The following is a 144,179-nucleotide window of genomic DNA, read 5'->3' as shown; positions in this document are numbered from 1 at the left end:
TGGCTGCTGATGGCATCAGGACCAGCCCTGTACGTGGTCCGTGTGGAGCACCGCGTGTCCGGCCTGCAGCTGCTGTGCCAGCAGGCCATTGCCAGCGCCCTGCGAGAGGACAAAGACGTCAGCAAGCTGACCCCGCCCCCCCGCCTCTGCTCCCACCTCCCCACTGTCTTCATCCCCACCATCAAGGTGAAGCCCTTCCACTCACCTTCTCCTCCTTCCTCACTCGTGCTGGCTGCCTGTTCCCGAAGGCTCGCCAAGAGGAGGGCCGAGACAAGGAACACAGGCGAGAGTCCCAGAGCAGGAGCACAGAAGTCACGTCTGCTCCTCTGCAAGATGAATGTGTGCGGCTCCGCAAAGTCCCACCTCGGTCTCCCACGCGCGCAGTCTGTCCCTAGCATCACCCTTAGTGTCCACAAGAGAGTCACCTTGTGTGATAGGCATTAGCTTTCTCATGGCAGAGGCAGTATCCCGAGCGTGGCTGCCGTTGTCGTCCTGATGATCAGTCTGCCTTGTTCAGTCCTGACTCCCTGGCAGATGCTGCCGTTATCCCCTCTTGAGAAAGCAGGAAACGCGTTCTTAGAAGTGAGGGACTTGCTCTGTGGCTCGTTAGGGGAACGGTCAGGATGGGACCCTGTCAATCCCGGGGCCTGCTCTCCTCATCACTGTGCGGAGGGGCGACCCTCACCCAGCCCTCGCTGTCAGCGTCCTCTGTGCTGACTGGAGCTTGAGAACTGGTCTGTCGCTATGGTGGTATGTGGACTGGACCTGCCTGTGGCTGTTCCAGTGTGGGTTCCCCGTTCCCTCTGGCCCTCCGCACGTAGGTTGCTTCCTGTGTTCTCTTTTTTGTTTTCTGTCTCTGCTTCTAAGTATCAGATTGACTTCTTGGTTAATTTTTTCCTAAAACATCCGAGTTTTAGAATCTGTTGTGATATTTTCTTCAAGTTGCTTTACACTCTTGGTTCCACACCAGTGATTCTGGACCCTGGCTGCTCGTTAAAATCGCCTGGGGAGTTTTTAGAACATACACGTGCCCAGGCTCACCCCCACAAGATTCCAGTTCCATCGTCTGTGGTGGGATCCGGGCTGAGGTCTCTGAAAGCTGCCAGGAGGTTGTGACGTGCGCCCAGAGTTGGGAGTCATTGTCCCGCACCGCACAGTTAACCCTCCCCGAGCTGCCAGCCAGTGCTCCGCCAGGGTAATCAGTGATGTGCACGCTCTTTTCTCTCCACGTCCTGCCTCCAGCCCCCGATTCCGGACCCCGACAACATGCGCGACTTTGTCAGCTGCCCCTCGGCCGGCAACGAGCGTCTGCACTGCACCATGAAGCGCACAGAGCGCGGCCCGGAGGTGGGCGGCCCGTGCCACACGCTCTGCCTGGAGCACCTGGGCGGGCTCGTGCGCGTCCTCAAGGGGCGGCGCGTCAGCCAGCTGCGCCGGAGCTCGTCATCACGGACCCGCCGTCAGACAGCAACGCAGGGGGGCGCCTCGCCAGGGACTGCAGACCCCTCTCGGGGGGTGCGGACTGGTATTCCTGACTGCACACGCAAAGGTAACGCCTATCTGTGAACGTTTGGCTAGCGCGGAACATCCCTGAAGCTACTCCGTTTCCAAAATCCTACTGAAGTTACCGATTCCCTAAGTGGACTTTCTGACGGGTTTTTAAGAGCGCTCCTGAGGCTCCGTGTGGCTGGGGCTGTGGGGGGAGGAGACATCGGCTGTCATCAAGGGGAGGCTGGCAAGGGCCTTTTGGGAATGGCAGCCTCCTCTTTCAGTTATTTGTCAGGTATCCACTGAGGGCCTTAATGTGCTGTTGAGACCGTCAAAACAGCAGTGAGTTGCCGTCACTGCCCCCCAGAGCGAGTGATAGGATTAAACGTTTCAGACCTTCAGCCTGCTCCTCAGCCTCCTGCTGGGATCCTGCTTCTGCTGTCGCTAAGCCACCCTTAGCTGCTTTTTAGCTGATGACCAAGGAGACTTTCTTGCTGGTCCGTAAAGATTTCGCATGACAGTCACTCCCTCCTTCTAAAGACTCTCCTATGCCAATCTTCATGACTCCGTTGCCGTATTCAGGGGGCTCACTACGCACCTCTCTCTGGGACCCTAGAGTGTGAGCCTCCAGGGAAGGGACTTTGCTCTTTTTCTTTGTAGTCACAGTCGAGGCCTGTGGCCTCTGTCAGCAGTACCTGCCGGCTCAAACGTTCCGCCGCCTCCCTGTGAAATCTTGTCGGTCACCTAGAGTAGAGTGAGCAGCTGTCCCCTCTGTGCCCATCGCCCGTCAGTCAGTTGAGCTGCTGGTATCCCTCGGGGCACACAGTCCCTGAATCCTGAGGGCCCGGAGGGAGGGAACTGAGTCATCTTTGTACCCCCAGTGCCTGGCAAGCACCTGACCGTGGGACAACGTGGGTTGAATTAGATTTGTTTTCATTAGTTCATACTTGTTCTCTCCACTTCCCATCTCCTGTTCCCTCTCCCGCCCGTTAGACTGGCCTCTGCCCCCATTCTGTCCCTGAAGCCGCTGCGCCGTGCAGCATCACCAGTTAGCCGAGTGTCACGTGCAATGGGCTTTTTCAACCTTGGCCTCACTTGCCCACCTCAGTATTTTACAGTCGATCCACTTGCTGTCTGCTTTTCTTTATTGGAATGCTCCGCATCTGTAGCAACATTCTGCTGTCAGTGTTACCGCGTAAGATTGAAAGCAGTGAAACTATACTTTAAAAATTGGATATTAGTCAGTTATTTCGTCTTTTGAGTCATGTGATGACCTAGTACCGAGAACAGGGAGAGCGAGAAGAATTGGAGGCTCATAGGAAGGCAGGTGGAAAGGAGGGAGAGGGAAGATTCAGAAGGAAGGAAGGCAAAGTGAGAGATGCCAGAGAGCAGTGCACGTGAACTTAGAAGGAAGTTGCAGTTTCAGGGGAAGAGAGAAGACAGGAGCCATGGCGGTTAGAGATGACTGATGGGGGGACTTGGGAAAGGTCCTGAACCTGAGGGTGCATCGCCGGTTCTCAGCGGGGTCGTTGTCTCTAAGGTTCCTCCCGTGTATGCAGTTTTATAAAACCTATGCTCGGATTCCGTGTTGACGGAAAGTTATGTGAAGAGCTTGCTTCTGTTCCCCCGCTCCTGTGCGTCAATTTCCCACTGAAGAACAGGACAGAAGCAGCGGGGGCTGTGCTATAGGGACAAGGCTGCAGCCTCCTAAGACCTTGCTTGCGTGGACCTGACCTGAGCGTCCCAGCCTGCTTCTCCGTAGTGGTCACATTTGTCAGCTCCTCCCAACACAGGCTGGCCCGGTTGCTAACAGGCCTGTGGGGAAGGAGGTGTTGTGTTTTTATAATGAAAAGGTTGTAAAGCAAAGCAGATAGGCGGGACGTATTGAGTGCCTGCCTTGTGCATGGTCCTCGAGTCTCCTCGAGGTGGTTGTGAAGCAGTGCTGGGGCATCTCTGCTTTCAGGAGTTCATGATCCCTTTTGGGTGAAAGACAACTTAACACTTGAAAAGTTCAATAAAAAAGTCAAGATTTAAATACCTCGAGACAAAAATAGACGATGTGTCACAAGGCAGAACATGACTAATTTCCAACTGAGTGGTAGACGTAACCTGGTTCAGAGAGGAGAGGGTTCCTGACTTTGAGAAGCCAGGACTTGCTCATTGTGAGAAGCTGATGAACTCTCTCAGTCCTCCATGTCATCGTTTCTCAGATGTGGTCCACGGGCCACCTTCCCGCAGATCGCCTGGGAGACTTACTTGAATCCAGGTTCCTAGGCCTGCCCCTTAGATTGGTTCAGCATGTTGGGGGTGACGCCTAGAAATCTGCATCTTAGTGGGAGCTCCAGAGGATTGCTATGCTCTGAAGTTTTTGATCCTCTGTTGTAAATGTCCCCCAAGTAACTTAACAAATGTGTTTCTCAGAATTACCAGTGTGTGTTTGTATAATAGATAGCATGAATCCCAATAATTTTTTTTTTAACAAAAGTTCACAAATTTTCCAAAGGAAATCTTTAGTCAGAGCTTGCTATGGACTGAATTGTGTCCCCCCCAAAATTCACATGTTAAAATGCCAATCCGCAATGTGACTGTATTTGGAGATAGAGCTTTTAAGGAAGGTGGGGTCTCAGTTGGATGGGATTGATGGCCTTATAAGAAAAGCAAGAGGGAGAGCTCTCTCTCGACACGCACGCATACACTGAGGAAAGGCCATGTGAGCACACAGCAAGGTGTGCATCCACAAGCCGAGACCCCAGCCAGGCTGGCACTCTGACCTTGGGGCCTGTCAGCCTCTATTATCACGTGAGCCAACTCCTTATGATCTCTCTCTCTTCTTCTGTATGTGTGTGTATATGTATTTGCCTCCTATTGGTTCTGTTTCTCTGGAGAACCCTGACTAACACAGATTTTAGTACTAAGAAGTGGGGAACTGCTGTAACAAATACCTATAATGTGGAAGCAGCTTTGGAACTGGGTCATGGGTCGAGGCTGGAAGGGTTTTGAGGTACACGTTAGAAATATGGATATTAGGGCCATGTCTGGTGAGGTATCAGACAGAAATGAGGAACATGTTATTGGAAACTGGAGGAAGGCGATCCTTGTTGTAAAGTGGCACAGAACTTGGCTGAACTGTGTTCTAATGTTTTGTGGAAGATAAAACTTGCAAGCAAATGAAATTGGATATTTGAGAGATTTCTAAGTAGTTTTGGAGGATTGGCTTGGTTCCTCCTAACTGCTTATAGTAAAATGAGAGAGGAGAGAGACAGACTGAAGAAGGAATTGTTAAGCAAAAAGGAACCAGAACTTGGAGATTTGGAAAGTTCTCAGCCTGTCCATACGGGCCAAGACGAAGGAAGGCTGTTGACTTCCTGGATTTGACAGGACGGGATGATGGAGCTGGTCGGCTAGGAACATGCACTATTCTTCAAGAGGGAAAAATGACCCCAAAGGCGATTCAAAGGTCATCAGGGCCACTGCCTCAATTTTAGTAGGCCAGACAGCCTCCACTCGGAGCCTTGAGGACAAGATCCCAGCCCCACAGAGCCGTGGGGACCCTCACCTCGAGCTGTGGGGTGACACTGCCACCCCAGTGGGCCTGGAGGGCAGAGTATTGAACCAAAGAGGGTTATTCTCAAGCCTTAAGGTCTAGAAATTCGCCTTACTAGGCTTTGGACTTGCCTGAGGCCCTTCCTTCTCTCCTGTGTCTCCCTTTGGGATGAGAATGTCACCCTGTGCCTGGCCCGCCGCCGTCTTGTGTGTTTTGGAAGCACGTAACTTGTCTGGTTTCACAGGTTCACGGCTGGAAGGGAGTTTTGCCTCAGTGTCAGTCGTAGCTCGGCTCTCACCCATTTCTGATTGAGGTGATATTTAGATGAGACTCTGGATTTTAGACATGAGCGTTAATGCTGGAGTGAGTTAAGACTTTTGGGAGTGTTGGGATGGAATGAATGTATTTTGCGTGGGAGAAGGATATGAATGAGGGGGCAACCAGGGGCGGAATGTATGGACTGAATTGTGTCCACCCCACAAGTTCATATGGTGAAGCTCTAACCCTCATGTGACTGTATTTGGAGACAGGGCTTTTAGGGGGTGATTATGGTTAAATGAAGCTGTAAGGGTGGGATCCTAATCTAGTAGGATTGGTGGCTTTGTAAGAAGAGGAAGAGAGATCTCTCTGCACACACACACACACACACACACGCTGAGGAAAGCCCACGTGAGGACACAGTGAGAGGGTGGCCGTCTGCAGGCCAGGAGGACAGCCCTCAGCAGAATCTGGCATGCTGGCACCCTGATCTCGAACTTCCAGCCTCCCAAACTGTGAGAAATAAATTTCTCTTGTTTAAGCCACCTGGTCTGTGGTATTTGGTTATGGTAGCCCAAGCAGACTAAGACAGAACTTTTATTTAAAAGCTTTGAAACTGTGCTTAAAGATTTTTTTAAAATTCTAAAAAGATACCTGATTTGGGTTGTGTGTTTTGAAAAGGCCTCAACCCAGGTGAAATAAGCATATTCTTGCAAACTGACAAAACTGGGATGTGAAGCCCCAAACAGTACAGTTCAGCCTTCTGTTCTCAAAGAGGAATCCCAACTTACGTTTTTCTACAACTTGTATGTTTCTTCCAGAATTTTCATGATAAATTAATGACACAGAATCTCTAGAAATAAGAGGTACAGATGTCCATCACCCCCAGGCTCCCTGGGTCTTACTCTGACGTGCTGCACTGAATTTCTAGTTGTTGATGACAGGGAGCAGAGTGATGAGCCTCCAAATGTGTAACTGTAACACTGAACAAGCAGGACTTGGGGCTTGTCTCAGAAAGCAACTCCCTTCTTCTCACGCCGCCCCCTTTAAGTCCGTTCTATGGGGAAGTCCTTCTGCTCCTGGGCAAGTGGTTCTCAGCCCTGGCTGCTCATGGGAATCACCGGGGAGCCTTAAAAATCGACAGTGCCCACGTCCACCCCCAAGATCCTGCTGCAGTTAGTCTGGGGTGCAGCCAGGCGGCAGGGAGAGACCTCGTTTTTCTTTCAGGAAGTATTTATCGAGTCTCTGCGTTGTTCTGGTCTCTAGAGTTACAGCAGGAGGCGAGACAGGCAACTCTCCTTCCACTAGTTGGGGAGACAGACAATAGAATAAAAGTGGTTATGAATGCTTATGCCCCCCTAAATTCGTATGTTGTAATCCTGATGCCCACTGTGATGGAATTAGGAGGTGGGGCCTTTGGAGGTGATTAGGTTATGAGGACGGAGCCTTTATAATCATGAGATTATTGCCTTATAAAAGTGGCTCCAGAAAGTAGCCCCTTCTGCCATGTGAGGACACAGCAAGAAGTCAGCCGTCTGCAACCCCAAAGAGGGCTGTGACCAGAACCCCACCATGTGGGCACCCTGATCCCGGAATTCTAGCCTCCCCACTGTGAGATGTAAATTTCTATTGTTTATAAGCCATCCAGTCTGTGGTATTTTGGTATAGCAGCCCACACAGACTAAGACGTGAATAAAGGAAAAAAGCAAAGGGTATGACATCCAGCAATTACAAAACCCCGGCATCAGCAAGTCGATGTTGCCGTGGACAATGTTGAGGTGTTGAGTGGACAATACATTACTGAATTTCCTCAGGTCGGTGAACTGGCTCTGTGCTCGTGAACACAGGGGAAGCGTTCTGTGGGCTTACATGCATTTTGGAATCGTGGCCAAACTTCCTTTGATCTAGGGCTCCTAAGTTAAATAATGTAAAGCACTGCTTGGGGCGTGTGAATTAAGCCTTTTTGTTTGCTGGAACTCAGATGCACACCACTCCAACTTGCTGGATTCACGAGTCGTGCCTTCTGATTCAGGAAGTAGCTGAAGAAGAGGCTGATGTAGTAACACCGATCGGGCATCAGCTAGTCTCCTTCCAAGTAGCACGCCAAGTTGTTCTGCTCTGCCTCCAGGGCCCTCAGAGAGGCCCTGTTCACAGATGTCACCTCCACACAGATGTCGCCTCCACGTGTTCAGAAACAGAGATTAGTTTGGATTACAAACTCATTCTTTCAAATGTAAACAGCCCTTCTGAATGGTAAAATCGCTCATAGTCTATAAATTATTTCATTGTGATTGAATGATGCAGCTTTTTTATTGCCTGGCAAGGCTCTTGGAGCCTTGAGGGAATGAGGCTTTTGTCAGCAAAACAAAGTGATTTTGAAGAATGAGGTACTTCCAGTGAGGGCAGACCTGGGGTGGGGCAGAGCAGGGTTTGGGTGGTGAAGGGATGTGAGGGGGTGTGAGGCCGTGTGAGGAAGGCAGCAAAGGAGAAGGGGTTTTGAGGAGGATGTTAAACATGGACTTCATCTACTCTGCAGTTTTGTGATGGCCCCGTTGCTGTATCTGTCGTCTTCTGCCTTGGGGCCTCTAATCTTCTACATAATCGCCAATTGACAAGGTTGTTTTGAGTGGCTTCCACGCAGGCACCCTCAGGAGTACCCAAAGCTCCCACTGAAAGTCCTGCCACACAGGTCTTCTTCCAGCCGTTGCTCGAAGCAGGCAGGCACCTCTAGCAGGTGGGATAGCCACCCCCTACCCCCCCACAAGCATCTTTGTGGCGGTTCCAGGAGACGGTTCTGACACGCCAGACATTAACTTCTCGGGGTCCCTGAAATGGACCCGACTCTGCCAGGTCTTGAGTCCAGAGCAGGCCCAGAACCAACAAGGGCCTTCCCCGGTCCCAGGGCAGAAGCAGGTTCTGGGGGAGTCAGTGAGTCAGCAAGCCCCTTGCCCGGCCTGGGTTCCCAGGCTGCCCGTGTGAACCCAGATGGAGCCTGGTGTGTGGTGAGGCACAATAGCGCGCCGTTTTGTTGCCAGGTTTGGCACAGTAAGCAGTGCCAGACTGTTGTACATTCCAGAGGCATTAAAATTCCACGCCCATTTACTAACCGTAGAAGTAATGGGCTACTTTTGCTTAGAAAATATAATGGCATAAAAATGTAAAAGGAAGACAATGCTCTGCTCCTTTCTGTTTCAACCTGTAGACTTCAAACGGCGGCCTATAGAGTCAGGCTGTCCTTAGTTCCTAGTAATGATCGTCGTGAGGTTCTAACTGATGTCACTTCCCTAAAATCTACTGCTTGGTATCTTACCAGATGAAATCTATGGAAACAGCTTGATTTCTACCATGATCGACAGCTGCAGCTGCTCAGACTCCAGTGACATCGAACTGAGTGACGACTGGGCTGCCAAGAAATCTCCCGAGCTAGCAAATCACCCAAACTCCCAAGGTAATCTTGGTCTGTAGGGGCGTCCTCCCTTTTTGAGCCTCTGGAGGTGCGTCTGTGTTGTGTCTGCAGCAGAATCCCATTAACCCACACCAGAGGAGCATAGCAAGAGGCAGTCCAAGTCTGTCGTCTGGAAGATCTGCCTGTGATAATTATAGCTTTCCTTTACTCTTCCCTTCAGGACAGCAAAAGATCCCCAGGAAGAAGTTTGCTGAACCCTCAGAACTTCTAGGGGTCAGCACTGGTGGTGGGTGGCAGGAGCGGCCGTAGCTTTCTGGCTTACTTGTTTTTATTTCTGGTCTGAGAACAGTAAGACAGAGGTTTTACAGTGTATGTAGTGTGTTGAAAGGAATGCCGAATTAAATGCCTTTGATGCTGTAATTGGAAAAAATAGTATTCTAAAAAAATGTTTGGGGGGCCGGCCCAGTGGCATAGCGGTTAAGTTCATGTGCTCTGCTTTGGCAGCCCGGGGTTCACAGGTTCGGATCCCGGGCACAGACCAATGTGCTGCTTGTCAAGCCATGCTGTGGTGGCGTCCCATATAAAGTAGAGGAAGATGGGCACAGATGTTAGCCCAGGGTATCTTCCTCAGCAAAAAAATAAAGAAGAGGATTGGCATCAGATGTTAGCTCAGGGCTGATCTTCTTCACAAACACAAAAAATTTCTATCCTAAGGGTTTGTCCTAAAGAGTGGCAAAAAGCTAAAAGCAGATGGAAGGGCCTGCAGTGTCATAGATAAAAAACTCTGCCTTGCTCGTCCTGACCCTGCCACCGAGGGCTCTGTAACCTCAGAATGTAACGTTGATCCATGACCTGGAGACCAGTTTCCTTGTCTATGAAGTTAAAGGGTGGAGCAGATTTTCACTAAGATCCTTCTAGCTCTAAAATTCTTGATGCTGTGTGAAATGAAGGTCTAATGTACGTGCAGATACGTACCTGCCCAGATTGTAAACACATAATACATTGTGCAGTTGGTAAACCAGTGTATTCACCACCCAGTTGAAGATAAAGAATATTTCCATCATCCTGGAAAGTTCCCTTGTACTTTTTCCCATTCGACACCCACTCCCTAGAGTAATCACTGTTCTAACTTCTGTCAGCATAGATGAGTTTTGCTTCCTCTTGAGCTTCATATAAATGGTGTCAAACCACATGTCCTATTTTCTTATTTGGCTTTTTTTAATCAACATAATGACTGTGAGACTCATTCATGTTGTTGCGTGTATCAGCAGTTTTTCCTTTTTGCTCTGTGGAATTCCATTGTAATGAATATACTACAATTTGTTTATTCCGTTTACCAGTTGAATGTTTGGTAGTTTCCAGTTTGGGGCTATCATGAATAAAACCATTGTAGACATTCTTCTACAAGACTTTCTATGGACGTATGCACTCGTTTATCTCAGGTATATGCTTAGGAGTGCGTTGTAGGGCCACGGGGTAGACGTATGTTCAACTTTATTGGAAACTGCCAAACAGTATTCCAAGGTGCCTGTTGTACCATTTTAAATTCCCACCAGCAGTATATGAGAGTTCTAGCTGCTTCCATCCTCACCTACAGAGTATTGTCATTTTTTGAAAATAATTTTATCCATTCTGGTAGGTGTATAGTGGTATCTCATGGTAGTTTAATCCTAATATCTTCAATGATTGATGATGCTAAGCAGCTTTTTATGTTTATTGGCCATTTGGATATCTTCTTTTGTGAAGTGTCTGTTCAAGTCTTTTGCACCTTTTTTTGTGTATGAGGAAGACCAGCCCTGAGCTAACATCCGATGCCAATCTTCCTCTTTTTGCTAAGGAAGATTGGCCCTGGGCTAACATCCATGCCCATCTTCCTCTACTTCATATGGGACACCGCCACAGCATGGCTTGATAAGCAATGTGTCGGTCCACACCTGGGATCCAAACCTTTGAACCCCGGGCCACCAAAGCGGAGCACGTGAACTTAACCACTACACCACTGGACCAGCCCCTTGCCCATTTTTTATTGAGTTGTTTTTCTCTTATTTAGAGTTGTAGGAGTTTTCATGTATTCTGGCTATGAGTCCTTTAGCAGATATATGGATTGCTGTATAGTCTAATGTGAATTTCTTCTTTTATGATTAGCACTTTTCGTGTGCTGTTTAGGAAATGCTTTTGTCCTGTTTTGTCTACCCTAAGATCATGAGACATTCTTCTGTTCTCTTCTACAAGCTTTATAGTTTTAGCCTTCACACTTAAATCTCGGATTAATTTTACACCTCAGATTAATTTTTGTGTATAGTCTGAGTTAGGGGTAAACATTCATTTTTTTCCCATATAAATATCCAGATATCCAGCAATCTGTTCGATTTATTTTTTTCATCTTTATTCTAGGCTTGTTAAAATTGCAAATAAAATTATGAACTTTTCTACACTTCTACAGTGTTTTGGCTTTTCCCATTGGTTAAGGAGAAGAGGACATTTAATACATAAGCAACCAAATCTTTCACCTGTAAATGTCCCTGGAAAGCTCCCGGATGTTGCGGTCTCTGGAGCTGGTCCTCTTTCCTTCCGTCTTTCTCAGTGTTGAGTGCCTCTACGCAGCAGCCAGGCCAGTTGTCCTCGCTCAGAGCTTTAACCAGCTCGGTCCCCCTGTCCTCCCACACTTTGGGAGCCCTAGGTGTCTTATCAAGCTCTCAAGCAGTATCTGTGAGGCTTAATGCTTTTCTTTCAGGGAATGTCATCAACCTTACCATATTCACTTTTATAACGCTCTCTTTGGGGTAGACTGCCATTAAACACGTGTGTCCCCATGTTATAAACAAAGGAACTGAGGGCCAGACATATAACATAGGATCAAAAGGCAACAGAAAAACTTAGATCCACTGATTTGATGTCAATATTGCAGGGGGGAGATGCTAGGTAAGTCTGTTGAAATCCCAGCACTGTGTTAGGAACTATAAAGCCATTGTGGACTTAGGTGAGAAACGCCTCTTCCACCCGCCACTTTCCTCAGGACGAATTTTGCAGACCCCTGGCAGAAGACATGTGGACGATTCCAAACTTACTATTAGTCAGTAGAAAGTTAATTCTCTGAGGTTCTTTACAAATGAATCACTCAATTGAACCTCACTATATTGTTGAATATATATTATTCGATATGCAGTTCTGTCCTTCTTTCCTCGTGTTCATAAGGCAGAAGCAGGCGGGCGGGGCCTGGGTAAATTAAGGGACCTTGCCCCTGGGAGTGGCACATCCACGGTGACTGGTGGACAGTGAAGGGAGTGCCAGGAGTGCAGGCGCCGTCCCCACCGGGGCGCCTGACCCTCGGGGCCTTGCCTCCGCAGGATCAACATTGAGTCTTGGAAGTCCCCCAAGCTGTCCTGGGCGGTGCAGGAGATCTCCAGGTCTCCACGGTTGCCGATGCGCAAGCCCTCCATTGGCTTCCCCAGCCTGACGCAAAGAGAGTTTCCCTTTGAAGACATCACTCAGGTAGTGTCGGCTTTCGGGTGGTCCCCTGATCCAATGCTCCTCTCCCCTCCTCAGTGTGTGCTTGATGGCCGCTGAACCCTCGGTCCCCTCTCTCCGTGCCTGTCACCGCAGTTGCAGACACGGGCGTAGAGAACTAGAGCCTGTCTGCCCTCCTCCATGCTCCGTCACCTCCACATCCCGAGGGGCCTTCTTCCCACCTCGGGCATCCCCCTGTTGCCACAGGAATCTCCTCACAGGTAGCTCTGGTTGAGACACAGCCACACTTCTCACCTCTGCTCCCTCAAGCCGCTTCTGACCCTTCAGTGACTCCAGTGTCGGCAGGAGCCAATCCCTGGTGACAGCCCCACTGCCTGGCCTGGCCTGTCTTTCCCTCCTGTCCTCCTCGACGCCCCCTCCTCTCCAGGTGCCAGAGCCACACTGTTGACTCACCTCTTCCCGCCTTTGTGCCTTTGCCCTGCCTGGGTAACCCGCTCCATCTCCTCACCCTCCTTTCTGCGCACGTGCTTCCAGATAGAACTTCCCCTCTGTCGTGAAGGCTTCCTCCCCTGGCTCAGCCACAGTAATCCCAGAGCATCTTGTTTGTAACTCCCTCAGGACATTTCTCAGTCACTTCCTTGTATATAAATAATTACAGGCCTTCTCTCCTCCATTAGGTTCTAAGCTCTTTGAGGAGCTGTATTTTATTCATCTTTATTATTGCCCTTGCGCACACACACACACACACACACACACACACACACACTCATGCATGGTTTCGGCATAGTGATAACTTCTTAAATTTTTAAAAATTTGATTGAATAAGAAACAGATAATTGGGTAGTTTTGGGATATACTGGTATCAGTGCAGCTGATGTTTCCAGGAGAAATATCAAGGATGAAAATGGGTTCAGAGCCAGGTGCTCTCTCTGGTTCAGTGACTGGGAGGAAGGAGAGGTAAAGAAAAAAGTGCCCAAATCACTTTTGTGCCTTTTTAACCTACACACATGTGGACACACCGGGACACACCCGCCCCCACTCCCAACCTGAGAATGACACCTCGCTGAGCCACCACTTGCAAATGGGCGCCTGACATGCTGTAGGCAGCTTCTGGTCTTAAAAACAGTGGAATGACAGAAAGCGAATATTTCTGGCAGTGCCCACGTGTGGCTTTTTAAGCAAAAAGTGTTAACATCCTTACTTCTTGAGTGATCAATAGAAAATATGGAAATAGATTGTGATTTTTCTCCTTTTTTTTCCCACAGCACAACTATCTTGCTCAGGTCACGTCTAATATCTGGGGAACCAAATTTAAGATTATGGGCTTGGCTGCTTTCCTGCCAACCAACCTCGGTGCAGGTAAAAACTGCGTCCTGTTCTCTGCCCACTGTCCCGGTTGGAACTCAGGCTGAATAAGCAATTTCAACCTTTGGTGGCCTAATGTAGAAAATGAGCTCTTATGACACCAAAAGATGAGCATGTATTTTACTTCCAAAGTTTGACTCTAGCCACTCTGATTTCACAAAAATTAGAATTATCACTCAAATTGTTTTTTTGCCAGTGGTGTTTTCGTTTTTTAATACAAGCCCTGACTTACAAAAATGACAAAATAGCCGAAATCTCTATCAAAGCTCTTATAGGCTTCTGGTTACTTTGATTTCTGGCCTTTTACTGTGGACAGATTTTGGTACCAGTGTCTTTAGGTTCTTGAGTCAGAAGAAACTCCTGAAGAAAGTCAAGAAGAAAGTGTTCAAGACCTTAAGAAGAAGTTGGCTGACTGTACAGCCTTAGTGGTAAATCTTTTTTGATTTCATTTCTAAGTACCAGATAAATATTCCCTCCATGAGAAGTTTGAGTCAAGAAGAAAGTGTTCAAGACCTTAAGAAGAAGTTGGCTGACTGTACAGTTCTTAGTGGTAAATCTTTTTGGATTTCATTTCTAAGTACCAGATAAATATCCTCTCCATGAGAAGTTTGAGACATCGAGGAAAATGGAACCCAGGGAGAACCAGGCTGGGCAGAACCCAGAATTTGCCTTCTCTTCTGTATCTGCTTGAATGACTGACGTGTCGTATTTACTAGGGGACCGTGAAGGAGTGAAATGACAGAAGGTCCTTTTCAAAGCAGCTTCATCCTAATGGCCACATCCCTGTGCGGGCTAAGGGCCTGTGTTGTCCCCCACCTTGCTACGTTGCCTGATCATCTAACACGCACACGTCTCTCTAGAAGGCCAGCTTAGCCAGTGGGGTTCACCGATGGCTGGTGGCCCCATCTTGAATGTGGTCTGTGTAACCTACCAAAAATAGTTTTTGAAAAATTCTGGATCTGCCCATTAGAGTTGTTTCAGACACAGTTAGATCCTTTAAAACAAATAATTCTTGCAAAGCAGATGTTAAAAAGACCTGTTGCTGTGTATGCATCTTCAGAGACATTAAATGGTGCTGCATTTGGATTTTTCATTTTGAGGTTTCTCAGCCCAAAGGAAAAAAAGAATAAAAGTAAAACATAAAACTGACTTAGGAAATAACAATAGACAATCCATTCACGTAACGGAAAGAAATCTCTTATGTTTTCAACAGCCGGGAAACCCTCTCATGACCACAAAAGCCTGCCCTTCAGTAATTCAGCAGCACCCTCATGATATGTATGGTGATTCTAATAACCACTGTGTGAGAGGCATGGTTACCCCACACCTGTAATCTGAGAATTTAGCCATCTGCCTACAGCAAATGTTGAAAAAAGGAATGGACGTGCACCTATGCTCAACGGGTCTTCTCATTCTGCCCTTAGTTCTTGGATGTTGAGTAGATCCATAAAGAAGTCAAGGAGGACCTTAAGATGGGAGGGCCTGTATTAGGAATCTCAGTGCCCAAGACAAAAGCTTGGTGTGTGACTGCGGTGAAATCATTGTCCTAATCGTTGACCTTTTTAAAAAGAGCGTTTTCATTTGTCAAGCTAAAAGAATTTTCCACGTGATTCTACTAGAGAGAAGAAATTAACTCTGGGATTCTAGAGGGTTTGTTACATATGGCACCCTATTAAATAATCTTTGACACTCTGTTAGATTCAAAAAGTGAGTGCTGTTGGATATTTTATATTGAATAATTGGATAATTACATTGAATAATTTGTTTCCTTCAATTAGAATGATCAGGCTCATGAAATTTTTGTGTTTTTAATCTTTTGCATTTCTTAATTTTAAAAATGTGGAATAAATTCAAAATTCAAAAGATTTAAAAGAATATACAGTAAAAATCTTTCTTATCCTCACCCCCAACCACCTAGTTTTTTTCCCTGGAGGCAACTGATATTATTTTTTAAATCCCTCCTGAGATTTTTAATTTTACATCCTTTTGTCAATCTGAACGACAAAGAATAGCACTTTAATGCATTAATTCTTAAGCTATATGGAACCATCCAGAATTTTTGAGAGAAAATTCAAACTCTCTTTTGTGGGCAAGGGAGAGGAAAACATGAATAAGACCTGTAACGACCCCTGGCGTGGAAAAGGCGTCTCAGCCCACTCAAGCCCAAGGAGCAGCCTTACGACGGTGCTTCAGAGCAGAAGGCCTGGAGCTGTGGGAATGCTGGCCACTCAGCCACCAGGCTGTGAGGTGACAGCCTCGCAGGTAGAACTTGGCTCATCTTAATAAAAAATAAGAATAGGAATAATTAAAGAACCTCTACATATCTCACAGCAAAGAGTATTAAACATAAGAGAAAGTTGACGGGACAGTTTCATCCTGATTTTAACCTATTGTGAAACTTAAATTCAGATTCATTATTTTTTAACTTGTTTTGTCTTCTCTAAATATTTTAGTTGCAGTCTAGGTCTTCTCTTAAATGTCCCTGTTAATGAAATTAAATCTTAGCATTTAAAGAAACTGTGTGGAAGTTCTCCGTGATTCTCTATCCTGAGCATGAAACTGGAAGTCAGGAAGCCCAGAATCCAGTCCCGAATACAGCCCGAGTGTCATTGCTGCTCACCGCGTAGCTGCCCTCCAGTAGCTGCTTGACTGCCCCCTGCGCTTGGCTCTCTGGTTATCACAACTGTTTCCACCAAGTTCTCCTGGTGATTGCAAATGGGATTTTAAAAAAATACATTTGTCATAACCCAGCTCATTCTAAAAAAGAATTTGTCTAAGATAGCCAGACTAAGATAGTCTGGGCTAGACTGAGAATCTGTTGTTCCCGAATCCAGTCCGTGGCCGGGGTGGCCAGTCGTGCACCAGGGGAGGTGGAGAGCTGCTCTCAGAGTCTCCGGCTTTGCCCACACAGGTCACCCCACGTCTCTTCCCGTGACTGTTGATGCCTTGGCTCTCCTCTGGCTTGTCTCTATTAACCGTGCTTTCCTCCTCCCACCAGTAATCTATAAAACCAGCCTCCTGCATCTCCAGCCGCGGCAGATGACCATCTATCTCCCAGAGGTCCAGAAGATTTCCATGGAGTATGTTAATTTACCTGTCTTCAACCCGAATGTTTTCAGTGAAGATGAGGATGATTTACCAGGTGTGTTCACACATCAACTGGTTTGTCACGAGCCCTCTGTTAGTGGGTCGTGACGGGGACAGAGTGGTAAGTAGTCAAGAATGCCAACATGTCAGTCCGTGCCTGCTGCCTCGGTTTGGAAAAGGTACAACTTCCTCAGTAAGGTTGGTGGGTGTGGTGGCGTGTCACTGGAGAAAGGTCACCTACTGTCACTGGTTTGGGGAGGAGGGGAGCTACCAGAGCAAGGACGATGAGGTGGCCGTGATGGCTCATGATCCTAGAGCACTTCTACCATCTCACTTTATCCTCTCGGTAGTCCTCTTTGTCATATGCCCAGATAGGGAAGTTAACAGGACTCATCAGGACTCAGTCAAGTCAGGACTGAAACCCAGTCTCACTGACCCCAGGCTAGCCCTCATCCTCTCAATCCCTGCTTAGAGAATGGCATCTCCCTGTGGTGCCACAGAGCCCAGTTTCTCAAACCTGCCCCACCTCCGGGGCTGAACGTCTCTCTCCTAATGTGCAGAGCGTGTCTCAGTGCATAGAGGCCAGGTCTGAGTTCAAGGTCAAAGCTGGTATAAGTTTTTAAAATCTCAACTTACAAACGTTCAGATCCATAGCATCTTAATTTAAGTCTTTTCTACTGGGGGGGATCCTATTTTGATTATTAGAATGATTTCTAAGTAGTCCACCAATTATTTATATGTAACTATTCTCAAAAAAGTCCACCTGCAATTTTATAAATATAGAGGCTCCTCTACTTAGAACCAAGCAAGGTTCTGAAAGCCTCTAGCTTCTGAGCCAGAGGAACAGTACACGGCCACTGTATCTTGTCATTCTCAAACGAGGGGCTCTGGACCTCACCGTGGGATGGGGAAGGACACGCGTCCCAACTCGGGCTCTGAACTTGGGGGCGTTGTTGATCTTCCTTCAGCCAGATTTCTGCGTGTAAAATTATTCTACTGTACTTTCTGACAGTAGCCGTCTTTGGTTCTCTGATAGGTATACTTTCTCCTTATGGGTGGAGCAGATGTTCTGGACTAATGGGCGAGGTTTTGCAACCCCATAAACCTGCAGTTTGGTGAAACCTCACACATGAGCTTTATAGCAGCTCTCCTGCTATTTCAGAACCTTGGATTTAGAAGTGGCTTTCACACTTTCCCCTTAGCGCCATCCGTTCCCCCGGAATGTGGCTAATCTAGCTCTCTCGTGCTCAGCTGTTGCTGCTGTTGTCGTCACTGTTTGTGCTTCCCAGAGAAAGGAGGAATGATTTGTCTCAGGGCTTACACATACTGCTGGTGACGCAACAGAGAGACTCTCCTTTGGCGGGGAAGATGCCTGCCCTCAGTACTCCATACAGAGGAGAGAGCATCTGGAAGAGGGATCTGAACAGGAATCATAGAGAACTTGAGACAGGACCTAGATTCTTGCAGCTAGGGGACAGTCACATTTCAGTGGAGGACCCCAGGGAAGGGGGATGAGTCTGTCACAGGCACGAAGGGTGGGCTTAGCTTTTGATGGACTACTGGCTTCCCTCTGTAGTTCTGGTGAAAGGTCAGCCAGCCTGTGCAATTTCCTGTTAATGCCTGTTTTCTGCGCACGTGCTCATAGTCACGTGGCACTTAGGCCCAGATGAGCAGACCTCCAGTGCTCTGTGGGCTCTTTAGAAAGGGCAGTACTGAACAGTGGCGCTGAGGCCCTGCATGTGGTCTGCAGATGATTGCTCAAACGCACACTCCATTAAACTCCTCCTGTGTGCAAATAGGGTGGATTTACAGGGTTTTAATCAGTGTGGCTCTAACTTATATACTGTTTGAAATGCTAAAAAGCAGTTAAGTTAGGAAATGATCCTTCCCCTCATATGCAGATCTGCCAAAGGATTCTTATCATTGGTTTCTCTACTGCATTTGACATGGTTCTATTTACAGAAAATTAATTTACGTACAAATTTCAGATACACATCTGCCCCACGACACTTCCCACACTAACCAATCCAAAACCCTGGATAAGCCTACTCAGAAGCCTAGGCATTGAGTCCTCAGTGGAGTTTCATACTGTACCACTGCCCTCCTCTCGCATAAGAATGGGCCGTTTTATGACCATCATGAGTAAAAAGTGTCCTTAAACATTTATTTGCCATGGTACCATTCAGACACGTGGCACCACACTCAGAAGGTTCAGAAGTATTCATTGAAATGCTCTGACAATGCCCTTAGCTCCAGAGCCCACCGATTGCCAGTGTCCTTCCAGAAACATGGAAAAGCTTTGTGTAACTTGAAGGAAGGGTCCAGCTTTCCCCACGCAAAGGCATCTGTGTGTAGGAATTACAGTTTATACGTAAAAGGCCTAGATGAGTTGCTTATTCTGACCCAGTTTCATGGCACTGTTTTGTAAGCAGTTGGTTTTTCTAATCTTCCAGTGACGGGAGCATCTGGCGTGCCTGAGAACAACCCACCGTGTACCGTGAACATCCCCATCGCGCCCATCCACAGGTCAGCTCAAGCTACGGCCCCCACGCAGAGCACAGGACTGGTGCAGTCCCTGCTGGCCAATCAGAACGTGCAGCTGGACGTCCTGACCAACCAGACCACGGCCGTGGGGGCAGCTGAGCACGCAAGTGACAGTGCCAACCCATACGCAATCTCCGACCGCTACTCCAACCCCGGACAGGTGATCTTCGGAGGCGTGGAGATGCGCCGCATCATTCCGAAGCCCCCTCAGCTGTCCCTGCCGCCGCCAGCACAGGGGGCCATCCAGCTGTCGGTGGTGGACCACGGAGACCAAGACCCCGAGCACCTGCAGAAGCCAGCCAAGGCCCTGCGGCCGGTGCCGCAGCTGGCCGCCGAGGGGGACGCCGTGGTGTTCAGTGCCCTCCAGGAGGTCCAGGTGGCGAAGATGAGCCCCCCACCGCCCTACCCAGGAACCATCCCCGCCGCCCCCACCACGGCAGCGCCGCCGCCCCCGCTGCCGCCCCCACAGCCCCCGGTGGACGTGTGCTTGAAGAAGGGCGACTTCTCGCTGTACCCCGCGGCGCGCACCATCAGCCGCCCCTGGGCTACGAGAGGATCACCACCTTCGACAGCAGCGGCAGCGTGGAGGAGGTGTGCCGGCCCGGACGCGGATGCTCTGCGCCCAGAACACCTACACCCTCCCCGGCCCAGGCAGCTCGGCCACCCTGAGGCTCACGGCCACCGAGAAGAAGGTCCCCCAGCCCTGCACCAGCGCGACCCTGAACCGCCTGACGGGGCCGCGCTACTCCATTCCACCGGGGGCCCCGCCCCCGTATCCCGCCCTCGCCGGGACGCTGGGCCCGGCCGGGCCGCGGCGCAGAGGCCGGACAGCAGCCTCATCCACGCCACGCTGCGCAGGAACAACCGCGAGGCGGCGCTGCGGGCGGCGCAGCTGGCCGAGCCCCCGCGCGCCCCGCCGCAGCCGCCGGCCAAGCCCAAGGGCGCAGCGCCTTTCCCCGCGCGGCCGCCGCCCGCCCTCTACACCTGCAGCCAGTGCAGCGGGGGCGCGGCCTGGCGCGCCGAGCAGGGCGCGGGGGCGGGGGCGCATGCGGCCGGCACGTCCCCGCTGTCCCCGCAGTCCTCCTACAGCCTCCTGAGCCCGCCCGACGGCGCCCGCGAGCGCGCCCACTATGTCAACTCGGCCTTCCCCGAGGACGAGGCGCTGGGCCAGCACTGTCCGTCAAGAAGCCCCTGCGGCACCCCGCGCTGCCCGAGGCTGCGGTGGCCGGGAAGCGGCCGCCCCCTTACCAGTGGGACCCCGTGCTGGGGGAGGACATCTGGGTTCCCCAGGACAGGACAGCACAGACTGCAGTGCCCAACCCCCTGAAACTGTCCCCTCTGATGGCAGGTCAGAGCCAGCACCTGGACGTGTCCCGAGTGCCCTTCGTCTCCCCCAAGTCGCCCGCCAGCCCGACTGCCACTTTCCAGACGGGCTATCTGATGGGAGTGCCCTACCCAGGAAGCTATAACACCCCCCCTTTGCCGGGAGTGCAGGCTCCCTGCTCCCCGAAAGACACCCTGTCCCAGACACAGTTTGCACAACAGGAGCCCGCCCTGATCCTGCAGCCCGCCTACCCGCCCCCCCTCTCCTACTGCCCCCTGCCCCCCATGTATCCAGGAAGCTCACGTGCTCGAGTTTACAGCCGCCACCTATCGCCTTGCACCCCTGGAGTTCCTACAGCGCGTGCCCGCCCGTGCACAACCCCCAGGGCACGCTCCCCCCAAGGCACACTTGGTGGTGGAGAAGCCCCTCGTGTCCCCACCGCCCGCCGACCTCCAGAGCCACCTGGGCACAGAGGTGATGGTAGAGACCGCTGACAACTTCCAGGAAGTCCTCTCCCTGATGGAAAGTCCAGTCCCCCAGCGGCCGGAGACATTCGGGAAGAAGAGCCGGAAGCGCCTGGACAGCCGAGCCGAGGAGGGAAACGTTCAGGCCACCACAGAGGGCGAGATGAAGAAGGACGCTCGGACTCTGAGCGACTTGAATTCCCTGATCTCCAGCCCCCGTCTGGGGAGGGAGAAGAAGAAAGAGAAGAGTCAGAAAGACCAGCTGAAGTGGAAGAAGTTGAACAAGAGGAACGGGTTCCAGGACAGCTGGGAGAGCCAGCCTGGGCTGGGCGTCAGCGGGGACGAGCTGGTGACCCGGAGCCAGGGCAGCCAGACGGGCTGGAAGGGCAAGCGCAGCCTGCGCGTGGCCGGCGAGCCGGAGGAGGCCAAGGGCCGCAGGGCCAGCGAGCGGGAGGACGGCCGGCCGCGCAGCCAGGGCTTCGTGCACGTCATGGCCAACAAGCAGCGGCTGTGGACGAGGCCACGCAGGGGCGCCAGCTGGACTTCGGGGGGCGGGTGACCCAGGAGTCGGCCAAGAACTTCCAGATGGAGCTGGAGGGGCGGCAGGTGAGAGCCTGGTCCGGGGCCACGGCGCGGCTGTCTCATCCTGATGGGCCTCTGGGGACCTTTAAGGGGGGGGGCAGGATATCAGTGCCTTGGCCTTGGGGGGGCGTTTCTCAAAAGGCCGCATGGGAAATGTGGAAAACAGCTGGTGTCTCTCGGGGCCAAGTGGAGTTGTGATTTTCAGTGTACCCCTTGCTGTCTTGTCTTTATTTCTCATCAGAGTAACACATGCACTGATTTTTTAAAGTCAAATGCTTCTACAAGACCCGAGAGGACCCCTAACAGGCCCCTGTGCGCTCCCAAACCTCAGCCTCCCCCAGAGGGCGTGCTTCCACCTCTGTTGGCTTTTTTCTGGTATTTGCCACCATATTTGTAAAGAGCAGGGTGTCTAGTATTTGGTGATTTTTCAGTTTTCAGCATCGTGTATTGACTTCTTCCTGAGGAACGTGAGGGTTTGTTTTCTTCACCCCCACTCTCTGACTACACACACGTGAACTTTCCCTGCCCCCTTCCCAGTTGAATCAGTAGTCACTGGTCACCTCCTTATGCCAGTAAGTACCGTTCAGAGCTGAGCCATGTGATATGGTTTCATCACATTTCTTTTTTTATTGGATAGTGGTTTTTGTCCCCCAGACATAATAATTACCCAGTTTTCGTTTGCTTGCTTATTTGCTAATTTCTCTGTGTATTTATTATTAAGTCATTCGCTGATTCCCTGGCAGAATGCAAATCCCCTCTTGGTGCAAACACATTGGGTAATTTGTCGGTTCTTCCTGCTCCAACCTGGAATGGTTGCCCCAGCCCTGCTGTGTAGCTACTGTTCTGGAACTACCCTCCTCCACCATCCTGGAATTCCCTTCACTTCTCCTATTTAAATCTCATTTTCATTAATTCACTCAACAAATGTTGACTGAGCAGCTGCTGTGTGCCTGGCAATCCTCTGAGCCAGGAGTGTGGCCCACAGGCCAATCCGGCTGCTGCTGCTTTTTATAAATAAAGTTTTATTGGGACACAGCCACGCCCGTCCACTTAAGTATAGTTTATGGCTGCTTTCGCCCTACAGCAGCAGAGTTAAGCAGTTGTGACAAAGACCGTATGACCTACAAAGGCTAAAATATTATTGGCCCTTTACAGAGAGTTTGCCAGCCCTTACTCTAAGTGCTGAAATTAGATCGATGAGGAAAACAGAAAATCCCTATCCTAATGGAGTTTACAAAAATGGAAGAAAGACAATAAATAAGTGTACATAACATGTTGTATAATAATACAGTGTCACGTGGTCCCCATGAGTGAAATGACAAGGGCAAGCAGGCTCGGGAAAGAGGCGGTGGCGTTCTGTCCCTCTCTGAGTAGTGACATTGACAGTTGCAGTTGATATTTCTCGTCAGCCCCTTTTAGCCTGTAGATTCTTCTTCCTACTTGTTCTTCCTTTTTCCGTTTCCTGGATGAGGAAGCCCCTTCATTTGACCTGTGGAGCTTTCCATGCCCTGAAGTCTGCTCATTGTCTCCCCACTGCGTTGTTTAACATGTTCCTCCACTCCTTTATTTCCACCAAACTCGTAGTTAGATCGAGAAGCGTGATCAGAGTCACTTTTGTTGGCATCTCGCAGGCCGTGCTATCTGCTTCCAGCAGGTGCTGCCCAGACCCGGCTGCCCTGTGTCCCGCCTTGTTTGTGCTTTAATGTCTTTGCTTCCCTCCCTCGCCCCCCAGGTGATGCAGTTGGGAAGGATCGACGGCAATGCGTACATCCTGGACTTCCAGTACCCCTTCTCCGCTGTGCAGGCCTTCGCCGTCGCCCTGGCCACCGTGACTCAGCGCCTGAAATGAAGAGACTGCTGTGCGGAGGAGGAGAGGGAGAGGAGCCTCTCCAGAGGGGCCTGATGGAGATGCTCGAGGAGCCCGCCCGGGCCCCAGGGGCTGGGGACCAGAAGACAGGAGCAGAACTGGAAACGTCTGTCAGGCCCGGGAAAGGCACTGACCTTCAGTTGCTGTCGTTTGTTTGGGCTTTTATTCTCCTTTATTGTCTTTCTTTCTTCTTTCTTTTTAAACAAAAACAAAACACAGGAGAGTGGTATTTGGAAGCAAAGGGTGCAAGGCACCTGGTGTTCTTTCAGGAAACGTGGTTGCTGTGGGAATGTCCTCCTGGTGTGCCTGTGTGAGCTGCGGGCCGAGGGGCCCTTCAGCAGAAACATGGACTGCCTTCTGGCCTGCTATTCTTTTAGACTAAGGAGTATGCGTGCTTTTCATTCTCCACAATGTCTAGCTTTTATTACTCCTCCAACATCACCACCAGTGTAAAAACAAAAAACTTTTTTAAAAGACACAACCAAAAATCCTGAAGGTACAGCTTCTCTTGGGGGAACAACATTTAGTTCACACATATTCTGTTACTCCCCCAGAGGTGACTTGATTAATGAAGGGTGTTTTGGCAAATGCACTGTGTTTGACTAATAAAAGTAGGCTTTGTATGGGGGTGCTATTACCCGGTATAAATAGGCCTCGCTCATGAGGATGTAGGGGAAGGGACGGCAGGTGAGGAGGGAACTCCTGCACATGTACGCACGGGCGGTTCACGCAGCGTGACTTGAAATCGTACAAGGGCTGCGCTCCTCTTCGGAGGATGTTTACGTTGAAGACTCCACTAGTTTCATAATATGTCACAATTCCGTAGGCTCACTGACTCAGTGTGATTGACTTCGGGAGAAGGTAGGAGACAGAAGTGGAGAGATCCTGGCGTGTGGTGGGGTAGCGATTTTCTCAGCTACCGCGGTGGCTAGTCTCTGGATGCCCACCAGCTGAGAAGCAGCCTTTATTCCCCCACCCCTTTTATTGTTTAATCTGGAAAATGCAGCAGTGGACATTTTCTCTCCCGTGAGATGACACTGTTCTACCCTTTCTGAGAAGGCTGACGATACCAATTGAAAGCCCTCCTTTCCTCTTCTTGGTCGCATTGAAATGCAATTGACTAGAAATGGTTTCCACTAGATTAGAAATGTCACAAAAAAATTTTAAGCATTTGCCAGGGTATTAAGGGAGAGAGTTACAGTCAGCTCTTTGACAAAAGTCTCACAATCTTCTCTAGGGAAAAAAAAAAGTTGTTTAGTAACCGTACAGACTGTTTACTGAGGAAATAAACCACTGGGAGAACGTGGTTAAATTATGGGACTTTAGGTAGTTGGTTGACTACTCTTTGTTAATTGCGCCAAAAAAAAGTCCACTGAGATGATCTTCTGCCACCTCCCCCTCCTCGGGGGACGCCTTGGGCGGCATTCAGCTCTGAGAACAAGCTCCAGTTCCTCTTTTTCAGTTATTCACATCTGTAATGTTGTTTAGGTAGGGCAGGAGCACAAGAACTGTCTACTAGCTTAGGGTTCTAAATTTGGATTTTGTTTGGAAACAGACAAGTGGAAGATACTGCAGAAAAGTATTTTCAAAATAATTTTTTTTTTAATTCCCTGTTTGGGTTTAAAAGACACTGGCCCGTTCCTTTCCCAGAGCAAGATGGTATCCGCTCACCCTTCTCTCCAGACTGCCAAGAAACAGATGAGGTTTTAAATACGGTGAAGACCATCTTCCAGCTAATACCAGAGTTTCCCATTTTATATTTTAAAATATTGAACCTGATTCTTTGGTGGGTAAATTCTGCCAGAAAGAATTTAGCAGTGTATTCAGAATTATATAATTATTTTATGAGTTTCTGTAGCTTGTTACGATGTTTCATTGCTTATTATTAGTTGTGCAATAATGGTTATAGCCTATTTCTAAAATAATTCAAATGCAATTCCCCTGTTTTATTGTCCAAAAGATAATTATTTATCTTGCTTTAATAGTGTTCTTAGGAATTATTTTGTTACTATGTACTGGTGAGTTATGCCCATTTTATTATTTATTTAGAAAAATAGTATGTTTGTAATGACGTATTTGGTAGCAGTATATTTTGCTGCAAGAAATAAAGAGGATATGGTAGAAGTTTTTTTGCTGGACAATTTATAACTTTTTCTAATTGGGAAAAAATCCTATTAATCCTTTAAAAGTAACTCTTTTTATGCATTTTGTGGTATTGATCATATACAAAGGAGAAGACTTCTTTGAGATAACATAGCCTAAAATAATATTTCCCCTTCTCTTGGAAGTTTTATTTTTAATTAAAAATAAAAGGTGATATGAAATGAGAGGAGACTTATTAGGAAGAGAGTAGCAGAGGAAGGAATTATTAGTAATAAGTTTCCGTTTTTAAAGTTCTGCCTGGTCTTTAAGATGTAAAGACCACGAAAGGGTACATTTTAGAACTTTTCTTCATCAGAGCAAATATAGGGGGAAATCCTTGGAATAAAAACTACAAATACATGTTTGAAGAGCAAGTGAGTATGTGTAGCAAATAATTAACTAAACTTACTAAATTCTTAGATCGCTCCCCAAAAGGCCTTTTCCCCCCGGTAGAGACAGAGACCTCGGGCTGGGATGTTTTGCGTACATGCGCGTCCGCCTGTGGATGAGCAACTGCCCAGCTCCCCTTGCTCCTGCCAAAGGAGCAGAGACTCTCGAAGGCCACGGCAGACGGCCCAGGTGTCTGCAGCAGCTGCTGTGTGGTGTCTTTTAAGTTCATGGTGATGCTTTTCCTTGTTTTAAAAATTGTTTTCATTCCGTCAGTCCCAATTTATTAAATACTACTAAAGTCAGTACTTTAAACAGCAGAATTGTACATCCTTCATGTTTGTTAATAGCAGTTTATGACTATTAAGATACCTCATTGGATCCCTAAATTTAAAAACATTAGCCCAGTCAATAGTCAACTACATAAAGAATCCATGCCTTTTTCAGGGAAGCAATAAATTAACAAACATAAAAACCAATTTTAAATTGGTTTTAACTCTAACCTCATCAAACCAAAGGCACAGATGTGTGTACAGTGTACCCATTGGATGTATATCCCAAGAAAAATTGGCACCAAGGAGCAGGAAAATGTCAAAGCTCTCATGGCAGCATAAGTCAGGATTTTGTAGGTTAGTGTTTTTCATCCATGGCCACTGCTCCCTTGTCGAGTGTCCCACAAGGACACGCAGGAACGTGCACGTTCCTCTTGTTAGCATAGCAGAACGTCAGGAGACCCCAGAGTCTCTGTGCTGAAAGTTGGAGGGTGACCGTGGGCCTCCATTCGTCCATCTGTAAAATGAAAGGACGACCGGGACCGTGTTCTGAACTGCCCTCCACTCTAACAGCCCAAAGGCGCAAAACATGGCGCCTCATCCTTCCGCTGTACAAACTCGGAAGCTGTGTTCCCAAACATTGCCTTTTTGTAGCGATTTCTCCTGTATTAGTGAGCTATCTACTGAGTGTAAACCAGTGCATTTAAAATACTGTCTCGAGCAGGCTCACCTCTAGAAACAAATGCATTTGGAATTGCGATTGTTTTCAAAAATTACACAAAAACACCAATTCGAGCTGAGACAGAGGAGCCTCCCCATGAGTGTGCCCTGCTTGGTGGACGCCCTTGAGAACAGCCCTAAAAGAAGTCATCGCTTGCCCCAAAGACCAGAGAGTGGGTTGAAAAAAGAGCAAAGGAGTGTATGCCCCGGCTGGCTTGAATTCGAGTGTCCTCTGCAGTGTTGCGCTATCTTCAGGTTCAAAGGTCTCTTGAAAAGGAGCCCATTGTGTCCCTGTGTGGGCCGTCCATCACTTGGCCAAGTCAATGGTTGTGAACCAAGTTAGTTGAGACAAAATGTGTCAAAAATGTTGTTTAAGATCCTGGGATTTTGTAATAGCACACAACTCAAAACTCTTCACCATTCTTTTATTTCCTTCTCCCCAGCTGATAAAACTCTGAAGGGTTGTGGCTTATTTTGTTTTCGTTTCTTTGGCTTCGTGCAATTTTCTTGTAACTTTACTTGTACCTATATTTTCTGTTTACAATTTCTTTTAAAGGGGAGGGATAGGGTTCTAAGATCTCGTTGTTTACTGTAGATCAAAAAATTTCTTTTCATGTTGTAGAAAAGCATGGGTTATATGTTTGATGAAAAAGGCACTGTATTATTTACCAAAGGGGTATTGTTTTCGCATTTGTTTATAAATGCATTATTTTGGTACTGTAAATTTGGACATAATTTCTGAGTTTATTACTACTGGCATTTTCTTTTCCCTTTTTTTTTTTTTTAAACTGTAAGTGCGCGATGCAGGTGCACAGGTCCCAGACCAAATCAGACCACCAGCATGTTCTCGTCCAAACTTCGGGGATGGCGCACGCTGCTGTGGGCGCCTCAGTTCCTCCACCGTTGCTTTGTTTGTTTTCAATTCCAGCATCCTGCTTTGTTTTGCTTTCCAAGCAAGATCTGTTGAGATTCCTGGTTGCAGTCTAACGAGCTCACCCTCGTTTGCCTCTCTTATGTATTTGGTGTATCAGATTGTGCAGGAGGTATTCTAGAAGGCATTAATGGTTTGCATTCAAAATGGTGTGGTTTGTCCAAATTATTTTGTCTTTATTATTGAGATGGATTAATCTCCTTATGTTTTTTTTTCTTGATGATTTGAAGTTGTAAGAGTTGTCCAGCTATTGCTTAATAAAATATTGCAAATCAAAAAAAATCAATTACTGGTGTGCAAAATTCAGATGTGGGTCTTGAGTCCTGTGAGAAGAAATGACCTTGCTCTGTTGGCATGGCCCATCCTTCACTTGCCCCTCCAATCCCTGGGTTACTGCCACCTCCGTGAGTTACTGCTGACGGTTACTGGACACCCTGAGATCCTTATCATCATTGCTCTTTTCGAGAGGTCAGAGGCTGTGCTGTTGTCTTGACAAGTTGGTTTGAGTTTGTGTTTGTTTTTTCGTGTTTTATTAGAGGGGGCCCATTCAGGATGCATCTATCACAGTACCTACAAGACCAGAGGTGCTAAATACATTGACACCTTCTTTGTTACTTTGTAGGAAAGTTAATAAAACCAGGTTTTGAGCAATTCCACTGTAAGTGCTAATAGAACTGTTCATTGTTGTTATTACTAACGAGTCTTAGGGCACCTCCTTGCCCTGCCCTAGAGTTCCCTCTGACCATGGGAGGGGGCAGGGACAGGGGTCATAGGAGGCTCATCTGTAAACACGGTAGTTCACATGCACATGTGCAGAACTGCCCTTTTGGTTTTTTCAGAGATAAAAAAAACATGTGATCACTCAGGCTTTAGAGACAGAAGAACCAAAAACCACTGTTGGCTCTAACAAATTCTAATTATGCATTGTTTTAAAATAATCATAGGACTATAAATCTGTGCTTTAAGTAGTAGTAGCCATACAAAGCTAACTGACCTGAATTTTGTATAAGAATCAAAATATGTCTTATTTTGTTATGAAAGTTTGTGAACTTCAAGTTAACATTCATTGTATCTTCATCACTTAAACCAGGTAGCAAGGAGACGTGGTCGAACAAAAATGCCTTCTCTCCCTCCCCCCAAAAATACAAGAGACCCCAACCGGAGCAGCCAGGCCGTACCTGGGTCTGTGCCGCGGAAGAGTGTGTAGGAGTGCCCTCCCCACCAGCCCCACAGTCAGATTTGGGGCCTTTCGGTGTGAGCTGGCGTCTCCAGAAGTGAGTTATTTATTTATTTATTTATTTATTTATTTATTTATTTATTTATTTATTTATTTATTATTTTGTGAGGAAGATCAGCCCTGAGCTAACATCTGTGCTAATCCTCCTCTTTTTGCTGAGGAAGACCAGCTCTGAGCTAACATCTATTGCCAAGCCTCCTCCTTTTTTCCTTCCCCAAAGCCCCAGTAGATAGTTGTATGTCATAGTTGCACATCCTTCCAGTTGCTGTATGTGGGACGTGGCCTCAGCATGGCCGGAGAAGCGGTGCGTCGGTGCGCGCCCGGGATCCGAACCTGGGCCATCAGTAGCGGAGCGCACACCCAACCGCTAAGCCACGGGGCCGGCCCAGAAGTGATTTATTTTTAAAGCCCTGCTAAGAAAACTTAGCAAATCCCTTTCCTTCTACAAACTTATTTTGAAAAGGAAGCTTTCTATTTTTATTCTAGCGTTGAGTATTCTTTTCCTGGTGGTGGTAAGAGAATCTGGAATCCGTTTAGCTCTCATACGTTAGCCCCAAAACTCATTGTAGAAGAGAAATAACTGCCCCATGGAGATTGCATTACCATGCTCCAGGAATGCACAGCTGAACCTCCAAACCTCAGTATCAAGTGGATACCTTTTGCCTTTCCTTTCAGAAGAAAATTGAAGCACTGAGAGGTTGAAATGGTTTCTGGATTCCACAGCAGACGCCGATGCTGAAATAGAACCCAAGATTTCTGGGTCCCATTAATGAATAGACCTCGTTTATCCCCAGCCTCTCACTCTGCTGCTTGGTAATGATTTGCCTGCAGTGAGCTCTGAGCTACTTACACTTAGTCATCTCTCGAAAAAAGAGGCGTTACAGGAGGGCCCCCCGGGCGGGCAGCAGGTGAGCTCACCCGAGGCAGCTGAGGGGGAGTGCTCCTTCTCGACTTGTCGGAAGACGGCATATGCGGCTCACAGGCTACATTGCTCACCGGGCGCCACAAGGGAGCAGGTGTGGTGTGGACTCGCGTCTCTGCGTATCTTAGAAACAGTTGCTCCATGCGCCAAAGGATGTGAAGCCATCCATCTGAAGCACAGGCTCATTTCTTCAATCTGCTTCAAGTTCTTGTTAGAATGATAGCTCCAGATAACAGAAGGTGCACCAGCATGGCCCCCAGTGGGAAGCTGGGTGTCAGGTGTGCAAAACTGTCATACCTCATCCCTTCTGCTCTCCTTTTGCTCTCCACGTCACCTCTCTCTACAGGGAATGGGTTCCCCGTGCTTCCGATGACGTTAAAACCACCTCTCTTGACGCTTCTCTCGAACGGGGATGGGAGCCTTCAATGCAGTTTCAAGACTTGATCCTTGAATCCTTGTACTGAGGCAAAGTAAACGTTCTTTGGGAAACTATAAAACTATAGGAGTGAAATTATGAGTTTATCTTAAGGAGAAATTGGTCTGAGGGATTTATGACACTTCGGCCACCTCTCAGCACTGTCCAAATACCTTGCAAAGCATTTTCCTCTCTGCCGGTTGAAACGTCTGTCCTCTTCCCAAGTTGGTGTCATCAGAAATCCAGAGCTCCAGTTTGCCATAGAGCGCTTGCCCTCTTCCAGACACTTTCTGAGCCCAGTGATGAGGCAGCATTTGCACTGCATCCACAGTCATGGCTCCCTCATGCCCTCCCCAAAGATGGCGAGCGTGGCGGATAGAGGCTGGCCACGTGGCAGCGTCTCAAACTGCTGATCCGGTTGCCTTCTCAGTCACAACAGCCGGTCTCCCATCGTCAGCTGCAGGGTCTGGAGAACCCGAGCTTACTCTTCCCACTCTTCAAAGTGGAAAAAATGGCCAGCCCTGACACCGTTCCCCGGGTGTGCAGGAGAAATCTCTTTTCCGTTTGGCCTGCAGCTCATGCAAATAGTCTGTGGTTTCTCATTTCTCATGAACGAACTCCCCAGGTGTGGCCTTGTGGGCCTTCTCTGAACTACCTATCGAAATCCTGCACTTTCACGCAGCACTGGGTGCAATCCCTGTTACTAAAGGGAGGAATCCTTGAATCCTTAAATCCCTGTTCTTCTGATGTCTGGTGTCATGGAAACCTGGGCTTTGCCAGTGTTACATTTTCTTTCTCTCCCTGGAAAAAGGCGAGCAGCCCAGACCCCACAGTACTTGAGAAGCAAACATGTAGTGGACTCCTACTGTAAGGAGAAGGATCGTCCTCCAGTAATTCCCTTCTTTCTGTGCTTGAGCCCCACGGATCCTCTGCGGCCCGCTTCCTGCTGTCCTCAGTACCTGTGCTGACTGCAGGAGGCCCTTATGTCCTGGGGTTACGGTTTCTCACCAGGGCTCCAGTCTGACTCCTTTGTTTTAAATCCTGAGAAGAGACATTCCTCTGACAGGAAGAGGCTGTCTCGATTCATTCCGTTGGAATACCTGCCCCAGCCGAGGCTTCGTGTCCAGCAGTGGAAGGAAGTCTCTTCAGCACCAGACAGTTCATCTGATGACCCTGGATCCCAGGCCAGTTGGGACGGGAAGTTGCTCTAAAAGGCGCAGAGCATTCCATCTACTGAACTCTCAGGATCTCTGTCCCTTCTTGGCCAGGTGGAGTTAGCCTCCCTCTCCAGCCTTTCTGTTCCCATTGGCTACACACCAGTGGGTCTCACCTTCACTTCCAGGGCCTCCCTCCCATAGGGTCAGCTGATCAACATTCTCTTTTCCAGCACCCACACTTCCTGGCATGTGCTGAACTCCTGGGAGGCTGAGAGAGAGTGGGTGTGACAAACTTTTGAGGGGATCAGCCAGTTTCTCCACAAACAGCTCCCAGAAAGAGCAATGTCCCCAGGAAACCCTCAGACTAGACCATACCAGCCTCTGGAGAACGTCACGTTCCAAAGACCTACTCGGTTCCTGGCGTGTAACTCACTGGGTGGGTTCCGCCCACTGGGAGCCAGATGCGGTGAAGGTGGACCTCCTCCTCTGTTCCCGGTGAGATCCCTGTGGCAGCTCTGCCCTCCATGCAGATTCTGACAGTGGCACAGGGCGCTGGCTCTGCTAACCCAGCCTGTCTCGCTTCTTAATGTTGTGTTTTCATGATGTGCGTCTCTCGAGAATGTGCTTGAAAAACCTGATTTCTCTTTCTGCAATAAAGAACTGGTACACTTGTATTCGAAAAAGTAAAATTTTCCAAAACCAGCCAGATATGAGTGCATCTGTACCAGAGACTCTTATATGGAGACTGGTGCCTTTTTCCCCCTCAGTACACCACAGAGACATAGCTAAAAATAATTTAATTCGCTAAGGTCTTGTCCCCTCTAAATGGCACCACACAAGAATGTATGGCTTATGTGTAGTGTTCAAAATAAAGCAAAGGTGGAAATGACACCAACAACCCAGCCCCATAATAACAGCAAGTTCTGCAAACCCCAGTGGGAAGGTATGCCCTCGTGATGTCATAAATCCCTCTTCACAAACCCTCTGTGGGCAGGATTGGTCCCAGTTTAGAGGAGGGGAAATCTAACGTAGAAAATCTTCAGGGGTTTGCTCAAAGCCAGGAAGTGCTGGAACAAGTCTCGGAGCAGCCCAACCACAGCTCCTCTTTGACAAGGGCTCCTGGAAGCTTCCTAAATGACAGAACAAGCAGCGAGTCCCTGGTGAGTGGAAACCTGCCCTGCCCAGACCAGAGCCCAGGGCGAGGCCACAAGCTGTCCTGGACGTTGGCTTTCAGCCTCCTGTGAGGGACATGCGGCTGCAAAGACACGAGTTCATCTCATCCAGACCCCTGACCTGGACATCTCAGAAGTGAAAAGAAACTCAGTGAGTCAAGAATTAAGAGAAGAGAGGCCACTCTCCAGGGCAGCTGACTTTTTATCTGAGAGCCTGAGCTGCGCACAAGAAAGACCTGCCTGGAGAAGGGGGCCGGGGAGACGGGGCAGGGAGATCAGATAGAGTGGTTGAAAAGGGCTCTGGTCAAAGAGAAGAACTGGAGAGGACAGTATCCCCAGAATTTTCCACACCAGCCACCCTCCTCAGGGAAGGAAAGAGTGGGTCTTCAAACCTCCCACATGCGCAAAGAGCTGCATGAGACAGAAGAGACTGAGGCCTGACCCAAACTTGCCTGCACAGAGCTCTCCTTTACGCTGCGTTATGCTGTGAAATGTTCCAGACTCCCTCCCCTCTTCTCACAGAAGCACTCAAGTGCTCTGCCAGGGGCCTGGGCTCCTAAATGCTTCGGCCTCCATCTGCCGTGTGCCTGGCCGTCCCCACGGGAGGCGCTTGTGCTGTGCATCTTTGGAGCTCCAAGGTCACAGGTAAGGGATGGGGGCAAATCAGCAGGATTTGGGCATTCATCCCAGGCGCTTTTCTTGGAAGCAGTGTAGATTTTATAAAAAACCTCTGAAGTATGTGTCTCCTTGAAAAGCATAATGCTATACACACTTAATCTACCTATAAGCACCATTGGAAGACAGAGTTATAATTGAGACCAGACTGAATGGAAAACCATTGGGAGGCTGGGTGGGTCACAGGCATTCTCTTTCCACGAGTAATGACAAAACCAATAACTGTGTGGAGAGGACTCTAGATCAGTGAGAATACCTGGTTGGGCAAGTCACTGGCCAGGGGATCATGGAGAGGCAGCCTGGTGCAGTATGAAGGGTGCTACTCTGAAAGCCAGAAGGGCAGGGAGCGTATCCTGGATCTCTCACCAAAACTGTAACTGGTAGGCCACTCAACCCTGGGCTTCATTTTGCTCAACTAAAAAATGAGGAGATTGGCCTAAATCAGTATTTCCCAAGGCATATTCCATGCTTCCTCAGTAATTGTGCACACTGATTAGAGTAAAACAGGCTTCCTTTATGTAGAATTTTCCAGAAACTTCAATATGCTAATTTGTTGTGCATGGTGACCACCAAGGGGAAGAAACTCGGTAGAGTGTTACCCAAACTTTTTTGCCCTCAGAATCCTACTTTAAAGGAGCGTCTTGTAGGACCAGTGACCCAAGGCATAAATAGGCTTTGGGAAATAGGACTGGATGCTCTAATTCTGTGCTTCTCTGCATTTTATTGAAAACCTAAAGCAGGTTTCTTTCCTCCATCTTCTGCTAGAATAAAAGATCTACTTTGTTTCCGCTCAAACAGGCAAGAGACCTTTGCTGGAGTGTGAATTAGTTTGCCGAGCTGTGAAGTTGTTTTGCTCCTACAGTGTACTTTCTCACAAAGCCGAGCTGATTGAAGCAGAAATGAGCTCTTGTCCGTTACAACCTACCAAGATGCAAATATTTAGCTTGTTCCATTTGCAATTCTAACTCATGCAAATACTGTCTTTCCTAAGACAACTGAGATCGAGGATGCCAGACTCATTCTGACCTAGGTCATCTTCTGTTCCTAATTAATACTTTGAGACTTCTGCCTCCCACTTAATTGAGGGCCCTGGACATCATCTTTCACTCAGTTTAGAGAAGAGAACCACTTAGGGTCAACCAAGCATTCATCTGGGTCGAAGCCAGTGGATTAAACCGGGCGTCATGTTGAGGTCTGTGCTCTCCAGGGGCTGGGAGTTCATATCCAGAAATGGGGTCATACATAGAACTCCAGCTGGCTGGGTAGGTGATTTACAAAAGTGAGTGTCTCTTCTGAACTCTTGCAAAAGTCTTCCTGTTATTTCACTTGCCAAAAGTAAAGAGCCAAGGACTGAGAATATTCATCGGACCTGAAAGTCAGCAAATAATGTCTCCTGGGAGCCCCTACAGGCTGGCAGCCACCTCGGGACTGCCTAAAGGGAAGGGGAACAGCTGGTGTCCACCTGGGGACTGCCTAAAGGGAAGGGGGATGGGGCCTCACTGTGTGTTCCCGGGAGGTCCCCAAGCCCCTGGTGACGACCTCCCTGGGAGAGGCCGGGTGCTGAGGGCCCTGAAGGCGCCACTAGAAAGATGCTGAATTGTGCCCATTGGTTCTGGGGAGACAGCCTAGGGTTCAGGGTTGCCTCAAGATGATCTGGAGGGATTTTTTCTTTTACTTTTGTGGAAAAATAAAGACCAACCAAATGAGGATAAGCAAAGGCTGTTTATTCAGAGCTTGCTAAGGGAGTCAGCCACCGCCACTTGTGTTCGGCAGAGACTCAAGGCAGAGAGAAGAGTGGGAAGGCTTCATAGTGGAGAAGAGGGACGGCTTCAGGCGTGTGCTGATGGAGGCTGTGGGCACGGAGATGCGGGAGGCAGCTAACTAGAAGCAGGGCATCCGTGTGATCGCTTAGGGGTGCATGTTTTGCTTTCTCTGGTTGGTCCTAAGTTGGAAGCAGGGACAAAAACGAGGGAAGCTGTCAGTCATTAACCATGTCCTCGCCATTTGGGGGCAACTGTTACAGAGGTCATTATTTGGCTTCCTGGATTGTTGCCAGAGATGGCAGTCTGGCTTCCTGGGATGGTTACTGTAGATTGTAGGTCAGAGTTTTCATATATGGTCTGGCCACTGTCCATTTGTATATGCAATCTCTCAGTTTAAATAAGCAAATTTCCAGTTTTCCTGAATTTTATCATCATAAGAATGAACCCCAATGAACAATAGATTAATTGACATTAATAAGAATATCTTACAATTGCATAATTATACTCTTAAATACACAAGAAGTTATAAATGCCCTCCAAACAACATGCATCTTGCCCCAGTGTCTAATTAGACCTTGCAAAAATAGGAAGGGTGTGCTGAACCGTGGGCCCATGCAGAAACAATTGTAAGGGAAAAACATTGTAGGAGCCGCTAGAAGTAACGTGAGAAAGATAGTTACGAAATACTCTGTAGATCATATTCTAGGTACAATAACATTTTATCACAAACCTCATTTTCATTTTATCGCCTTAGTTTGCCCCCAAGGAACACGGAAACAGTCCCTGCAGTGCTCGTGGTGAGTTCTCAAAAGCTTCAAATTTTCCAGGGCAGAGTTGGAACGATGCTTCTCTTCACTAATAGTGATTAATTCAGGGAAATCTTGCTCACCCTGTCACAGGGCTGTGCCGTTAGTTACCAGGTTGCTTGCTTTGGAAATGTTTAAATAAGAATTCTCCCACCTCTAAATAGTAATACCATCCTGAAGAGGAAAACGGATTCTGAGTCCCACCGTGGGGAGGGTGGGAAGGTGGTGTAGCAACTTTGAGAGAGCTTAGCAGCAAATGAATATTGAAGCCAGCATGTTCTCAGAAATTCACAGAGCATCTAATTCCCTACCGATCCAGTCGCCGTACCTGCAAGTCTCTCAGTAGAAGGGGTGGTAAGTAGGAAATGTAAATGTCTACTTTATCAGAGCTCTGACTTCTCGGTACTCTGGTACTCTCATTTCAGTAATTCAGCCTGCCCGTGTCCCGCTGCTGGATAAACATGATCCTCTCCACCTCTGCCCGTGCGTGTTCTCTGTTGTTTGACATTGTCCCCTTCGTGCTAACCTCTTTATAAGAAGAATTTTTGCAGCAAAGGTCGAATGCAGTGGCCTGCTGGTAAATGCTTAACAACCGGCTCTCCAAAAAAAAAAAAAAAACAAAACCCTGAATGCGTAAATATACGTATAAGCATTATAAATTGTAACGATATAAAGGATGTGAAGCACACCATTACAAATAATAAAATATGCAATACTCTTCATTATGAGTCCAGAGAGCCAATTGATTCTCACAGAATGCCTTTGTTGATTGTTGCCAAATGCTTGTGTCCATAGCCAATCTATAGTTGCAACTGACAAACAAATGTAATTCCAACACGAATGTTGACTGATATTTTCATTTACACTTATGAGCGAGACAGTAGCGAAACAACCAAGATGTGTGTTCAGTGAAATGTCAGAACTTTACTTGTACATTAATGATATAAGTAATTTCATATATTTTTTTTTTCTTTGCTAAATTGGATAATGGTTTTCGAATACTGGAAGAAAATTTCCTCGATTTTTTATCCTATTCACGATATAATGGCTATGGACATGATACACTTTTCTATTTAAATTGCATTATTAACATCGTCTCCAGCACTTTCTTAAGTCTAGAGCCTAGACTCAAAACAATAAACAAAACCAAATCAACCCCAGATTTTTGGCTTTGACTGATTTCCATGGTGTAAATATTCCCAGCAGAGTCAGTTTCAAGCAATCAACATAATGCCACCGAATGAGGAGTTGGAAAGAGATGCGCAGTAAGTAGCAATTTAATGTTTAATAATGACTGTGTTTAACAATCAGCCCTCAAGATTCTTGAAAATTTAACCATCAGCTGTCATGAGGCAGTACCAGCCGACTCCAGGACGTCACAGGCTGTGTGTGCTGTTTTCAGAACGCAGAACAAGCCTGGCCTCAGAGTGGACGGCAGTGCAGGGATTGTTTCATCTACAGAGGCGAAGTGCTTCACCGTTACTTAGCTGGTGGGTTGAGGACACAGATTTTTTGTTGTTCTTCCATTAAGTCAGCCAATATTTATGGAGCGCCTGCTACATACTAATCAGTAGGATGCCTGTTGAGACAGTAAACCCATGGTGAATAAAACAGACACAGCCCTGCCTCACGGCGCGTATGTTCCCCACTAGCTCTCTGTCTACCAGACTCTGCAGAATCCCTTCCCTCCCAGGTCGGCTCATGCTCTCTGCTCAGCACCTCGTGTTCTGGAGCCCGGTGGAAGGGCTCACAGTTGTGCCAGACAGCCAGGAGCCAGCCTTGACCACTCCCTCGCCTTCCTTTTCCACAGCAATTCACCAATCCTGGCCATTTCCCTTCCTGCCGGAGCTGCCAAGCCCTCGCACTACTCTCCCCCTCTGCTGCCACGACCCTGGCACAAGCCCTCATCATCTCTCGCCTTGACTTCTTCAGAAGCCTCCTAACTTCCTGCTCCGTCTTCCCTTAGTCCGCTCTCCACCCAGCAACCAGGAAATTTTTTTAAAAAATAAAAAATCCTGTTTTTCATTTTTTGTTTTTTTGGTGAGGAAGACTGGCCCTGAGCTAACATCTGCTGCCAATCTTCCTCTTTTTTCTTGAGGAAGATTGTTGCTGAGCTAACATTTGTGGTAATCTGCTTCTATTTTTTGTATATGGAATGCTGCCACGGCATGGCTTGATGAGTAGTGCGTGGGTCCACACCCGAGATCCGACCCCATGAACCCTGGGCCACTGAAGTGGAGCGCGCGAACTTAACCACTAAGCCACCGGGCCAGCCCCCAAAACCTGTTTTTGTGTCATTCTTCGGCTTAAAACCCTGTAAAGACAGTCCAGCATGGTGGTGCAAGGCCTCACCTCTGGATCCAGCCCACGTGGGTGTGTGGCTCACCAGCTGGGTGACCTGGGGCACGATTATATAGCAGCTCTGTATCTGTTTCCCCACCTGCAGAAGGAGGATGATATAATATCCACTGAACAGGGTAGCTTTGAGGATTAAATGAGTTAGCATATGTGAAGTGCTCAGAACAGTGCATCGTCCTTATCATCATCATCGTCGTTAGGATAAAGACCAAACCCCTGACCCCAATCTTCCAGTCTTGGCTGTCAACACTCGCCCTGCTGCTCTGTGTTCCAGAACCCAGTCCCTCTCTGCAAGGTCCTCACCACACTTGCCCTTGCCCGAGCTCATCTCGCCATTGCCATGACTGCCAGCTTTGCCTTTAACTCAACTCGTCCCTCAGAGCTCCTTCAAGACCATGTCTGCAGTGAAGCCTTCCCTCACCCCAGTCTAGATCAAGTCTTGTTATGTTCCTTCAGAGCATGTGTCCCATTGAACTCAATTAGGATGCGTATATAACAGTCATGCCCCGTCTACACTGTGGGCTCCATGAGCATTCCCAGTGCCATGTACAGTGCCTGTAACATGCTAGGTGCTCCATATATATAAAACCTTTGTAGTAAATAGGGCTTATCTAAGACCCATCTGAGAGAACACTTGTTGTAAGCCATGTCTCATTCAGCAAAATTCCAGTATGAATTAGAAGGTTTGGCTGTATGCATGGATTTGATTAATGGTGGTATTTGACATCAACTCTTCACCCTGTTACTCCCATTTCCCAAAACTTCCAAGGGCCCTGCTTAGCCTCTACCAGCGCTCTACGAGTGCTCAGCATGGCAGGAAAAGAACAAGGATAATATCAAGACTTTGGGGCCTTGCCAAAGTATTTCACCCTATAGAGTTGCTAGCTGTGAGCAATCTCCACTTCCCAAGGCCATTCCTAGAGATTCTAGTGAGTAAGTAGTTGTCACAAACACTTATTGAGCACTCACTGGATACAAGACATCATAGCAGCTGTTTCCTACATGCGACTAAACTGGAGAGGGGGTCAGCTTTTCAAAGGAGAGCCTGAAAACCATGGAGGTTCACCTCACTAGGATCGAGCGATTCTTCCCTTGTGGGCACCTGACACAGTGGCTCCAACATATTTTATTATGTGTTTTAAGTCTTATCTATTAGGGAAACATACTAAATTATTGGAGTGAAATGTCATATCTGGGATTTGCTTTAAACTATCCCAACAACAAAAATGGTAAGGAGAACAGATGAGACAAGAATGGCAAAATGTTGGTAACTAAAGCTGGGTGAGGGATGATGGATACATGGACAGAGAGTGGGTGACGGGATTCATTAGACTAGATTCTATTTTGGATTGTGTGTGAAAATTTCCATAACAAAGTTTTTAAATAGCCTCAAAATAGCAAAATAGCTAAAACTGATAGAACTGTAGGAATTCATTGACAAATCCACCATTGTGGTGGGAACTTACAACATACTTCTTTCAATTACACGTGGATCTAACAATCAAAGCTTAATTTCATGGGCACAAAACTTAGCACCCAACAACTAGAGCATACAAAATCTTTAGAAACACACATGGATGGAACATTTATAGAAATTGATCATATACTAAGCCATAAAACAAGTATCAACAAAATTCAAAGAATCTGTACCATATAGACTATGTTCTTGGAACACAATGCAATTATGATATAAATCAATAATAAAAAGACAAATAAAACTGTCTAAATATTTGAAAGTTTGAAATGCATTCTAAGTAACCCATAGGTCCAAGAAGAACTGTCTGATAATGAATCAAAACTTGTGAAATGCCATGAAAACAGTACTTGGAGATATATTTATAGCTTTAGCTTTATTTTATTTATTTATTTTGTGTGTGTGTGTGTGTGTGTGTGTGTGTGTGTGAGGAAGATCAGCCCTGAGCTAACATCCATGCTAATCCTCCTCTTTTTGCTGAGGAAGACTGGCTCTGAGCTAACATCTATTGCCAATCCTCCTCCTTTTTTTTTTCCCCCAAAGCCCCAGTACATAGTTGTATGTCATAGTTGCACATCCTTCGAGTTGCTGTATGTGGGACGTGGCCTCAGCATGGCCAGAGAAGCGGTGTGTCGGTGCGTGCCCGGGATCCAAACCCGGGCTGCCAGTAGCAGAGCGCGCGCACTTAACCACTAAGCCACGGGGCCGGCACAATAGCTTTAGCTTTAAATGCTTATTTTTACCTGAAAATTAGTGAGCAAAGTACACATCTTCAGACACTGGAAAAATAACAGCAGAAAAACTTTTTAAAAAATGAAGGAAACAGATAAAGAAAAAGAACAGAATTTTATGAACGTGAAAACCAAAAATACGTTCAAGAAGACTTATGATGTCAAAATTAATTCTTGGAAAAGGTTGATGAATTTGACAAAATATCTGGCATGATATATGAAGAAAAAATAGAAAGGACAAATCGATGGTATTAAGAATGAAAATGGGACGTAACTTCAGATAGAGTTTTTTTGTTGTTGTTGAGGAAGACTTGCCCTGAATTAGTATATGTTGTCAATCTTCCTCTACTTTGTATGTGAGCTGCTGTCACAGCATGGCCACTGATAGACAAGTGGTGTGGGTCTGTGCCCAGGAACTGAACCCGGGCTGCCGAAGCAGAGCGCACCGAACTTAACCACTAGGCCACTGTGGCTAGCCCCAGATAGAGGTTTTTAAAAGTTAAGAGAGCAAGAATATTATGAACAATTGTATGACGTTAGATTTGAAAACTTAGAAATACAATCATTAGTAGAAAATCTTCCTACAAAAAAAATACCCAGCCAAATGGTTGCCGTGGTAAGTGCCATCAACTCTCAAGTAACTTATCCCTCCACTCTTATACAAACAGTTCTAGAATTTTTTTTTAAAAACAAGAGGAAACACTTCTCCCCCACCCCCACCACGAGGCTAATACATTGATACCCAAACAAGACAAGGACCAAATCAAAAAGGAAAACTCCAGGCCACCTCACTTAAGAAATGCCTGGCACATTTGCATTTCATTTTTCTTTCTCCTTCCCTCTAGAAATTGGTATTTCAATAGACAAATATCATATTAGCCAACATTTAATCACTTAAGTGCAAATTTCCTTTTTTGAGTTAACTCAGAAAAACTTGGGCAGACCAGTCTAATGCTTAGAATTGCTCTCAAGGTCCCATTTATTTCACCTACTTAAAGAAATTATTCTTGGTTCGACATTTTTCACACTGTTCTTAGTTTCAAGCAAAAAGAGAAACAAGTTAAATTAACCTAAGTTTTTGTGTGTGTGTGTGTGAGGAAGATCAGCCCTGAGCTAACATCCAATGCCAATCCTCCTCTTTTTTGCTGAGGAAGATCAGCCCTGGGCTAACATCCGTGCCCATCTTCCTCTACTTTATATGGGACACCGCCACAGCATGGTTTGACAAGCGGTGAGTTGGTGCGTGCCTGGGATCCGAACCTGCGAACCCCGGGCCGCCGAAGCTGAGGGCGTGAACTTGACTGCTACGCCACCGGGCCAGCCCCTAAATTAACCTAAGGTTTTATGGAGATAGAAACAAGTTACCAATTTTGGTTGTCAATTATCCTCTTCAATCCTGCCTGGGCTGTCAGGATGGGCTAGGATCCCTTCCGGGAGGGGGAGTGGCTTGGAGGGGCCTGGGCTCAACCCAAGTTGAGTGCCTCTGAATTAAGTAAAAAGGGCATAGCTGCTTTCAAAGCCCAAATACCAACTCCCAGAACAGTTCCCTACGATTAGGAAGTGCCAGGCCCATAAGTCTCCATAAATATTTGTTAAATAAATGCAATACAAGGCAGATTTATTTCTTATTTATTCTCTCCTCTGGGGAAAATGGAGTCACAAGGTAAAGTTTATATTTCTGTAAAATAATTAGATAATATACATTTCTAGGGAAAAATGCTCAGCTACATTATATAATAAGATACCTTGATAAACTCATAACTTAATAAAAGCCAAAAAAGAGAGGGAGAAGGGAAATTTAAGCCTGCTAAATGATAATGCTTCTTATTATTTTCTAGGTATAATCTAGGAATCCATTTTCTATTACATCAGAAACAAAAGCCACAGGATAGTAAGCATTCTTGCTTAAAAGACCAGTGTCCAATAACATCAAATTAAACAGCTATACATTGACTACTCTAAATTAAATGAATATCAGCGTTGAGTTGCATAGGTAGAATTTTATATGAATGAAAAAGTATCAAGGAGGTAGGTAAGCCCCCAGTACAAATGCTATGGATGACATTTATGAACTGACTCTCCATCCATAATATCAAGATAAGTGGGTGGGAATGAGCAGCTAAGATAAAATGTATATCTGGAATTCAATTTTGATGTGTCAATGCCAGCAGAGATATAACACAAAGTAATCAGTGAGCTAGAATATGTATGACTAGGAGAAAGGAAAAGAACATTTTCTCCTGAGTCTTGTTTCCTGTGATGAAATAATTGGCCCCTCATGAGTGAGTGTGCAGTACAGATTGGGTGTATAGCTAATCATTGGAAACGAACTCGTTCTATTAGGTTGATGTCAATGAAAGTCATTACTGAGTGTCAAAATGATTGACTATGGGTAATTCTGTCTGGTTCAACATAATACATCCCTGAGCTATTGATCTGAATTTGATCCATGTGGCATTGTGTGTGGCTTATCTGAAAGTGGCATTTAGCTATCTTCATGTCTAGAAGACCATTGAGCTGTGGGCGAGGAGGCAGCAGCAGAAAGCAGCCGAAGAACCAGACAACACAGAGCAGGATGTGACTTAATGACCACAAAGACCTAGTTAGTAATGGCTAGAAAGACCAAACACACTGGTTCAAAAGCCAAGATGTACAAGATAATTAGAAGAGAAAGAAGCGAAAAGAGATAAAGAGAGTAGGGAAAAAGATGATTGTTTTTTTAATGAACGGGAAGGAAGGGCAGATGGAGGTGTGCCATGGAGGATGGAGAGCAGCAGACCCACTACAGGGATGAGAAGAAATAGCTGAGGTGGACGCGAGAGGCCAACTCCAACAACACTGGGGGCCAGGGCAAGTGGTCGACATATCCCCTTAGGGTCTCATAGGTGCTTATAGGTCTGTGGGGACATTGGGTGAACAGACAAGCTACGTCTGTCACTTCAGTGGCCTCTGGGGGCAGGATGTGTTTCACAATGCCCCATTGTAACAACTAGGGGCTAAAATGAGGCTGAGATGACCCAGACCTGGCAGAGGGCAGAGCTCTAGGTGGCCAGGCATAGCTTCCACTCCCACTTCGGGGAAAGCAAAGGGGAGAAGCAGAAGAACGCTGCCAACCCTACAGGAGAAAATGGACCTCTCTCCAGTCCTTGAAAATGATGAGAACAGGAACACATCTCTCAATACATCATCTACTCAATCATATTATGTATCACAAAGAAAAATATCAAGTCGTCTTTAGATTGAGTCTACCAAAGGCATAGATCCCTGCCTCCCCATGACAGCGGATGGGACTAGAGCCTGACAGGGAGTCTCCTAAGGGGATCAGAAACACGGTTCTCTCTCTATGGTGCAGCCCATGGGTGCTGCCCACCTGGGGTGTTCGAAGCCAAATCACCATCATCCCCAACAATCAGCACTGCACCTTCAGTCACCAGAGCCAGATAACTGAATCACCCGAGATATCTCCTCCTTTCCCACCCAGTGCCAGGCTTGTAAATTCCACCTTCTAAATGTTCTCCATAGACTATCCCTTGCGTTCCATCAAGACTTTTTGCCTGGACAACTCTAACAGCCTCCTAACTCACCTCATTGCCTCTGTTCTGCCCTTCTATTCCCCAGGAACCTTCCTTCTAAAACTCATTTAATCCAGCCACTCTCTGCCCAAAGTCCTTAAATGGCTCCCATTGCATTCAGGACAAAGCCCAAACTCCTTATCATGGTCCAGGTCCCCCATGGGTCCTCTGCCGACTTGACTACACTCATCCCTTGCCACGCTGAAGCAGACCCTGTGTCCACCCGTGCTGAATTATTACTGATTTCTCAACACACCACTCTCATATAAGCTGTGTTTGTACATACTGTTCTCCCACTTGGAATTTCTCCTCCACTTATCCACTCAGGGAACTCTTCATTCCTGGTTTCTCAACACAGGCATCACCTCCTCTATGAAGTCTTTCTAGATTCACGTACCCTGGACTTACCTCCACTATAGACTCAATCACATCGCCTGGCTCCGTTTACATGAGTCTCCCCCACCAGACTGTGAATCCCTAGTGGGCTGGAACTGATTCTTACTCGATTTTGAATTTCTAGTACCTCATATTGTCTGGGACAAATGGGTATTTAATGTTTATTAAGATTAAAATGAAATTAAAGTGCTCAATTCTGCCCCAATGTTCAATTGAAAAATCAAGATCTATCTATTATCCAGTGTCATTGGCCCAGCCGCCTGTGGATTCTGATGAGTGGCATGGGCATTTCAGTGTGAGAGATGGCATTTGTGATGATGGTTGATGAGAAATGATCAGCAAACCGTGAAGCCAGGAAGCTTCATGTATACTGTGTGACTCAGCTCTGAGCCCAGAATCTCACTTGACGAAAGTGGTGAAGTCAGAGTGTCTGGTCCTGCTGACCGACATCTCAGCTGCTGGTGCCCGTAAATCAATCTCTTTTGAGTCTCAGCTTAAAGGACAGGTTGGCTAGACAACACTTAAGTTAAACTCCGGTGGAAGGACATTTTTATTGCTCTAGATCTTTCACAATAGTTACTTACGAACGACCAGTCAAAGCATAGATAGACAAAGGCTATTTTCTGTCATCTTTGCATGCTGTCAGTGACAGGTCATCTCAGGACTACACACTTCCCTCAGAACGCTGCCCTTTCCTGCAACAAGGCAACCACAGAGCTGCCCTGAGAGCTGAGCAGGTGATGGCAAGTCCCTCGCCACCCCCTTGCCCACCAGTGTCCCTCAGTGATTGCATCCACAAACCAGAGAGCTGGTCCTTCTATCGAACACGATTAGATAAAATTTCCCTGACACGTTTAAGTCATCACAAAGCACCACTGTTAATTTCATTAAAAGACACGTGGTGCCATTTTTGTGTCATTTGTGGCTGAAACCGTGCTAAAATTAAATGTGATGGAAAGTTTAGGAAAAACTGTGGCTTTGTGTGAGATTTCCAGAAGTGTCTGGTGATGGTGAAGAAGAAAGTGAAGGCTTATAGGGACTAGATATGCCTTGAGCCCTCTTTAGAAAAAGATGGAGTATTAGTAATATGTTAAAAACCCTGCACCAGGGGTCAGGAAGACGGGGTCTAGTCCCTGCTCTGCCACCAACTGTGCTGTATTGTATTAGCCACTTAATCCTGTTGGGCCTCAACTTCCTCATCCTGCAGTGTTGATCTCATATTCTGTTCGATGGCTTGTAAGCCTTTTCTTCAAATGCTCTAGTGTGGATCCATGAAAGGGGACAATAGCTCTCCCCGTGGCCCCAGTGTTGTCCTGGATCAGCTAGCACCCTTCCCTCTGAGCCAAAGCTACTCCTGGGGCTGAGAAAGGGGCCAGGATTTTATTCTCTTAAGTCTTATTTACTCTCTACCATCAAGCAGCAAACCTCATGGGTTCAGAGGTTCATTCTGTGAGCAGGGTGTGCTGAATATTCTCTTTGGTCCCCTTCCCAGATCCACGTGCCTCCCTTCTCCGTCTAGTTCTGTGTCTCAGAAGCCTGGAATCTATGAATTGCATCACACGGCCCCCTTGATCCCTGGGTTCCCTTCAGGTTTGGTCAATGGGAGGCATTGGCATGAGATTGGCAAGACAGAGGATATGAATACTGCTGTTCATGAATATATATGCATGAATATCACTATCTATTACAACTGTAGCTAGAGTCTAGAAGTTTTGGCCTTACTTGTCCTTAGAGATAGGGTATATCTTCAATGCGTTGTGTGATGCTACATGAAATCAGGGAAATAGAGCTGTTTCTTAATGGAGCTACGATACCTCAATCTCCAAACACCATTGTTCTTTGATGGGGCGCCTCTGTAGAGGCTGTACCCTATGCTGGGTGAAAGTGAATTCTCTGAAGTCAGACACGTCTGGGATAAAATATCACTCCTGTTACTTGCTGTGGAATTATGAGCAGATACTCAACCCCTCTAAGCTTCAATTATATCAAAATGGCAATAAGAATAGTAGCCACCTGAGATGGTTAGTTTTATGTGTCAACTTGACTGCCACGGGGTGCCCAGATTAAACATTATTTCTGGGTGTCTCTGTGAGGGTGTTTCTGGATGAGATTATTTAAATCGGTGGACTCAGTAAAGTAGATCACCCTTCCCAGTGTGGGTGGGCATCATTTCATCTGATGAAGGCCCAAAGAGAACAAAAGTTGGAGGAAGAAGGAGTTCGCCCCTTTTTTCTGCCTCACTGATTGAGCTGGCACATCTTGTCTTCTCTGGACCTCAGTCTAGAACTTACACGGTTGGCCTTCCTGGTTCTTAACCTTCAGACTCAGAGTGGAACTATGCCACCAGCTTTCTTGGGTCTCCAGTTTGCAGAAGGCAGATTGTGGGACTTCTCAGTCTCCTTAATCGTGTGAGCCAATTCCTCGTAATAAATCTCTTTATATATTTATATATCCTATTGGTTCTTATTAGTTCTGTTTCTCTGGTGAACCTAACTATTACACCACCTCATAAAACAGTTGAGATTACTGAGCAAAACACTACCATGAGGTGCTTATCACAGTGCCTGGCACACAGTATGTGCTCAATAAAATAGGTCTATTATTGTAATTATTGGTAATAAAACTACTGTTAATAATATATCCAGGGAGTATCTCAGTTAAGAACCAGAAAACTTATTGTGTGATTTCTTTGAGAGCAGAGACAGAAGTGCACATTTGGCTGTTTGTAATTCAGCAATAGTAAATTGCACCACCCATATTCATTGCCCTTCCCATCTCATCTTCTAGTTAGATTTCCTCATGACTTTCCTTTATTTTATCCCTCTTAGAGGATGAAAATGATCTGAAGAGTATTTTTGATTTGATGATTCTTTGCAAAATCCCTTATGTTCTCAGAAGGAGCAATGCCCTTTAAAATCTAATCAACAAATAAACAAGCCAGTGACCACAGGGAAGCCTGCACAGAATGGAAATGTGTGTCACTTGGAGGTCTCTTATGATTTCATATTTTAAAAAGACAGAGATGCAAAGGTTTATTTTTAAGGGGTATTTATTTATTGCTACCAACACCTTTTAAAGATGCATCAAAAATATAAAGATTTACAAACTATGTATTCAGTTCATTTTCATTTAGACAATGTATAAAGCTTGTTGGTCTCAAATATTTTTGAAAACCCCATTAACTTGATCTTGATTTTTAATTGAACATTGAGGTAGAAGTGGGGCACTTGAAATTTATTTTAATCTTTAGAAACATGAAATATCTGTTATGTCCCAGACAATATTAGATATGGAAAATTCAAAATTGAGTAAGAATCAGTTCCTGCCTTAGGAGTTTATAGTCTAGTGGGAAAGACACATGTGTAAACAGATCCCAAGGATGTGATTAATTCTGGAAGTCTACCCTATCAGTATACTAGGATATTTTCACCAGGTTTAACCAAATCAGAAAAGGAGCCCACTAAGTTTCTAAGAGTCTTCAAGGCAGCATTTATGGTTTTATTGATGGCAGGTTGATGGTATTAGGTTAACTTTTTAGTCTGGGTGAGACCTATTGTTTGAGTTCCCCATCCCAAACATGAGACTTGAGTGTTGTCCAGGTAGAAAGGAAGCATGGACATACCCTTACATGCCTCTGTGTTCCCTCAGCTTCCTGGAGTGGCCTCGAGCTCACTGTAATTATCTTAAAAGGTAGATATTAATAAAATGCTTATCCATTTGACTTTATGCCTACAGACTAATTTTCATTGGTGTTTGCGTAATCCCTTTTAGTATCTCTTATTCCTGGCTGGATGTCTGTTTGCAGGTAAAGTTCACAGAGTGTTAACGTTATTCAGTCAATCAACAGTTGTTTATTGAAGACCTGTTTTGGGGCCCAACGAGGAAGAGGCAGCCTTGTTGGTAGAACAAGTGGTTACCTGCTTTGTGTGACCTGAGAGGCATTAACAGGAAGGTCCCTCTGCCACAAAAAAGAGCCTCCTTTCCAACACATATTAAACTAGCAGCTGTTGCCCTACATTCCACCACTAGAGACTCATTATTTTGATTTAGCAGGCATCCTCCTTTAAATGTCAATTCCAGGTTAAATCTGGTTGATAAAAACACGGGGTTCATTAACTCTCCTCTCTATATGTTTGAAATTTTCCACGATAAACTTTTTTTTTTCATGTTTACACTCTTTTTGACCTAGCAATTTCATTTCTGATCCTAAGGGTATAATCTGAAATTCAGAGATTTGTGCATGAAGATATGCGTTGCAGCATTATTCATAGCAAAAGCATCAAAACAACTAAGTGGCCAAGAATAGGGGAATGATTAAGTCAATTATAGTCCACCCCTGAGCTAGAACACTGTGCAACATTAAAAGTGATATTTAAGAAGGGTTTGTGTAATGATGTGTCACTTATATTCATAAGTGAAAAAGCAGGACCCCAAATAGTTTATATGATACAGTTCCAGCTGTGTAAAATGTTAAGGATTGAGGAAAACAGAGTTCTAGGAGACAACAGAAAGCCCTGGGTGTGACATGTGGAAAGTAATATGTATGCTGTTTCTGTGCTCGACTGCAACGAAAGATGTACCAGGACCAGGCACAGAGTGAATGAGGACATTTATACACACACACTGCCCTAGAGTTATTTTGTTTTGTCTTCTTCTTCTTTTTTTTTTTTTTTTGTGAGGGAGACTGTCCCTGAGCTAACATCTGCTGCCAATCTTACTCTTTTTGCTTGAGGAAAACAGTCCCTGGGCTAACATCTGTGCCAACCTTCCTCTATTTTGTATGTGGGATACCGCCACGGTGTGGCTTGAGGAGCAGTGTGTCGGTCCACGCCTGGGATCTGAACCCGTGAACCCCAGGCCGCTGAAGCAGAGAGTGTGAACTTAACCATTGTGCAGCCAGGCTGCCCCTGCTCTGTCTTATCCCTAAATGGGAAGTGGAATAAGCCGCGTGGCAAGTGCGAGTGGGCCAGCCTGGTGACGGCTGCGTCAATTACAAGGAGACTGGATGGGGCAGGACTAATGAACTATCTGAATGGAAATGACCAATCCTGCAGAGAAATGGTTTCTGCTGTCACATTAGCAGTGAGCGGCTGGGTATTAATGTTGGCAGGGAGAGGGTCTCTGATACACCAGTGAGTGCGGTTTGAGTTTGTGCCTTTCCAACTATGGTCTAAGATATGGAGAGAACCCAGCCAGTCACTAAAGAGACTTGGGCAGTAATTTAATGTAGTACACATATGACAAGAAAAATGTTTCAAAATGTTAGCAGTGATTCTCTCTCGGTGATGGATGTATGGATGATTTTCATTCTCTTGCCTAAGCTCTTGTGTGTTATATAAGTTTCTATAATGAGAAAACATGGATATCAGTAATCTTGTGGGGAGGAAATATGTAAATGTCCTGGGGGAGTCAACCCATTAGTGAGCACTTACTATGGACCAGGCATTGTATTAAGTGCTCTACAGAATCCTCTCTGCAAACTCATGAGGTAGCCAGCATTATCATTCTCATTTTACACATGAAAGGAGCCAAAATTTAGAGATATTAAGTATTCAGCATTAGCTCACATTTCTAACAAAGCGGTAGAGACAAATCTTTCTGATTAGAACCTGTGCTCTTAGCCACGACTGAACGAACATGCTCTCTTTCTCGTGGTTCTGTAAGAGCATCCCCATAAGATAGTGGTCCTTTCGATGGGTGAAAAAGTAGAAAGGGTAATTTGAGGGAGTTCAACCAACGTGTATTAAGTACCATAGGACACGGCCAAAATGAAGGTGGAGGGTTGAACACACATTACTTTTGCTGAAACCCCAGTAAAACCCCAGTAAAGGGAATTTTTTTAAGCACAATAAGGACAGAGAGAATGGGGAAAGAGAAAACAACAACCAATTTTCGCAAATCATAAAGCAAATGAACAAATATGTGAAACTTAGACCCTTAGCCGGCAGCCAGAAAAACCAAAACCAGCCCAATCTGCACCATGGATTTCTCAAACTTTTCAGGAAGCAGCAGCAGCAGCATCCTCTTTGGAAGCGAGAGTGAAGATGCTGCAAAAATCAGGAGGCTGGACCACTACAGACCACCAGAAAGGCTACAGGTGAGAGACTGATGAGATCAAGGTTAGTCAGCACAGCAGCAACTGGAACTCTCACGCATTGCCGGGGGGAGTGTAAAATGGGACAACCTAGAATGGGACAACTTTGGAAAATAGTTTGGCCATAGTTATTAAAGCCAAATATACGCCTAATGTATAACCCAGCGATTCCTCTACTAAGTATAAACCCAAGTAAAATGAATGCATATGCCCCCCCAAAAAACATGTACAAGATTGTTCATATTCATAATAACCCAAAATTGGCAAGAGTAGAACACACAAACTGTACTATGTCCATACAGTGGCATGCTATATAGCAAAACACCCCAAAAACTACTGCTCCATGAAACAACATAAAAAATTTTACAGACATAATATTCAGCAAACAAAGCCAAACAGAAAAATGCATACTGCATGATTCTATTTATGTAAGATTCAAAAACAGGCAAAATATATTTACAGTGATAGAACCCAGAATAGCGGTTACCACTGAGAGGAGGGTGGCTGGGAAAGGACAATACACAGTCTTCTGGGGTGTAGGAAATGACCTATATTTTCATGTTGGTGGTGGTTACATGGATGAATATATATATATAATTTGGATAATCTATACATTTAAAATTGTTCACTTTGTGTATGTTATACCTTAATCTTCAAAAAAAAAAACAAGAGGATTGATTAAAAGTTTGAGAAGCAGTTACATTTCCAAATCTTTTCCCACTTTGCAACCAGGCAACTTCCATTCCCTAATGCTGGCAGGAAACTAGAGGTTGATCCTGTAGAGACTATAAAATAGAGGGAATCTGGACTGGGACATACTGGCCACAATTTTGGGCAGGGAAGCTGTGCTGAAAACAGGGGTATAGAAGACCATCTCTGAAAATAACCCCAAACAATTGCACTCCTCCCTATACGGGCATGCTGCTGCTCCCATCAAGAGGTCGACTCATGTTGACTCCATTGAATCTGCACTGGGCCTATCTTCAACCTATAGGATGCAGATAGTGACATCCTGGGACTTCCAAGCACTGGCATTGAGAAGCCCTGTCAGCCTTCACTATCTCCTTCTGAGAACTTCTTGCCATGCTGTGAGGAAGCCCAAGTAGCCACATGGAGAGGTCGACATGGAACAGAGTCAGGCCCTTTGCCCAACAGCCCAGCTGGGCTCCCAGCATCCAATCGCCAGCCATGTGAGTGAGCCATCATGGAACTGGATCCTCCAGCTGGGTGGGCCTCCCCAGCTGATGTCATACAGAACAAACACAAGCTGTCTTTCTAAGCCTAGCTCAAACTGCAACATTGTGAGTAAATATATGATTGTTATTTTAAGCCACTAAGTTTTGCAGCACAACAATAGATAGCCAAAACAAAGGGGAAGTGACTATGAATACTAAATGCATAAGGACCCCTCCCATCCTTCTTCCTCCATTCTGCTTCCAGAATGCTGGCAGCCAGTCTTTCACCTTCTAGTAAGAAATGAGAGAGTCCTTCTCTACACAATTGGACTAGTTGTATCAGTTTTCTAATTGTGGCAAAACAAACCATCTCAGAACTTATTAGCTTAAAACATCAACATATCATGATTCTGTCTGTACGTTGGGCTGAGGTGGGCATTTCTTCCTCTGTATGTTCTTCCTTAGTGTTACTCACGTGGCTGCCTTCAGTTGAGAGCTGGGCTGGGGCTGGAACATTAAGATCCCCTTGCTCACATGTTTGGCAGTTGGTGCTGGCTGTTTACAGGGGGCACCTCAGTTCTTCTCACACAGCCTCTCATCCTCTAGGGCACACCGTCTCTCCAGCAGCAAAGCCCAGACTTCCTTACGCAAAGACTGGCTTTCAAGAGGCTGAAAACAGAAGGTGCAGCTCCTCTTAAGCCTGGACCAGAAGACGTACAGTGTAACTCCAAAACTAGTCTGGATTCAAGTTAAGGAGAAATGGATTGCACTCCTTGAGGGCAGCAGTGGCGCAGTCACGTTACAGCAGGGTGCCCTTTGGACACCAATCTAAGAGGAAAGAGCTAACGATATTGACATGGGAGTTCCTCAAGAAGTAGCTCAGCCATATGATGGACAACAGAGGCCCCTTCCTCTGGGGCCTGTTGTTCCAAGTGCAGGAAGAAAGGGCAAACCCCAATGTGCAAGCACTTTTCAAATCTCTGCTCACATCCTGTTGGCTGCTGTTTCATTGGCCAAAGCCAGCCACTTGGCCAAATTTAAAGTCAGCATGGAGGACTACATGCGAAAATGGGGGAATTCTTGCATCTGTTTGTGCAAATAATCTGTCACATGCAGAATTAGGCTGTGAGCACATGAAATGCTCAGAATTTCAGGGACTTCTCTTGGAGTTAAGCATTTCAATTTAATATTCAGACCATTTTCACTTTAGCCCAGCTGACAATTATAGGCATAAACCCTCTTTCATTTGTCATTCAAAAGAAACATTTTGAGTATAACATAAAGCAAATATTTTGTGTCTCACATGGAGAAGCTGACTGCCAGCCCACCTAGACAACCAGATCTAGGTGATTAGTTGAATATTTTATTGCATTAGCTCTAATTTACTTATAAAAATAAATGGGAAAATGAAAAAGGAAGATGTTAATGTTAGGGATAATAAGGCCACATTTCATAAATGTAATAAAACCAAGACAAGGAGTAAATCACTAAGCGTGTATTTTGACTTGTCAAACTAGGGGATATTTGCCATATTTGTGCTGGATCGGAAAACGTTCTTCTAATACAAAGGAGAAGAAAATTTCACGACACCATGGAAATGGGAATTTTGCCAGCCATGTAGATGAGTGTTATTATGTTGGATGACCTTATCTCAAAGACCAGGAATATGGTACATCATTTTCCCAAGGTGGTAAAATGAGAAGTGATACCGTGAGAGGGACTGGGTTATACATAGATACAGTGACTCTCTTCCACATCCTGGCCTTCAACTCTCTCACTAAGAAGTTCACCATATTAAAGGAGCCTCCACATAGTTGGACCCATTTTCTTGGTGTAGATGGAAGTTGACACCACTCTTCATTATGGGTTTTCCCTGTTGGACACCATCACCATTTCCAAGTTCGTTTTCTGAGGCACCTTAGTAGGGTCCACCCTAGTAATGTACTATTTAAATTACTTGAATGAAAAGAGAACTAACAGACCCTGCATTATGAAAACTCCCCACCCAACACTCCCAGCCCTCTCTGCCACCCACAAGACTCCTTGAAGAACTGGACCTCAAGATGAGAAGCGACATATTTCCTCTTTTGTTAGCTCTGAGAAGCTTCCAGACTGGATGAGAAGCCAGAACTTTTCATCTTGTGGGTAAGTAAGAAGTGGTTTAGCGTCTTGCCACAGAAAATAGATAATGTTTCACTTGCGATCTTGGGTCTAGAAAAATGTTCTGCCTTTGGAAAAATTTTCAAGGAGACCTCGTTACATGTCCTGTTGCTTTATTTATTGAAAGTTGTTATAGGGGCATCTATCTTACCTTCATTTTCGCACCTCTGCTTGGGCAAGGAATGTGTGTTTTAAGTGGTAGTATGGAACTCACTGAAATGCTTTAGCACGCTCAAAAGAGATGGTGAATTGTGTATTAAGGGGCTTAAGGTGAATTAAAATAAGAAAGTTTTAAGAAACAGAGTCTGAAGCCAATGTGATGTATAAGCAATTTGTCATTAAAAATGAATAAAACAAAATATAAAAAGATGAGTGAGTTTACTGAAGTTGCATAGCGAATTAACAACCTTTTTTACAAGCCACACACCTCATCTCCAAAATAAACACATCAGGGCAGTTAAATGCCAGGCTCACAGTGAAAGAATTGTGTGTTTTATTCACAGTCAAAGTATCTACAGGTCAGTATTTTTCAACCAGCGGCTTATGACCAACTGGTGGGGGGTGGGGCCATGAAACCAACGTAGTAGGTAACAACCAGCATTTTAAAAGAAATGAAAAGGACTATAATTATAAAGTATCAGATGCTGCATGTGGTGAATATTGATTTCTGAAACTTGGCTCACTTCCCTCTATCTCTGTGATGTAAAATGTATTTTTCACAGTGGGTCATGGCCAGAAGTCCCTCAAATCAGCATTGCTAGACACTTGAAAAAAGCCAGACACAGAAAGGCAAATACTGTATGATCTCACTTGTATGTGGAAGTTACAGTAGTAACTCATAGAAGAAGAAACTCATAGAAGCAGAGAGTAGAATGGTGGCTGCCAGGGGCTGGGGGGAGGGGAAGATGGGAGGTGGTGGTCAAAGATGTTAAAAAACAAAATTCAACGAAGTAAATTTAAAGATCAAATTGGCTTTATTTGATGATTCATGCATCAGGCAGAATCCCATCTAGCAAACAGAAAGGAGCTCCAAAGAGCTTTACAAAAGGAAAGGTTTTTGAAGGCAGAGAGGGAGTGAGACAAGGAAGTCGTGAACAGAAAAAAAAGATTCTTTCGAGCAAGTTCACCTTCTTTTGAAGGACAAAAGGGGTCTATTAGGAGGATTATCTCACAGCGCTGATTGAGAAATTCCAGACTGATCAGTTAAGATTACTTTCCTGGGGGAGGTTGAAACTGCAATTAGATGAGGTATTAAGTCACATTTTGGTGACGTGGGCTTAGCTCAAGTGACTCCATCTTGGGCCTACTGTCTCTTTTTTAACCATTACCCCTTTTTGATCAGACTCTCATGTTAACTGAGAGATGTGATGAAAATTTAAGGCATTAGCACCACTCTCAGCTACTGCTCTCAGCTTTTGGGGATCCTTTGCGTGGTATCCATAGGTCATGACATTTTTTGTTTAATCACTGTGACATTCACAGGTCACATCTTCAGGTTCACAATCTCTAAGTCAGACATTCTCTTTGTTCCTTTTCTGATGTTCCACCCTTAGCGAGATCATTTGTTTGGTGGTCAGCAGCTGGCAACATGCATTTAAAGCTTGTGAGAGAACACAACACACCAGGAAGATTGTTATGATTATCATGAGCAGGATAATTCCCAATGTCTGGGGTGCATCTCAAAGCCAGGGTCCACAAGACTCAATCCAATCAAAATCAAACAAGTCAAAGACAGACCCAATTGAAGGAGTCACCTTTTTAAGCCAAATGTCTTGCTCAGTGATCTTATGTAACTGAGTTTCAACTTCCCCAGAAGCGTTAATCCAGGAGCAGCAGGTGGTGTTCGCCACAGCGCAGACACCTCCCTGCTCAGTTAAAAGATAATCAAGGGCTTTCCTATTATCAAGAACACTTTGGCCAGAGAGTCTAAGGATTTTTACTGGGCAGGTTGTTGCTTTAGCAGCAGATTCTACAATCTTTCCAAGAGTTAAGAGGAGGTTTCCAATCAAAGCTTCATTTATATTTACCTCTAACCAAGAAAGTAGGGTTCTGCCAAAGGAAGAGAATCCTGAATCATGAATGCCTCCTAGTAATTCCCGTTTGAATCTGTGGCTCAGGACTGGAAAGGTGACAGCCTTGGAGGCCGGTGAAATTTAAGTGTCTGTAGACCATACAGATGGTTTTATTCTGGTGATTCTTGCCTGTGTCCCTTTCTTTGCATAGATCCTGGATGCAAAGTTCCCTAAGTTTGGGGTTGTTAACCAGAGACAGGGAAATGGACCAGGGCGTCTCTAGCATTATGGACAGATGTGTTTTTTGATGACAAATGAAGCAGTCTGAAAAGTGACCCCCCTTAGCAATGGCCTAGGAGATACAGATGATGGCATTATCTTTCTAGGCCCATGTCAGAATAAAGAAAGGAAGAGAAGAGGACAGGGTTTCACGTTTAGTTAAAGTATGAAATCTTGATCTGGCCTCTTGGGAGGAAGCAAGTCTTTCTTGATGTTGGCTACTTCTCTTCCTCGTCAATTTGCTTAGGAGGTCTTCAGCATCTGTACAGGACCGGGTGTCAGGTGGAGGCTTTTCCATCTGTGAGAAGTGTACCCAAGCCTCAAGTCCCTGGAGTTTGACTGCCAGCTGGGTGGTGAGGAGGAGCTGGTATAGTCCCTTCCAAGGAGATCCAAGGGCAGTCTTTGTTCTGAGTGATTCCGACTCAGAAGGGTAGGAGAAAATTAGAAGTGCTAGTTTGGAGATTCATAGCCAGATATTTTAGGAAACTGGAAGAATTCAGGATCCAGTCCAGTTTACAGATATATAGCAAAACCTCAAAGAGATAATAGGATTAGAATCTTATGTAGACAAATATGCAAGCATAATTTTTCTCTCTATTTTTACTCCCCTTTTATCAAAGATAATCACAGTAAAACTAATTGCTTTGTATTAAACTCATCCGGATTATTTTCATAAGTGCAGGAAGAATAGTGATTGACCGTATAAGCTCTTTTTAAGACTGTTTGCTGGAACTTTGTAAGCAAGATATCAGGCTGATTTCTCCAAGGGGCTTTATTGGCTCCATAAAGCCAACTTTAGTTTCTTAAAGGTTTCTGGGCATCTCCAAATCTATGTACATCTCCCCGAAATATGGCATTCTAGTCAAAGCCTTAGTAATATAACCAATGTGTTCAATTGTGTTCTGTTACAAGGATAACAGAGTCTTACTGAACTTATGCAAATAACTATATTGCCCTAAAAAGAATACTCATGAGTTTCTGAATTGTGGAGAGATCAAGTAGGGAGAAAAAGTAAATGATTCATCTTTATTTAAAAGGGTGTACTTTACCAAATTGCTGGTATTCATAGACACCTTAGGAGAAAATGTTTCCTTAAATCTGGAAAAATAAAATATCAAGGAACTGGTAATATTTCAAAGAAAAAGTTATTAAAATTTTAATCATCCTCCTCAGTTTAGTCAGTCCCGTGTGATTAATTTTTGTTCTGTGAGAATCCAGTTTTCCATTATTTCTGGAAATTCTTATCCAGTTCAGTTTTATGATTTTAAAGTTATTAAAAACTTGAACTTGTCAAAAGCCCTTTCCATGAATCTCCTTGAAGATGAAGTACTTTTGTGGGAACACTTTTGCAAAACATCAGAGTAAAACAATAACTGTCTGTGAAAAGTCTTAAAGATGCTCTTTGTTAAAGATCTGATGGGAGTTCATTATAATGGAATTGACAAGGAAATTTGGTTATTTCTGTAACATGCAACATTTTAAGATAATAACTGGAATTATGACTGATAACATTATACCAGGATGTACTAGACATTAGGAATTTCATATAATTTCTGGAACACTTATAACATACCTGTACCTATACGAATACTCCATAAAGGAGGCTTTGTACTAATTCTTATTTGACAATGCTTCCCATATGATTTAACATATCAAATAAGCCTAATTAGTTTAACATCTCCCTTTTTGCAAGGAGAGAAAACAAATCTTTTGAGATGTTCCAGGAACCCTCTGGAAAATCCCAAAGTTAATTTGAGGTCAAAAAGACTTCATTTAGAATTGATTTTTGGGAAGTTTGTCAAAAAAATAAGAACGGTTTTTGAACACTTGGTCAAATAGGATCATAGGACACTGTGTAACAATACCTAGTTATCTATTTAACCATAGTGACAACTAAAGACTTCACATGCAAGTATAGAATGTTACCCAATTGTCAAAAACCTTAACTCTTTTAATAAAGAAGATTCAGTAGTAATCAAAGACCTGATAAAGATAGCACAGGAAATTATTTTGACAGGTCACAAATTCTTTGTTTTCTAAGCAGATTACTTAAGAGGTAAAGAAAAACCTTTCGAAATCTCTAATCAGGAGCAGACTAAAAGTCTAAGAAAACCTTGTCCTTTTATCAGATGAAAGAAAATTATGTTCTAGTTTTACATAAGTACATTGCTGATTTTAAAACTTAATTTTATGTCTCTTATAATAAATTCATTTGATTTTAGCCAACTTTACACAATGCAAGATTCTCTCTCTCCCTTTCTCTCTTCCCAATTTTCTATTTAATTAGTCCTTATTCTCTTCCTTCCCATCCTGAAATAACCAGCCTCACTTTAGGACAAAATTACTTTCTTTTCCCTCAGATAATGCATCTCCATTCATAACTTCTCCTATCAAAAACAGATACCCTACTTTCCTAGCTTACAGACATGTTTCCCTTATTACTTCTAGTAGTTTAAATCACATATGTTAGAATTTTTTAACACTAAAAAACCTTAGTTTTTTAGTGAAAATAAAGAAGTAAACAATTATGAACTGTCTTTTATAATAGCATTCTGTGGCTTGGTAAATTTATAAATACTGTTGATAATTTTTGGAAACGTGCTTTCTTGTAGTAAATTTCTCAGTGTGGCACAACACATGTCTACTAATAGGCCCAAATATCTTGAATTCCTTTGTAAAGCAAAATGTGGATAAACCTATGTTCAGTAATTAATATTTCAGTATTTTATCTTATTTAGAAATGATCTAAATATTCAATGCATTTAACTTAACTCATCATTTAACGTAACTTAGCAAAACTTTAAAGTTTCAGGTTACCAAAAAGATTTGGGGAAGCTATTTTAAAAGTTCACATAAAACTTTTTATCCTACTTAGATCTATTTAATTTACTTGTTCTTAACAACCATGTTTAGACTACCTCAAAAACCTTCATGAGAAGAGTCATAAGACAGAACAACCAAACCGAATTGGCAGTCCAAAACAAATGGGACAAGAAACAAAGGAAATGCAAAAGAACCAGAAAATAAGTGACAAAACAGCAACATTAAGCCCTCATATATCAATAATTACCCTAAATGTAAATGGATTGAACTCTCCAATCAAAAGATACAGAGTGGCAGGATGGATTAAAAAGCAAGACCCAACAATATGCTGCCTTCAGGAAACACATCTTAGCACTAAAGACAAGCACAGGCTCAGAGTGAAAGGATGGAAGACAATACTCCAAGCTAATGGCAAACAAAAGAAAGCAGGTGTTGCCATACTCATATCAGACAAAGTAGACTTCAAGATAAAACGGGTTAAGAGAGACAAAGAAGGGAAATATATAATGATAAAAGGGACACTCCATCAAGAAGACATATCACTTATAAATATATATGCACCCAACATAGGAGCACCAATGTACATAAAGCAACTATTAACAAACCTAAAAGGAGACATTAACAACAACACAATAATAGTAGGGGATCTTAACACCCCACTTACAGCAATGGATAGATCATCCAGACAAAAAGTCAATAAAGAAATAGTAGACTTAAATGACAAACTGGAGAGATGGACCTAGTAGACATATACAGAGCACTCCATCCAAAAACAGCTGACTACACATTCTTCTCAAGCGCACATGGAACATTCTCTAGGACAGACCATATGTTGGGAAACAAAGCAAGCCTCAATAAATTTAAGAAGATTGAAATCATAACAAGCATCTTTTCAGACCACAAGGCTATGAAACTGGAAATGAACCAGGAAAAAAAAACTGGGAAAGTGACAAAAATGTGGAGATTAAACAACATGCTACTGAACAACCAATGGATCATTGATTAAATTAAAGGAGAAATCAAAAACTATCTGGAAACAAACGAAAATGATAACATGCCATATCAAACCATATGGGATGCAGCAAAAGCGGTCCTGAGAGGGAAACTCATAGCGATACAAGCCCACCTTAACAAACAAGAAAAAGCCCAAATAGGCAACCTTAAATTACACCTAACAGAACTAGAAAAAGAAGAACAAACAAAGCCCAAAGCCAGCAAAAGGAGAGAAATAATAAAAATCAGAGCAGAAATGAATGAAATTGAGACCAAAAAAACAGTAGAAAGGATTAATGAAACAAAGAGTTGGTTCTTTGAGAAGATAAACAAAATCGACAAACCCTTAGCCAGGCTTACTAAGAAAAAAAGAGAAAAGGCTCAAGTAAATAAAATTAGAAATGAAAGAGGAGAAATTACAACGGATACCATGGAAATACAGAGGATTATAAGAGAATACTATGAGAAATTATATGCCAACAAATTGGACAATCTAGAAGAAATGGATAAATTCGTAGCCTTATACAACCTCCCAAAATTGAACCAAGAAGAAATGGAGAATCTGAATAGACCAATAACAAGTAAAGAGATTGAAATAGTAATCAAAAACCTCCCAAAAAATAAAAGTCCAGGGCCAGATGGCTTCTCCAGTGAATTTTACCAAACATTCAAAGAAGATTTAATACCCATCCTTCTCAAACTATTCCAAAAAAAAAGAGGAAGATGGAACGCTTCCTAAATCATTCTACGAGGCCAACATGACCCTGATACCAAAACCAGACAAAGACAATACAAAGAAAGAAAATTACAGGCCAATATCGCTGATGAACATTGATGCAAAAATCCTCAACAAAATATTGGCAAACCAAATACAACAATACATTAAAAAGATCATACACCATGATCAAGTGGGATTTATACCAGGGACACAGGGATGGTTCAACATCCGCAAATCAATCAACGTGATACATCACATCAACAAAACAAAGAATAAAAACCACAAGATCATCTCAATAGACGCAGAGAAGGCATTTGACAAGATACAACATCCATTTATGATAAAAACTCTCAATAAAATGGGAATAGAAGGAAAGTACCTCAACATAATAAAGGCCATATATGACAAACCCACAGCCAACATCATACTCAACAGGGAAAGACTGAAAGCCTTCCCTCTGAGAACAGGAATGAGGCAGGGCTGCCCACTCTCACCACTCCTGTTCAACATACTACTGGAGGTTTTGGCCAGAGCAATTAGGCAAGAAAAAGGAATAAAAGGAATCCAAATGGTAACGAAGAAGTGAAACTCTCACTATTTGCAGATGACATGATTGTATATATAGAAAACCCTAAAGAATCTGTTGGAAAACTGTTAGAAACAATCAACAACTACAGCAAAGTAGCAGGGTACAAAATCAATCTACAAAAATCAGTTGCATTTCTATATGCTAATAATGAACTAACAGAAAGAGAGCTCAAAAAGATAATACCATTTACAATTGCATCAAAAAGAATAAAATACCTAGGAATAAATCTTACCAAGGAGGTGAAGGACCTATACAATGAGAACTACAAGACATTATTGAAAGAAATCCATGATGACATAAAGAAATGGAAAGATATCCCATGCACGTGGATTGGAAGAATAAACATAGTTAAAATGTCTATATTACCTAAAGCAATCTACAGATTCAATGCAATCCCAATCAGAATCCCAATGACATTCTTCACAGAAATAGAAAAAAGAATACTAAAATTTATATGGGGCAACAAAAGACCCTGAATAGCTAAAGAAATCCTAAAGAAAAAGAACAAAGCAGGAGGCATCACAATCCCTGACTTCAAAATATACTACAAAGCAATAGTAATCAAAACAGCATGGTATTGGTACAAAAAACAGACACACAGATCAATGGAACAGAATTGAAAGCCCAGAAATAAAACCACACGTATACGGACAGCTAATTTTCGACAAAGGTGCTAAGAACATGCAATGGAGAAAGGAAAGTCTCTTCAATAAATGGTGTTGGGAAAACTGGACAACCACATGCAAAAGAATGAAAGTGGACCACGTGCTATCGCCATTCACAAAAATTAACTCAAAATGGATCAAAGACCTGAAGGTGAGACCTGAAACTATAAAACTCATAGAAGAAAATATAGGCAACACACTATTTGACATTGGTTTTAAAGGAATCTTTTCGGATGACATGCCTACCCAGACTAGGGAAACTAAAGAAAAAATAAACAAGTGGGACTTTATCAGATTAAAGAGCTTTTATAAGACAAATGAAACCAGAATCAAGATGAACAGACAACCAACCAGCTGGAAGAGAATATTTGCAAAACATACATCTGACAAGGGGTTGATCTCCATAATATATAAAGAAGTCACACAATTGAACAACAAAAAAACAAACAACCCGATCAAAAAATGGGCAGAGGAAATGAAGAGACACTTCTCCAAGGAAGATATACAGATGGCCAATAGGCACATGAAAAGATGCTCAACATCACTAATCATCAGGGAAATGCAAATCAAAACAACACTAAGATACTACCTCACACCTGTTAGAATGGCTATAATCACCAAGACAAAAAACAACAAATGTTGGAGAGGATGTGGAGAAACAGGAACCCTCATACACAGCTGGTGGGAATGCAAATTGGTGCAGCCTCTTTGGAAAACGGTATGGAGATTCCTCAAAGAATTAAAAATAGAGATGCCCTATGATCCAGCCATCCCACTACTGGGAATCTATCCAACGCATCTGAAATCAACAATCCAAAGAGGCTTATGCACCCCTATGTTCATTGCAGCATTATTCACCATAGCCAAGAAGTGGAAGCAACCTAAGTGTCCCTCGACTGACGATTGGATTAAGAAAATGTGGTATATATATACACAATGGAATACTACTCAGCCATAAAAAAAGACAAAATCGTCCCATTTGCAACAACATGGATGGGCCTGGAGCGTATTATGTTAAGTGAAATAAGCCAGAAAGAGAAAGACAAATACTGTATGATCTCACTCAGATGTGGAATATAAACCAACACATGGACAGAGAAAACTGGACTGTGGTTACCAGGGGCAGTGGGGGTGGGAGGTGGGGGGTGGGGGGTGGGCACAAGGGGTGAAGGGAGTCATATATATAGTGATGGACAAACAAAAACATACAACCCAAAATTTCACAATGTTAGAAACCATTAAAACATCAACAACAAAAATAAATAAATAAATAAATAAAATTTCACCTTAGGAAAAAAAAAAAAAAAAGGAATGATGTCTAAATTTTACCTTGCCAGGCATATTTCTTCCCATTTAAATCAATAGCAAAATCTTCAGGGTAGAAGTCAATTATACTAGAATCCTGTATCAGGGAGAAAAGCGAAGATTCAAAACAAAAGTCACATATTTCTGTTATAAAGAATTTGATACAACTTTCATTCAAGTTATCAGGCCTGATAAGAAAATGAAGTTTCATTCCTTTTAAAAAATGTTATTAAGATATCAGGTCACTAATCCCGGGCCTAGTAAAAACAAAATTCACAATTTTATTTTAAAAGATGAAAATAAAAAGGCCTTATTATAAAAGAATTTTGGAACTGACGACTGTGGGCCCAAGACAGTGAAGAGTTTATTAACTCTAATAATTCCTACTTCTCAGCTGGGTGTCACTCTTTCTAGCTAGGACACAAAACACACGCAGCGGTGACTGCAGGTAAACCAGCCTTCATGCTCTGGTACCCACCACACATGGCTGGAACCAATAAAAATAATGACTTACAGGTATGCTGAGAACAAAATGACTGTTATAAGAATTTCTCCCAAACACACATCAATTTTATTTACTGGGTAGGGTACTGATGGCCAAGGAAAGCAGGGGAAAAAAAGTAGTAAAAAATATACAGAAGAATCCAAATACTTTTACTTTGTTTCTGGACTTCACTATTTTAACTATAAAAAACAGTAAGTTATATTCAAAGAAAAGAGAAGCCTTCCTGAAATGAGTTTTGACTCTGCGCCTAGTGAATTAAAATCCTGAGGGTCAGAGCGGGCCCAGTGGCACAGCAGTCAAGTTCACACTTTCCACTTCAGCGGCCCAGGGTTCGCCGGTTTGAATCCTGGGCTCGGACCTACTCATCGCTCATCAAGCCATGCTGAGGTGGTGTCCCACATAGAAGAACCAGAAGGATTTACAACTAGGATATACAACTAGGTACTGGCAGCTTTGGGGAGAAAAATGTTGAGGGTCAGAGTAAAACACGAAATGAGAATATTTTACAATTGATACTTAGTGTATTAAATTACTTTCTACTTTCCAACAAACTTCACCTATTCCCAAGTCACATCAAATTTGCTTCACTCTCCAAGCACGAAACCAGGTATTATCAGTGCTACAATCCCCTATATGTCCGCCTAATCTCTCACCAATCTGACATCTCATTTATCAAAAGCTTTAAGTCAGATACAGATTATTCCAATGAGAATGCACTTCATGTAACATCACTACACTATATGGAGGAAATGGTATCCTTCAAATTCCTTTCAAATTCTTACCAGTTATTTTCCAGGCTTTTGTCCTTTGTTCAGCCATTTAGCGACTGTGTATTAGTTACTCTGTTATTTTTTATTCCAACTAAACAAAACAATAAACTTTAATAATTTTAAAGACCAAGTACTCTCAACCACAGTATTTAATGCTGAAATTCTTTAGCATAACAAAAATTAGCTTCGTTTATATATTAACACCTAAGGAGCTTCAAAGGCTTTACAAACAAATCTTATTTAAAGTAATGAATTTCTTTATAGGAAGCTTGAAAATATGAGTCTGGGTTCAATTTCAGAATATAGCTCAACAACACACACTATTATAGAAATAACTATTTTCTTAAAATGATTAACTAGAGATTTAGAGGAAAATATTCATTTTGTACCAGGTAATAATATCGAAGAACCCAGCAGAGCCCTTCAACGTAAGACTGTACAATTTTACAACGGAATTTGTCATCAGCTGCATCAACGTCAAATTTGTTCTTGTAGTACCGCTGCTTCCAACCAGCTTCCCAAAGCCTAAAAATCAGGCAAAGCCAGTTCATGTTGAATTCATACACTTTCAGTAACTAGCTACCAATTTATCATCCAAATCAATTTATACTTAATATCCAGGTAAAATGTAAATGAGTTAAACAGGAATATTAACATAGCTTCATTTAATTATTTCTAAAAAGTCCACTTTCACAGGATTTATTATCAACTTAAAGATAGTTAAACGTTAAAAACTTAAACACTGATTCTAGAAAGATCATTACAAAACTACAGTAAAAAAAAAAAGAGAATAACCATTTATTAAAGTAGATACACAACACTTGTTTGCTCAGATTTTCATACTGTTTTACATGTTTTTTTGATTGTAGAACAATTCTAAAACTACATTTTAAGATGCAAATACTGAAGATATTTTATATAGTTCAAGTTCCTCAGTTTGTTAAAGTATATCTAAATTACACAAAGAAAGTCAACTAAATTACTTTTTTAAAAAAGAATAATCTAGAAGCCAGGCAGAAATTAGGTATATACCTACTCTCCCTATCCTTGGGCCTTCTCCCTCATTCAACAAAGCGTTGTTGGCATAAGTGAAGGACACGGACACACACACACACGTTCTGGTAAAACTTAGAAGGAGGTCATCAATTCACTAAATTTTCATTAATCACTGAAAATACAATGTGAAAAACCACATTTTCACTCAAAGTATATTTCTTTATTTTTTTAAGTACTCATTTCTCAATCTCTGAAAGATTTAAAGATGCCAAAGAATACTAAAAAAAAATCAAGAACGATCAAGAACGTCAGGATGATTCTCCATTAAGGGCTCTTTTCTACCATGTGCCAGATCTTACTAATTAATTGCAGTCATGTTTCAGAATACACCATATCAATTTTTTTATTTACATTTTTTTTTGAGGATGATCAGCCCTGAGCTAACATCCAATGCCAATCCTCCCCCTTTTTGCTGTGGAAGATTGGCCCTAGGCTAACATCCATGCCCATCTTCCTTTACTTTATAGGGGATGCCGCCACAGCATGGGTTGACAAGCGGTTGAACCTGCGAACCCCACGCCGCCGAAGCGGAGTGTGCACACTTAACTGCTGTGCCACCGTGCCGGCCCCTACACCATACCAATTTTAACTTTGCCCCCACGCAAAAGATTTACAGAACATCAATTAGGAGAAATATCTTCTATCCATAATGTTGAATATCACTATTTTACAGAAACTATTAATGAAATAAATGCTAAGAACTCCAAGCATTTCTTGATAGAAGCAATTCTACTTTGATTATCTTCAGCACCAAAATTAAACAATAAAGTACTAAAAAAATCAAGTTAACTATTAAGCTTATATTGATCATGATGGCTACATGGTAAAACAAAAAATATACTCCAAGACTTGCAGAAGCAGAGGATAAAAACTCAGATCAGGTAAATGCTCAATCACAAGTCACCACAGATCTCTGAATCTGACATCAAAAGATGTTGGGAAAATACAGAACCAGACATCACACTTTTGAAGTTTCTAATCATAAATACAAACACATCATCCACATCCTATAAAAGAAGCATGAGCTGTGAACCACTACTGTTTAACTTTGAAATAAATCATTTTGCAAAATTCTAAATGAGTTACAATTATTGAGGTTGTTGGCCCTTTGCACTTGAGCCCAGGGTTCAAATCCAGATTTAATCACACAAGAAGCTGTTAATCTTATTATATAATGATCTCAAACTTCTGTATAAATTAAAGAATCCAATATTCCTATTATAAATTTTAAGTATATAGCTAATGGGAAACTTCTCTGTCATGAAATATAGTTGTGCATATGCAAGTTCGTGGTTTTTAAAAATACATTTCTCTCTTAACCGAAAGCTTTTTGCATATTTCATTTTAAAGAAGAAACTTTTCAATTGAGATGATTAAAACAAACTATATCAAGTAACCAAATGTAACTGAACTTTCTGGGTTAAGCAGCTTGAAAATTTAATCTCATAACAGTAACATTCAGATCACATAGAGCTAAACACCTCATGTCTAGCCGATCTAGTGCCTGGTCTCAGAGGGAAAAGGGGCTTGGAGGACAAAAACCAGCATGCATACTAATCTAGATACTTAGGTTTAACAGCTATAGCTTACACATCTCACTGGAATTTACTGACTATCCTAACCCTCCACATTAATTACTGGTGGATAAAAAGATCACAGGCAAGCATCTGAAGGCACTGCTGCTCTAAGCTAAACAGCATTAATTAGACGGCGTCTATTTCAGCAATTTGCTAACAAAGTGCTACCAAAAAATGGCTTCACCTGACGTTATCCTCTGGTTCAGGTTCACTGTCACTGTCTTCTGCTTTTTGCTTAATTCCTCCTATCGGAGTCGGGGAGCCATCAGAAGTGAAACTCGTATTAGGAGATACTGAAGGACTCTGTAGACAATTATGACATTACAGAGGAAGGATTTAATTATTCATTTCACGTAAGAAGTTACATCCAACTACTGTTACCACCATGCTTCACAGTAATACATTTTTTTAAAGCTATTAAATAGATATGGTAAATATATTTAGAAAGTATAAAGACTGATCTTGGCCTACTCCACCTCTCCAAAAAAGAATAATATAGTTCCAAGCCTCCTACGCTTAGACTCAAAAGAATTTGAACATTAGGGTAAAAACTGCTTCAGAAGAAATAAGAAAAACTTAATTTCATAGATTTTTTTTTTTTAATTATAGGACTTGAACATTTTTTTTCTTTGGTGGTTCCCTCGTGTTATGAATTTGTGATCACGTTCCACCAATTAACTAACAAAGCTGTAAGGGGAAAAATATATATATATGTATATAAACTAATACATAAAATAATGCTGGTGAGAATAAAGTTAGATGTAAGTGGTTCAACCTAGTACAACCATTCTAGAAAGCAACAGTTTAATGAGACTCCGCCAGATATCTGTTAAACTATTTTATACATGCTGTTTTAAAATTCATTGTACAAATAAAATCTATTAGTCATCTTAGAAAAATGCAGCTTTTATTATTATTTCAAAGACTTGGATACCACTTTAAATTTACCATGATCTTCCCTTTGTACCTAACTCAATGAACATAGTAGCACCCTAAAGTATTTTAATATTTAACTAAAAAATTAGGGGCAGCTTGGTGGCATAGTGGTTAAGTTCACACACTCCGCTTCAGCGGCCCGGGGTTCACAGGTTCAGATCCCGGGCGCACACCTACACATCACTCAGCAAGTCATGCTGTGGTGGCATCCTACATACAAAATAGAGGAGGATGGGCATGGATGTTAGCTTAGGGCCAAATTTCCTCAGCAAAAAGAGAAAGATTGACGACAGACGTTAGCTCAGAGCCAATCTTTCTCTCACACACACACACACACACAGACAAAAATTAAAATGTTCTGCAACTTTAATGTTAAATGACCAAAAACCTAAGTGGCAGAAAATGTTTTCATGGTAAAGTTTTTCTTCTGTTATTCACAGTATATTAGATATTTCAAGTAAGTTATTTTTAAATCGAGAACTCAGGAGCCTATTTTAATGATACTGTAACTAAAACCTCAGCATGAAGGTAGTTCACACAAAAGGCCAAGAAAAGTTACAACAAAGCAAAACTATATTTCACATAGAGCTCACAACACTTTCCTTTAATAAATGTATAATATCAATTTTATTCATGATACTGTATGGCTAATACTATCAAAAAAAAAAAAGAAAAGAAAAAAGAAAACAGGGGCCAGCCCTGTGGCCTAGTGGTTAAGTTTGGGGCCCTCTGCTTCAGCGGCCCGGGTTCAGTTCCCGGGCACAGACCTAAAACACTCGTTGGCAGCCACCTATATACAAAATAGAGGAAGACGGGCACAGATGTTAGCTGAGGGCAAATCTTCCTCAAGCAAAAAGAGGAAGATTGGCAACAGATGATAGCTTAGGGCCAATCTTCCTCACCAAAAAAAAACCAAAAAAAAAAAAAAAACCACAAAGAATAAAAATAAATCCAGGAAGGCACTGTTGTACTTGGAGAATGAGATGGGTATTTTCAGTCAGACACATCTGAGTCTGAAATACCAAGTCCAATCTTTACCAGCTGTATGGCCTTGGGCAATTTATTTAACCTCTGTCAGCCTCAACTTCAAACAGGGACGATACTGTTCTATCTCTTTACAGGTTATAGCAAGGAGTAAATGAAACAATATATGTGAACCATCAAAGCTGCCTGCCTGGCGCATGGCGGTTAACCATTCAGGAAGTCGTCCCTATTAGATTTTAAACAACACTAATCCATTTGGATTAAATTAGGAGACTGATATTCCTGTCAATCATCTAAGTACAGAGAAGGTGTAAACAAAGCAATCTTTCCCAAATTCACAAACAAGATATAAATTATCTTTAGACAATAAAAATAATATACCTTCGAGGGAAGAAAAGAAGAAAAGAAGTTGTTTGCTCTTTAATGCTAAAGATCTGCTGCTCTTTTCTGCTCTATCTCTACTAACAAAAGTATTCAGAAATATTTTTTCCTAAACATACCAGAGTCATACCAATTCATTCAAATTTCTTTTTAAAAAGCTGTTTTTGCAATCAAAGTTGATTAAACTGAGAATGGTCGCAAATATAATGAAACTACACTTCAGAATGCAAAATTTAAAAACATATTTATGAGGAAACAGAAGCTATCTAATAAAACATTAACCATGTTGACCATCAGTAGATACCAGTCAAGCACTGGAGCCCAGCACACCCAAACAGCTCAGAAAAAACAACACAGCAAAAATCCATAACTGTAAAGCCTTCCTTTAAATAAACTGGTAATTTGGCTTCATGATTTCCTTAAATTCAACACATTCTAGATGAAAATTCCTCTATGCAAAGATTCCAGTAGAAAGAACGGTCTCAAGGAGAATTAAGACAGGATCAAATAAGCAACCTAATCACCAATCTCCCCATTCCCATTCCCATGGCAGACATTATTAATCAATATAGTCTAATCCTGTGGAGCCTGAATATTGGAATCTTTCTCAAAGCAATCATAGCTGGCAAAGTTTAAACCTACCTGCCTCCCTGAGAATAAGAAAAAAGCATTTTATCATCAACGTGGTCTTAGCAATACTAGTCACTCTTAGTTCATTCTGTGAGGACGGTAGTCACTATAATCTTAAATGATGGACATCAGCTTTTTCCATTCTACACAAGCATCTCATTGCAAAAGCTTTCACTGACTCTCCATATCCCACTCTGTTAATGGTGTAAGGAATAAGACAAGAAAGCAAAAACAGAACAAAAACACAACAGAAACTCCAGCCGCTTCTCTCAGAAGATGCAAAATCTGTTTCCAAATTCCAAATCTAAGGTCCTAAAACTTCTAAGTGTGAATTTATGGGACTATAAATTCAACCAGTCTCACGATATGGCAAAAATTTCACATATAGGGTTGCCTTGTAATAAAGGATTTGAGCATCAATAGGATAACTATTAGAATAATGAAATTTAAATGTCCCAACTTAGGTAATTTCCTTGGATATATCACAGCAAAAGTTTACATAGGATACTGTACCTTATATAATATCTTTCCTCCCTCTACAACACTCTCTCTTTCTCTCATGCCTACTATCCTGAAATAAGCAATAGCTTTGATTACCTTTTGTCTGTGTACATTAGTTCACGGTCTGTTCCCTTATCCCTGCTGCTGCCCTGCCGGGTGCTCTGAGCTCATGGTCTGCTGCCATTACAGGAAGCTACTGGACAGAGCACAGCCTTGCTGGCTGAGATGATTTGCTTCTGCAGTCTGGATTATAACGTTCAAATAAGGAGGAATACCACGAGGCAAATCCATTCAGTTCCTGAGTTTATAAATAGGGAGCAACTGAGCCAGCCCTGATGGCCTAGTGGTTAAAGGTCGGCGCGCTCAGGGCTGGCCCCGTGGCTTAGCGGTTAAGTGCGTGCGCTCCGCTACTAGCGGCCCGGGTTCGGATCCCAGGCGCGCACTGACGCACCGCTTGTCCGGCCGTGCTGAGGCCGCGTCCCACATACAGCCACTAGAAGGATGTGCAACTATGACATACAACTATCTACCGGGGCTTTGGGGGAAAAAAAAAAAAGGAGGAGGATTGGCAATAGATGTTAGCTCAGAGCCGGTCTTCCTCAGCAAAAAGAGGAGGATTAGCACGGATATTAGCTCAGGGCTGATCTCCCTCACAAAAAAGTTTGGCGCGCTCCGCTTTGGCAGCCCAGGTTCGGTTCCCGGATGCAGAACCACACCACTTGTCTGACAGTAGCCATGCTGAGGTGGCGGCTCACATAGAACTAGAAGGACTTATAACAAGAATATACAACTATGTACTAGGGCTTTGAGGAGGGGGAAAAAAAGAGGAAGACTGGCAACAGATGTTAGCTCAGGGCAAATCTTTCCCAGCAACAAAAAAAGAGCTTCAAAAAAAATTTGGATAATGAGAGCTACCTTAAAATATGTATTCAGATATATTCCACATCTGAGTTGGAGAGTGAGAGTGTAGACAGTGAGGAATACCTGTATTTGACAAACTGAAGAATACTATTCTGCAAAATGCCCATAACTGATCCCTGGGAGGAAAGGGGAAATACGGCAGTAAAACCACCCTCTTCTCTTGCTCTAGCTATGAGACATTTGGATGTCCTGTCATGCTTCTAGCACCATCACCACCCAGTACCTTTGGGGAAGCAGGAAGCACTGTGGCCCGACTGCATTAGAGAAACACTGCAGCCACTTAGCTATCCACATTTACATGTATGTTCTTTTCTTTCACATCATTTAGATATTTTCATATTAATAAGGATTTAACAGAGTTAAAAATATCTCAAGGCAAAAGAAATTGAGAAAAACTATAAAACAAAACAACGCCAGGCTAAGTGATAAATTCACACACAACTGTAAGAGGCATCTGAAAGTCACCACTCTTCAATGCTACATAAAAACAAGTTACTTACAGAATTATTCTGCATCCTCATTTCATAGGCTGCTTGTCTCGGATTACTGGCTACTTGAGAACCTGGTGAATTTCTTGAACCCAAGGCATGAGGGGTTAATACTCCACCAGGAGTGAAAGCTGGTTGATCTCTCTAACATAAATGGAAAGGAATGTAGAAATTAAAATTAAATCACAACACAGTTAGATGACAGGAAGAAATGAAGGCAATGGAAAAGAGTCCCTGCTGTAAGCTCTTTAAAGATGAAATGGATTTCCGTTAACATTACAGGGTTGTCTACAGTTTGATTTGATGGTAACTTACCCTGTAAACAATAGTCTGTAATATTTAATAACTCTGCTATAAAAGTACATATAATACACTTTTCTGATACACAGAAGCTATTCAAATCTCATTAGGTTATTCCCTTATGTTCACTTACAATTTCAAAATGCATTCAAGACACAATTTTAGGCAAATAAAGATAACTATTAAGGTAAAAAAATAAGCCAAGAGTTTGATTTATACTTAGGAAATACAACTTCTATTTACCCTTCACCTTGATGGAATTTAACTCTTTGTTTCCAATTAGTCAGAGCTATGATTATAGCTACAGTAGATGACAGTCATGGCTGACTGATAAAAGATATTTTTTAAACAGACAATGACTGAAAGAAAATAATAATATATAAGGTAGACATCAAACATGCCCTTCCCGATCTAAGTGGTTTTGAACCCACCTGCAACAATCAATAACTCTACTTTTCTCCCTTATAGGTTCCTGAAATTGCTCGATTCTAATAAAATATAATAATAAAAGGTAGTCCCCAAACTCCATTTGTTTAAAATCCAGTAAGGAAGACAAGAAAAACAAAAACTTAAGAAGTTAAGTGACTATAAGTGTTATGCAATTAACTAAGCAAACAAATATCACAAGCGAGAAGCACTCGAGTTAAAAGGAAGGACTGCTCAACCCGGATTACAAGCAGAAGCAATAGGGAGGCCTCGTGGAAAATGTAAGATGGGAGGGAGCCGTGAAGTCAGAAACCCACTTAGAGGGACCAAACAAAGGCAATGCTCGGAGTCAGGAGGGACTTGGTATATTTAGAAGACAACTGGGGAAAGCAGGGTGAGAACTTGACCAGATCATAGTATGCTCTGCACGCCAGACTAAGATAGAACTGGATTCTGCGGGAACTAAGGAGTCACTGGTAATTTCTGAGCAGAGAAACAACAAAGTTTCGAGTGTTGTCTTCTAGGAAGAGTAACCTGACAAGGATATAGACAGAGTGTAGTAACTTTCAAGAAGATACAAAGAGCTAACTATTTTTGTTACAAAAACAATACCCAATTACCGTAAAAAATTCAAACAGCTAAGTGCTACCCGGCCCCTCTGGCCCATCAAGTGTATCCCCTCAGACTCTAGAGCTTAGAAAGGACTTCTTTAAAACTGACACCAGCATTCTTTCTCCAGGTAAGAGGCAGCTGGGTAGACATTACGTGCCTAACAAACTACTGGATAAGGAATAAAAAGCTATCTTCCTCCCAAATTGTAAATGTATGTTATTGCCAATCTGATGAAATTAATTAAAACTCACCTTCATTCTCTTTCTCTTTTCTTTCTGTCGTCTTCTAAAACTGTCCTAAAAGTATAAAATCCACATATTCTGTCAAATAATTACACAAAAATCATTACCAGGAATGATTTGGGAGACAAAGTTTTAAAGGAAGACCCCAGAAACGTAACTAATTAAACTAGGCAATGGACTATATGTTCAAAGTGCTGCTTATCAGAACTTTAGATAGACAGAGAGCATTCTAAATTGAGTTTAGATACAATTTAATTATTCCTCTTAATTTTTTTCAGATAGTTTTTGATATCATTTCAGGAAAGAATGCAAGAGTCATAACAAAGACCCTCTGTTTTACCCTGGAGCAAGTAGCCCACCAATACGGAGAAGATACAAATAAGTAACTCCCCACTTACTTTGGGCCACTGAAAGGCCTCCTTTACCCCAGAAAGCACTCCTCCCACGCCCAAGTTTCTGTGAGCATCAAGGCACTGAGACGACAGCTACGGTGGCCAGGGCTGCTGCTGTGGACTGAAACAGGGGCCAGCAGGTGCTGTACTGACTGTCATTCTACCAGCAGCTGCACTTCCATCACTTCCAAGTCAGTACTGCCACCTGCAATATAACACCCTATTGAGATCTGAACTTTGTGCTTTCTGCCAGGAGAGGGGCTGAATGCTGGATACATGGTGACTGACCACCTTAAAACCTCCTAAGACAGCAACACCACCAATTTCTTTAATCAAGCTTTTGTCCCATTTTTAAACTTATCTAGCTCACCAATGACCCACAGACTGTGAAATCCATTACTCAGTTTTCAGTCCGTATCTGACCGTGACTCTTCCTTCTTGATCCGTGCTCTTCACTTGGCTTCCAGGACACTACACTCACCTGGTTCTCCTCTTTCACTCTTGCTGAATGCCTTCACTCCTCAACTTCCCAACACCTTAATACTGGCGTTCCTCTTCACCCAGTACTTGGACCTCTCACTCTCATGGGAGTGATCATCTAGTCTCACGGCTTTAAACACCATCTACGTGCTGATGACTCCCCAGTCAGGACCTCTCCCCACTCAACATCTCCACTTGGGTGTACAAACTTCACATGCCCCAAATGGCATCCCCACCCCTAGCTTTGTGCCTCCCAGTCTTCTTTATCACAGCAGCTCAGACCATTTTTCAATTGCTCAGACAAAATGCTTCGGAGTCATTCTTAATAGCTTTCCTTCTCTCACCCCTAGCATTTAATTCACCAGCCAAATCCACTAGTTTTACCTTCAAAACATGTTCAGAATCCAATTACCTCTTATCAATCTCCACTGCCACCACGTTGGCTCCCTTGGATTATCGCAAAAGAGCCTAATTGGGCTCACTGTTTCTATCTTTGCCTCCATACAGTTAGTCTCAACAGGGCAGCTAGAGTGATCCTTTTATAATATGTGTCAGATCTTGTCACTTTTATACTCAAAACCCTCCACTGATGCAGAGTGAAAGCTAAAGTTCTTATAACGACCTATAGGGTCCTACCAGATCTGGCCCTCCACCATCTTTCTGACCTCCTCTCCTACCCCTACTACTTTCCCTCTGCTTCCTCTGTGCCTGCCACACTGGCTCCTTGCTGTTCCGTGAACATCCTGGGGAAGCTCCTGCCCTAGAGCCTTTGCACTGGCTATTCCTTCTGTCTGAAATGCTCTTCCTGCAAACACCTGCATGATTACTCCCTCATATCCTTCAAAGTCATCTGTCAGTGAGGCCTTCTCTAGTCATCTTTTCTAGAACTGCAATGTCCTCACATCCACCTTCCCAGATATTTCCTCATCTGCTTTTTTCTTCACAGCACTTATCACTCTCTAACACATGACACACTTTACTCAGTTTCTGTGTTTATTGTCCATCTCCCGCGGAAGAATATCAGCTCCGTGAGGTCAGGAATTTTTGTCTGCTTTTTTCTTTTGTTTTTTGTTGTATCAGTAACACTCAGAATACTATTTGGCACACGGTAAACACTTAATAAATATATGCTGAATAAATGAAGAAGATTTGCAAGACAAAAGGCAAACATCAAAGCTCATAAAATAAAAAGCATCATATTTCTGACCTAACTGCTCAATTTTAATAATAAATATTGATATATTCCTCTTTTACCACGTATTCTGCTGGTCAGTTAAATACCTATTTCTAAGGGTGGTAGTTACACATAAGCAAAATAGGTACACCTGGTTGGACTTTACTGATCTTTAATTTTTGTGTGCTGTGAACTCCTTTGGAAGTCTGTCAAAAGCCGGAGACACACTTCCTGGGAAAATACACACACCTAGATACTATTATATTGAATTTCTGAGGGTTCATAAATTTCCCCGATGTCCAACCATGCTGACAAACATCATATGATGTCAGGGATACCAAAAACGATCCAAAGCTTTAAAATGCCCTCTCTGTCAGGCCAGCTGGAAACTTTATTACTCAAATCTGAAGCACTCTGGTATCTATCAAATCCCATACATCCCACTCTAACGGCAAATATCACCAATACTTAATAGTACAGAGTAACCTAAAACCACATAAAAGGACTGTTCTAACGTGAGGCTTTTACACCAAGTACTACACCGTACGTGTAGTTTTTTCTGAAGCATAAATGGCAGCAGGTCAGGTGGAGCCACCATAATTGTTGAAGGCTTAGTTAAAAATGGCTGTGCTGATAGACATTTGATATCCTAGACAAAGTCAGTTATGCTATTTAAATTTTACATGTGAAAAATTCTTGCCTTCACAGAAGATTACCAAGTACCAAAGGCTTTAAAAAGAACACTTACAGTCTACTCACACTGTTATATAAAATGGTACCCAAGGTTCTAAAAAAGAGATCACTAGCTATAGCATACAAAGCTGAAGAAAATATAAAATCTTGTCAGATGCAATGACATGTTTTAATCTGTTAGGAGATAATGAAGCAATGTAGCAATATTATTATGTTGCTATTTGCTCAAAATAGCCATGTGACTTTTTATAAAATCAGTTTCTAAAAGGATTTCCTTCACTCTCTTTCTAAAAAGCTACTATCTGCTCATTTTACCCACTGCTTGCCTCCCTTGCCACTCTTTCACAACCACCCTGCAACCTACTCTGCCTCCAGGCTACTGCCCCCCCACCCCACTAACTCTTCAGGATCTCTCTAACCCTGGCCATGATCTAGGGGCCTATCTCACTCTGACGCCTCTGGCAGCACCAGTGGCTTCTCATCTCTTCAAGGATTTCCTCCCACCTCTCTAGAACTGACTCCCCTTTCTCCTTAACCTCCATGCTTCTTAAGGTTTCTGTTGGAGGCACTTGAACTCCATACAAAGCTCCAGGGATTTCAACTTCACACTCATGAGGTGAAGTATTCTGCTAATGTTCTCAAATTTCCTCCAAAAGACTTCTGCCCTGAGCTTTACACATATCCATCTAACTGCTTCACGGACTTTTCTCCTCTCAGGTGTCCTGTGACCCCTCCAACTCAGTATCTCCAAAATGAACCTCAATTTCTACCTTGTCCTCACCCCAACCTGCTCTACTCCCACTGCTTGCTGTCTCATGAACGGCCCAACCACACTCCCAACTGCCTAAGCCAGACTGGACTTCTTACCTAAGCACTCACTCTATCACATGTCATCAATTTTCAAGTGCTTTATTATTTTATTTCCTTCTTTTATGTTTAATTGCTTACTCAGAGCTGCAACCCTCTGCCTAGACTGATGCTATCTAACCCAGAGGCCCCTACACTCTACTACCAGAGTACAGAGTTCCTAGGTCTTCACCTGACTTCCACAGCATAAACTTTTCCTATAAAACATGGCATCCACTAGTTCATTCCCAGCATTCTTCCAGTCTTGGAACCCTCATTTCACATCCTGTTGATCAGACACGTATTTGGATTTTTATGTTAATCAAGATTATGAAGAGAGAAAAAAATTACAGTGCAATTCACACAGTGTGCAATACACAGTTCCACACAGCAAGCATCACAGCCTTTATAAAATAATCAAAGCACTGGCCACTCATGATTACATTGGCGTTTGATACACTATAATAATATAACAACGCACTCAAAGAGGTTAAAAGTACAATCACAGGATCATCATAGCCTATTAGAGAGAGGAGCAATTTAGCTACTGCAATAGAAACACTTTACCTCATCATCCTTTCTCTTTTTAAAAATGCTATCCTCAACTTCACCAACTGCTAACATGATCATCTGTACTCTTTGCAGATTGACATAACCACTTGCTGTAAGGTAACCCTGTAAGTGATAAAATACATGTAAAATGATCTTCTTATAAAAGCAAATACATCTGTTTTGAAATTATTCAAGAATGAACTTACCCCAGTTTTGTGAACCACATTTTTGTATATGTTAACTGAACGGTCAATTGCACCTTCCCTGCCACCAGGAAACAAACATTATGTATTAGGACCAGTACGCACTGTAAGCAAGAAGGCTACAACAGTAGTTTAAAAACCCACACAAACACACATACCGAATCTCTAACGACAGCAGGTGAGGAAGGAACTCATTTCCCACAAAGAAGCACATGAAGACCCAGTCATCAATGCTCCTCTTGACATCAAATGTGAGTGGTAGGCTGGCCATGGTGAGCTCTCTTTCCAAATACTACAACCAAAAAGGAATGCTGCCATTAAAGCTATGAAACGGCACTCTGCTTTAGAGGGCTGATTCTAGTGATTATTGCTACATACCTCACGAAGAACACTAAGACGAAGGAAGATAAACTCTCCTTCTGCACAAGGAAGACTATCTGCAAGTTCATCGTGCTGCAACAAAAGGAGTGAAGATTAAACAAGTCTACTCTAAACCCTGTAATTTGTTTCCAGCCAAACGAACATTATAGCTTTTTTTAAAGCAAGATCCATTTTAATATTACAAGTACTAAATAAAAAAAGAACACACCAAACCATTTTAAAAATAAAAATTACCCATAATCCCAATCATACCTAGACCAGGGATCGGCAAATGTTTTTTGCAAAGGGCCAGATAGTAAATATATATATTTTAGCCTGTGCGGGACACACAGGGTCTCAGTTGCATATTCTTTCATGTTTTATTTTGTTTTTACAACCTTTTAAAAATATAAAAACCAGGGCCGGCCCCCTGCATAGTGCTTAAGTTTGGCATGCTCCGCTTTAGCGGCCAGGGTTCCCAGGTTCGGATCCTACGCGTAGACCTACACCACTAGTCAGCCGTGCTGTGGTGGCAACCCACATATAACATAGAGGAAGACTGGCACAGATGTTAGCTCACGGCTAATCTTCCTTTAAAAATAAAAAATAAAAAATAAAGTAAAAACCATTCTTAGCTCATAGGCCAAATCTAGAGGGCTGGAGTTTGCCAATCTCTGACGGATAGCCAACCAGTATTTTGATGTGTATGCCTCTAGACCCTTCTCTGTGAGCATACAGTATACTTCTTACCTGCTTTTTTCACTCACTATGTCTTTTAAAGAGGTACTATATTCTTAAAACAGATAGAAACCTCTTTAGAGACTGGATATAATCAAGTGAACCCAAAATATGCAGAAACTAGGAGTAACTTAAAAGTATCAAGAAGTTTAAAGTATCAACAAGTTTAATATATTTGATTTGTAGTTCCTTTTAAGAATAACCATTTGAAACATTACTTGTACAAACAAATCATGTGCCATGGACATTATTACCTATGAGACTTAAGCCTCGTATACTTACAAGCTATGTTAGAAAAAGTGGAGAGTAGAAAGAATGAGCACACGAATGCTTTTGAATGTGTCTTTAAAGAGTTTTCAAAGACACATTTCTATGAGAGGGAACAGAGTAAGTAGGTAAAAAATCTAATCAAAAATAGTCCTCTCTTTATTTTAAAAATGAAGCAACCTGAATATATTTAATGCTGTTCAATTATACACTTAAAAATAGTTAAAATGGTATATTTTGTATTATATATATTTTATCACAAAAAAAATAAAATAAAATTTTTAAAAATGAGGCAACTACCATCTCAAATTTCTTACCTTTCCCTTCTTTTCTCTTGGCAAACCTTCACAGTCCTTAACTTCATGTTCAAACTGATTACAAAGAGCACATGGCTTGGGTTTGTTTGGTTTGAATTCTTCTCTAATAATGGTAAAGTTGGGTTCATATGTAGCAAGGCCAAGCATAATGAGATCAGCTATCAATCAACAATGACAAAACACTGAACAGTGAGCACTTTCAGAAGATCCTTACCATAACCAAAGACATAAGACATTACCATAACACAAGACACCAACACAAAGAAAAGCCCAAAGGAGCACACAAACAGAGGCAGCAAAGTCAAAATGCCTAAAACTTCCTAGTAGTTCTCAGTCAACAAGATGTCCCCCAGATACATGGGCCTAGAGTGTAGACTACCACTCAGGAGTCAACACTCGTCCATTTTAAAGGTATGTGCAGCCATATTAAAAGGTAGAAAAATGTAAGAAAAAAATTAAAGATAGGTAAACATTAATCACAGATTAAATAACTCAGTACTAATTTCCTCTCAAACATAAAATCAGCAAGGCACTTTAGAATTTCCAGGCAATCATGAATAATTCATTACTATACACCAACTCATCAACTTGCTACGGTTTAATCCAAGAGACTCAAATTCCAAAGAAGAAACTTACCATCTGCTCCACATAAGCAATGATGAGTGTTTGGGTCATGGTTAGGCTGAGCTAAAGGAGGAGAAAACATATATTTATTATATTTATACCAGAGGAATATCACATTTTACCATTTTCTATATAATGGCTTGTCAATCAGATATTCATAAGTGATTTTTTCCTCTTTGTCTTCTAATGTAATCTATAATTTTATGTTCTCCTTCACCAGGAGCACTAGCATCAGATAAAATAACCTATAAAAGACAGTTTTTAACACTTTCAGCTCATCTCCAATTTTCTAGGACAAAAATCAACAGAACTGAGTATCTTAAAATAAACTGGGATAATTCTATTAAGATGTTATTAATTGGAAATTTTTCTTAATAAGGTGTGTGTGTATTAAACACCAAAACTGTTTACTTACCGCATGGAATAGAAAATCAAATGTCTGGGTTAAACTTAGCCATTAGCAAAACCGACCAGTCACAAGTCTCCACCATTCTCACTGCCACCTAAGGACACAGCACTGAAGCACACAAACCCTGGGAGCAATCAATAAAAGACACCCAGTAAACACAATTTCCCACACCTAATAACAGGGAAATAGGCTTATGACCCTAAAATCACACAACAGTTTGTTTAAATTTTACGTAAATACTTAGGAGAACACAGTGATTCTTTAAAGGCAGACCCACGACTTTAATTTTGCTATATTTTGATTTCAAATAGAAATTTTCATTTAAAAATTACTTTCATACATAAATAGATATTTTTTAAACCATGAGTACCATTTTATGGCTTCATAGTGACGGTACGAGGACAAAAAATTGGCATTGAGAGAAAATTCGACTGTCTAAAACTGGATCATGCAAGACATCCCATTTCTAATAACCCTGGCAGCCTCTCCTTTCCTCTGACAGTCAACTAGGATTTCACAGGGGGGAAAAAAGAAAAAAATACTATCAGTCATATCAAAGTATAGACTCAAATATCACCTTCATCTTTTTGAAGTACCAAAATGTGAAACTTACTGTCAAAATTTTCCACCCAGGATCATTATTTAAACGATCAGCTATGTAATAGCGAAGGCATTTAGCAAGATTGTCCATGAACTCGGTTCCCTAAAATGATAGAAGGAAATAAATTAAGCTATCATTTAAGAGTTAGCAATAGCCAGCAAAGTCTGAGACTACTTACTGGTGTAACACAGTTGCTGTCAAATCTTTCTTTTATTTCTTCTGGAGGAAGAAAGCCACCTAGAGAAAAAGGCAATGTTTTGTTATCGCCATAAAAAGTGAGGTAAACTACACAATATTAAGCCCAAACAACAAAAACAGTAAGTTCAAATACAAAAAAATGAGAAGTATTGTCACTTGAGGAACAATGTTCCCCTTTCTGGGAAGAAAATAAGATTCCTCTCCTCAAATTTAAATAAAGCTTTAACAGAAGTGTCAAACAATATATAGTACACAAAAGATACTATATTGTTATATAAAAATATAAAAATTATGATGTTCTTCCTAAGGCCCTCTGCAGCAGAATACACACACGGGTTAGGGGTTCTAATTTGATACCAGTTCTTAAAATAAAGGTGCCTTAGAAAAAAAAAATTAGGGCCAGCCTCGTGGCTTAGCCGTTAAGTGCGCGCGCTCCGCTACTGGCGGCCTGGGTTCGGATCCCGGGCGCGCACCGAGGCACCGCTTCTCCGGCCATGCTGAGGCTGCGTCCCATGTACAGCAACTAGAAGGATGTGCATCTATGACGTACAACTATACACTGGGGCTTTGGGGGGAAAAATAAATAAATAAAAATTATAAAAAAAAAGAAAAACAAATTAAAATGCTGAATTTATCACAGCTTATGATAAGAAATAAATGATAAGAAATAAAAATATCAGCTAGAGGGATACAAAAATCCTATTTTTCCCTCTGTATCACTGATTAGCTTTTTCTCAAGACACAAACATATTTCATAACATGTTCAAGAAAGAAGACATCTTTAAAATCAAAGATAATCTGTTATAGATACAAACAGGTTTTAGAGTATTAGTATAAGCTACAGCTAAAAGTAACTATATACTCGCATACTTCTAGCAAATTAAAATAACATAGAATGTATCATAATTGCAGGCTTGACCTGACTACACCATGGTATCCTTTTTCAACTTCCAAGTGTAATATCCTGAGCCAATAAACTGTGGCTTTCCTGGTCTATCATATTGCCCTATGTAACAAAACACCAAACAAACCACTCTGCTACAACCACACCCCATCTCACACACAGGTGTCTTGGGAAAGAACCAGTCAGAGTGGGCATGAAGACCTCTTGACCTTTCTCCTCTCTGAGCTTTAGCCAACTCCTACCTATGTACCCATCAGGAATTTCAAGGCTTTGAAGAATTGCAAAAATGGCCACATCCCACCCCTCCCCTCCTCAAAATTGAGAGAACCCTGGGTACCTCACTGCCTCGGTTCCTGCTACATCAATCTAGACTGACAGTGTGTGTGACTTGGTGAAAGCCTGGAATATGGATCACATCATCCCAGGCCTCCTCATGTAGACCTCTGAGTTCTAAGAGGAAGCAATAGGCAAGCTACCAAGACTGATTTGAGGAAAATGTTTACAGAATGCTAGCTTTCTAATAGCCCCCATTAGAAAAAAAGAAGTAAGAAGCACTTAAAATATTTCTGTTTTACAGATATAGAAAAGTTAGCAGAAGAGCTGCACTTGTCCTGAGAGGGACTGACAATCTGCTCTCCCTACCAGAATTCCCTCCTTGTAGTCCCAAGTTTCTCTTTTACTACAGAGTTTGGAAACAAATAGTGAAGAATTCCATTAACAACTTTTCCTCAACAGTGAACATAAATTTTCCTTGCATATTCTGGGATTCTAAGGAAATTAAAACCTTATCTATTTGAAAGAAAAGTTGCCGCCCCTCCCCCTTCTGCATACATCTTATAAAAAGTCCACCTTCAAGACTCATTTTCTTTACCTTTTGCCAGTATTTCTTCCCTGACTCGCTGCTTCTCTACTGCTGCTTCCATTCCTTCCTTTGATGCTCTGAACCTCCTCGAACGCTGCTGGCTCATTTTAGCACGTGGTTCCTGAAAAACATGTATTTCACATTCACATAATATTATTCAAAATATTTGCAACTAAATCTGCACATTATTTTGAATCAGTTGTTTTTATAAAACTAGTACACTAAAATGGAAAAGGTAAGTAATATGTCTAATAATCCTTTCACGACAGACAGGAGATCCTGAGGACTTAAATTTGGACCAAGAACCTAAAAGCTGAGCTCAGTGAGTGACATATCAAATGGACAAACATCCTATGAAGCCACAGCACTTAACAGTGCAGGCCCCACGACCTAATGCCAATTCCACTGGGTTATGGTGCTTCAAAGCACCCAAGAAGAAAGCTCACTTGACTCAAAGACTCAGCCAGCAGACAATGACTACAGAACCAGGATCAGGAAGAGCTTCCTTCTGTCCTTGCCTAAGAGGAAGGACGGTCTCCAAATGAGATCCACAATGCCCTATAAAAGCAAAAGAAAACTACTTGATCTATAGGACCCCAAGGCACTTCCATTTTGTACTTCCGACAATAAGCTTCATAATCACCACTCTGTCTCTACAAGCACAGCAGGAGACAGGGAACAAGGTTTTTACCAAAAGTACTTTTAAATCATTCTAACCAAGTGAAATTTAAATCACTGGATAAACCTAAATGAAGTGAACTGGACTGTAAGTTTCTGAAGTTACTGAACTGAGTTTTGGGGTTGGAAGGGACTCTAAAGTATCCTGTCTACAAAAAATAAGTTATTTTATATTCTCTTTTAAACAGTTCCCTTTTTTGTAAAATGAGACCACCTAATCTAATTCTTTCAAGCACCAAGTTCTGTGATCTACATTTATATTTTAACAAAAAAACATGTTACAGACATGAGCACATACACAACGCACACAAATATGTACATATTTTATACTTGATCTAGCAGTAAGGGCATACTGCAGTAAAGTTAAAAATTTTCTTCAAGAAACTTAGCTAATGTGAATTGGCATATGCTCCAAATAAGACATATTCCTGTTCCCTTTATTCTTTACTCCACTTTAACTACAACTTAACAAGTTATCAGGTAGCTAAGATTTTTCTTTGAGTAAAGAGAACCTCACAGAAAAGTTAATCTTCTTGGACCCAAAGTTTTCTGGATTTTCAAAATCATTCCATTAGCTACTACAATTGCTAAATCTAAAAGATAAAGAGAATCTATTTGCATATGGATAAATAAATTTAGGCTTATGATTTACCTTAATTTTCCTTGAACCCTGGTATATAGTTTGCTAACCAATTATAACCTAAGCTACTTGATATTATTATCATAGGTCAGTAAGTTATTCCCCTCTTAAGGTCCTGTGATGACTAATCACAGCCTATAGGATAAAATCCAAACTCCTGAGTATGGCAAGTGAGGCCTTCTTCAAGTCATCACTCTACTTCCCTTTCCAATCTAAAACTCCTACAGTTGCCCAAATATGTTAGTGTGATCATAGGCATGGAGAGTGTGTTTACCTGCCACATTTGAGAAGTCCATAAGGTCCTCCCTCCCCATATCTGTCCCATCCATCCCCTTCCACTGCCCACCAATCTCCAATTATTCTTTATCCTTCAAGAAATGGGACAAAAGTCACCTCCTCTCTATCTTCCAACTCTCTTAGTAGCACTGACACCTTCTTCCCTCAACATGCTGCATGTGTTATCTAGTGCCTATAAAGCCCATAAATAACTAACCTCACTCATTTATCTAAGTCTCTGTCCCTTTACTGGTAAGCCCTTCAAAAGCAAGGGCAGTCACCAACATCCCCAGCATTTCACAGTACTTGGTATAAAACAGGCATAAAAAGTGTTTGAATGCATGACTGAAGGATGAGGCTTGCTTTCTCAAATTTACCACACTCAATATTTTTCTTTATTTAGCTGACTTTCATTCTAGACACTGGGAACACAGCAAAAACAAAAACGGAAGACTCTAAGTTAATTATTTTAGCACTTACCACTCCATCTATTGCCATGTAGAGAAGTCATCTTGGTCTTACTATATTGAAAAGTCTGTCAATGTATTCAAAAATTGCAACCATCATTTCATCTTCGTTTTTTGGTGCCGGTCTATAATGATAAGCAAACAATGTAATATAATATAGTACTCCTCTGTAACTGGTGATGTCAGTGACAAAAACAGGTTACGTACTTGTCTTCAGGATGAGTACAGGGATGGATGATTCCATTCATATCCAAATACAGATTACCAAACTCCACGTCATTTGGATTAGGTTTACTGACATCAACAGGAATCTTTACACCATTGCATTCTTTTGGCTATGAGGAAATGATAATTAATAGTAGTTTGATTGTTCAAGTCTGAAATTGATATAACCTAGGCTCAGTAAATACCTGTGTTTCATTTCTGAATTGGAAATAAAACACTTTAAGCAATCTTTAAATTATAAGTTATCTTATTCCTTAAAGCAAACTGAAGTAGATATTTCATTTGTAGAAAGGAGACAGCTTCCAACACAAGTTAATCTTCTCTATGTGGGGGATAGTTATCAAATTTCCAAATCATTCAGTTGTCCAAGCGAAAGACCAGGGGAGTCACCTTAGAATTCTTTTCCCTTACCACCCATTCCAATAAGTCCTGTCAATTTAACATGAAAAACGCTAACAGCATCAGGGCATCATCTCTCACCTACAAGACTGGAACGGTCTTCGTGTGGACTGCCCACCTCTAGACTCTCCTGTCTCCAGCCTGCCCTCTATGCTGCCAGAGCTTTTTTTTCTAAAATACAAATGTGGCTGCATCTTAATCTTGCCTGATTCTCCCAGTGATTCCCATAGCAGGTGTAAACCAATGAGCCTGGACCCACCCTAGTCTCCTGTCCCACCACGATATTGTTCAGGTCCACCCCATCTCGTCTAAGTTCCTGGAAAACGCTCTCATCTCTCAACGTCTTTGCGCACTGCTTCCTCTCTCTCAACACCCACTTCCTGAAATCTTAGTAATTTTCCAGGGTCAGACTCAGATCAAATGTCGTTCATTTTATAACGCTTTGTACACATCTCCTAAGAAATTAACTGCTCTTCCTTCTGCATTTCCACACAATTTTGCTTATTCACTTGTAGCACTTCCATGGTTTTATAATTAATTTGTCATTCTAACCCAGCTACACTGTGCATTCTTCAAGAGGTAAGGACTGTGCCTTACTCACTCCTGGAGGCACTCAATTATACTTTTGTGATAAACATTACCTTTGTCTTTTTCTCCCAGAGCTTCAGCAGATGATAAGAATATGAGATAGGTTTTTACTGTTACTAATAGTAAAAGTCACTTAAAAAATAATAGTTCCCCAACACATGCAAAGCATCATTTGTAACAGCAAAAAACTGTGAACAATTTAAAAGCCCACTATGTACATGCTATATCATGGATGAACCTCAAAAACATTCTAAGTGAAAGCCAGTCATGAAAGACCACAAAAGATTCCATTTATATGATCCAGAATAAACAAACCAATAGAGACAGAAATAGATTAGCTTTAATCTGAGGGTAGAGGAAGGGGAAGGGAGATAGGAAGTAACCACAAGTGGGTACAACATTTCTTTTGGGAGTGATGTAAATGTCCTAAAATTAGATAATAGTGATTGTTGTACAACTCTGTATATATACTAAAAACCACTGAATTGTACGCTTTAAATGGGTGAACTTTATGGTATATAAATTATATCTCAATAAAGCTATTAAAAATAGATAAATAAACGGTCAACTTAATTAGGAAAAAAAAGAGCCCAAAGAATGCATTAATAATCTGTGATATGTCCATATAGTAGAATATCAAATAGAAGTGAGATTCAAAGAAATAGAGCTGGATAGTCACAAATATATTGCTAAGACAAAAAAGCAAGCTGCAGAAGAATACATACAGTATACCACTTATTCAAAGTTATCAAACAGACAAAACAATATTAGGTATTGTTCAGGGATGAATACATATGCAATGAAAGCAAAATTAGAAAAGCAAAGGAATGATAAACACCAATTTCAGGACAGTGGTTATCTTTGAGAGAGAGGGAAAGGAATGAGATTGAGCTTCAGTTTGGATTTATAATTGGGAAAAAAGGATATCAAAAGAGATTTAAGGGCAGAATAGGGAAGAAGCTATCAGACAGTGTTCCATACTCCGTGCTATGAATCAGGAAAGAGGGGTTCAATCAGAAGCAGTGAATGGGATAACTGGTAAGGAAAACAGGAGGTCAATTTTTGGGGGGTCTATTGAAAAAGATAACCTGATGACCCCCAAACATAACAAAACAAATTCTATGAAGGCAGGAGGCTCTCTGCCTATCCAACTAACCTCTACACTCCAAAGTCCACATTTTCCTCTCTCCTGCACCAAATAGACACTACACTCAGGAGAATCCAGACTCACTTTCTTTATGCTCCCCAGGAAGCCAGATAGTTAGTATTTTAGACTTGTTGGCCATGTGATCTTAGTTGCAACAACTCATATCTGCCTTTGTAGAGTGAAAGCAACCCTAAAGAATACAGACATGAATGGGTATGGCTGTGTTTCAGTAAAACTTTATTTACAAAAACTGTACACTGGCTTGCTAACCTCGGCCTTAGTGCCTAGCACACCACTAGGCATATTGTAGCTCTTCAACGGATGTTGCGTATAGCTACATGAGAATTTCTACTTCCACTACCTAGAAAATATAGCACGGGGAAGGGTGCATGGGGAGGTCCTAACTTTGAGAAAAGAGCTCCAGGCATTCCCAATAAGAAAACTGAACATACTTTCCTCTCAGGAGTTACTGTAGATATAGTCAACACATTAATTATGTAAACTTAGAGTTTCTTTCTTCAAGAGAAGATTTTGATGCTCACCAAAGGAACTCACTCCTCAAGAGCCTTGCCAAACACAAGCCAACGTGTCTCCTGCTGCGTTAAAGAGATCCTCAATCAAAGGGCAGCTAAAAGGAGAGCCACTCTGAACCCTAAAAACAATTCATTTCAAAGAACTTTTCAATATCTCTTGGATTTACCAGATGATCAGAAAATAGTACCCTCAACTGAAGAAAGGAACGAATGTTAGATGGGATTTAAAAAAAACATGATTCAACTATATGTTGTCTACAGGAGACACACGAGATTCACAGAGACAAAAACACTGAAAGTAAATGGATGGGGAAGAATATCATGCAAACAGCAACCACAAGAAAGCTGGAGTGGCTGCACTAACATCAGACAAAATAGACTTTAAAACAAGAATACTAGAAATAGTGACATTTTATAATGATGAAATGGTCAATAGTTCAAGACATAACAATTAAAAACATATATGCATCTATTAACGGAGTATTGAAATACATGAACCTTTTAATAGAAATGAAAACAGACAATTCAACAATAGTTGGAGACTTCAATACCCCACTTTCAATAATGTATAGAACAACTAGACAGAAGATCAACATGGAAATAGATGACTTGAACAACACTACAAACCAACCAGATCTAACAGACATCTACAGAGCACTCCATCCAACAACAGAATATACATTCTCAAGTACATAAGGAACATTCTCCAGAACAGATCAAATGTTGGGCTATAGAACAAACCCCAATAAATTTAAAAGCATAAAAATAATACAAAGTATGTTCTCCAACCATAATAAAATAAAATTAGAAATCAATAGTAGGAATAAATTTGGCAAATTCATAAATATGTGGGAATTAAACAACACATTCATGAATAACCAATGAGTCGAAGAAGAAATCTAAAGGGAAATCAGAAAACGCTGGTTCTTTGAAGAGATCAACACAATTGACAAACCTCTGTCCAGTCTGACCAAGAAAAAGAGAGAAGATTCAAATTACTTGAATCAAAAACAAAAGAGAGAAAACAACACTACGCTATTACCTCACGCCCGTTAGGATGGCTATAATCACCAAGCCAAAAAACAACAAACACTGGAGAGGATGTGGAGAAACAGGAACCCTCATACACAGCTGGTGGGAATGCAAACTGGTGCAGCCTCTATGGAAAACGGTAGGGAGATTCCTCAAAGAATTAAAAATAGAGATGCCCTATGATCCAGCTATCCCACTACTGGGAATCTATCCAACGAACCTGAAATCAACAATCCAAAGGGCCTTATGCACCCCTATGTTCACTGCAGCATTATTCACCATAGCCAAGAAGTGGAAGCAACCTAAGTGTCCCTCGACTGATGACTGGATCAAGAAAATGTGGTATATATATACAATGGAATACTACTCAGCCATAAAAAAAGACAAAATCGTCCCATTTGCAACAACATGGATGGGCCTGGAGGGTATTATGTTAAATGAAGTAAGCCAGAAAGAGAAAGACAAACACTGTATGATCTCACTCATATGTGGAATATAAACCAACACATGGACAGAGAAAACTGTATTGTGGTTACCAGGGGCAATGGGGGTGGGGGGTGGGCACAAGGGGTGAAGGGAGACATATATATGGTGACGGACAAACAAAAACATACAACCCAAAATTTCACAATGTTAAAAACTATTAAAACATCAATAAAATAAAAAGACAAAACTGGAGGAAAAAAAAGAAAAAGAGAGGACAAGATTACCAACCTTACAGAAACAAAAAGGATTATAAACAAATACTATGAATAATAGTACACAAATTAGATAACTTAGATGAAATACACAAATTACTAGAAAAACACAAACTACAAAAATGACTCAAGATAATCTGAATAAACCTATAATAAGTGAAGAGATTGAATCAGTAATCCACAAACTATGCACAAAGAAAAGCCCAGGCCTAAATGGTTTCACCGCTGAAATCTACCAAACACTCAAGGAAGAATTAACACCAATTCTTCCAAAAAAAAAAAAAAAAAAGAAGAGGAAGAAACACTTTCCAACACATTTTATGGGACTAATATTACCCCAATACCAAAATCAGACAAAGATGTCACAAGAAAGCAAAACCACAGGGGCCAGCCTGGTGGCGTAGAGATTAAGTTTGCACGCTCCACTGTGGCGGCCCAGGGTTCACAGGTTTGGATCCCGGGTATGGACTGATGTACCGCTTGTCAAGCCATGCTATGGCGGTGTCCCATATGAAAAAAAATAAATAGAGGAAGATGGGCACGGATGTTACCCCAGGGCCAATCTTCCTCCGCAAGGAGAGGAAGACTGGCAACGGATGTTAGCTCAGGGCTAATCTTCCTCACCAAAAAACAAAAAAAAGAAAGAAAACAAAACTACAGACTAATATCTCTTACGAACATGGATGTAAAAGTCCTCAACAAAATACTAGCAAACTGAATCTAGCAATATATAAAAAGAATTATACACCATGACCAAGTGGGATTTATCCTAGGGATGCAAAGTTGGTTTAACATCCAAAAATAATTAATGTAATACATCATACAAATAGAATGAAAAACAAAAAATCACAAGACCATCTCAGCAGATGTAGGAAAAAGCATTTGACAAAATCCAACACGCTTTCATGATTTAAAAAAAAACTCAATAATCTAGGAACAGAAGGGAAGTTCCTCAATATAAAGTGCATCTACAAAAAATCTCCAGTTAACATCATACTTAATGGTGACATACTGGATGGTTTCCCTTTAAGATTAGGAACAAGACAAAGATTTCCACTCTTGCCATTACTATTCTAAATTGTAGCAGAGGTTCTAACCAGGGCAATTAGGCAAGAAAAAGAAAGAAAAGGCATCTATATCGGAAAGGAGGAGGTAAAACTATCTCTATTTGCATGAAGTGATCCTGTATATAGAAAATCCTAAGGAGTCTACCAAAATCTATTAGAAGTAATAAATGAGTTCAGCAAGGTTGCAGGATACAAGATCAATATACAAAACCCAATTGAATTTCTATACATTTGCATTGAAAAACCCAAAAGTAAAATTAAGAAAACAATTCCATTCACAATAGTATCCAAAACCAGGAATAAATTAACCAAAGAAATCCAAAACTCATGCTCTGAAGTTGATTCTAAATTCATACGGAATTCTAAGGCAACAAGCTACAACTAACAAAACAATTCTGAAAAAGAAGAATAAATAGTGTAAGACTCATACTTCCCAATTGCAAAAGTTACTACAAAGCAACAGTTGTCAAGACAGTGTGGTACTGGTACAAGGACAAACATACAGATCAATGGAACAGAACTGAAAGACCAGAAATAAACCTATACACCTATGGTCAACTGATTTTTCACAAGGGTGCCAATGGTGCTGTGACAATTGAATAGCTATATGCAAAAGAATGAAGTTAGACCCTAACCTTATCCCATAAGCAAAAGTTTACTCAAAATGGATCATACACTTCAATTTAAGAGTTAAAACTATAAAACACTTAGAAGAACACACAGGCATAAATCTTCATGACCTTGTATTTGGCAATGGACTCTTAGATCTGACACCAAAAGCAGAAGCAACTAAATAAATGAATAAATAAGTTAAACTTCATCATCAAAATTAAGAACTTTTATGCTTCAAAAGACACTATCAAGAAAGTGGAAAGACAATCTAGAATGGGAAAAAATATCTGCAAATCATATATCTAATAAGGACCTTGTATTCGGAACATATATTAAAAAGCTCTTGGGGCCAGCCTGGTGGTGTAGTGGCTAAGTTCGCGCGCTCCACTTTGGCGGCCCAGGGTTCATGGGTTCTGATCCCAGGCACAGACCAAAGTACCGCGTATCAAGTCATGCTGTGGCTGCGTCCATATAAAGTAGAGGAAGACGGGCACGGATGTTAGCCCAGGGCCAATCTTCCTCAGCAAGAAGAGAAGGATTGGCAACAGAAGTTAGCTCAGGGCTGATCTTCCCCACCTCCTCCCCCCAAAAAACTTCTTACAATTCAGTAATAAAAAGACAACCCAATTTAAAAATAGGCAAAGAATCTGAACAGATATTTCTCCAAAGAAGATATACAAATGGCCAATAAGCACATGAAAAGTTGCTCAGTATCATTAGTCATAAGGGAAACGCAAATCAAAACCACAATAAGATACCACTTCATACCCACTACAATGGCTAAAATTAACAAGTTAGATAACAAGTGTTAGTGAGAATGTGGAGAAAATGGAACCCTCAAACACTGCTACAGGAATGTAAAATGTTGCAGCCACTTTGGAAAATAGTCTGGCAGTTTCTCAAATAATTAAACATAGAGCTACCATGTAACCCAGCAATTCTACTCCTAGGTATATATCCAACAAATGGAAACGTGTCCACACAGAAACTTGTACATGAATGTAACAGCATCACTCATAATAGTCAAAAGGTGGAAACAACCCAAATGTCCATTGACACACAAACAGATAAACAACATGTGGTATATCCACACAATGAAACATTATTTGGTCATAAAGAAGAATGAGATACTGACATATGCTACAACATAAATGTACCTTGAAAATATAATGCTAAGTGAAAGAAGCCAGCCAAAAAAAACCCATATACTATATGATTCTATTCATAGGAAAGTCAGAATAGGGAAATCTATAGAGACAAAAAAGTAGCTTAGTGGTTGCTTAGGGATGGGGTAAACAGGGTCAGGGGATAAAGGGATGGTAGCTGAAGGGTTCAGGCTTCTTTTTGAGGTGATGAAAATATTCTAAAATTTACTGTGGTGATGGTTACACACATCTGTGAATATATTAAAAAAAACCACTGAATTATAAACTTTAAATGGGTGAATTGTATGGTATGTGAATCATATCTCAATAAAGCTGCCTAAAAAATGTAGCAGCCAGCTCCAAAAAAAACCATCATAGTGAAGAAAGCAGAATGTAGGGTCAGGGAGCAACATCGCTTTTGTTCATCATTAATCCTTCCTGCCCTTAAAGCCATGCCTGCATGTTTGCAAAAAAAAAAAAAGGACTAAATGAAGTAGACGAGTGACAGGAAAAAAGCAGGGTAGGAAACCTGGATTTCACCACATGAAAAGAGCACAATTCTACACTACGCAATGTCACCAAAAATTAGACATAAAAATATCCTCACTTATACCTGGACATACAAACTACTAAAAACTAACTTACCAAATAAATTTCTGAAACATCAAATGAGTCTGTGTTAAGGCACTGTTTGAAGAACTTAACTTGTATTAATTGATTTAACCCACACAACCACCCTATGTGGTACATATATAGCTGATCTTCATTATTTACAAGTTCCATATTTGTGAATTCACCTACTCACTAAAAGTTTTTTGGAATCCCAAATCAGTATTTGCAGCATTCTCATGGTCATTCGCAAACATGAGCAGAGCAGTGAAAAATTTCAGTCTATCAACACACACGTTCCAGTTGAGGTCAAACAAGGTGACACTCTGCCTTATTTCAGCTCTCATACAGAAATGACCAGAGGATAGAGATGGTAGGGAGCAGTGCGGTGTAATGCAAGAAGCTCCAGTTCTTTCGAGTTTAGGAGAGTTTAAGTCATTTTCCCAAGATCAGAAAGCTAACGAATGGAGGACTGTATGAGCCAAGGACACAAAGTGAAGAAATTGATGGTTGAATGAATTAATTGTTAAAGGGCTAAAAAAAGAGATAAAACGAGATCATAAAAAATACTTAAACCAAAAGAAGAAGAAATGGAGAACGGAAACAAAAAACAGATGAGACAGAAAACAAACAGTAAGATGACAGATTTAAATCTAACCATATCAATAATCACATTCAACGTAAATGTTCTAAATGCCCCAATTACAAGGCAGAGATTGTGAAAACAGTGTGGCAGTTCCTCAAAAAGGTAAACATGGAATTACCATATGAGGTAGCAATTCCACTCATAGGTATATACCCAAAGAAATGAAAGCAGGAATCACTCACAGGTATACACCCAAAGCATTGATGTGGCATACAGATACTTGTCCACCAATGATCACAGCAGCATTATTCACAATAGTCAAAAGGTAAAAATAACCCAAGTGTCCAAACAAAATGTGATAAACACATACAATGGGATATTAGTCAACCTTAAAGATGAATGAAACTCTGACATATGCTAAACATGGATGAAACTAGAAAACATGCTAAGTGAAATAAGCCAGACACAAAATGCCAAATACTATATCATTCCACTCATCTTAGGTACCTAGAATAGGCAAATTCATAAGACAGAAGGTAGGGGAGAAGGGAGAACGGGGAATTATTGTGTAATGGGTATAGAGTTTCTGTTTAGGATGATGAAAAAGTTACAGAAATGAAGAGTCACAATGGTTTCACAATATTGTAAATGTACTTAATGTCACTGAATTCTAAACCTTATAATGGTTAAAATGGCAATTTTTATGTTGCGTATATTTTGCCACAATAAAAAAAAAAGGGCAGAGATCATCAAACTATAAAAAAGCAAGACCCAAGTGTATGTTGCCTACGAAAACAAACACTTTAAATATAAAGACACAAACAGGCTAAAAGTAAAAGGATGGAAATAGACCATGCTAGCACTAGTCAAAAGATCTGGCTACATTAATATGGGACAAAGTAGACTTCAGAGCAAAGAATATTACCAGGGATAAAGAGGACCACTTTATAATGATAAAGGAGTACATTCATCAAGAAGACGTAACAATCCTAAGCATTTATGTACCTAATAAAAGAGCTTCAAAATGCAAGGAGCAAAAAACAATGGAACTAAAAGAAGAAACAGACAAATCCAAAAAATTATAATAGGAGATTTCCACACCCCTACCAATAATTGACAGAACAAGGAGACAGAAAATCAGTAAATGTTGTTCAAGTCTTTCATATCCTATCAACAAACGTGATAACATTTATAGAACACTCCACCCAATACCAGCAGCACATATATCTTTTTAAAGTCAAAATGAAACATTTACCAAGACCATATCCTGGGACATACAACAAATCAGATAAGCTTTTAAAAGATTCAAATTATGCAAAGCATGTTCTCTGACAGCGGAACTAAATTAGAAATCAATAACAGAAAAAAAGTCTGGAAAATCCCCCAAATATTTGAAAATTAAATAATACTCTTCTAATAACACGTCATAAAATTTTTCTTGTTTGATTAGAAATTTGTCAACTATCCTTTTTTTCTATAACTGTTCAGCGTAAGGAGCCAGCACAGTTTACTTAAATCATCCCTCATTTATGGACATTTAAGTTATTTCTGACTTGTTTTTGTTTTTGCTATTACAAACAGTATTGTCTTGAACATCCTTGTAGGTAAATTTTCTTCCACATCTGTGGTTATTTAATCATAACACTAGGCATGAAATTGCCTGACTCAAAGGGTAGGTTGGATTGTAACACTTTTAGTGTATATTGCAAATCGTTTTCCAGAAAAGTTATTTCCATTCACAAGAGTGCTTGTTTACCTCCAGCCTTGCCAGCATTGGGGTTTATCATTTTTGTTGTTTTGCTGATTTAATAGATGAAATACACTATCTCGTTATTTTACCTTCATATATATTATTCTATCATACAGAGGTGGGACTTTTTCGTATTCTTATAGAGCATCTGTGTTTCTTAATTTCACCATTCAACTAATGTTCATTTTAAGAACCCACCCAAACCAGACATTGTCTAGGTTTTATTGTCGGTAACCTAATGATGGTCCCTTGTTTGTTTTCCCGTCAGAGTCCAATCCTTCATCCATCTTAAATATTTTTTTCTAAAAATTACTTTTTAAAAATTAGTGCAAAAAGTTAGAATAAAGTTAATGTATGCCATGGCAAGAATAATTAAGCATTAAAAAAGGAAACACCTGAAAACTAATTCCTTCTCTCTTCCCTGACTCCTCAGGTCCCCAGATCTCTCCCACCTCAAGCAACCATTATCACCTGAATTGAGCTTCCTTCCAGAATATTCTATACTTACACATCCATCTTCTATTACATAAATGACAGGATACTGTACATATCATTCTGCGCTTGGTTTTTTTCCACATAATAGGTAGCTTATTTCATATCAGTACTTAAGGTTAAAAACAACTAACAAAAATGTTTATTTTGTGCCAGACATTGTTCTAAGCACCTTTAGGTCTAATGCTATCTCATTAATTGGTAGAACAAGCTTATAGGGTAGGCATTGTGTTGTCATCCTTATCTCAAAGTGAGGAAACTGAGGCACAGTGATGTTAAGTAACCTACTAAGGCCGCAAAGTTAGTGAATGGATCAGAATTTAAACACAGGCAGTCTGACCCAGAGCCTTACCCACTATAGTATATTGTCACTCTCATCTCATTTTAAAAAACAGTTGTATAATCTGATTTCTGTCTCTATGGATTTGCTCATTCTGGACATTTCATATAAATGGAATCATATGCTATGTGGACTTTTGTGACTGGCTTCTCTCATTGAGCATCATGTTTTCAAGGTTCATCCATGTTGTAGCGTGTGTCAGTGCTTCACTCCTTTTCATGGCTGAGTAATATTCTGCTATATGGATGGACCACGTTTTGTTTATCCAGTCATCTGTTGATGGACATTTGAGTTGTTTCTAATTGGGGGAGAAGGAAATGGGGGATGACTGCTTAATAGGTACGGGGTTTCTTTTTGGGGTGATAAATGTGTCTGGGAACTGGATAGTGGTGATGTTTGTACAACACTGTGAATGTGCTAAATACCACCGAATCGTACTTTAAATGGTTAAAATGGTGAACTTTATGTTATGTGAGTTTTACCTCAGTAAAAAAAAGAAGGCTTCATGGTATTTCATTGTATGGCTTCATTGTTCATTTAACGTGTTCTAAAATCTTGGACACATGGGTCCTTCTCGCCTTTCATTACTAATGAAAATATTGCATTAAATACATGTGTCCACACATCTTTGTGCCGATGTGTATCTGTAGGCCAATAGCCTTTTAAATGCCTATAGGATTCGATTTCCCTACAACTAGGCTTGGAGGCTCCACCCCACGTTTATTTCCATCTAGGTGGTGGGTCACATGGTGGCAGCCTCAGACCATTCCTGGGAGTGTGTCCCATGAGGACAACAGCCACCTCCCAGAACCTTATCCTCTGCAAACCTTCTCCTCCAGGTTATTGACATTCAAGGCATTTGCCCAGCTCTTCATCTTGGGGAGCTCCCGGGTGTTGGGCATTTTCCAGATTGGACCCTTGGCTGGTATCATGGCCTACCTGTTCACCATCATCAACAGCCTGCAGGGGGCCTTCATCTTCCTCATTCACTGTCTGCTCAACCGCCGGGTATGTAGCTGCTGCCCTCGCTGTCCCTGATGCCCCTCCTTCCAGGGGACATGCCTGTGCCAGCATACTTCCCTGCATCTGGGAGTGATTCATCTCCCCGTGATGTGTCTCCATCTCCGGGTACGGGAAGATTACAGAAGATGGATTACCAGGAAGACCACACCCGGATCCCAGTCCCAGACATCAGGGGTCATACTGACATCCTTTGCCTTCACTTCCAAAACGGTGAGAGACTGTGTGTTTTATGAAGGTTCTGGTCAAACAGAATACTTGCTTCTTAGCAATCCCAACACCACCATGTGTTGAGTGTCTACTGTGAGTTAAGTGCGTCCATGTACATTAGCTCATTTGATGGAGGGTGGGGTTTAAGAGTGGAGGTTCAGGAGCCAGGCTGCCTAGGTTTAAATCCCAGCTCTGCCTCTTAGGAGCTGTGTGATCTAAAAAAGATAAACTCATGGGGGCTGGCCCCATGGCCTAGTGGTTAAGTTTGGTGTGCTCCGCTTTGGTGGCCCAGGGTCGGCTCCCAGGTGCAGACCCACACCACTCGTCAGGGACCATGCTGCTGCAGTGCCCCACATACAAAATAGAGGAAGACTGGCAACAGATGTTAGCTCAGGGTGAATTTTCCTCAAGCAAGAAAAAAAGATAAAATCGTGACTCATACAGATATAAAATGAGCATACATTAAGGATTTTATTCCACTCATCAATCAGTGAAAGAACCAGGCAGATGTTATAACTGGCTCAAAAGAGAACACAAAGAACAGACATATATGTATATAATATATAATATATACAATGTATACAACGTATACATAATACATCATACACATAATGTATACATAATACATAAAACACATATAATGTATACAACGTATACATAATACATAATATACATATAATATGCATAGTGTATACATGATATATATTATATATTGCATAATATATATGCAATTTATCCAATGTATATCATGTATACATAATACATAATACACATATAATATATACAATGTATACATAATACATAATATATATTACATAATACATGTATATGTCTGTTCTTTGCTGTTCTCTTTCGACCCAGTTATAACATCTGCCTGGCTCCCTCATTGATAATTATATATACATAATATATATAATATAATGTTTAATTATATATTATATAATTATACGTATAATTATTAATATTATAAAATACATATAAAATTTCATATACCTATATGTTATATATGTATTACATATATATGCATTATAATACCTATGAATTATAATACATATATATAATTTCAGGAATATTGAAATGAATGTGCAAATGGACGCAAAACTGTTTTTTCCATGGAATTATTTTGCATCTCTGTCAGTTATTTAAAATTTACAGAATTGTAAAATATCTCCCACATAGATCAGAATTGGACAACCTGGAGATGTGTGCTCTGACAATACATCATTTTCCATGGAAGTACTCATTTTTCTCTACACCATAGATCTCATCCAGTCTCACAGCCATAAACAACATTAGCAATGACCCCAAAATATTAAACAATGTGCAGTCCAGCTCCTTCTCCTGAATTCTACACTCATATAACCAACCACCTACCAAGTGCCCCCACTGAGATGTCTAACAGATGTCACAAATGTAACCTGTTCCAATCTGAGCTTCTGATCCCCCACCTCTCATATCCATGGAGGGTTCCCTATCCTTCTATTGCTCAGCACAAGGCCATGGAGTTATCCTTGACTCTGCCTTTCTTCTTACCCTCCATCTCTGATCCATCAGCAAATCCTGTTGACCCTTCCTCAGAATGTATCCAGAATCTGATCGCCTGTCTGTTCCTTTGTTGCTTCTATTCTGTTCCAAGTCCTATTGTCTGTAGCCAGGATTATGGAAATAGCCTCATAAAGGGTCTTTCTGCTTCCCCTCTTGCCTTTTCCCTGCCCCACCTTTGGTCTATTCTCCTTGCAGCAGCCAGAGGGCACCTGTGAACTCCTGAGTCAGGTCACATCCCTTCTCTGCCTACAACCCTCTATGGCTCCCACCTTACTCAGTAAAAGCCAAAGTCCTCCTGATGGCCCACAAGGCCCTGTACGATCTGACCCTCTTTTCCTCCTTGACCTCATCTTCTGTTAATCTCACTTCCCTCTGCTCCACCCATGCTGGCCTGCTCAGGATTCTTCAGACACGCCAAGCTCACTTGCTCTTTAGGAATCTTGACCTGGATGCTCACTCTGCCTTGAATGTTCTTGTCCTGATACCCACATGGCCAACTCCCTCACCTCCTTCAAATCTTTGTTCCAATCATTTGTTATCAATAGTATTTCCTCTGGCAACTCTATTTCGTACTGCCTCCTTTTCTCCTACCCTGACATTCATGCTTCTCCTGCCCCTAATCCTGATTTTCTTTTCATAGCGCTTGCCACTTCCTAACATGCTATAACTTCCTTATTTATTTATGGTCTTCCATTTCACACTAGACTGTCTTATTTTTTCACTGACATATTCCAAACTCAATTAACTAAGATCCAGTGGCTTAATTAAATAGGGAATTATTTTTTTTGCAAGAATAGAAGCCCAGAGTTAGGTGTTGCTGGTATTGGTACTATTGCTCAGTGGTATTGTAAAGGATTTAGGCTCTTCCCGGTTTTCCAATCCACTAGCAGCATGTTGGCTTTTCATCAAAATGTTTTTTATGGTTGCAAGGTGGGTGCCATAGCTCCAGACATCACGACCATGTTCAAGGCAGAAAGAAGAGGGATGGGGCAGAAACAGCAGCCTCTCCTTTTATGCCTCTCCCTTTAACAGGAAACAGAAGCTTTTCCCAGAAACCCCTCAGCAGATTTCCCTTTCACCTATTTGGTCAGAACTGTGTCACATGACCACTCCTAGTTACAAAAGAATTTGACAAAACAAGTATTTGGCTTTCTAGCTTCTAGAGCGAGAGCTATCAGTGGTGAAGAGGTTAAGAATGGCTTTGGAGTTTGCCTGCAGTGCCTGCCATGCTAGAGATAATCACTGTTAACATTTTAAGGTTTATCCTTCTAGTCTGTGTTGCTATATTTCTCTCTCTCTGTATTTATAAGACCCATGCCCCTATAGATATGACCCCTGGGATCATGTTTGTACTAATCTTGGTACTGATTCCAGTTCTGATTTCTCTCTCACAGGGTTAAAGCTCTTTCTTGCTTTCAAATACGCTATGAAGCAACATTTGAGGACAGCAGGTGCCGGCAGGAGCTGACGCTGAAATCTTCTCTTCATGGCTTAATGTGGAATTGCAGATCTCACCAGCCCCAGGACTCTCTGGGTGATTCAGAGCACTGATGGGTGGGGCGTTCTTCCCACGTTCCATGCGCTGGTGAGAAACAAGACTTTCTGTTCCAGATTACCATTTTATCTTCTATGTTCTGCAACCCTTTGAATTTCCAGAGTTTTGAGGAAATAACAGATCCTAGTGCAATGGCATGACCAAGAACATCTGGCTACCATTTTCTTTTCTCCTAAGTTCTTTGGCGTGTGGCTGCAAGCCTGCCTCTCCAGCACCTGTCACAGAGTATGGAAACGGCTTCAGGAAATGGCTTGTCTTCTGACCGACTGGCTTACCCTTTAACAAAGACTCCTCCTGCCTTTAAAGAAATGGCCAGTAAGACTGTAACGAGAGCCCCAGGGGATAAACAAAGCTCACTGACGTATAGGCTACTTTGGCACAAACACTTAAAAGAGTTATGTTGGTAAGCAGGAGTGTCAATGGAGCAGAATTCCAGCGTTTCACAGAGAGTTGAAGGACTTGATGACAAAGCCTTGGGAAATATTTTGGTTTCCTGGAAACTTTCGGGGAACCAACGTCTCCTTTCCTTCCAGGAACTGTTTTGTGACTTGGCTAGGATTCGCACTGCTCGCAAAGTTATCACCATCCTGCCTTGCTCTTCGTCCCCCATAAAGTCTTGAGTGCCAAGGAGAGAAGAAGGAAAATTTAAAATGTACATGTCCTCCCTTCCATGGCCACTCTCCAGCCTGCCTCCTCAAAGTGTGGTCCGTGGACCAGAAGCATCAGCATCCCTTTGTTGGATAAACAGGATCTCAGGCCCCAGCCCAGATCTGCTGAACCAGAACCTGTGGTTTAATGAGATCCCCGGGGGGTTTTTGTTGTGCGTGAGTGAATGCTCTAGAATATTCTTCTGTTTTCCATGCTGATAGCAGAGCTTGTTTTTAAAACTAGAAAGGAAAACATATTCTTGGCTTTAGGACTTTGCATCTGCCATTCTCTCTTCCTAGGACACCTTTCCTCAAGATTGGACTAATTTCTACCCTCTCTTTGAGTCTCAGCTTAGTCGTCACTTCCACCAGGAAGCACTCTTTAGATCTCTTCAAGTAGGATTAGATGTCACCTCTGCGTGTCCTCTAAGGCTTCATGCTTTCTAGCTCTGTATTATAATTTCTTTTCTTCTTGAGTGTCTCCAATTAGATTCTGAGCTCCATAAGTGCAGGGAAGTATAGTCAGTGGATTCTTCATAAATATTTTGAATGAAAGCGTGAATGAATGGTTACTCTCCATTTTGAAGATGAGGAAACTGAGGCTCAGAGAGGTTAAGTAACTTTCCCATCATTACACAGCTGTAGCGGGCTGAGCTGGGCTTTGAACTCTTGACCAGAGAGCTCCTCTTCCAGGCCACTAGTCCTTCTCCTTCTCTTTCTTTGACCCTAGGAATTCTTAGTTTGGGGATACAGAGAAAAGACTATTTACTTTGAGTCAACTTATCATTTAGGATTCAGTTCGCTCGGTAATGATCCTGTGTTGAACAATTTGATCACAACATTAAACTTGATTGATGGAGGCTCAGTCTTTGTTATTTGTGGCAGCCACAATTTGGGAGGGGGGCTGACACATGTTTACAAACAAGAGTTCATTTATGATAGGTTGGTCTTCAATGCCTGGCTTGTCCAGAGGGTTCAATATAGAGGCGACAATTCTAAGGGATATTGAAGCAAGAGAAGGCATGATTTTTACTCATTGCCAATTGTGGCAGGTTAATTGCATCAATGCCTTCAAGAATGGTTTCCATGCCTCCACACCCCTTCCCTGTAACTTTGTAACCCTTCCTTCTCTGACTCTGGCTTGGCCTTGAGAGTTTATTTGGCCAACGGAATGTTAGCAAGCATGACTCAGAGGTTTCAAAATTGGGTGTGCATCCCTTCTTGCCCTTTGCATGATTTGTCTTGCTCGCTCTTGCACCCCTGCCTCCGCCATAAGAACGTGCCCAGTCTAACCTGCTGGAGGGATGTGAGAAACATATGGAGGAGAGTTAAGTCATCCCGTTACACCAGCTGAGGCTGTCCTTAATCAGCCACCTAACCAACTTGTAGCTGACTGCAGTCACATCAGTGAGCCAAGTCAAGATCAGCAGACCTGCCCACCCAACCCATCAACTCAGGAACAACAATCAGGTATCATTATTTTAGGGCACTGAGTTTCAGGAGTGGTTTGTTATGAAGTGTTATTTGTGGCAATTGCTAACTGATACAGCAGCCAATGGATTGTCAACATTTTGCATTTGATTGCAACAATTTGGAATATACAAAGAGGAGGATTTGCATCTATATTTCCTCTTAGCTATCAAGGTCTATAAATCTATAATGCTTGAATAAAGTTCTTTCTGACAGAAGACTTGCACAAGGCATTGTCTATCTCTATTACAGTGTTACATGTTGGTTTAAAATGCAATCGTGTTAAGGAACTCTATGTTTCTAAGGTAAGTGAAAGCTGTAACCTCCACAATAAGGATCTTTCTTACTATAAACATCAAGCTATGCTTGGTACGTTCCTTTACCCCCATGGCCTCATATGCCTCCCCTAGAGACAGAAAAGACACTTAGAATAAAAACTGCATGGTTCTCAAATCCCATAAATATAAAGTGAAATAACTCTGTCCTCTTATAATCCAAATAATTTATGGTGTCCAAAAAAAGACAGATCCATTCATTCAAGAAATATTTATTGACCACCTAAAATGTACTTTTCCTTCCTAAACCATTAAACATCATTGAAAAAAATTAAAAAATTGAAAAGCAAGGATATTAGAACATAAAATATTATTTTAAATTTAAATATTTTATTTTCCCCAAACCAGAATTTATTAAAATTTGACTTTCTTGATTTTAATGGAAGAAAATTCATCAATAATTTTTCAAAATCAATTTCTAGAAAAAAATTAACTATTAAAAGTACATTGAAAAAGTATATGTAGGGGCTCACATTTTTCCTTTTGTATCAGGTTCCATTATGACCCCAGCATAGCACTGTCAGATCTTGGATTTGGATATTTTGCTTATCATGGATTTTTCTTGCATTGATTTTGATATTTTTAAAAATTGCATTTACATGGTATTTATCTTGATTACTTAGTTTTTTTGATGCACACTTAAATTTTGTGCCTGAGACGAGTGCTTCCCTCCCCTCACCCCAGTGCTGGCCCTGATTGTGATCTTTTGTTTTACTGAGGAAGATTCTCCCTGAGCTAGCAACTGCTGCCAATCTTCCTTGTTTTGTATGTGAGCTGCCACCACAGCATGACCACTGACAGACGAGCGGTGTAGGTCTGTACCCAGGAACCGAACCAAGGCCACCGAAACAGAGCATGCTGAACTTAACCACTAGGCCACTGGGGCGGGCCCTGGTCATGATTTTTGGGGGGCAGATTCATACTGGTTTTTCAGGAAGTGGGACAACATCCTTGGCACCCCTTGCTTAAAAACACTTGAGTATTAATAATGCTGTATTAGTCACACCTGTCTACATGGAAAGAGAAAACCATAACATAGTGCCAGATGTCTCATGGCTACACAGAAAGTTATCCTCAGGGTGACATAGAACAAGTATGCCCATGTTATTTTAAAACCTTTATTTTTCCCACTTGTCGTATTGTGAACATCTTTTCAACTCGTTGAACCTCTTAGAACTTCATTTTTTTTCTCGAGAGCTGCACGGTATACATGCGTCATAATGTATTTAGCCTGTGTTTGCATCATTTCCAACTTTTTAGTACTATAAACTATACTGTAATAAACATCTTTGAGCTAAATTTTGAGCACTCTTCTAGTTAAATGCTTTTAAAATTAGTGGTAGGTTATCAGTGAGAGGAAGCTTATATGTCTTCCTTAATGTCTGGTTGAAGAAAAACATTAGTAACTGCACAAATCTATCAAACTTTCACAAACTGTCCAAAAGTAAATCATTAGAAATATAGTAATTTGAAGTTTACTTAAGCTCTACTCATAGAAAATCTTTCCATCCTCAGTTCTAAGTCATCTGGTTGCCTCCCTGCCTTAACATTTCTGTTCTGTTGTGCCTAAAGTTATCAATCTTTTATTTGTGATACTCAGCATGTTGGATTATAATCAGATGCTCATGTGTTTTTGTGCCCCTCTATCCTATGAGTTCCTTGTCATTTATCTCTGCACGCTTATGACCCAACAGAAGATTAGGTTCACGGATTGGATCAATAATGTTTGTTTAATGAATGCATCAAGGAAAGAGTGTGTCAATCTACCACACAGCAACAGGACACTGTTCTCTATTCTGCCTCCTGAAGGACACCCGATTTTACAGATAATGTCATGCTCTTGCAGAGTCACCCAAAGACCCTTTTTTTAATATGCCTTAATTTTATCTATTTATTTATTTTTCCCCCACAGCCCCAGTAGATAGTTGTATGTCATAGCTGCACATCCTTCTAGTTGCTGTATGTGGGGCGTGGCCTCAGCATGGCCGGAGAAGCGGTGCACGCCCGGGGTCCGAACCCGGGCCGCCAGCAGCGGAGCACGAGCACTTAACCACTAAGCCACAGGGCCGGCCCAAGACCCTTTTGTTTAAGTTTACAATAACAATATGTCTGTGCTAATTCCATTATGAACACTGCTATTTCTAAAACGACAATAAGCAACTTAGGTCAGCTTCCCTAAAAGCAGAGCCTGAGACAGGGATTTTGGTGCCCATGATCTTTGAGGGAGTGCTCTGAGAAGAGAGAAAGTACGGGAAGAAGAAGGAGCGGAGCAAGGCTGTGGTCTCAGCTGGAACCTACTTGCAGCCTGACCTCACTGTGAGCTCTGGAGCATGAATTGTACCTCAGCGTTGGTCCCATTTTGAGGCACAGGGACCAGCCTGTTTTGTCCCTGTGTCAGTTAATTATTGGCTGCGTGCTGCCCCCATGGTGGTGGGAAGATGTATAACAGCTCCCCTTTGGCTGAGGCCAATTTTCTGGAGAAGGGGACAGCTGGCCCAAAAAGGGGACTAGGGAGAGCCACCAACAATATTGACTATTTCGCCCCATCCTCGTGACCACCAAATATGAAAAAGTCAGTTGTATCAATAATTCAGATACTTGCTTGAAGCTCATTGTAATGAGATTTCGAACTGCATTAAAACAACTTGTTTCAAGTGATGCTGCAAACTTCTTAGGCCTTCCAGTAAAACCTTCCTCTTACTAAAGATCTTAAAGATTATTTACTGTTACCATTTGGCTTTATTGAGTCTAGAATGCAATGGTTTTTATATTTCCAAATATACCTCTAATAAAGTACTTCCATCTTTAAAAAATATGAAAAGTGTCAGAAAGAGACATTTCTAATTCTTATCTTGGGAGGGGGCATACTTTCTATTTGAAATCCTATAATGTACAACACCCAATAGTACTTGCCATTACTCCCTGAACATTATATCGCTTTATTATCGATATTTAATCTTTGTCATGTCCCACTTCTGTGACCCTACTTCATGGGTAATTCCCAGCTTTAATAAAAGTATCCACTGTATGTGCAATTTGAAACTCTCAAGCTGCGTCTGCCAGTGCTACAGATATGGGCTGGCTCAATTTGCCTGGCTAGCTTTTGACCATGGGATCTCAGACTGTCTTCCTTCCTCTTCCCTATTTCTCATAAAAATCCCTCTTTGGGAGTTTGTGGGTTTTGCTGAAGTAGCATCTGGTCTCTGCTCCCCATCTTCCTCTACTCTGACCTCCTTGTCAAAGTCCCTCATATGCCTTCCCCAAGTTTCTGCTCAGCTCAGCACAGCGATATTTGCTTGTGGCCAGGTCAAGCCCACAGAGTGCCGAGAGTCATCCTGACCTGTGCCGGAAGAAGCAGGTTCTCTCCCCAGCTTGGGGCTGCCATTGTCTCCCGAGCTTGAAAGCAGCTGCCCTTGGGCATGGAATCACTTTTGACTCATAAACACCATGGCACCATCTCTCATTCTATCCCTTCACTTGAGGGGCCACCAAATAACCACTTAGGTCTGCTGGACACATGGACATTCTCCACCCTTCTGTCTTCTCTCTCTTTTTCTTCCAGTGGAATCTTCTCAAAACCTCCATGCATATCGACTCATGCAGGTAGGTGTTTTGGAGGCGTTATAAGGGTGTATCTCAATCACTTCCAGAAGCATCTAAATTCTACCTCTGGTCCAGCCCAAACACCCTGTGACAGACAGCTGAGAAAACCCAGGAGGCTTGGAGATGTTAAGGAATTGTCACGATGTCATTTATTCATCCTCTGAATATTTATGAAGTATCTATTGTCTAGAAACTGGGGCTATGATACTAAACAAGACATACATTGTCTTTCCTTTCATGGAACTTACATTCTAATGGTGGGGGGAGACCCAATAAACAAGTAAATAGATATTAAAGTGAGCTGGATGTCTTCCATTGACCCCTCCAAATCCATCCAGTTGTCTGCCTGGAATGCTAACATCTTTGGAGTATGACAATGGACTTTCTTGACCTCTGCCTTTCAGTTGGTTTTGGCCAGTGGGAAACACCAATAGGATATCAGAAAAATGGAGGAGAGAGAGGTCAGAGTATTTATTCTCTTAGCTCCTTCCCTGTGAGTCACCATGAGCTATCTGTCCCTTGAATGAAGACCACAGCTCCAAGATGTGGTGCACCAAATCTTATCAATTACAATTTCTTATCCTTGTCCATTCTGATATTGTCTTAATAGCATTACATGCAGTTCCTAAACATCTTCAGCCTATCCTGTGATTTTATTTCCACATAGAATAAAAAGAAAACTTAGAAAGCTTCAGTTAGGACATTTGCAGAATTAACATCCATACTTTTTGTATGAATTACATCATGTTGTGCCCTCCCCACCAGCATTTTGCATGATCGCCACAGAGATAAAAAAAAAAAAAGCCAATGTTGTCTGGATTTTATGAAAAATAATGTTCATCAAAATCCCTGGGTAACGGATATGATTTTGCCAAAACCCAAACTGATCAACTAGGTTCCCTGTTTAAACCCGTATGGGACCAGTAATTTATTTGTTATTTTTTAATAAAAGTCACATAACATAAAATTCACCATTTTAGCCATTTTAAATTAATATCCAGTGGCTTTTAGAACACACAAAATGTTGTGCAACCATCACCCTGTGGGGCCATGTTTTAAAGCATCTCAGGTACCAAGCACACTTGGCATGAGAGGTTTCTTTGAAACAAAAGTGACAGTATATTCTAAGGGCAAGATTCAGTTGATTTCCAGTGAGCCGGGTGAGAAAGAACGTTTGTATGAGCCACTAACCAGGACCACGTTGGCATCAAGTCTAGGCTGCCGTTCTGATGGGGCAGAAATACTGGGCTCTACTTGATACTTGTGTCCTGTTCTTTGCAGGGCAGAACACCTTCACCTTATTTCCAGCCAATCCTCCTAACCAAATATCACTGCTTCAAGGCGTGGGAAGTTTGCTGAGAAACAATTGTGTTCAAACGATAGGCAAAGGAGGAAGTGGCTTTTGTGTTTTGTGCTTCAAACTCATATATTGGCAAAGGGTGACGTTTCCTTCTTTTCTTGAAATGTGGCTTCCTCTTCTGTGACAGTGAATAAGAAAGATTTGGCTTCTGGTTAGAATGAGTAGAGCCCCTATAGTGCCAGGGTGTACGTTAGCTGGCAACTTGTTGAGAAGCGCCTGCCCAGCCAAACGGATTAAATGAAGAGGGTTTAAAGAAGATACAATTTATATAAGTGTGCGCAGGTAGAATAGGTTCTGAATCCAATGCCACAGCATGAGGTGGGGGGGTTTCCCCACACATTCAAGCAATTCTCTGACACCATCTGTGTGTTCTACAATGCATCTCAATTGTGACACTATCTACCCAGAGATAGCGTCAGATCCCATAGGTTAATGGCTCAGTCCCACAAGACTGCCTCCCCTCCTACTTCAGAAGCCAGTCGAAAGCCTAGATTGTCACTTGTGCTTCTGACTGACCGGCTATAGATTGGAGGTTCCCATGACCCCCTCCTCAAGTCCCATTAATTTGCTAGGGTGGCTCATGGAACTCAGAGAAACATTTTACTTACTAGATTACTGGTTTGTTATGAAAGGATGTAACTCAGGAACAGCCAGATGGAAGAGATGCATAGGGCAAGGTACGGAGACGGGGCTTGGAGCTTCCATGCCCTCTCCAGGTGTGCCACTTCCCAAATTTCCAGGTCTTCACCAACCTGGAAGCTCTCCGAACCCACCTTTTTGTATTTTTCTAGAGGCTTCATTGCATAAGCATTGATTGATTGGATTGATTAAATTATTTGCCATTGGTGATTGAACTCAATCTCCATCCCCTCTCCCCTCCCTGGATATCAGGGGGTGGGACTGAAAATTCCAAATCTCTAATCTCTTGGCTGGCTCCACTGGCAACCAGCCCCCCTTAGGTGCTCTCCAAAAGTCACCTCATTAGCATAAACCCACTTATGCTGGAATGGGGCTTGTTATGAATAACAGGTCACCCATTTCACCTTTATGGCTCAGGAACTGAGGAGGAGAGACCAAATACAACAAAAGATGCTCCCATGGCTCCTATTGCTCAGGAAATTCCAAGGGTCTTAGGATCTTTGTGCCAGAAACAGGATGAAGACCAAATATATATTTTTTATTATAAATCACAACATCACAGCAGGGCTAAGAGAAACCAACAGAGGATGGTGGGACACCCTGGGAGTAGCAATATGAGGGATCGCTTATCATTCCTTGGATTAAAGGAGATACCCTTTGATCCAAGGGGATGGAGCAGTTACAGGAACCTGGAAAGGGGCTTAGCCTGTGACAGAAGAATTGAACCACTGCCCAAATGTGCAGTCTCTGCAGGGAAGGGGGAGTTTCTTCATCTCTCTCTTCTCTAGCCCTCTTCTCTCCTTCCACGGCTACCATTTTCAAACTCATTTGGAAGAAAGAGCACAAGAGTGGGCTGATAATACAATCCATACAGGACAACCTACCAGTGCACAGAGCAGAGTAGAGAGGGATGGAGAGCAGATTCTTTCCCAGTTGCCCAAAGTGAATTGTTATATACTTGTTAAAATTTGAGAGGCAGCCACACCCCATTGAATTTTTTTCCTCCTCCTTCCTCCCATTGAGATAAAATGAGTACATGAGGAAGGGCTGTCTGCTTTGGCTGAAGCAGAGGCAACTCCTTCTGGTTATACCAGGAACACGACTGTCTCTTCCAGGCCGAATTTTTCCCACCACGAGTCCATTGTTTAAGTAAACCAACATTCCCTCTCTTTCATGGGTCTGGTTTCCCCAAGAACACAGTGAACCATCCCCTCTCCCTGTGCTGCATCACCATAAACCCACAGCCAGAAGATAAGCACCAGGTTAAAACACCACCAGATCCTGAATTCAGTCACTGCTGAGACTCTCCCATCAATGTTGTCATTCAATGGTGACTCCTGAGGACACCTTTCCCCTGAGACCCACTCCCAGCCTGTCCTCAGCTTCTTACAGTAACACTGAGATTTCCTCAGAGTCCTCCCAACTTGGGCAAGAAACATTCTGAAATGTTCTCTGTATTAATGTTCAGGGACTGGGGACATTGGTAGATGTAATTTGAGTGTGTATGTGCAGTAGTTTCTACGCAGGTATTCTACTTTTCAGACACAGATAAAATAGTGTGGCTACTCAATGCACCAAGAAAATGGATAACTGATCACATTTTTTCATGATGTGAAGTCTTTAGAGAGTAAATGTCATGCTTAGGAGCACAGACTATGGAGCTAACTCTTCACGTCCAAATTCCAGCTCAATCCCTTACTAGATATTTGTATTGACAGAGTTATTTGCCTTATTGGTGCCTCAGTTTCTTCATCTCTCAGTTGGCAATAATGATCAGCATACCTACTTTGTAGGTTTATGGAGAGTATTAAAGGAGTTAATGTTTGAAAAATGCTTGGAACACCTAGTGTATTCCCAGTGCTGTACCTATATATTAGAAATAAAATTTAGAAATTCTTCTGACACTGCCTGTGAGCCCCAGAGGGTGAGACTGTTGCCTGGATGTATGTAGAAAGCACTCCATGACATACGATGAATAAATGAGTGAACAACATTGGCAAATGCATTACCAATGTCACCTATGTCACCCTACAGGCATTCCCAAGCCGAAACACACGCAGACATTCCTGCTCTGTCCTGCATCACATTCCCTGGAGGAATCACTGGGGCTTCTTGGACCTGGTAACCATGCCCACTAAAGGTTCTTTTCTGTCAGCAAAGTCCAGTCTTTGTCCAATTGCTGCAGCTCACAGGGTCTGCACTCTGATCTTTGTCTTCACTCGAGGGAGAAGTGCCATCCCCAGAGCTGGGCACACACAGAGCCTGAGCCTTGGAGAAAATGTTTCCCTGACCCTGGGGTAGGTAGAAGAGCGCAGGGACAGAGTGGGATTTGGGGAAAATCCTCCAGGTGTTGTCAGCAGGGATGGAGGCAGGGGATGTGTCAGCAAGGACTGGTCTGGTTGGTGGGCCTCGGTGGTTAAATAGTAGGGCGGGCTGGGAAGTTTCGTAGGTTCTAGCATAATACAATCAATATGACGGTCATGAAATCAGAATCAGCCTAATTTAGGGGAAATTAACACAATGTCAGCTGTTCCCTGACTCTCTAATCCAGTAGTGACTTATAATAAGGGTATTTGTGTTCTATCATCTCCTTTTCATTGATTGGCTAGAGTAATTATTCTTTACATAGCCTGTCTATTTTTACATAGTAAAGAAAAAGTGAGTTTTAAAACAACCCTCCTTGGAAAAGTCTCCCTAACATATTGAATTAATAACAGAAGCCATGACAGGAAATTCACCACATATCTTGAGCTTTAGTCTCTGGTTTTAGATCTTCCTAACTGGTAAATTACCTTGACTTCTGCCTTCTTTCTTGAGATTAGTCCACTAAGGACTAAGTAGGAGTGCAACCTCATGCCATGTGAGAAGTGGTGGGACTCTAGGAAGAGGTTTGTTTCATTCTATCAGTGTGTGTGTGTGTGTGTGTGTGTGTGTGTGTGTGACAGTTTTTGCTGCATCTTGCAGTGCGGGCCAGTGTAGACTCCATTTCTAGGGAAAAAATTTCCCGAACCACTTTCTCTGGACTTTATTTTCACTGATGGCTTCATCGGCACTGTCCAATAGCAACATTAAGCACACTCTATTATAGAATTTAAATATTTTTTTTAGTAGCCACATTTTAAAAAAGGAAAGCGAACAGGTGAAACTAATTTTAATGGTATATTTTAACCCACTATAACCAAGATATCATCAATGTGGGTGCAGTCTATACAAAACTAATAATGAGAGAGTTTACATTTTTTTCCTGGGTTTCATAAATCCAGTGTGTACTTCCCACTTACAGCACAATCTCCATTTGTAAGTTGAGTTTTTTCAGACATACGTTCTCTGTACTGAGATTTAATGTTCACAGTTGTCAAATAAGCGTCACTAGGAGTGGGGTGGATGATAATTTCACTACTGATTTAAGCTCTAATGGAGCTATGAACACCAACTGGTCAATGGGTTAATCAAATGAATAGTCATATATTACAGAAGACTGGTATGATTTGGGATTTAGAAAAAGACTGTGGACCGTGTGTCCTGACAGGGGGCACCAGGGATTTTGTTGTTGAGAGTGACAAGGACAAGAAGAGAATAAAGTCATACTCATAAGTGTCTGACAACATAGGGGAGAAGAAATGACCTGCCGTAGTCCTGAGTTTTGACCTCGAGCTTTCTGTTCTGGACCCAAATCTCTTTGATGATGTCCCAGGACACAGGTCAGATTAATCCCCACAGGGAGAGAGGGAGTGTAGAAGCACAAGGCATCTGACATAATTGTCCTGGGAAGGCAGGTTTCCCTGCCAGACTATAACTCTGATCCACTTTCACAATTTATTTTTATAGGGTAAGAGGAAAAGAAGTATGATGGTCAAATCATCACAGAGGAAGTGACATGATTGTGGAAACCAATCCAAACCAAAGCCTGGTTTGAGCATCTCCACCCCTTTGAGGATGTCCAGTTACATATTCAAGAGGCCAGTTACTAGAATCACATCCTATCCTGCCAATGAGATCAGATGCCATCAATGGGAGGAAACCTTGGAGCAGCCCCAACAACTCTGCTGGCAGAAGAGACTGCAAGGTCTCCAGGCCTGCAGAGTACAGGAGAACTGTTAAGTCCTTTGGACCTTGCCAAAGCCCTGCCGAAACTTGCACCTAGTTGCACAGGTGCATCCCTGCCAGGTGTGCTCACAGGTGGTCTGAACTCCAGTCCCATGCCCACCCCTGCCTAGTCTTCAGATTCAGCAGAGATGATCCCAGGAGCTGGTCTGTACATCCCACAGCTCCTTTGCAAACAACTTCTGGTGACTGAGGAGGATATCAGGAAACAGGAAGGGAAAGTGAAGATGGCAAGAGAGACACTGGCGGTAGCACTAATGCAGACAGACTCGCTAGCGAGGTAGGGAGAGTGAGGGGCCAAGAAGGACGTCCGGACAAACACGATGAAGAAAAGAGAAGACGGCGCAGATGACATGCAGCTCACACTACATTAATGCCTCTGCAGGGGTCCTGATGTCTTCTTGCTTTAAGCTCTTGAAACTTTAATATATACCAATAGTTTTCTTTTCTTTGATTCCTTTGCATGACAGAGAAGATACAGACAGTGATCCTTCGGAGGTGAGAGATTGGGTTTCAGTGAAGAGAGAAAGGAGATCTTTCCTTCTCACTTTGTTCTCTCATTTTCCTTTCCTGAGTGTCATGTACTTGTATTTTAAGATCAACAGAGAGTTATCACAGTCAGGGGATTCTTTAGAGTTTTGCCCTCACAGTCACAGAGAAAACATACCTAGTCCAAATGGACTGTCCTTTTTGCGTAATATTGCAACAGATTCCAACATAGTATTTCACTAAAGAGCTGTTATATCTGTCTTCTCAAAAAAGACACCTACTTCTGGGTCTCTATTTTTCTGGTATTTGTTGCATGTTGAATCACAGTTCCATATAATGAAATACTGGATTTTCCCTGTTTTTAGATTTATATGCATTGGAAATTTGATTCATGAAAATTGATGTCCCATTGCGGTATCATGCTGTCAGGAGAACGACTGTTTTCAGCATCACAAGTCTCACAATAAGCCAGTGTGTTGGGATTTGTCTATTTGCCTGATCGAGCATGTTGCACTCTTCAAATCCTCTTTATCATTACTTACTTTTACCCCACAGATTTATCAGTTTCTGAGAGCAATGTGTTAAACAATAATAGAGTATCTTAGTATTTATATCTTCCCTAAAAATGAGTTATTTTTTAGGTAAATCTTCTCTCCTCTATTCTTCCATGGGTAATCATCTGGAATTTTGGTTCGAATGTGTTTTTAATGTCTTGTTTTAAAACTAATACTAAATTAGACAGACTGTTTTTTCCTTTCCTCGTGACTCCTGTTTTGTTTCCCTGGGTTCACATTTCTTCTTCCTGATGCACATTCTTTACCGGTTCTTTCACTGCAGGCCTGTGGGAGGTCAACTTTGAGTCTGTTTGTAGGTCAGATAAGGTCTTTCTTTCTTTGACACATAGTTTGAATAGGTGTTTAATTTAGCTTTGGAGTAATTTTTTTCCTTCTTTGTCAAGTTATTTAATATTTCTGAGCCTCCATATCTTTAGCTTAAAATGGGAATAAAACCCTAAAAATGGTGACTGTAACTGAGATAATACACGCAGAGCTTGCCAGTCATGTTGCTTAGCAGAAATTAAATAGTCAATAACGGTAACTATTATTAATCATTAGAATGATATTATTATAATAATGTAATATATCATAATAATATATTTAATGTATAATTATTATTATACATTAATTTATAACTATAATGTACAGTGTATAACGTATAATGTATGCAATGTATAATAATAATATATTAATATTATTAATCATGATAATCTTCAGAGTGTGCATTCTCAGAGAATCACTGCTTAAGACTGAGAATGTGAAGCTCACACACAAAAAGTCTGAGAGAGTGGCATGACTGTGAATTTAATTCTCAGCCCTTGGGTATGTTCAGCTGTGGTCGTCTACACAGTGTGCACAGATAATGTAATCTGTTCCCACAGACCCACGGCAGAACAGCGCAGCCTGCCTCATGCCTGGATGCTCTGGGCTGCTTGTTGTCGGGGCCAATGCTGTGAGGCTAGTTGGACTCTGTACAGAGAAAGATGAAAAAAGACTCTTTCTTTTCCCTCAGATTTCCTCCCCCCCCCCCGAGTTTTATTCACTTTTACATCCAGAGCAGATACTCTCTTCCCAGAGCCTTGGTGTTACTCTGGGATTCAGGGTCTCCAGACACCTAGTCATTTCAGCTCCCAAGGCCCAAGGTGACTGCAGAGTCATGTCTCACCCATTCCTCTCATCTTGGCCTGTTTCCCATCACGGAGGACCCATGAGTGGGGAGAGGAGCCATCGAGGGAGATTGATCTGGAAGTCCTGGTGAATCTGAGCTTCAGAGAATGAAGCAGAAAAGGGGAACGTGAGATTGCCAGTGCTTCAGTGGGGGAGGAATATGGAGGAACCGAGAGGGGTGTGATGGCTGCACAGAGTCAAGGGGAGGGATGTTCCAAAGTTTCCTAATAGGGAAAACTTGCACTGAAGTGGGGGTTCGATTTTACATGATGGCAATGTCTGTGCTGGTTTCACCAATTCTGGTGTCCCTGAGGGATGAACTGGTGTGACACCACAGGACAGAAGTTACGGTCACTTTCAGGACTTAAGGAAGTTGAAACCTTTCAGCTTAGTCCCCTGTGAGCCAGTCAGGGCCCAAGTCTAGAAAGGCTCGGAGCCTGTGTCCGTCCAATGTGGTTTCGTTCTGTTCCAGTCAAGCTGCTCCGGACCCCATCTGGGAAATGGGACCTCAGATCTAGTCAGATCTAGTCATCGCAGCTTCCGTAGGTCGCCACGAGGCAGGTAATAGCCCAGGTGTCGTCACTGGACCTCATAGTTGCCCTCCTTCTTCTGCCGGCAGACAAGTGACTTGTGAGGTGACGAGGGCGCATCAGAATGGTCCAGTCAGCTGCCCAGTATGGGAGACTCCAGGGGAAGGAGATGCCAAAGCCACAGAGACCCGAAGCCTCCTGTGTCTCTCTCTTCCTTTTGTCCACTTAATTTTCACCCTCCGTCCTTCTTTTCCTTCCCTTTTCCCTCTTTCGGCTCTCTCTCCCTCTCTTTCCCCTACATGTTCTAGCTTAATTGAGGTATTAACGACATACAGTAAACTGCATATATTTAAAGTGAACAATTTGATACATTTTGATTATAACTTATTGAACCATCACCACAATAAAGAAAAGGAACGCCCATCCTCCCCAAATTTCCTCATGCTCATTTTAATTCCTCCTTCCCTGCCGTCTGCAAACACATTCTCATTCCCAGGCAACCAGTGATCCGGTATATGTCCCTATAGATTTTCCTGTATTTTCCAAGAATTTTTATAAATGGGATCATATACTATGTACTCATTATTTACCGGCTTCATTCACTCAGCATAATTTTTCTGAGATTCATGCTTGTCATTGCATGTACTATGAATTCATTCCTATCCCCAACCCTTCCCTGGCAGCACTGTACACAAGCCCGAGCACTTTCCAGGTTGGCGTGAGATCCAATAGTACTGCTGCATCCCCAAAAGTGGGAATGCACCTTGGTGCAACTCTGGGAGGGGTTGGCAGCAGCCCTGGACCCACACATGAATGCTTTCCTGGATGGCTAGAAAGCCCACCGTGCCACTGGAGTCCCAATGATCGGCCAATGCTCAGACCCGTGAAGAAGCCCCACCCACCAAGCACAGAGGCTGCCATGAGCATAAGAAAAGGCAGCAGCAGATACACGCGCACATGCAGATGCTTTCCCAGATGCACACACACCCATAGCAGTGCTGCGCTCTCACAACTGGGTACTTGCCTCCGTGTGGCGGGAGCTCTGAGCCCAGTGTGAATGCTTTCCCAGCTGGCTGGAACACCCACTGTACCCACACAACTTCCAGCATATGGGGGGGATCAGAAACACAGCTCATGCTTCCCCCACAGCAGTAGCAGGTGCAATCTGCGACCTGATACTACCACAAATACTCAGGCAAAAGATTAGTTCATCAAACACCATAAGAAACTACAGTAACAATTCAGAGCAGAAGGAAATGACAAATCTCCAGAAACCAACCTTGAAGTCACAGAAATTTACAATCTAAATGACAGAGAATTCAAAATAACTGTCATAAAGAAACTCACCAAGTTACAGGAATGTTCAGACAGTTCGATGAACTCAGAAATAAAATTAATGAGGAAAAGGAATACTTCATCAAAGAGACTAAAACTATTAAAAAAAAACAAGCAGAAATTCTGGATATGAAGAACATAATTAGTGAGATAAAAAAGAATCTAGAATCCTTAAAAAATAGATCTGATATTATGGATGAAAGAATTAGTGATTTAGAGGATAGAAATATAGAAATGCTTCCAGTGGACAAGGAGAGAGAAGTCAGATTTTTTAAAAATGAAGGAATTCTTGGAGAAATATATGACTCAATTATAAAAGCAACATAAGAATTATACGTATTCTGGAGGGAGAAAAGAAGGAGAAAGGAGCAGAGAGCTTGTTCAATGAAATAATAGCTGAGAACTTCCCAAACCTGGGCAAGAACCGGAGTTATAAATACATGAAGCCAACAGAATGCCTAATTACATCAATGCTAAAAGACCTTCTCCAAGGCATATAATAGTAAAATTGGCAAAAGCCAATGACAAAGAAAAAATATTAAGGGAAGCGAGACAGAAGAAAATAACCTACAAAGGAACCCCTATCAGGCTTTCAGTATATTTCTTGGCAGAAACTTTACAGGCAAGGAAAGAATGGAATGATATATTAAAAATAGTGAAAGACAGAAACTTTCAGCCTAGAATACTCTATCCAGTGAAACGATCCTTATGATACAATGGAGAAATAAAAGTTTTCCCGGATAAACAAAGTCTGAGGGAGTTCATCGCCACTAGATCTCCTCTACGAGCAATGATCAAGAACGCCCTCATATCTGAAACAAAAAGAAGGCAAATGTCTACAAAGCTTTGAGCAAAGAGATAAATAGACAGACAAAATCAGAAAGCTACAGCTCTGTTTCACAATAGGGTAGCAAATACTTAATTATAACTTAAAAGAAGAAGGGAAGGGAAGCATCAAAAGTAACTATAAACACTTCAGCTTAGTCACAAACGCACAACACAAAAATGAATAACTTGTGACAACAATAACTCAGAAGGAGAAGAGGAAAGGGATGGAACCTGCTTAGACTAATGGAGACAAGAGGCTATCAGAAGATGGACTATCTCATCTATGAGATCTTCATACAAACCTCACAGTAACCATCAAACAAAAAATCAGAGCAGAGCCATACATCATAAAAAAAGAGAAAACCTCCACAGACAACCCCCAAAATGAAATGGCAGTCAGAAACACAAAGGAAGAGAAACAATGGAAATATAGATTAGGTGGGATTAAGTCCTCATGTATCAATAATCACTCTAAATGTAAATCGATTGAATTCTCCAATCAACAGACACAGAGTTGTGGGGTGGATTAGAAAACAAGACCCAACAATATGCTGCCTCCAGGAAACACATCTCAGCTCTAAAAACAAACAGGCTCAGAATGAAGGGATGAGAGACAATACTCCAAGCAAATGGCAAATAAAAGAAAGTATGTGTTGCCATACTTATACCAGACAAAGCTGACTTCAAGATAAAAAAGTCTATGAGATACAAAGAGGGGCGATATATAATGATAAAGGGGACTTTCCACCAAGAGGACATAACACTTATAAAGATATATGCACCTAACACAGCAGCACAAAAGAATATATAGCAACTATTAATAGACCTAAAGGGAGAAATTAACAGCAACACAATAATAGCAGGGGACCTGAACAACCCACTTACATCCATGGATAAATCATGCAGAGAAAGACAACAAGTAAATAGTGGAATTAAGTGAAACATATGATCAGATGAACTTAATCGATATATATAAAGCATACCCTCCCAAAACAGCAGAATACACATTCTTCTTCAGTGCACATGGAACATTCTCAAAGATAGACCATATGTTGTGAAACAAGGCAAGCCTGAATAAATTTAAGATGGAAATCATATCAAGCTTCTTTTCTGACCACAATGCTATGACACTAGAAATCAACTACAAGAAAAAAGATGGGGAAGTCACAAATATGTGGAGACTAAAGAACACACGACTGAAGAACCATTGGATCAATGAACAAATCAAAGGAGAAATCAAAAAATACCTGAAGACAAATGAAAATGAAAAGACAACAAAACAACTCTTATGGGATGCAGCAAAAGCAGTTCTAAGAAGGAAATTCATAGCAATACAAGCGCACCTCAACAAACAAGAAAAATACCAAATAAGTAACCTTAAACTACACCTAATAGAACCAGAAAATGAAGAACAAATGAAGACCAAAGTCAGCAGAATGAGGGAAATAATAAAAATTAGAGCAGAAATAAATGAAATAGAGACTAAAAAAAACAGTAGAAAGGATCAATGAAACAAAGAGCTGGTTCTTTGAGAAGATTGAAACAAAACTGACAGACCCTTAGCCAGACTCACTAAGAAAAAAAGAGAGAAGGGTCAAAGACATAAAATTAGAAATGAAAGAGGAGAAATTACAACAGATACCACAGAAATCCAAAGGAAAATCAAAGAATACACTGAACAACTTACATGCCACCAATTTCAATAACCTAAAAGAAATAGATAAATTCTTCGATTCATACAACCTCCCAAAACTGAATCAAGAAGAAATAGAGAAAATGAACAGACCAATCACAAGTAAAGAGATCAAAATGGTCATCAAAAACCTCCCAAAAAACAAAAGTCCAGGACCAGATGGCTTCTCTGGAGAATTCTACCAAATATTCAAACAAGATTTAATACCTATGCTTCTCAAACTATTCCAAACAGTTGAAGAAGATGGAACACTTCCTAATTCATTCTATGAGGCCAACATCACCCTGACAGCAAAAGCAGGCAAGGACAGCACAAAGAAGGAATATTACAGGCCAAAATCACTGATGAACACAGATGCAAAAATCCTCAACTAAATATCAGCAAATCGAACACAGCAATATATTAAAAGGATCATATACCATGATCAAGTGGAAATTATACCAGGGATACCGGGATGGTTCAACATCCACAAATCAATCAATGTGACACACCACATTAAGAAAATGAGGAATAAAAATCACATGATCCTCTCCACAGATGCAGAGAAAGGATTTGACAAGATCCAACATCCATTTATGATAAAAACTCTCAATAAAATGGGTATAGAAGGAACGTACCTCAACACAGTAAAGGCCATATATTACAAACCCACAGCCAACATCATACTTAATGGTGAAAAATTTAAAGCCATTCCTCTGAGAACAGGAAGAAGACAAAGGTGCCCACTCTCGCCACTCGCATTCAACATAGTACTGGAGGTTTTGGCCAGAGCAATTAGGCTGGAAAAAGAAATAAAAGGAATCCAAATTGGAAAGGAAGAAATGAAACTCTTGCTGTTTGCAGATGACATGATTGTAAATATAGAAAACCCTAAAGAATCCATCAGAAAACTATTAGAAATAATCAACAACTACAGCAAAGTTGCAGCGTACAAAATCAACTCACCCCAATCAGTTGCAAGTCTATACTCTAATAATGAACTAACAGATAGAGAACTCAAGAATACAGTCCCATTTACAACTGCAACAAAAAGAAAAAAGTGTCTAGGGATAAATTTAACCAAAGAGGTAAAAGACCTATACAATGAAAACTATAAGACATTATTAAAAGAAATCAATGATGACCTGAAGTAATGGGAAGATATTCCATGCACATGGATTGGAAGAATAAACACAGTTAAAATGTCCATATTACCTAAAGTAATCTACAGATTCAATGCAATCCCAATCAGAATCCCAATGACATTCTTCATAGTAATAGAACACAGAATCCTAAAATATGTGTGGAATAACAAAAGACCTCGAATAGCCAAAGCAATCCTGAGAAGAAAGAACAAAGCTGGAGGCATCACAATCCTAACTTGAAAATATATTACATAGCTATAGTAATCAAAATGGCATGGTACTGGCACACAAGCAGACTCATAGATCAATGGAACAGAACTGAAAGCCCAGAAAGAAAACCACACATCTGTGGTCAGTTAATCTCTGACGAAGGAGCCAAGATCATACAATGAAGAAAGGAAAGTCTCTTCAATAAATGCTGTGGGGAAAACTGGACAGCCACATGCAAAAGAATGAAAGTAGATCATTATCTTCCACCATACACCAAAATTAAAACGAATTGGATAAAAGACTTGAATCTAACACTTGAAACATAAAACTCCTAGAAGAAAACATACGCAGTACAGGATTTGACATTGGTCTTAGCAGCATCTTTTCCAATACCGTGTCTACTCAGGCAAGGGAAAGAAAAGAAAAAATATACAAATGGGACTACATGAGACTAAAAGGATTCTGCAAGGCAAAGGAAACGATGAATAAAACAAAAAGATAGGGCCGGCCCCGTGGCTTAGTGGTTAAGTGCGCGCTCTCTGCTACTGGCGGCCCAGGTTCGGTTCCCAGACGCACATAGACGCACCTCTTGTCCGGCCATGCTGAGGCTGCGTCCCACATACAGCAACTAGAAGGATCTGCAACTATGACATACGACCATCAACTGGGACTTTGGGGAAAAGAAAAAGGAGGAGAATTGGCAACAGATGTTAGTTCAGAGCCGGTCTTCCTCAGAAAAAAAGAGGAGGATTAGCACGGATGTTAGCTCAGGGCTGATCTTCCTCACAAAAACAAAAAAAAATGAAAAGACAACCCACCAACTGGGAGAAAATATTTGCAAATCATATAGCTGACAAGGGGTTAATCTCCAAAATATATAAACAACTCAAACAACCCAACAACAAAAAAAACAGATAATCCAATCTAAAAATGGGCAGAGGATATGAACAGACATTTTTCCAAAGAAGATATACAGAAGGCCAACAGACACATGAAAAGATGTATAACATCACTAATTATTAGGGATATTCAAATCAAAACTACAATGACAGATCACCTTACACCTGTCAGAATGGCTATAATTCCCAAGACAAAAAATAACAAATGTTGGAGAGGATAAGGAGAAAAGGGCACCCTCACACACTGCTGGTGGGAATGCAAACTGGTGCAGCCACCAGGGAAAATAGTATGGAGATTTCTGAAATAATTAAAAATAGAAATACCATACCTTTCAGCTATCCAACTACTGGGTATTTATCCAGAGAAATTGAAATCAACAATTCAAAGAGATTTATGCACCCCTGTGTTCACTGTGGCATTATTCACAATAGCCAAGACATGGAAGCAACCCAAGTGCCCTGCTACAGATGAATGGATAAAGAAGATGTGGTATGTATTATATACAATGGAATACTACTCAGCCAGAAAAAAAAAAAAAAGACAAGATCATCCTGTTTGCAACAACCTGGATGGACCTTGAGGGTATGATGTTAAATGAAATAAGCCAGACAAAGACAAATATGCATGATTTCACTCATATGCAGAAGATAAACATACACAGGGATAAAGAGAACAGATTAGTGGTTACCAGAGGGGATGGGGGCTGGGGGTTGAGTGAAAGAGTTAAAGGGGCACATATGCATGGTGATGGATAAAAGTCAGACTACTTGTGGTGAGCACGATGCAGTCTATACAGAAATTCACAAATAATAATGAACACCTGAAATTACACAATGTTAACACCCTTTAAAATTTCAATAAAATAATGAAAAAAAATAATTCATTCTTTTTTATGGTTGAATAGTATTCAATTGTGGGGATATACCACAATTTGTGTATCCGTTCACCAGTAGATGGACATTTGGGTTGTTTTCCGTTTTTGTCTACTATAAATTGGTTGTTATCAACATGTGTGTACAAGTCTGTGTATAGACATACGGGTTTATTTCCCTTGGATGGATTCCTAGGGGAGGAATGGCTGGGTAGACGTACGTAATTATTAAAGACGCATCCAAGCTATTTTTCACCAGCACTCGATGAGAGTTTCAGTGAATTGACATCTTCAACAACACTTGCTATAGTCAGTCTTTTTAATTTTAGCCATTCTCAAGTATGGTGGAATCTCATGATGACTGTCACTTACATTTCCCCAATGACTCATGTTGTGAAGGAGAAGGCAAGCCACACACAGACTGGGAGAAAACATCTGCAAAACATATCCCTAGAAAAGGACTTGTATTTATAATATATAAAGAGCTCTTATAACCCAATAGTAAGAAGACAAGCAACACGTCATGGCTTACCAGCAGACAGCAGATCAGGCCTGTGATGAGCACCAGGATTCCCGCCAAGCAGATGAGGATGAGGGCCCAGACGGGGTGGTCTGGGGAGACAAGTGCTGGGGTGAGCCACCTCCTGTCATCGCCCCAGGGCTCCTGCTGACCCCACTGTGCCTCAACCGTCCTTGACAAGGGTTGGCCAACTTTCCTCATCATCCAAAACCCTGTGCGCATGGTTCTCTTCGATGAGGCACAGCATCAAGATACTCGCCCCCTACCATGGGCTGGGGCTTCCTGCAGGTTTACTAGGCTTCTCAGTCGAGGTGTCATCTCTGTTGGCAGAATATTCTGGAAGTGAATGAAATGGAGAATGCATGTGAATGTGTTTCACTCTTTTTAATAAAACTTTTTAGACACAGAAAAATAAAGGGAGAGTCTCACAAACATCCATCATCTAATTTAACCATGTATATTCCATCCAATTAAAACAATATTTCATCAATGTATAAATTATTAACACTTGCCACCCTTGATTCATCCCATGTTTTCAATGAAATATTAAAGTCAAGTAAACATCATCATGTTTCACCCCATTTTACTTTCCATCTCTAAAAAGTGAGCACACTTTGCTACAAAATCCAAGACCATTATCACAGAACAAAAGTTTAATAAATTAAACCAAATTCATACCTCTGGGCACAGAGGACTGAATTTGGGGTGGACTATCTTATGACGGCCGGGGGGAGAATGGGTCATCACAGTTGGCAAGCCTATGGGATCTCTCTAAATTTGTAAATTCCCACTCAAAATTGTTCTTCCGTGCCTAGAAACACATTCATCCCCTTCTCCTTTATCTATCTGCTTAATATTCATTTTCTAGGATTAACCTACAATGTAATATCCTGCAGGAAGTCTTCTCTGATTTCCACCTGCAAGTATGAGTTTGTTCACATCAAATAATTGATAATTTTCAATTTTCTATTCTTGTTATTGCCAGCTACAACATAAACTCCAGGAGGGTAGGACACGCAGCACCCAATGGGCATGGGAGGAGGGGTGCAGGTCCCCCTACTTGTACCTCTACCCAGACAACCTCTTAGAGGAGTGCTGTCTGATATGGAGCAGCAACAAGTCTCTTTTTGAATTAAAATTAATTTTAGTTAAATAAAAGAAAAATTCTAGTACCTCAGTAACATTAAAAATCAGTAACAATAAAGACCAGTCACAATACCATCCTTCAAGCACTCAACAGCCACATGCAGCTATGCACTGGACAGCACAGATAGAACATTCCACCACTGCAGAAAGTTCTAGCGCATTGCTGCTCATCTAGAGCGGGACTTGGCAAACTATAGCCTGTGGACCAGAAACCACATCCACCCCCAAACCTGTAAGTCTGCTTCACACACAGCTGGAGGCCCTCACTGACCATCCGGCCAGTGGCTCTCAGTGCAGAGATGAGGAAACAAAAGTCCAGAAAGAGGAGGTGACTAGTTTGAGGTCACAGAGCTGTCTAGGAGAAGGTGAGGGCCTCCCATACTACACTGGTGTCCTTTTCTCTCTCTCAATGGTGGCTAAAGACTGGGGGACTATGCCACCTCCTGCCAGCCTGAGCAAGTTCAATGTTCTCTCAGCCCCAGGCCTCCAGAGTCCCCAGAAAGGCCTCACTTCCTTTCCCAATGACCAGGGAGCCTTACCATCCCCAAGGACACTCTTCCTGTCCAGGGTCAAGTTCTGCAGCTGGGTACCATTCTGGGTCAGCCACAGGAATTCCTCATAGATGGCAACTCTGTCCAGTCTCTGTGCCAAGGCGGCAAGGTACACAGGGAGTCCACTCCAGTGTGGTTACTGTGGGGGACAGACCTGGAAGGGCACAAAGGATAATCAAGGGTGTCTGGAATTCTACCCTGAATCTAGATTCCCTGCTTCTGGGTCCTGTCCAAGAGAACTTTCTGCAATAATGTAAACATTTGTCTGCACTACCAAATACACTCATTATTAGCCTCATGTTGTTATCGAGCACTTAAAATGTGGCTAGTGTGTGTGAGTGAGGAACTGAATTTCTCATGTAATTTCATTTCAAGTAATTAATTTATAAATAAATAACTACAGGGAGAACATTTTTGAAACTTTGGAGTAAGGACTTCTGCAAATGCATAAAAACAATGAGAACACTGGTAAAAATGGTCGAAATCATCTTTTCAGAAGTCTAGAAATTAATCAAAGGCTTGTAAGAATCTGAGGAGGGTTTAGTGAAGACACACGGTGGAATCTTGATACAGGGAGCAAAATCTGTGGCACTATAACTTGCACTATTCCCATCCTGCTCTCACAACATCCTCCATGACTGTGAAAACCGTCAGTCTCAGAACCATGGTGGCTGAGACAACCCGCAGCACAGCAGCCATAGTGGGTGTGGAGCTCTGAAAAGACCCCTCCCCACCCAACTGCAACTAGCTGACCTGCCTGGCAGCTCCCCGAAAACGCCCCATGTTCAGGGCTTGTCGTTACTTGAGTCAGAGCTTGCCCAGGATGGAAAGTCTGTCCCCAAGGCACTTGCTAAAAACAATCAGGGCTAATTGTTTTCTATTGTAGTTGCCAGAGGGAGTGATACCAGGAGAGGCAGGCAAGAGGTGAGCCAACAACTTAGAAGAAAAATTGGGGGAATGAGATGTCCACAGGGGGCTTTGAAAAGCTCCAGTGTATTTGTGGGCCTCTAGAAGGCCACAAGGGCTCAGGGATGTGGCACGCCCAGGACAGACTTGAGAACGTCTGAATCTCTCACCTCTAGTTGGAGGGGTGGCTTAATATCTGAAAACTGATTATGTAATACACCATATTAATAGAATAACCGCCAATACCACGTAATCTCGGCCATATACATAGAAAAGAATTTCACAAAATACAACACCCTTCATGCCTAAAAAACAAAACACTCAACAAATTAGGAATAGAAAGAAACTTTCTCAACCTATAAATAGCATCGATGAAAAACCCACGGTTAACACCATATTCAATGGTGAAAGACTGAAAATTTCCCCCTAAGACCAGGGACAAGACATTGATGTCTTCCCTCATCTGATATGTTAATCACAGGTACTAGAGGTTCTGATGAGGGCAATTAGGCAAGAAAAAGGAATAAAAGAAACCCAGATTGGAAGGGAAGAGGTAAAACTATTTGTTTTGCACAGGAGAAGATATTGTATATAGAAAAACCTAAAAAATACACCCCCCGACACACACACAATATGTGAATCGTATCCCAAGAGGTGTGTAAATAATTTAAATTGCCCCATGTGGTTAGTGGCTCCACTATTGGAGAGCACAGTTAGACTGCTGATATTTGTTGAAAGTCTCCAGAAGAGGAGGAGGAGGAGGATGCTGGAGGTTGGTGGCCCCAAATGTTAATGCTTTTCTCAACTCCCGAAAACCTATGGAAGGAGATGGTAGGATTAGCTGACAGGGATGTGGGGGAGACTGGGCACCATGTCAGTGACTTCCAGATCAAGGATATGTTACGGGAGCTCAGAGCCATCAGCCACCAACTCAGCCAATGCTTCCAATCTCCTCAACCTACACCAAGTCGGTGACCAGGCAGGAGTGGAATATGTCTCACAGCTGGCTGCCTCTGTAGAGCTTGGTGACCTAGAACAAACGCGAGGGAGAGTGGGTGAGAGGTCTCCTGGGGATGCAGGGGGCCACTGGAGCCAGTGAAAGATCACAGATCTTGGGGCAAGGGAGACCTGACTTCAAATCCTGGCTCTGCCCCTAACACATTGTGTGATCTTAGGCACAATACTCCCCTTTCTGAGCTTCAGTTTACCCATGTGAGAAATGGGGAAGGCAGCTAGGACATCACCTCTGGAAACTGAGAGAACCCAGACACGCAGGGAAAGTGAAGGATTGAAACAACCAGGTAACAGACGTAAGTCAGGCGGAGGAATGAGGGTGCCTTCAGGGCAAGGAGAGACGGGACAGGGGAGACCCCACCTGGTCCTGGGTGTCCCTCAGCAGGGCGGCGTACTCCGAGGATGTGGGCTCCGGGTTGCTGAGGTTCCAGCTGATGCTGGGGAAATGCAGCTGGTGTTCTCTCTGCATGCATAAACTCCAGGGTGCAGAGCCTGGAGCCACCGAGAGGAAGAGCAGACACGTGGAGACTCTCAGCTCCCAGCACAGAGGCATGGAGGCCCACGGGGTCAGGGCGGTGGGTGCAGACAACGTCCACACTGGTGGCTTCCCCATCCTTCTCAGGCCTGGGGAGAGAGGGACGTGGGGACTCTAGAGAGAGGTCCTGAAACCTCTGGGGTGGGGGCCAGAACAGGAAGGAGGAAATGGAAGGACAGGGGGGAGACAGAGAGGGGTGGTCACAAAAGTGGTCATTAGGGGCAAATGCTCAGGGGAGGGTCTTACCTGAGGGAGAACAGTCTGCAACTCAAAGAGAAGAGGCCCAGGCTGCTCTTCTTCAACAAGGATCCAGCTGGGGAGGAAGGAGGAGGAGGAGGAGCAGGAGGGACAGGGGTTGGGGGAGGGGCTGGTTGGGATTTAACCCAAAAGGAGCTGCTGGGACCAGGGTCTCCCCAGGCTCTGCAGGACCCTCTCAGTGGAGTGGAACGTGGCTGAGCCGTTGCTCCTGTCTGATGAATACCAGAGGGTGGAGATGGGGAAGGTGACTATGAGGGTCTTCAGGTTGTGCCCCAGAGCTGCAAAACGAGAGGGAGAGCAACGGCCATCACTGAGAGCTGGCCTGAGACCACACCAGAGTCCTGCACTCATTATCATCTGTCATCTTCTCTCCCAGTGGCACCACCACCCACCCGTGTGGTCACCCAAGTCAGAACCAGCACATCTGCTCAGCTCCTCCTCCCTCCCAGTAACACAAATTCCAGTTGCACACTGGTCCTCACATACACTCCCTCTCTCCATCCCTGTCCCAGCTTAGGTGTTAACTTCCTTCACCTGGACCAACACCCCAGCAGGCTCACTGGATGCTCTGTCTAAAGGATGTTCTACATGGACTACTAGAAGGATCTTTCTGAAATGAATACCTCACTAGGACCACCACTGCTCTAGTACCACCCGTGGCTCCCTATGACCTTCAGTGTTAGTTCAACCTTCTTGACCTGGCACTCAAGGCTCTACTCAATCTGGCTCCTGCTCACCTTTCAGTCTCATTTTATCCATGTACTGCGGGTTAAACTTCATGCTTCATGCAACCCAAATTCGTTTCAATTATCCCCATATGCCATGTTGTTTCTGGCTGCAGCCTTTGCTCATGGAATCCCCTCTGCCAGGAAAACTCTTCATCCTCTATTTGCCAGGGTCCCTCCTAGTCATTCTTAAAGACTCCATTCAGGTGAAACTTTCTCTAGCAAGCTCTTCCCCTCCAAATGATGCCAGGTGCCTCTCCCCGAAACCTCCCACATTGTACTATAATGGTGTGTTAATTTCATAAGACTAGGGGCTCTCTGAGGGCTGACCTTAGACTGAATCGTTGGTATAATCTATAATCTATAATTTGTGATCAGCATGATTGCCCTAAAACCAGAATTTCACACCCTGGCTTCCCAGCTCCTGGATCACAACTGGCTGGTGGAGGAGTGGGGCCGGAGAGCTTCTCTTGGGAAGGAAAAGGGGCCCCCAGATACCTGTGGTGGCTTCTGGTGGCACAGGTGATGATGAAGTATGCAGGGACGTGGTGTCTGGCTCAGGAGCTGTGGTGAGGGCTGTCTCAGGGAGGGACAGAGTGGGAGGAGCCCCCAGGCTCACCCGGGCTCCAGCAGTGGCTGTGCCAGGACCACCATTCACAGGTGAAGCATACATGAGAGTGAGGGGAGGGGTGACTGTGTGAGTAGAGGGATGAGCAAGCCTGTGGATGAGAGGAGCCCAAGAGAGTGAGATAGGTGAACAAGAGAGACTGAACACAGAGGAGAGACAGATGGACGGGAAGAAAACTGGACAGACGGATGGGATACCTGGAAAAGGAGGACCAAGGGCGGGGCTTCAGGAGAATTAAAGTGAAAACCACGTGGGGTCAGAATGTGGTGGAGAACACGTCTGTGTCTAAGGCTTTCTCACACTGGGCTGGGACTCTCCACCAGAACCCGGGAGGGAGAGAAGGGATGAATTAGGGCCCTTCCAGGTGCTTCCCTCACCAAGGACAGCGGGTGAAGGAGAACAAGTGCTCCCCAGCCCCAAATGCGGACGGGACCCAGGATGTCAGGGCCAGGAATACTCACTGGTGGTAGTCGGGGCTGCAGCTCCATAGGTGTAATCTGTGGAGAGAAGGCGAGAGGAGCTGAGCAAGAGTTGGGGTGAACATAAAGGATTAAGGGAGAGGGAGGATGTAGGGAGCTTGGTGGGGAAAGCAGAGGGGAAGAGGGGAGTGGTGTTCAGGGGGGGAGGCAACGAGATGGAAGGTGGCTGGACCCAGTGATCACACAGTGATGAGAAGACTGATCTCAGACCAGGAGCATAGAGAGATGGATCATAGCTCACTTTAGAGCAACGGAGGCAACACAGAACTCTGACTGGGAGAGAGAGTGTGGCTGTAGCACAGCCCCTCACCACTGATGTAGAGGCTGTCCCCGTCCAGGGTGAGGGAGCCCAGGTGGGTGACGCCCTGGGTCTCATGGCTCGGCTCCCAGTAGAGTCACTCTCTGTCCAGCCCTGGACCAGCCACCTTCCATCTCGTTGCCTCTCTGAAGTGGAAGGTGCAGATGATGTCCACCCCAGTGGCTGCCCCACCCTTCTCAAGCCTGGGGGAGGGAGAACCTGGGGACATGGAATACTGAGCAGGGGTCCTTCTGGGTGTGGAAAGCGAGAGAGTGGAAGGGAGGAGTCTGAGGGAGAGGCTGAAGGGGGCTGCTCTGATGTCTGGAGAGGCTCTCCTCGGTGTCTCCCATGTGAGACAACCCCCTCACAAGTAAGGCCTGACTTCCTGTAGGATGTGGAGCGGGGCCTGTGAGTGACAAAGAGGGGTGAACACACAGACCTGAGTGAGGGGGCGCCTGCAGGTCTGCACGGACAGCAGCAAGGAGCACAGTCACTGCCCTGTGCCATCTGACACATGCAGGCAAGAAAGTACCGTTACGTTCTCTCGGTTCTACACTCCAAGGTCTTTTCTTTCTACTTCTTTCCTACTCCACAGCCATCACCCAGGCCTAGGGAACAATCATCTTATTCCTAATCTTATTCCCAGTACCTTGCATCTTGCCTCTTAAGTCTACATTTAAACATGAAGTCCATTTGAACCAAGGTGCTTAGACCAAACGCTAATCACATCATCCTTCTACTTGCATCTCTCCAGAGTCTTCCCACTGGTCTTAGAACAGAATCCCAAGTCACCCCTGATCTGGTCCTGCCTGTCCCCCATCGCCGGCGTGGCTCACACCCCTCCCCCTGTGTTGACTCGGCTCAGCCATCCCTCTTCTCAGTTCATGGACACACCAGGCTCTCTGCTTCAGGGGTGTCCTCATGCGGGTCCCTCTGTCTGAAACGCTCTCTTGAACACACTCCCACACCCTCACTCCAGTCTAACCCTCCAACTAGCTAAATCCAGTCCCAACTCTAGCTCTCAAGCTAAATATCAGTCCTTCTCAAGAGCGCTTCCCTGCCCCCTCAGGTTGAGACCCCTTGTGCCAAACTCCCACATCACTCTCATCATTAACTGTCTAAAATCCAAATTCCCAAATACAATATAAATTCCACGGAGGTGGGACAAGGTCTCTCTGGTTCTCCAGGTCCCCATGCATGTGGCCCAGGGCCTGGTTCATCAGATGAGGAACCATCCCGGTTTGTCTAGGACTGCCCTGGTTTGAACACTAAACGTCCTGTGTCCTGGAAAACCCCTCTGTCCTGAGTAAACAAGGATGGAGGGTCACCATAAATTATACACTCAAAGACTATCTATTGCATGACAAGCACACATTCCCCTCAAGAACCTCACAGGAAAGCTAGAATGAAAAAGGCACACACACATACACACACAATTAGTAGAGGCCAACAACTAAATACAAAATTACTTAACAAGATTCTCTGCAACGTGAATCACCAGACCGTTATTTCAGAAAAGTTTCAAGAAACAAAGTTAATTCCCTTTAGAAGGCAAGGTGATGAGGACAGTCTTTTTAGAGACTAGTGCCCTGCCCTTCAATCTACAGCGTTGCTTAGTACTCCTCCAAATGATTTGAAATGTCATAAAGAAAAAAATGTTCAAAATAAATCTGGCTACTGGCAAACTCAATGTTAAATTTGTTATTAATATAAAGAAGTTTCAATCATCTTTTTCCCTGAATGCTCCTATATTTCAAATTTTTGTGGAGGATTTATAGGACTTTAGAAGTCAAGTTGAATGGGTCTAAGGAATGTTGCTGAGTATCCCTGCTAATATTTCATGGGATGTGTTCTAATACTACATACACACGCAAAACATTTCTGTATTTATATTATATATAAATCCTGACTATTGAGTATTATGCAATGCAAGTAAATCTATATTTTCTACTATAATACACATTTGCAGTTATTTACATTTGTTTTATGTGTTCTTATTTGCATATAACTGTACTTACTGAAATATTTACCACACAGAACCACACACAGCTTACCATCTTTCCCTTGAATATAATCCATCCAACATCAATAATTTTTCTCAAGATACCCTCACTCTCAGTGTCCATGTGGTGACAACCTGAGCCCAGGAAAGCCCACTAGCAGGTCTTCTGCACAGCGGAGGCTGCCGGAACCTGTTGGTACCAGGTCCACAGGGTACTCACCTGGTCACACAGAAATCCATGGATCAGCGAGCACAGGTGGACTCTGAGCCTGCTTTCACCTCAAACTTGAGCTCCACAGATGCTTTTCGTGTCTGAGGGGGGAAAAAAAGCGCAAACAAGCTTTTGAAGCCTTTTATAGGGTGTTGGATGGAAAGGTCACCCAATTCACCTTTCTTTTTTGTATTTACTGATTTAACTGTAACTGTTGGCTGAGACTGGATTTTCCCGATTCCTATGCAGTCACCTGCTCCCCAAGATGGGAGGAAGTAGCTTCGTGCTGTGTGCACTTGTGTCGCTCAACTCACTTGGCTGGACAGAGACTTTTTGGTGACTCTGGACCCTTTAAACAAGCTTGTCCTTTAGGGACCCTGTAAGTGACTCGCTGACTTGTAAACAATTTTCACACTTCATTCAGGGCCCGGGAGATTTTCAGGCCCTGGAGCAGCTTTCCCAACCTCGGCACCACTGACATTTGGGGCCGGATGATTCTCTGTCGGGCCGTCCTGGGCCCTGGAGGACGCTGAGCAGCATCCCTGCCTCCCCCTCTAGATGCCAGGAGCGCCCCCATTAGTAACAACCCAAACACCGCCTCCAGACGCGGATAAGCCCCCTGGGGACAAAATCACACGGAGGACGGTGACGGGGACTCTGAGGAGGGGCCGGCGGCGCCCGGAGCCGGGAGGAACAGCAGCCTCGGGCGCCCTGAGCGAACAGCCCGGGGAAACGGGGCTCCGGGGGGACGCGGGGACGCCGGGCCCTGACAGGGCTGCCCGCGGCCCAGGCCCCTCCGTCGACCGCGACCGGAGACGGGACCGCCCGCCACTCACCGCGCCTCGCCCCTTCGGCCGAAGGTCCACGGGAATCCCGTCCGCGCCGAGAAGACTGGACACACCGCGCAGACCTCCCGCTCCATCCAGGGCGCCGCCCGCGCTTCCGCTTCCGGTCTCGGGCGGGCGTTCTGGGAGGACGGACGTTTGGGGGCTCTGGGTTGAGGCGGCGTGGGGGGCGGAGCAGGGCGGGGCCGCGCACCCCAGCCTCGGGGGAGGTGTCTAGTTTCTAGAGTTAATGTGAGGCCGGGCCTCGGGCTGGGTCAGCACCAGGGACAGGGACCAGGTCTAGGGGCGGGGCTGTGGGTGGAAACCAGTTCTAGGGGCGGGGCTGTGGGCGGGGACAAGGGTGCGGGCGGGGCAAGGGGCGGGACCAGGCTGTGGGCGGAGCCAGGCCCGAGCGTTGTGCGGAGACCAGTTCCAGGGGCGGGAGGAGGTGGGGGTGGGGCTGGAATAAGTCTGGCCGACTTCACAGTGGGAGGAAATCAGCTCCAGGGGCGGGGCTGGAGGCGGGGCTTTACGTGGACCCTTGACTATACAGGTAGCTGGATGTTGAACAACTTTTCTTCATTCCTTTCCTCACGTTTATACAACCTCATAGAATGATGTGCCCATATTTAGAATTACAAATTTTTTGTGCGTGTTTGCTGTTCTTAATTTCGTTAAAAAATTGGATCATATATTCACATTTCTCTACAACTTGCTGTCCCAAGCCAGTAGATAAGGATATAACGCTATTTTAATTTTAAAAATCTGGGGGGAGGGAGGCCACTACGTCGTAGATACACGTATAGGAAAACTTCAAATAGTGGTGCAAAGTCAGTAAAATATTCTCACTCTACCACTGTCTCCCAGTCCTTTTGCACAGAGATAAACATCCTTTTCTCCTCTATCCTTCCAGACATACTGTGTATATGTGGGCCTGTGTATATGTTCAAGCCCAAGAGGGATGTCCCCAAGCAAAACCTGAAGCCCATGAATTGTCTCATGCGTCAGAAGTTACTGAAAAGAGATTTAAATTTCTGGTGGAAGGAGATGAACCAGTGATGAATCCATAGGAAGACAACAAAGAAATAAGAGAATTTTACCATTTAAAAGGTCAAAGGACAAAGTGAGAAAGAAAATGTGTTCATAATATCTGATGTAGCACATCTCTGGATAAGATTCGTATGCTATAAAATGGTAAACACTTATGTCATAAAACAGTAGACATTGAATTTTGATTTATCCTAATTCATTAAATAGTTATATTGGGCAAGGGGAATTATGTTTTTAATGTATGTAAGAACTCTTCATGCTGATTGTTTCAGAGAAGAAAGAAACTATAAATAGTCAAAAGATGAAAAATGAAAAAGTGTATGAGTAGCTAATATAGAAATATAGATTTTCAACCAGAAAATTAAAGTTGTTTTTGGAACCAGAGTCAAGAGTGGGGAAGGTAGATTTCATTATAAGGCTTGAAGTATTATTTGAGAGATGTGCGTATAGACACACACACACACACACACACACACACACACACACGGAAGCCTGAATTTGTATTCCAAAGTGATCATCTAACTCTACAAATAATTTGTAAAAAGGAATCACTTTACAACAGTAGAACATATTTTGAAAACTACCAACTTCAAGCATAAAAAAAGCTCTCATCATCCCGGTAGAAAAATGAGTGGGGCATCACTTTCCAACTGACATGGTGATAGGCATTTGACATACATTACTCTTAAGTATTTTCACAGCAACCCATAGGAAGATGGTATTATCTATCTCCATTTTGCAGATGAGGAAACTGATGACAGCATATTGCTAAAATTTTCATATAATTTCTCAATAGATGTTGTTTTATGTTAAAATTGTTTATTGAATTTTCTTTTCATTAATAAAACGATATATGCCATTCTTACAAATAAGCAAAGGGTGTGTAAAAACAATTTAGCAAAACGACAGTTTTCTTTTGATGTAATTAAATATGACAATCACTTTATTATTTTTCTGCTCTCTGCCTCACATCTAGGAAGATACTTCCTATCCTAAAGGCTTACTAGAAAACTCTACTAAAAATCAAGTATCAGGGAATACCCATATTATGCAAGGTTCCTGAATACATGCAAAAAAAGCCATTATAACAACTTTTTGTACAAAAATCTAAGATCATTCATGAACTGATAACAACACAAATCATGATTAGGCAAGGTATTTCTGTAGAATGACAAATATTTAAACTTTAGACATTTAGAAAGTAGTTCATTACAGTAACTAATGTGTAGAAGGAGAATTTTTTCAAACTCACTAAGTGCCAGGAAAACGTTTGACAAAATGCACTGCAATATTATTCACAATAGCCAAGAGATGCAAACTACCTAATTGTGCATCTGTGGGTGAAATGATGAAGAAAATCTGGGGCATCTGTACAATGGAATATTATTCAGCCTTAAAAAGGAAAGAAATCCTGTATTCAGAATTGCTTGCCCGGATCATTTCAGTAGTCATGTGCTTTCTTGCTTAGTCCCCTCTGGTCCATTCGCCAACCAGAAACCAGGGTGATCCTTTTACAATGTAAGCGCCACGACCTCTAATGGATCCCTAAAAGAGACTTCGGAGGTAGGCTGCCTGGGTACCAGCTGTGTGACCTTGGACAATTATATAACCTCTAATATTCCTCATCCATACAATAGGGGTTAATAGTATTGTCTCCATAGCATTGTTGTGAGGATTAAATGAGTGAATACATGTCAGATGCCTAGAATGTGCCTGGCACATGGTAAGGCAACATGAAAAATTTAACTGTAATTATAACCAAATTAAATATTGTGATGGCCTATTAATTAAGTTGAACCATATGAAATTTCTAATATTCACCCATTTTGACCCATTATTATGGTTGAATAAATGATAAAACTCAGTCTAGGCAGGTTGTGTAGAGTCCAAAAGGATTGGATAAATGAAAATATTATTAGAAAAAATAAGCTGAAATAGATGGCTTTGCAATTTACAAAGCAGTTTCTCATACTTTGTTTCATTTAATCTCTATAGAATGCTTTTCAGGGTATTATTACCACTGTCTGTGAAGGAGTAACTGACTTGCCCCAAATCACACCACATTAAATAACACAATTAGAGTGGAAACATCATTTCGAGTATAAATCCCATATGATATTTTGTTTTCCTTTCGTAATATCATCCGTCCTCTCAAGAAAGTGATGAAATAATGCAGATTCATAGGAACTTAGTCTTAAGGAGACATACTCTCAGATTATCAACACTATGTCTTTGAAACAGGGGTGTTGCGAGAAGAAACATGGGACCCATGCTTTCTGGGTTTTCAAGTCCATGCTTAGAGTTCTGGGAAAGAGTAAAAGAAGGGAAAGAGTGAAAAATAGTCCAGAATGAAAAATGTTTGACATATATATAACTTTATTGATCACCTCAGGATTCTCTTTTTGTTTATGGTCTGTGTCACCCTACTAGAATATAAATGCTCTTAGGGTAGATCACTGATATCTTGCAGCAAGTGGTAGGCGCTGAGTAAATATTTATTAAAGGAATGAAAGTGGCCTTGAATACATCTGCTCTTGACTCACCAGAGAACAGCCCCATACTAGGCAAATGGCATCATTAGTAAAATTTTAAAAATCATATCTTTATTAACTCGTAACCATGGATTCAAGGCTCCCATTTATTTCATACTTTCAAAGTACGGAAGAATTCTGGTGTATTGGGGAATGTTTCCACAGCCTTGCTGTAAAAAAAAGCAAGACATTGCTTTAAAGCATTGATTGCTGGTTCCAGCAGGGCCCATCTCTATACTTACCTCTAAACAATTAACTATAGATTTGTTATCCCAATGAACAGCGATTTGGTATGGAACCTGTTTTATCAGTGTCATGCAAAAGTAGACATTTGATATGTCTTTAAGTGGTGATATGGATAATAATGTTGATGCAGAAGAAGACAACTAAAAATTCTCTCTGATCTTTGTTAAGTGTATCTGGGTGAAGGATATCTTGGAATCACTGGATTTCAGACCTCAAAAAGACTCATCCAACTCTTCATGTTACAGGTGAAGAAAACGAGGTCTAAAGAAGTTGAGAGATTTGACCAGGACTAATTCCTGGGACTAGAGAGAGATGCTCTGATTCTCAGCTGGCTACATTGTCATAGCATCTCCAGCTCCAAACAGCCAAGAGAAGCAAGTCTGTTGATTTCCAGGTAGAAGTGATTCCCCTGCACGTTTTTACTTTCTCTCTCTTAGATGCCTGCTCTGCCCTGACAAGGAATTTATCTGGTGTTTACGCTACACTTAAGAAGAGGAAAATGCTCCTGGCAAACATTATTGTGATTCAGTGTGGCACTGGAGAGCACAGTCATGAAAAAATGAGAATCAAAAAGTAAGAGGTAAGTAATATTAGAGAAGAAGAGAAAATCTATTATTTGAGTGGGACATAACTTATAAAGTTTACAACTGGTAAATAAGTTGAGGAATGTGAAAGGAAGCTAGATTCCTATATGAAACATCAAAAATACTGTTACATGAGCAAGAATTAGTTTAAACACAAAGGAAAAGAAAGGGTGAGTCCACTCTCTCCTCCTGACCTGGGACGCCCATTGTTTCCTGCCCTTGGACATTAGAGGTGCTGGTTCTCAGGCCTTCAGACTTCAGCTGAGTTATACCACCAGCTTTTCTGGTTCTCCAGCTTGCAGATGCCAGATTGTGGGACTTCTCTGCCTCCATAACCTCGTGAACCAATTCCTGTAATACATCTCCACATCTCTATGTTTATATATATTCTATTTCTATTTCTCTAGACAACCGTGACTAATACATGTGGATGACAAAGTCCATAGTAGGTGCACGGAGAGGAACTTTCCCAAAGCAAAGGAGGCTCCCCCACCCCACAGGAGAAAGCAACTCATCCTATCCTGGCAGCATGCATCAGCACATGCACGCGCGCACACACACACACACACACACACAAACACAGCTAGCCTTGAAAATGTACTCAAGCTCAAACTCTCTCTCTCTGCCCTATTGTTCATCACAATGGTTATTTCCACATGGCATGTTATAAATTCTTTGCAGTTTATTATGTCTTTCCTCACGTTAAGACTAGGTCAAACAGGGGCAGTGAGTCTGTTTAGCTTTTTTGTAGATCACAGGTTTTACACCAGAGTTTTGCATGTGGTAGGTGCTCTATAAATAGAATGACCAAATAGTTTTCTCTCCAAACTGGAACATATTGAGGAATGAAAAGGGTAGTATTAATAATTATGATAGGACAACAGGAAAAATATCTGCTGAAGACAGAAATTGAGGATTTAAAAGGTAAGGTGAACTGATCAGTTTTACATTTTAAACAGATCACTGTAACTAGAATCTCGTTGGCTGATTACAGGGAGAGAGGATTTGGAAATCTTAAGCTGTAATTGCCAATTTATTGCAGTATACCAAAAAAACTTGATATCTTTGCATAAATGTAGTTAAGTGGATGGGTTTAAAATATTTCAGGAAGTGAACTTTTAGTATTTGAATTAGATAGGTAGGTAGGTAGGTAGATAGATAGATGGATATAATATATGAACTCTTTTTGTGTGAAAAGCCATATGAGAACACTGTTGAGGGAAACATCTAGAAAATCTACATTAGTCATGTCTATATGGAGTATCCCATTTAGTGAGAACTGAATATTGAAAGAAAGAGATGATGCACATATAAGTAAAGTGGAAAAAAATATCAACAAAGAGGAAAAATGGAGTTTTGTAATTTAGGTTGCTAGAGCAGGAGAGTTCACTGTGTGGGAATGGTATTTTGTGTCATTTCTGAAAGGTGATTAGAAATAATCCAAAAGTGAAGAATCTGTAGGAGGATTCAGGAGGGTGGATGGATGGGTCATTGATATGAATGTGGGGTGGCAGAGCGTTCAGAATGACACTCAGGGACAGACAGGATATTAGCACAAACAAGTGAATTTGGGAACACTGAGAGAGAAGTGAATTATTTGGGAATGTGTTTTTTTCAATTTGGAACCTGGACACTGTGAGTCGAGTCATCACTGATGGGCTGAGTGGGCAGGTAGATATTTGGGTCTGGGGGGCAGAGTCAGATCTGTGCTGATTCTTTGAACATTTTTAGCTCATTAGTGGTATTTGAAGCCAGGGAAATGGATATGATTGCCTAGTAGGAGGGTGCAGGTGGACAGCAGATGTCAGAGCAGGGCTGACTTCTGGGAAGCATCAAGCATTGTGGGTTGGTTATAAAGAGAAGCCAAGAAGTGACTCAGGAAGTTTGGAGCAGGAGAAGGACAGTGTAGCACTGGTGGATCCCAAGGACAAATGAGCTTTCTAAAGGAACTTGAAGACCACAAAGTCACATGCTACTGCAGGACATGTCAGACAAATAATGAAAAGGCCACATTGGAATAGTAAGACCCCTGACCTGTGAGCTTAGCAAGAGAAGCATCCACAGAATGGGGACATGGGATCAGTTGCCAGTGTGGAAACAGAGGCATTGGGATGTAAGTGAACTTTTCACAATGAGTCCCTGTCAGGAGGAGGAGAGGGAGGACATCGAGGGTGAGGGGCATTAGGAACAATGGATGAGGGATTGGTTTGTAGATGGTAGAGATTTGTGCATATTTGAAACATGAGGCATGATCCCAGTAGGGAGGTGATTGAAAGTACTGCGAATATTGAAAGCATAAGGTCATTGAAATGGAAAGATGAGATGAAAATCAGAATGGTTTTACCTAAGAAAGAAATATATCTGTATAAAACAACAGAAATGCTGTGATAAATGAATTGCTTATGAGGAAAATTTCTAGATCTGATGACTAGAGTGTGAAATAGTTCTTGTGTGGTGGTTAACAATTTGTCTGTGAGATATGAAGTAGGTCAAGAGAAAATAGTTTTATGGAACTCAGGAAATGGAAAGAAATTAACAGAGCATTCAGGAAGCGTTAGAGAATGCATGGAGGCCCATTGGTTGCTGTTGATTCTCTGTTGGGACCCCCAGGCTCCTCGTGTGCTCTCTCTTCAGCGGTGATCCTCAGTGCAGGTGTCAACATGGCCTGGCAGGTATTTGGAATCATCCAAAGTCAGAGGCTTGCAGGGCAGATATGATGAGAGTAAAGAATTAGGGAGCATTGTCAGTGGGTTATTGAAATGATGGACCACAGAATCCAAGATTAATAGGGAGGAGTAGGAAGAGAGAAGGAAGAGAGCCTTGTTAAGATACTCTAACTGGAGTAATCTATTTTCTTAAAGAATGGTTATATACAGTAGAGTTCTTTGTGTAAAAACTAGAAATGTGGAAATTTGTGGTGGGAATGTGGTGTTTCTGAGTTACTGATTTGCAAGCAGGAGAATTTTGGTTGAAAACAGGCTCTGGGTGTGGAAGTGAGTATCTAAGGGTGGAAGAGTGCGTGATTTCATTAGAGATGGGACACTCAAAGGAGTTATGGAGTCCTTGGATCTCTGTGTCCCAATAACGTAAGTTACAGGGTACCAGCATGTGTATAGTTGACAATGATAGAGAAGGGAAGAGAATAACACCCTTAAGCAAGATGGAGGAGGCAAATTGGTCTGGATTTGCACTGATAGTGACACATCAGCTTGATAGTGTCCCAGAATCCCGTTCTCAACGTGTGATGCCTATATCAGCAGCATCAACATCAGCTGGGAACGTCTTAGAAATGAAAATTCTCCGTTGCCTCCCCAGACCTACTTGGGTTGAGTTCCAGCAATCTGAGTTATAAAAACTCTGCAATGATTGTAATGGACAGTATGATTTGAGACACATTTCTCCAGGGAGAGAAAGAGGGTGCAATATCCAAATGAGCTGCGAACATTCTCCATGGATGGTAGTCTTCATGCTCCTCTTTGTTCCAATTTTGCATTTTATTCTGTTTTTAAAGAGAAAGCTCAAAAAATATGTCCTAACTTCATAGTAGAAACAATGAGACCATGAAACTAAAACCAAGTAGAAAACTGAAGTTCTATACAGTCTGAAGGCTGAGCAGCTGTATATTCCAGATGTCAGTTACTAGAATCACTTCCCATCCTGGCAGTGAGGTCATGTGCAGTCAATGGGAGGAGACCTTGGAGAATCCCCAGCAAGTCTGTGGATACAGGGGTCTGCAGGGACTCCAGGCCTGCAGCAGTGAAGGAGAACTCTTAAGTCCTTTGGATTCACAAATACCTTAAAAACAGTTGCACTGGGGGGTCCAGGTGAATCCCTGGGCTGTGGCTGGAGCTGAGGGGTCTGCACACCAGCCCTGAGCCCACCCCTGGCCAGTGTCCATATTGGGCAGAGATGAGTCCTGGTTTGGGTGTGGGTCTCTCATAGCCCCTCTGCAGGCAACGAGCATCTTTTGGAGATATCAGGAGACAGACACAGAAAGTGAAGAAAAGCATGGGAGGGAGTGACTGTGGCCTCGAGGACAGACGAGATTGCCCAGGAGGCAGAGAGAGCAAGGAGCCAAGAAAGGCATCCTGAAAACAGAGTGAGGAAAGCAACAACGGTGCTGAAGAAAAAGAGAGTGATGTGGTTGAGAAATTCCCCATGAGACAGGCTTGACTTTCACAGCATCTCTTTGTAATGTCCGTCGTGATCTTAACCTTTCATGATAACATCAATTTTTATTTACCATGATTTTTCTTCCTTTTTATATTAAAATTGATAGGATAATTGATGCTGAGGAATTAGTGTTTTGAACTTATATCTGTTTTTTCATTAAGTGTTAACTCAATGAAGAGATGATACCTACTTGAATGAGATTTATCTTTTAATATATATTAAATCTGATTCCATAAATTATTCTCATTTTGCATGTAATTTTATTTTTTTTTAGCTGAGGGAGATTCACCCTGAGCTAACATTTGTTGCCAATCTTCCTCTACTTAGTATGTGGGTCACCGCCACAGCATAGCTGCTGAGTGTTGTAGGTCCACACCTGTGAACAGAACGTGGGCTGCCAAAGCAGAGCTTGCCAAACTTAACCACTAGGCCAGGGGCCAGAACTATGATTTTGCATCTAATTTTAACATAAAATCCATCAATCTTTCTCTTCTTTGTCACATGTTAATTCAGACATAGGTCATTTCTGTATCATGAATTAAGTATCTCTTGTTTGTTACCTGGCAAACCTGTGTAGCTTTGATTTTGGAATCTTAAAAATGAGCACACCCCCTGGGGGCATTATTTTCCCCGTAGAGAACCTTGGCAGCAGACTCATTGCCTTCCTTCCCACACGAGATCCAGAGTCGTGGAAATGTGTTCGCCTTGCACACAGCACAGAGCACATAGGAATTACTCCACAAACATGTGGTAAGTGAACAGTTGGTGGCATCATCAGGTCATTCACAGAACGAGACTGAGAGAGAGCTTCCTTAGGTCAGGAAGGAGAAGCATTCCTTTATATTTTCAATCAATGTTTTAATTTGTAACATTGTAACGTGAACACCGAGTATACTATTTGTATCAAAATTGTGTTCTGAAAGTTTTCAAAAATCTCTAAATCTCAGAGTAGAGAAAAATCAACCTCTGTGAACCTGTCACTTGCTTCAAAAATTGTCAACTCGTATACCATCTGGCTTTGTTTATCCTCACACCCACCCCGCTAGAGGTAACCAGCTGAGATGGCTGAGAGCACATCATTTCAGCTGTAAATATTTTCAGTTTCTCTTACAGATGAGGGATTTTTTGAACACAAACACACTAATGTTATCACACACAAAAATAAAAGTGTCATTCCTATAATCAACTATCTGGTCAGTATCCAAAGTCCCCCAGTTTTCTCAAGATGATTTCCTGGTTTTGCATTTTATTTGAGTCAGGATCTTTAAAAAACCCTTTTTTTGCAATTGGTTGATGTGTTTCTGAAGCGCCTTTTACTCTCTTACTAGTTCATGCATCTTGATGTTTGGGTGGGATATGCCTGTGTGTGTTTACATGTCTACACCGAGGTGTGAATTCTTTCTTTCCTGGATGGCAGTGCCCTGGCAGGAAGGGCCTGGGCTGTGGGAACCAGGATTTCTACTCTGCATCTGGCTGAACTGAAAAGGCGTCCCTGGGTGACACTTGCAGCCTTCAGAAAGGAGAGGGAAGAAGTACCAAGGAATTCAAGACAATGGCCCTTGTCTTACAGGGTGTTTCCAGGGCATGATGTTCAAAATGCCGGGTGGTAAACCTTTAGCTCCTAGTCGTAGGGTGGGTTCTGGGGGTGAGCTCAGAGTAGTGTCTGTTTACCACCCATGTGGGAAGCGTTTCAGTATTTTAATTGGTAAGTTTGTGTCTGTTGTGTTTGTGTTGTCTAAGATGGGTTGCATTCCCCTGCTGGACCCACTCCTATACCTGCCGCTCTCATGCCTCATCTTTAAAAACACCCAACAGGCAGGATTCACAGCCCTGTAACACACATCCACATAACCACAGCACAGACTGGGGAAAAGAACACAGTCATCCCAGGGGCTACGTGCTCTATGTGCTCAGGCCCAGCTGCCCCTTTGGGACAAGTCAGTAACAACACGACTGAGTGTGTAAACTAGCGATTGTCTGAGACCATGGACCTCAGAACACCAGGGTCCCAGATGTCACCCTAGGCAGCAATGGACAGTGTGGGTCATTCAGTGGCCAGGATTAAGGTCTGTTATCTTGGCAAACCAGAGCTCACCCCTGATCCATCAGGCCCAGCCAGGGAGGAATGGCCACGATGTACCTGACAGAGAGGCTGGGGGCCTTCTAGGGAATTTCTGCCCAAAAAGAATCATATAAGGAAGTGCGGGGATGCTGGAAATCCTAGTTCACGGGGAGTGGTGAGGTTTATGGAAGAAAGTCCTGTTGTAGGTTTAAAAGCTGCATCATGAATCTTTTCCTCTGGATATGAAACAAGTGGGAAAAGGACTTCCATGGCATGGGCCAGGATCCCAGGAGGATTCCAGTCTAGGCAAAGGGTGAACAGGGAGCCCTAGAGGCGTCCTGATGGGGATATCCTGTCGGCCCTTATTCCATCAGCACATGGTCTTCCTCTGGCCTTGTCCTTTCCACATGCAAACTTTTATCTTTTTACATTTTTTCCTCATTTAGTGTTGATGCAAATCCAGAGACTGATTAGAAAACGGTAACCTCCAATATTTGATCAAAAGAAACCTCAATGGGAGAAGCAGAAAACATTCCTTCTTCCTGGAAAGCTGTAGAAAGACAGCCGCTGTCCTGGGGACGGACATGGTCCTGGCAAGTGGTATTTGAAAGACACCCACATTTCAGTGGTTATTGCTCTGCCTGGGAAAGTCCCTCCAACCTCTACATCCA

The 144,179-nt window shown here is 42.6% G+C and overlaps 5 long non-coding RNA genes and 1 pseudogene across 10 annotated transcripts; 1 reads left to right on the top strand and 5 right to left on the bottom strand.

Moving 5' to 3' along the window:
- The window catches only part of LOC131402657 (tubby-related protein 4-like), a 23,588-nt pseudogene extending 209 nt beyond the window's left edge, over positions 1 to 23,379 (top strand).
- Positions 23,380 to 37,549: 14,170 nt separating this feature from the next.
- On the bottom strand, positions 37,550 to 63,450 carry LOC131402660 (uncharacterized). The gene is made up of 3 exons (XR_009218875.1): positions 63,365 to 63,450; positions 38,349 to 38,436; positions 37,550 to 37,575 (listed from the first exon to the last, which is right to left on the bottom strand). It is a non-coding gene; the product is annotated as an uncharacterized LOC131402660 (long non-coding RNA).
- Positions 63,451 to 64,993: 1,543 nt separating this feature from the next.
- On the bottom strand, positions 64,994 to 85,457 carry LOC131402650 (uncharacterized). 4 transcript variants are annotated; one of them, XR_009218863.1, is made up of 6 exons: positions 78,168 to 78,231; positions 77,822 to 77,929; positions 73,679 to 73,723; positions 72,102 to 72,233; positions 67,433 to 67,551; positions 64,994 to 65,140 (listed from the first exon to the last, which is right to left on the bottom strand). It is a non-coding gene; the product is annotated as an uncharacterized LOC131402650 (long non-coding RNA). The 4 variants fall into 4 exon arrangements; XR_009218862.1 differs by lacking the exon at positions 78,168 to 78,231 and adding an exon at positions 78,013 to 78,139; XR_009218861.1 differs by lacking the exons at positions 77,822 to 77,929; positions 78,168 to 78,231 and adding exons at positions 83,299 to 83,410; positions 85,364 to 85,457 and having other exon boundaries at positions 64,997 to 65,140; positions 73,679 to 73,747.
- Positions 78,308 to 80,398, bottom strand: LOC131402651 (uncharacterized). 2 transcript variants are annotated; one of them, XR_009218864.1, is made up of 3 exons: positions 80,328 to 80,398; positions 79,692 to 79,794; positions 78,308 to 78,462 (listed from the first exon to the last, which is right to left on the bottom strand). It is a non-coding gene; the product is annotated as an uncharacterized LOC131402651 (long non-coding RNA). The 2 variants fall into 2 exon arrangements; XR_009218865.1 differs by having other exon boundaries at positions 79,692 to 79,849; positions 80,328 to 80,394.
- Positions 85,458 to 85,476: 19 nt separating the features above from the next.
- LOC131402652 (uncharacterized) lies at positions 85,477 to 127,332 on the bottom strand. Of its 2 annotated transcripts, none has more exons than XR_009218866.1 (4): positions 127,264 to 127,332; positions 124,971 to 125,121; positions 123,298 to 123,621; positions 85,477 to 85,685 (listed from the first exon to the last, which is right to left on the bottom strand). It is a non-coding gene; the product is annotated as an uncharacterized LOC131402652 (long non-coding RNA). The 2 variants fall into 2 exon arrangements; XR_009218867.1 differs by having other exon boundaries at positions 123,298 to 123,605.
- A 1,741-nt stretch (positions 127,333 to 129,073) lies between these two features.
- LOC131402661 (uncharacterized) lies at positions 129,074 to 132,956 on the bottom strand. Its single transcript, XR_009218876.1, has 4 exons — positions 132,875 to 132,956; positions 132,048 to 132,139; positions 129,510 to 129,545; positions 129,074 to 129,139 (listed from the first exon to the last, which is right to left on the bottom strand). It is a non-coding gene; the product is annotated as an uncharacterized LOC131402661 (long non-coding RNA).
- Between the last annotated feature and the right edge of the window lie 11,223 nt (positions 132,957 to 144,179).

Source organism: Diceros bicornis, unplaced genomic scaffold (genome assembly GCF_020826845.1).
Source record: "Diceros bicornis minor isolate mBicDic1 unplaced genomic scaffold, mDicBic1.mat.cur scaffold_202_ctg1, whole genome shotgun sequence".
In the NCBI taxonomy this organism is placed as follows: domain Eukaryota; kingdom Metazoa; phylum Chordata; class Mammalia; order Perissodactyla; family Rhinocerotidae; genus Diceros; species Diceros bicornis.
Note: the sequence above shows the minus strand (reverse complement) of the source record. Positions and strands in the feature narration are given on the sequence as shown.